Here is a 144,179-nt window from a genome sequence, read left to right on the forward strand (position 1 = left end):
TTTAACAATTCGTTTGTCAGGACAAAGACGTGGAGAAAGTGGAAGAAATGAAGGCCCTGTATAACAAACGATAGCCGTATTAATCAGCAGACTGCCCTCATGTGTTTTCCTTCTAATGAAAAGGATCCTTGTTCTAATTCAGACAGTTTATCTGGAAGACAACTCCTTCCTCTTTCACATGGACTGGGGAAAAATATCATCAACATCAGTGATATGGCCTCATACATGCATTTTACAAATAGCACAAATATTTTACAAGGTTATTTGGAAACAGTGGCAGAAAAGATCTAGTCTAAAAGTATGGAGCAAAGGATTTGTAATGGCTCTGAAGCAATAGCATGTAATTATAAACTACTGTGCAAAGAACATGGATTATTCTTTCAGACCTGGAAAGAGGATGTATTGAGCGTTTGCACTGTTTGGCTCTGTGATGTGAAATGTAAGATTTATAAATTAAAAAAGAAAGAAAGAAAGAAAGAAAGAAAGAAAGAAAGAAAGAAAGAAAGAAAGAAAGAAAGAAAAGGTTTTGGTGGCAAATAGGGGATGATGATTCCATGGGAACAAAAAGGACAAAAAAAAAACCTGTGTGAACTCATATAATTTGCTGGAGAACAAACAGGGCATGCATTCATTGGAGGTTACTAGGAGGAAGTATTCCAGAAAAAAAAGGATGATAATGCATTTTCAAATGGAGCTTAAAATAAAAGAAGGCTGTTGTAAAAACATGACTCCTAAAAATCATTCTCTTGTATGGAATTGTCAATATGATAATGACAAAAATAATAATCACCCCATAAGCACATGAATCCTCAAAAGATTATGTATTAAGCTGGATTTAAGGGCTTTAAGTTTTTCTCCATGCCAAGGCCCAATATAGGCAAAACAGTAGTGTACACTCTCAGACATAAAGGCACCAAACTGTACTTTTCCTTGTTGCTGAGGTAGTACCATCAAGGGTTCATCTTTTGTATCTTTAGTATGTCACTTTTACCTTCAATTTTTAAGATACTTCAATACAGGACTTTGATCAACAAAAAGTCAAGTCAAAGTCCCTTCCATGCCAGGATCTGGTCTTCCCAGGCAGTCTCCTGTCCCAGTCCTAACCAGCTCTTTGAGGCGCATGGGTGTGTCACCAATCTCCATTTCCATAGCCCTCGGCCTCTTGCCTATTGCTGGGTTTCAGTCATGTGACTTTTCTTAGCGGTTTTACTAGAAGTGAAATAGCTGGTGGTCTAAACAGCTGCCATAGTGCAAACAATTAGCGATAACTTATCAGAGTACGCTCGTAATCTAGAAGCCACTGCTGGCTTTAGATGTATTCAGAAGATTGCTATGTGCAATGGAATCAACCCCTACAGTCTGGAGGATTTGTCATACGATCTCGAAAACTACCCTTCAGTCGAGTTCCCCGACATCTCAAACTATCTGGTGTTGCAGACGTCCTTCTACACCGCAAAGCAGATGAAAGCGTGGAAGAGTATGGAGGCTTACAACTTTTTTGTACAACCCCGATTCCAAAAAAGTTGGGACAAAGTATAAACTGGAAATAAAAATGGAATGCAATGATGTGGAAGTTTCAAAATTCCATATTTTATTCAGAATAGAACATAGATGACATGTCAAATGTTTAAACTGAGAAAATGTATCATTTAAAGAGAAAAATTAGGTGATTTTAAATTTCATGACAACAACACATCTCAAAAAAGTTGGGACAAAGCCATGTTTACCACTGTGAGACATCCCCTTTTCTCTTTACAACAGTCTGTAAACGTCTGGGGACTGAGGAGACAAGTTGCTCAAGTTTAGGGATAGGAATGTTAACCCATTCTTGTCTAATGTAGGATTCTAGTTGCTCAACTGTCTTAGGTTTTTTTTGTCGTATCTTCCGTTTTATGATGCACCAAATGTTTTCTATGGGTGAAAGATCTGGACTGCAGGTTGGCCAGTTCAGTACCTGGACCCTTCTTCTATGCAGCCATGATGCTGTAATTGATGCAGTGTGTGGTTTGGCATCGTCATGTTGGAAAATGCAAGGTCTTCCCTGAAAGAGACGTCGTCTGGATGGGAGCACATGTTGCTCTAGAACCTGGATATACCTTTCAGCATTGATGGTGTCTTTCCAGATGTGTAAGCTGCCCATGCCACACGTACTAATGCAACCCCATACCATCAGAAATGCAGGCTTCTGAACTGAGCGCTGATAACAACTTGGGTCATCCTTCTCCTCTTTAGTCCGAATGACACGGCGTCCCTGATTTCCATAAAGAACTTCAAATTTTGATTCGTCTGACCACAGAACAGTTTTCCACTTTGCCACAGTCCATTTTAAATGAACCTTGGCCCAGAGAAGACGTCTGAGCTTCTGGATCATGTTTAGATACAGCTTCTTCTTTGAACTATAGAGTTTTAGCTGGCAACGGCGGATGGCACGGTGAATTGTGTTCACAGATAATGTTCTCTGGAAATATTCCTGAGCCCATTTTGTGATTTCCAATACAGAAGAATCCCTGTATTTGATGCAGTGCCATCTAAGGGCCCGAAGATCACGGGCACCCAGTATGGTTTTCCGGCCTTTACCCTTACGCACAGAGATTCTTCCAGATTCTCTGAATCTTTTGATGATATTATGCACTGTAGATGATGATATGTTCAAACTCTTTGCAGTTTTACACTGTCGAACTCCTTTCTGATATTGCTCCACTATTTGTCGGCGCAGAATTAGGGGGATTGGTGATCCTCTTCCCGTCTTTACTTCTGAGAGCCACTGCCACTCCAAGATGCTCTTTTTATACCCAGTCATGTTAATGACCTATTGCCAATTGACCTAATGAGTTGCAATTTGGTCCTCCAGCTGTTCCTTTTTTGTACCTTTAACTTTCCAGCCTCTTATTGCCCCTGGCCCAACTTTTTTGGGATGTGTTGCTGTCATGAACTTTCAAATGAGCCAATATTTGGCATGAAATTTCAAAATGTCTCACTTTTGACATTTGCTATGTTGTCTATATTCTATTGTGAATACAATATCAGTTTTTGAGATTTGTAAATTATTGCATTTCGTTTTTATTTACAATTTGTACTTTGTCCCAACTTTTTTGGAATCGGGGTTGTATATGGCTGGGTAAAGGTCCTCTGTATCAAGTCTCTGCCGAATGAATCCTGTATTGTTTTTGCCCGTGTAAGTATGTTTTTTAAAAGCTTTTTGTTCGCGTCTTTACAACGAAGCGCTGCAAGTTGAAGTGTAAACAAACAACAGTTGGCTTGATTCTCACTTGTGTTGGCTCTTATCTCTCAGGTAAATCATTCACAAAGATCATCAGAAACCCCTTTAAAGACCTGGATCTTAGTTAAACAAGACGGAGAAGTGATCACAGCGCAATGTAACTGTACGGCTGGGGAAGAATTTTGTTGCGACCTTCATGCATATGGACTTTGTGAGGAGGAAACAAAGAAACAGCTGGGGACTTTAGCACTTCATGACTAAAAAAAGTAACATAAAATAATGACACATAGCAAGAAAAGTACTTGGAAAACACTAAGGACATAGCTGAGAGGGAGATACAAACCTTTCACCAAGTGATGACTGCAAACTCGAGCATGCTTCAACTCGGCTCCCTTTGATTTCAGTGAGAGGTTCAAAAGCCACCTTTCTCGACGTCTTTTTGTGAAATCCTGCATTTGTTCACCATTTTTTATTAGTTTACAGGGAACCCTGAAGAAACTTTTATCAATTTCACAGTTTCATCAATTCGAACAACCTAAAACAGCTCAAGTATAAGGCATTTTTCATGCCAGCAATATACCTTCTCCATATAAACGCTTTGTCAACTGAGCTTTGGTAGACCACCAGCTGAAGTTTTGAATAACTAATGAGGCGGATGTGACGTCACGTGAAACCCAGCAATACAGCTAGGGTTACAGTGGGGGGCTGGTCCTCTGGTAACCATGAGAGATTGACTTCCCTACTCACATCTGTATTGCAGCATTCCTTGCCAGATGGCAGTAGGTACCATTTTTATGATGGTCTTTCGTATGACCTGAGTACGAGTAGAACTCGTGATCTCCCAGTCAAGATCATGCTAACATGCTAACCTTGAGCAACAAAAGTTGTTTTTAAATGTGCTCTAATAAATTTGACTTGACTTGAAAACATATATATAGTGTACCTTTAAAAAAAATGGGACCTTAGAGACCACTGGTGCACCTTTAGGTAATTAGATGCACAATAAAGCTCCAAAACAAGTAATCTTTGTACCAGCAAAAAGGAAAAGTACAGTGTGGTACCTATGTTTCAATGAATAGGTGAACCGATTAGTATGATTTTATTTTTAAAACAGAGCAGGATTGACCTTCTGCATAAGTTTTTTTCTTGTTTTCTATTTTCAAAGTGCCACCATTTTTTCACTGAGAGAAATAAATTAAGATCTTGTGGGATTTGGACAGGCTTTACCCAGATACTCTAATATGTGAGATCATGAATCTAATTATAGATTAACTACAAAAAAAAGTACTTATAATTCTGTACAGTCTTGGAATATCAGAGGGTTCCGTTTAGCATCCAACAGTGTTCTTTGGTGTATCCAGGCCTTAAAGGTTCTATGTAATAAATAAATAAATAAATAATAGTAATTATTAAAAAAAAAAACAATTCTCATAAAAGAGGGTTTCACTTTGAGAAAAGGTTCCGTTCTCTAGAACCCCCTTAGAGCTGGAGTACTCAAACTATTTGTGGGCAGGGACCCATTAAAAATGTCAAATAAATTCCCCTCAGAGCAAATTTATGTCATGACCGTTATGCAAATGTGTACCAAAATTTCTGAACTTTCCAATGACACTACACATTAGGTCCAAGTTTTCTACCTGTTTTTGACTTGTTAGGGTGTAAATTAAACCCGTTTAACTCAAGGGAGCAGCCAAACATTTTAATACCTATAAGCACTGAATAATAAATATAATAACTAATATAATAATAGTATTGATAAAAAGGGTGGCACGGTGGTGTAGTGGTTAGCACTGTTGCCTCACAGCAAGAAGGTTCCAGGTTCGCACCTCATGCCTGATGGGGGCCTTTCTGTGTGAAGTTTGCCTGTTCTCCCCATGTCTTTGTGGGTTTCCTCCGGGTGCTCCGGTTTCCCCCACAGTTCAAAGACATGCAGATTAGGTAAAATACCCAGCCACTGGGGTTATACAAGACAGTGCATACTTAGTGCCAGTCCCAAGCCCAGATAGACTGGGGAGGGTTGCATCAGGAAGGGCATGCGGTGTAAAGCTTATGCCAAATCAAATATGTGAAACAGATCCGCTGTGGCGACCCTGAATGTATGAGAGCAGCCGAAAGAAGAAGAGTAATAGTATAGACAATAATAATAACATAGATAAAAACGGGTTGTGATTTCCTTTGACTATAACTACATTAAATCAGGGATGTCCTGGATATGCTTCACTGATCCTTGACAGTCCCTAGACCTCACTTTGAGAAACATTGCTTTAAATAGTGAAAGAGTTAACAATCTAAATAACCCTTGGGGAACCCTTTCTTGCAATATCTACACGTCTGTGCCACAAAGCTGTAAACTATGAGGTGTCGCACCAAATATCCCAAACCAAAATTTTGAATTACATGAATAAAAAAAAAACAATGCTGATAAAAATTTGCTGAGAAATATTTAGATTAATAATTCTGTGAAAACCCCACTGATGATGCTTCATTGTGGTGTGCTTTCACTTCTCTTGTTTGCACAGATGTTTGTACCTAACCCCCCAGAGATTACAGCTGTACACGTTTCAATTCAATAATATTTAGCAAGGTATTCACAAATCCGCACAATTGGCATCTCTTGTTATGCCAATCATTATGAAAAACGGCACATTTCAAAATGCATATATCATGGGATTAAGTTCATTTATTGTGTTAATAAAGTTTAGGTTGTAATATAGACTTTAAAAGGTCTCCACAAATTAGGTGTAGAATATATTTTGATAACTTAGACAGCCTGGTTGCTTGATTGACTTTTCTCCACCTCAGTGGGGGTAAACACATTTTGTATTAGTAACAGACCAACAGCTGCTTAGTGGGCTTTGTTGATTCAGCTTTAGCAACTGTCAAAACACGAGACATTTCCCCTTCTCAGATGTAAACCGACAATCCAGTAAAAAAAAAATGAAGGAAGTGCAGGATAACCTGATAACCACTTCTCAGATTTTTCTCATGATATTTAATCACAGTGGTTTGTTCCTGCATGTAGAATGACTAATACACATTAGTATGTAGAACTAAAGTCTGTTAAGGATATTCCTGCAATGGACTGGCGTCCCATTCAGGGCGTCCCCACCTTGTGCCCAGCGTTCCCAGGATAGGCTCCGGATCCACCGTGACCTTGACCAAGATAGTATTTAATGATGATGAATTGTGTTTCAGTTTACGACATGTAACTGTAGACATTAGAGCAAAATATCACAATGAAAATTGTTGTTTTAGATTCTTTTGCATAAGCTCACTTTGTAAGGAACACCTTTACAACTGTACATTCATGCAGTTATCCATCCATCCATCCATCCATCTTCTATAGCCGCTTATCCTGTTCTACAGGGTCGTAGGCAAGCTGGAGCCTATCCCAGCTGACTATGGGCGAGAGGCGGGGTACACCCTGGACAAGTCGCCAGGTCATCGCAGTCATGCAGTTATCTAATCAGCCAATCAGTGGCAGCAGAGCAATACAGAAAATCATGAACATACAGGTGAAGAGCTTCAGTTAATGTTCACATCAAAGATCATATATCGGCAAGTTCAGTCTTGAGAGACCATTTGATTTCTGGAGGTTGAGCCACACTTTTTGCTATTACTGTAAAGTCTTATACGAGTACCACATACTCTTCCACATGCAGCACAAGTGTAAGGAGCTGTCGTAGCCTAGTTTGTGGGCTGGTGGGCAGGCTACCGTTGAGTGTGTTGCTTTGACCGCTTTTCTTCTGTTGCCCAGGCCGGGCTTCACTGTTTGCTTCCAGGAGCAAACATCCCTTGCGCACTCTTCCCAGGTGTTCACATCAATGTGCATTTGTTTGAGATCATGTTTGAAGACGTCCTTGTAATACAGGTATGGCCAACCAATCGGTCATTTTCCCTGAGCAAGCTCACTGTACACAAGATCCTTAGGGATCCTACTGTCTGCCATTTGAACCACGTGTCCCATCCAACGCATATGTCTTTGCTTCAAGATGCTAAACATTGATGTGGTGCCTGCATGTTACAAGACTGACTTGTTTGGGATTTTATCCTGCCACCTAATGTTGAGGATTGGGAAAAAAGTGTGATCTCTTTAACTGTGGCATGGATGTTGGTACTAGATGGACTGGTTTGAGTATTTCAGAAACTGCTGATCTCTTGGGAATTTCACATATGACAGTCTCTACACAGAATGGTGCGAAAAACAGAAAACATCCTGTGAGCAGAGGGCCTGCAGGCTGAAACACCTTGTTGATAAGAGAGATCTGATTTGGCTCAAACTGATTTTGAGGCGGCACGGTGGTGTAGTGGTTAGCACTGTCGTCTCATAGTAAGAAGGTTCTGGGTTCAAGCCCAGCGGCTGGCGAGGGCCTTTCTGTGCGGAGTTTGCATGTTCTCCCCGTGCCCGCGTGGGTTTTCTCCGGGTGCTCCGGTTTCCCCCACAGTCCAAAGACATGCAGGCTAGGTTAATTGGTGGCTCTAAATTGACTGTAGGTGTGAATGTGAGTGTGAATGGTTGTTTGTCTCTATGTGTCAGCCCTGTGATGACCTGGCGACTTGTCCAGGGTGTACCCCACCTTTCACCCATAGTCAGCTGGAATAGGCTCCAGCTTGCCTGCGACCCTGTAGAACAGGATAAGCGGCTACAGATAACGGATGGATGGATGATTTGACCTGACAGGAAGTCTATAGTAACTCAAGTAAGCACTCTTTACAAGCGTGTTGAGCAGAAAAGCATCTCAGAATGCACAATACATCAAACCAACCAACCAACACACACACACTACAGGTTAAGTGCCATAAGCAGTATGTTCTAAGTTAAATTAGGAACAATATTGCTTCGTACATTTTGAAATACATTGACTTATAATTCATTTGTCTATCGTGTGGAATAAAGATCTTTAAAAAAACTGTTTTGTTTGATGAAATGCATAAATGTTACAGCTGTCTCTGCACTGACTATAAAACAGGAAAACAAACTTTAAAGATTGATGCATAATAGGCAAAGGAAGGTGCACATTTTCAGCCCGGTTTTGATTCCTCTGCTTTTGCTTTGGATCGGTTCTGACAGGATCACACAAGAACAGATCTGCAGCCTGCGCGTTCCTCCTTTAAATAAGTCCCGCCCCGAAATCAGTCGATCAAATTCTGCATCGCGCTCCTTCGTCTCCGACCAATCACGTTTTTCTGGGGCGGGGTTATCACGGTGGTCCGGGAAAACGTCAACCAATCACAGAGCGAGTTATTTGAACAAAAGGCTGACGAAACGCGTCGTTCGCCTCGTGGGGCGGATGTTATTCATGTTGACTGAGCAGCTGTTTAAGGAGACATAGCGGGGATAAAGACATAACGGTCTGAGTGTCATGAACACACACGTACCGTTATCAGTGGGAACACAGGGTTATAAAAAAGTTTACAATAATTAAAGTAGGTTTGCATGTATATTAGTGACACATTTGTTGGATTAAGATTAAAAAGATTACTTCTGCCTTGGATGCAAAGGTCTAACAAACTTGTTTTTGCTATAAGAATTACTTAAAAGAAGGAGGGCTGGAGCTGAGCTGAGGGCAGGGACAGCACACTAATGCCCCGGACCCTGAGCGCGGTTTGTTGAAATCTGCTAGCGATATTGTTTCTGTTTAAATGCCATTGAATCTGTGTGACAGTTATCAGGTCTGAACATGACCCCCCCACCCCACCGGGCTTTCACCTGACTGCCTTCTGAGTGGAGTAATCATACAAGAGAAATATGACTCTTTAAAGTGAGTCGGCTCATCAATAAGAGTCGAATCTTTCGTCTCCCAAACGGCTTCATGTCATTGATCTGCCGCATGAATGAATACTTTAGTAATGTCTGAAACTAATGATTAACAACATACTATGGGGTGTCGTTATTAAACAAACCTATACAGATTTCGGCCAAATAATTCGGATGTTATTGGTAAGAGTCACTGGATGCATTCGGAAAATATATTAGAGAATAAAAAAAAAAAAACCCACTATTAATTTTTCACTTTTAAACACAAACACTGTCATGCATAAAACAAACAAAACAAGCCTATACAAATATAGGCCAAACAATTCGAATATTATTGGTAAGAGTCAGTGGATACATTCGGAAAATGCATTAGAGAATAATAATAAAAAAAACCCCATTTTTTTCCACTTTTAAACAAATAACACTGTCATGCATAAAACAAACAAATTTAGGCCAAACAATTCGGACGTTATTGGTAAGAGTCACTGGATACATTCGGAAAATGTATTAGAGAATTAAAAAAAAAAACACTTAATTTTTTTCACTTTTAAACACAACACTGTCATGCATAAAACAAACAAACCAAGCAATTCGAATATTAGTATTGGTAAGTCGATACATTCGTAAAATGTATTAGAGAATTAAAAAAAAACCTCATCTCATCTCATTATCTCTAGCTGCTTTATCCTGTTCTACAGGGTCGCAGGCAAGAACTATTACTTTTTTTTTTTTCACTTTTAAACACATAACACTGTCATGCAGAAAACAAACAAACGAATTTAGGCCAAACAATTTGGACGTTATTGGTAAGAGTCACTGGATACATTCGGAAAATGTATTAGAGAATTAAAAAAAAACTATTACATTTTTTTTTTCACTTTTAAACACAACACTGTCATGTATCAAACAAACAACCCTCTATTATGATTCTTCAGGTAAGTGAGTCGGCTCCCAAAGTTCACCTGAAAGAATCAGATCAAAGAATCGACTCAACCGTGACGACACATCCCTGAGTAAAAGGGGATGTTCGGGTTCTCCTTCGGCATTCTGAGCTGTAGCTTTAACCGGTGGGGTCAGATTTGGAACCTCAGAGTCAAATTCGTGTTCTGTTAGACTTGCTGTTGAGAGTTTGGTGCTTTTTCTGTGTTAATAGACCTCTAGCTGAAAGTTATCCATCGGATATCCGAGTCCCAGCCCAGCTCTCCTCTGGAGATTTAGAACATTTGTATTAGTAGTGAGCTCATTTTCGCCAGTATGAGAAGGTCGTGTGCCATTTACGCCATCGGGATTGTGTGTGCTCATCTGCTCATAGTAGGAATCGCCCTGATGGTCGCTCAAGTCTTCCAAACAATGATTCAGGAGAGGATAAAAAAGGTAGAGTGGTTTATTTCTCTCTCTGTGCTGTTCGAGTTGAAGCTAACCGGTAGATTTTGTGCCTTTGTTGTGATTGGCTGATCTGAATGCAGTCAGTCTGGCTGATAACAGCCGGCTGGAGCTCTTCAACAAGCCTAACCTTCAAACATCAACTTAAAAAGTTATAAATATTGACTGACGGTTTATACAAAAGCTTAATTTGGATGTTAAATGTGTGTATGTTTAGTTCCCCTGGCCTTTGGTACCCAGGAGCGCAGCGCACTGCCCTGGGGCGAGTTCCGCTATCACAGCGCCGGCCGGGGCTTTCAGCTCACACCGGCTTCTGGCTGGAGGAAACTCATAGTTTCCCTCAAATTGTCATGTTTGTACATTTTCTCCTCCGTTTTCACACCATATCTTCTCCATGCTGTGAGTGAGTGAGTGATGCTGATCCTGAGGTGTGGAGACGGTGCAGAGGAACACTGCGTTTATTTCTCCTCATCTGTTTTAAATAGGTTTTTTGCACTTGGTGCAGACTTTCTAAAGCTTGAGCAGCTGTTTTGTGTCTTTTCTGAAGAGACCGGAGACGGTAGCTGGCTGTAATGGTTGGGTTGGGTGGGGTGGGGTGGTGGTGCTCACTCAGGGTCTGAGGGTCTTCTGGTATTCACCTTGAGGAACACTTGGAGTTCTGTGACCCCTCACATGTAGGTGCACATTTCTGATCTATATAATTGTGTGTGTGTGTGTGTGTGTGTGTGTGTGTGTGTGTGTGTTTACAGTACTGTGCAAGTCTTGGGCGCGTGCAAAGAAATGCTGTGGAGCAAAGAGGCCTTCAAAAATAATGAAATTAAATGTTTCTCCATTAGAACAATACTATAAAGAGAATTAAACAGTAATAAATCAAGCCACAAAGTCAATATTTGGTATTCTTTAAAAGAAAAATCATAGTCCCAGGTACAACGAGTGCAGTTTTATAAGGAAACGAGCTGTAGGTTTTACTGAGCATCTTACAGAACCTGATACTGTTCTTCTGAACACTGTCACACTTACTACTTTAATTTTGCATTTTTCAGAATCAGGCTCGCGCCCGGAAAGAATGTGGGTCCAGGCTCGCGCCCGGAAAGAATGTGGGTCCAGGCTCGCGCCCGGAAAGAATGTGGGTCCAGGCTCGCGCCCAGAAAGCAGCCTCATTATGTATATTTGTCAGGAAAATTGTCTCTTACGTAACGCGTTGCTTTCTTACTGATCTCCAAACATATATTTTTTCCGTAACGTTTAATTTTGTGCTGGAACACTAACATTTGTAAAGCTAAGATGATCCAATAATGTAGAAGTCATTAAGAAAGCTTGTACTATAACTTGTGCATCTATCTATCTATCTATCTATCTATCTATCTATCTATCTATCTATCTATCTATCTACATGCATGCATACAGCTGTTTAAAAGAAAAAAATGACGAGACTACTTTTATTGGTGACCACCTTTAAAAATGGTGTCTCAATTTTTTCCATAGCTGTATAATGAGCACTAAGGCATCACATAAACCTTAGTCTGTCTAAGTATGATGTAAAACCTGTAATCAAATGTCACTCCGGAGTTGATTATTCAATCCACACCTCTGTGATTGGTGCTGATATACATTATCACAATATTTTTTTTTTTTCCGTGGGTACTGTGTGTATCATCAGTACACCAGCCAACTGCAAACTAACAAGTAACTGATTCATACGTTAACGTTTTCCATTTTCTTCCTCCTCTTATTTTTTGGTTTTGAATATTGTTGGATTTTTGCAGTATCGCCCATCCCTGGTTACAGCATTTTTAATTTTAAACCTGTTTGAGCTGATTCATCTAAGAGAGCTACTAGGCAACTTCAGCCACTTTTCGAGCCCTCGGGACATGCATGTTTCTTCAGCTGGGTGTGGAATTGGCTCAATTGTTTTGTTTGTTTAGAATAGCTTGAAACCATGATGGTGTGTTTTGTGTGTGTGTGTGTGTGTGTGGTTTCCTTTTTTTAATTTTTTTTTTCTTTCTTCTGCTTGTCTTCCCTAAATAGGTAGCATAACACTTTAGACAAGATCTTAACATAGCGTACTGGCTCATTTCCTGTTTACGTTTGTAATATGTTTGCAGATCAACTTTTTTTTTATTACTTTTTGTTCTTCCACCTATAATGAACAGTATAACGTACGCTATTCATATCTAGCCATGCAATTTCCCAAGGATATTAAAACAGTTTTTGAGTGGTTGTTCTTACATGCCATTACAAGTCTTGTTCAAGTCTGTTCAGCGTTCTTGGCTTTTCTGGGTAGAAGTAGGGGAAGGGGTGGTGATAATGGCAACGTGTGTGGGGGGGGGGATAAAGTGATTCATCACTGTAAAACATGAAGGTTTTGAAAACAGTTTTGTTTAATGTTCAGTACGACTCTGAAGGATGTTTAGTGACCTTTATTTTCAAGGCTGATAGCATGGACAGTTGGTTTAGGGGTTATCATAACTACTGAAAAACACCGTTTGTTGGGTTATCTGATTTTTGGTTTGTTCCCCCCCCCCCAGTGATGTATGAAATGCATCTCTTTTTGACAAGGACATCTCGCCTTCCAACACTAGATACATTTTAACATGATCCATTTTCATGAATCGGTATTTAATTAAAAAAAGTAACCACTAAGGTGTGGCGTGACAAATTCTGAGCATCTGACATGTAGTTAAGCGTTTGTTAGATCCCAATCAGCCTCAATAGTGCATTTCTAGGCATGTTGGGACATTTAGCTCAGCATTTCCGTAAACCTGAATCAAAGCAGTTCTGTTGTAAAGAGCTGTGCGGCCCAACTGAACCGTGTCCTGCCATAGATAACAGAACATGTTTAATGGAAACGTTCTCAAGTTCACCGTGCTTTACCCACAGCACAAGGAAAGCAACTAGTAAGTCCTTGTGAAAGGGTTCTTTTTAGTTTTTTAAACAAACAGCGAGACGTATCACGGTATTACTGAGCTGCCCTATTGAACCAACACCTTCAGGAGTTCTCTTCTACTTGATACAGTAATAACGGTCTACAATGATCAGCGGTTTTCTTTTAGGCTTTAAATGCCATTTAAATGATCGTGGACTATTTCTTAAAATTTCCTTTCTACCATTTCATTGGATTTCTAATGCAAAGTGCCTTTTGTGTATTGTAACTAATTTCACATTAACATAATCTAGGTTCGATGACCAATAAAGCTTTTTCTGTGATGTAACTATGACATTTAAAAAAAAAAATCGTAAGCTTTCCTGTTTTGGATTTCAGCTGACAGGACAGACATTTTTCTTTGATCTTAAGACAAAGCCGTCTGCTGACAAGATATTTTCCTGTCTTTTTCCCATATGGCTGATTGCTTTGTCTCAGTCCCTTTGGATTTCGTCATCGCAGCACGTGGAGATCTTTCACGTATCACCCCGAAACCCTACAGATCTAGTGAACTTTAAACAGCATTGTTTGCTTATTAAGGCAGTAGACCACTAACCTGGACTGAACTGTACTGTGTAATTAACCAGCTGCTTTGTTTATCTTTTGGGATGGGTTAAGTCAATATTAGGAAGTAGGATGTGATATGGTTGATGGGTTTTATGTAATGCTTGTGTCACACGTTGGTGTTGCGTGTGTACGGTGTATCCGGATACGTGGCAGTAAGAAAGGAACGTCGCAGCATCGTCAGCTTGCGTAGCTAGGATGCGTAACACGATCTCCTTGTACGCCAGGGTGTGGCGTATTTAGAAGTCAGCACTTAAAAATCCGTAGCACGTATGTCACGTGTACGCCGTTAAAAACGAAAACTACTCAGCGTGAACGTTGCTCGAACACCTATTACGCTGTGCGAGCGCTTTAGTTGACCTGCGACACAACTGTGGCATACAAAGCGTTGCCACTGCGTACTCGGTGTTCTTTTCTTATCCACTGCGTATCAGCTGCCTATGAATGGCGTATTTTTGTTTCTTTGGCGTACATACTACGTACCTGTCGTTGCCGCTGCGTAGGTGTTGCGTTGTCGAAGTATTTGTGGCGTTGCAAGAATACCTGTAACGTCTACACGGCGTTTTTTTGGTACTTGTGGCATTCCGTGACAGGTCACAAGATGTGCACCTATAAGAGGCAAACGTTCTCTGCTTGTTCTCATTCATTCCACATTCATGGACCTGGAAGAACCTGAAGTGCAAGTAGCTGTCGTGGGTTTGGCATGGACTTTACTTGAAGAAGAGGAGACTCGAAGACAAATAGCCAGGCTGAGTCATGCCAGACTTGTTGCCCAGAGACCTGTTGTGAGGAGGAGAAGACAACGACCCTGAAGTAGACCCTTTATAATTATTTTAAAGTTAAGTCTAGGAGTGTGGGACTTGGAGTGAAATTTAATTTTATAATGTCTAGGGATATTGGGACTTAAATTATTTTACATTGTATGTAAAAGATAAAAACAGAAAAGGTTTGTTTGTTTTTTTTTTTTTTTAAAAAAACAAACTATGTACAAACTTGGGCGGCACGGTGGTGTAGTGGTTAGCGCTGTCGCCTCACAGCATGAAGGTCCGGGTTCGAGCCCCGTGGCCGGCAAGGGCCTTTCTGTGTGGAGTTTGCATGTTCTCCCCGTGTCCGTGTGGGTTTCCTCTGGGTGCTCCGGTTTCCCCCACAGTCCAAAGACATGCAGGTTAGGTTAACTGGTGACTCTAAATTGACCGTAGGTGTGAATGTGAGTGTGAATGGTTGTCTGTGTCTATGTGTCAGCCCTGTGATGACCTGGCGACTTGTCCAGGGTGTACCCCGCCTTTCGCCCGTAGTCAGCTGGGATAGGCTCCAGCTTGCCTGCGACCCTGTAGAACAGGATAAAGCGGCTAGAGGTGACGAGATGTACAAACTTTTTTTTTTTTTTGCCATTTTTTTACAATTGTATAAGTTGCATTCCTTTTTTTTTTTTTTTTTTTAATAATATTTATCCCAGCCAGCTAGAAACCGAAAAATTGACAAATGACATACAAAAATATAATATAAGCACCAGGCTTGTGGTACTCGAGTCTGACTCGTGACTTGACTCTGACTTGAGCACTGATGACTCAGACTGTTTCTTGACTGGACATCCTTATACCCAGCCATGCCCTGGGAGTACAGCACAGGATTTGCCTTCAGCCACTCAAACATCTCATCCTACTGGGCTGTGGTTAGGGTGGCATGCTCCTTGGCCTTGTGCTTTTTTTTTTTTTTTTTTCTGGGGACCTTCTGCACTGCTTATTTTTCTGAGTGCTGTCTGAGGATGAGGATGATGATGATTCACTTTCCTGAGCAATACGGAAGGAGCTGGAGCCCTGGCTTCAGTGTCCCCTGTAGACTGGGCTTCTGGCTCAGGCTGTGGCTGGCTCTCTGGAATGTCTTCAGTGTCTGAAGGTGGTTCCGTGGTTGGCTGGGTGGATGCAGCTGATTTGTCTGTCTTCCCTTGCCCTTCTTGGGTCGTGACTTCTTCGCCGACATGATTGCTTTCTTGACTGTGACGAATGACAACGAACGCAGCCTGCGGCCCCCTTTTATACCCACCTATGAATGCCACAGGTACACAGCAGCAACGTCACATACAAGAACGAACGGTTACGCCGTGGCAACACCTCATACGCCTCAGTACACAGACCCTTTGTCTGAAACCACTCCCTACTCAATATATAGTGAACTATATAGCGAGGACGCCATTTTGTAGTGCTGTCCAAACGTATAGTGAGAATTATTACACCCGATATAGCGCACTCCTAGTATCACAAAAAGTAGCGTACAACCGATGGTCACTAACCAAGCAATATATCCCATCATGCATTGTGGTGACACTGAAAGAAATCAAATCAAAAGCTTCAAATTTGATTTTAATAAAAGGCAGCGGCAAAGAAGAAAGTATTCAGCCTTGATTTAAAAGAACTGAAAGATGCAGCAGACACAAAGTGCTTTGTATTGATTAATGTGGGAAATGCGCTCAGTATAATGTGTATTTATTACAAAAATACATGCACGTATTTATTATTTTGAAAACCCACCAGCCGACTGATCTGGCAAGTTTTAATTGTGCGACAGTAATGGCGTAAATACCAGCACGACGGACTAGTGCCCGAAAGCTTCTTTTTCTTTTCCTCTCTCTTTCCCATATTTTACCAATGAGCTCACTATATAGTCCTCTATATAGTAATTCCCTATATAGTGAGTAGGGAGCAGTGAACAAGTGAGCGATTTCAGACACAGGGTGCATAAATTTACATCCCTCGAACCCCATACAAACCCCAGAAACACCACGCGTACGCCATGTACATCACAGGAGTTTAATTTTGGACAAAATGCGCCTCGTTTCTTGGCGTTTGACCCACATGCCAGTTACGTGGCAAGATACAAGACAGTGTGACACAAGCATGAGTTTGAGGTCTTCATTTTGGAAAAAGATGCTTAAAGTTTATCTTCACGTGCTCTTTGAGAGATGTTCAGTCTTAGCAGGATGATTGATTAATTTACATAATGGCGTGATGTTTGTTTTTTCCATCCAGGAAATCACTCTGGCTGAGAACAGTCAAGTACTAGAAGGCTGGATAAACCCTCCACCCCCAGTTTACCTGCAGTATTTCTTCTTCAATGTTACTAACCCCGAAGAGTTTGTGGCTGGCATGGCAAAGCCTCACGTCATACAGATGGGACCTTATACATATAGGTAAGGGCAGCATATGTCAAGCTTGATGTAGTTTGTACGTCAAGCAGGAAGTGCTTGTTTCTCTTTCTGAGAATCAAACAACTTGTTATGCAGTTTTCCCTTTTTCTTTTAAAGCCTAGCACATGGTTCTTATCTGTTTATTTAATGCTACGTCTAATTGGTCATGATACCATGTAAATAGACGGTGGCACAATGAAGCAGCAAGCAGAATCCGGAAATGACTCATGGTGGGGGGAGGAAGTCAAGGGTGGAGGAAAAGAACAGAGAGAAACGCGCGACATGACTTGATGTCGTGGAAACTTGAATGATTAAGAGGCAGCCAAAAAAGTGAATTGGCTCAGTAACAGCAATTAGCCAACAAATCATTCTGTGATTACTTGCAACAGGGTCCAGTTTTCTGTAGGAAGTTTAAACAATTACCCCAATGTGTCTCATCATGCAATCAGGGAGTACAGGCCCCGAGAGAACGTGACGTTCTTGGAAAACGGCACCAAGATCTTTGCCACGAATCCCAAGAGTTTTGTATTTCTTCGGGAAATGTCCGTCGGAGACCCTGAGGTGGACCTCTTGACCACTCCCAACATCCCAGTCATTGTAAGTTTTTGCATTACATGTAATCGCTTAATCGATCACACCTGTGTGTTATTTGGTCTAAACATATGAATACGGCTAACGCAACGACCTGATGATAACTGCGCTGACCAGGAGTTCTCTTGTATCTGCAGGCCGTCATGAACGAAATGCACTCCTACTCTTTTTACATCCGCCCGCTGATCTCTATATGGATGAAATCTCTGGGTGCTGACCTGTTCATGACCCGCACCGTGCACGAGTTTCTGTGGGGTTTCAAGGATCCACTAATGACTAAACTTCACAACTTGAAGCCTGAGGTGGACGAATACTTTGGCCTCATGTACAAGGTGAGAATCTTAAAAGCTAGATATACAGTTCACCCTATTTAATTTAATTTGTCGGTCTTGTGGCTAATTTCTAATCGGGTGTGGATTTAATAGACTGATTCCTGTAATCAGAGATAATGATGGATTTAAAAAGTACAGTTTCTGTGACCTTTTTTTTTCTTTGATATATTACTTAAGCAGAAGCCAAGCATTGATGCTGAATGTGGTTGAAACCATGGTTTCTATGGAATAAAATCAACAGTTTAAAACTGGCGGGTTGCTACATTTAGGTCTCTAGGGTTTTCGGGCTGACGTCTATTAATTTTATTATTATTTTTCCCCTGGATCATTTTTTTTTTTAATTAGAAAAATGGAACCCATGAAGGTGAATTTGTCTTCCACACTGGAGAAAAGAACTACATGGACTATGGCAAGATCGACACCTGGAACGGAATAAGGTACCCGATATTTTTCCATGCCGTTCCCTTTGGCCTAATTGGCTTGTGTGAATGTTTGTTGACCCAGTGAAATAGCCTTGTCTTAACTTCTGCTTGTTGACCTTTTGATGCTTGCATTGTGTATGTGCCAACTAAAAAAAAAAAAAAAAAAAGGTCCTCTGAAAAAAAAAAAAATTATGACCACAATATTCTCAGCCCAGTTATTGGACAATCTTCATACTTAAAATAAAATGCATGGATTCATTCTTATCTCACAGAAACATGACTTGGTGGTCATCGGAGCAGAGTAACATGATTAACGGCACAGACGGCAGCGTGTTCCACACTTTCCTGTCCAGGGATGAGCTGCTCTACATCTTTGCTGCGGATCTCTGCAGGTACGCTACGCGTGCTGACCTCTGCTAAGAACCTTGCTAGTCGGCTACAGCATAAATGCCATGGACGCACTTTAATCCTCAACTCCTCTTCACTAGTTGGGTCCCGTTGACAAAATACCTTCTCAGTTATCAGCAACGTGAACCATTTTGTTCATAATTGAGACACAAACAGCTGGAGGAACGTTAAAAAATGATGGTCGTTTTGTACTTGAAGGCTAATAATACACCTTTGTGTTCAAATGATTGCGTGGCATCTGAGCGTCTTCTATATGGGTCCGTCTCAGAAACTGCTCTCTCATTTGGGACATGGTCAAAAAATAAATTTCCAAATTTTTTTTTTTTTTGCATTTACCGAACACTGTGTTTTCTTTTGTCATGTTTAATAAGAATAAAGATAGCATCTTGCTTTATCTGGCCTCCACTGTGGAACATTTTTATTTTTTTATTAAAATTCAAATGCTTTTGTAAAATTTGATTTACATATAAAATAACTCCATCATGAAGAATTAAAGCCCCTCCTTCACAGATGAGTGAAGATATTGAATAAATTTTCCTCTTTTTGATTGCTTGGGTTAAAAATGCCAAGTTATGATGACTGAATTGATTATTAAATATGAATAATATGATACATTTTGGGTATTTGATATGGTGAAATAGGACACAATGGAAAAATCAAGAACACACCGGAAAGATGAGAATAACGGCGGTGGTAAAAGAACAGCGACTGTACCGGCTGAAGGTTGCGCGGGTCTCTGCTGCGGCGCGCGAGCAACGGGACATCACTACCGCACCGGACGAAGCGCGAGGTGGGGGCGGGGCAAAATGACTGGCCGTAGATTCTATCAAAAGTTCGATCTAAACTGACCATGGTTGCAAAATATTGGCCAAAAATACGCAAACACTACGAAATATGAAAGTAAGATGAAAAAGAAACATTCTATTGCCTTATACTGCAAGACTAAAACAAAATAAAACTGTTGAAACTCACCTTTTCAGTGATAACGCCCGAACAGATCACTCGCGTAACAGAAAGACCGCAAATGGAAGCACGATCAACTTCTAACTGCTGGAGTGGAAAATTCCATTCTACACATGCAAATTGTTAACGTGTGTCCTTCCCCGCACACAAATAACACGCTACGGTAAAAAATAGACCACAACTCATTTTATAGCTCAGAAATTCATACAAGACCAGCTACCATCGTAACATATTCTGTAAGAAACATATTCTATACTTAACTTTTTTTTTAAAAAAGTCCAGACTTTTCAGTGAACTACAACCTTTTTAAGGGAATGCGATGTCAACCATTTATCATGTCCCAGATCAAGCCGCCATTTTTCCACAAATTTGCAGAATTTTTGCCAAATTCTGAAGAGTATTCACATCAAAGATTTAGTTTTATCTGTATTATTTCTTTCATCATTTTTTCAAATTAAAACCAACATCACCATTTAAAACGGTATAGTTTATTGACTGTGAGTATATTTAGTGGGGTTCCCCCACAGTACCCAGTTTCTGAGACGGACCCATATATTATGTTTTCCCGTATGCAGGTCGATTCATCTGGCATATGTGCGGGATACAGTGGTGAAGGGGATTTCAGCGTTCCGTTTCGCTCCTCCCCCTGATGTCCTAGCTGCTCCAAGTGAGAATCCCGCCAACGCTGGCTTCTGCGTGCCTGCTGGAAAATGCCTGGGAAAAGGAGTGCTGAATGTCAGCCCGTGTCGTGAAGGTAAGGACCAAGGGCGCGTCAGGTCACACGTGGTTGAAGTTTGTCCTGTCAGTCACACCATATTATCCTTTGGGTGTATTCACTGACGTTATGAATTTGTATGATTTTAATCTTTAGGAACTGAAATTTTAGATTATTTAAAACAACAACAAAGCAGTAGAGTATCTAATTGGAGCGTTTCAAACAGTACCTGAGAGTGCTTTAGCATACAAACATGCAATTGTGACACATTTGGCCTGGAGGTGACTGATGAGGCCAGTCGGGGCTCAACGTTCCATGTGCCAAGGTTGAGTACCGTGACTATCTTTTTGTTGTATTTCGACCGCTGAGTGAGATCCCTGCCAGCTGCGGTGTGCTGGCCAGGCTGAGGTGAAGCAGGCTATGTTTGGGGCACCTATTCTAGCCCCTTCCTCCATGGAGGTGAGCAGAGTGAATCCTAAACAGGGCTGCTCAGACACCCTTCCAAACTCTGCTGCTGCTTCGTTCCAGCACCGAGCAACCCTAGAGCCCTGGGCTGCCTGTGTGCAGGTTCGTGACTTCAGCTTCCAGTGTTTCCACACCTGCTGCTTCACCACTTGCCCATCGCCACAGGGTTTGAATTTGAAGTCATGATTTGCGTGTGCGTAACTTTGAGTGAGGGAGAGTTGTGTAGCCGTCAGCCTCGCTCTCTCATCCGGACCTAACTGGGTCCAGGGGTAAGACAGAATCAAGATGGCTGGAGCTAGATGGGGATGGCCAACGGTGTTCTATGTGTTGCACTGTGCCCTGATCACGCTCCACAAACGCTTTGCTGGGTCCGCCTTCTTGCCTGTTGAACCACCAGGTGGTGGTCTCTCCTGCACAGTCTGCTGAGTCCAGTCTTTGCTTGTAACCCTGACCAAGGGGTTGCTAGTGCTTGGTTAAGGCACCACCCCAGGCTAGTGGCAGGAAGGAGACGCCTTGCTACTCCATTGCATGGCGGTCAAGGACGGCACATGCCCACTGCCCTAATACAGATTCTACACCATTTTCTGTAACACACTCAACACTATATTCCATACACAGTCTACACTGTATTCCACGGTACAGTCTAAAACGCAGCACTAAATCATTACTTCTGAAGAAATGTATTCGAGTTCAATCCTGAACCACACTGTCCTGTTATTGACTGACTGTGTTAGGCTTGTGCACAGTAATGATTTCCAGAGGCTCTGTGAGCCGCTACAGTAGACACCATGCCTAACCGTTTTTTAAATTAAATTTTTTTTTTTTTTAAAGCGTCCAATGACTTCAGTAATCTTAAATCAATCAATAAATAAAAACGACATGCTCTGTGCAGGGGTGGCACGGTGGTGTAGTGGTTAGCGCTGTCGCCTCACAGCAAGAAGGTCCGGGTTCGAGCCCCATGGCTGGCAATGGCCTTTCTGTGCGGAGTTTGCATGTTCTCCCCGTGTCCGCGTGGGTTTCCTCCGGGTGCTCCGGTTTCCCCCACAGTCCAAAGACATGCAGGTTAGGCTAATTGGTGGCTCTAAATTGACTGTAGGTGTGAATGAGAGTGTGAATGGTTGTCTGTGTCTATGGCTACGTTTACATTAGACCGTATCTGTCTCGTTTTCTTCGCGGATGCACTGTCCGTTTACATTAAACCGCCTGGAAACGCCGGGAAACGGGAATCCGCCAGCGTCCACGTATTCAATCCAGATCGTGTCAGCTCCGGTGCTGTGTAAACATTCAGAATACGCGGATACGCTGTGCTGAGCTCTAGCTGGCGTCTCATTGGACAACGTCACTGTGACATCCACCTTCCTGATTCGCTGGCGTTGGTCATGTGACGCGACTGCTGAAAAACGGCGCGGACTTCCGCCTTGTATCACCTTTCATTAAAGAGTATAAAAGTATGAAAATACTGCAAATACTGATGCAAATACTGCCCATTGTGTAGTTATGATTGTCTTTAGGCTTGCCATCCTTCCACTTGCAAGTGGTAAGTGATATGCACTGGGATCTCACACACACAGCGGCTCAGTCCCGAATCACAGCTTGTTCACTTCACTCGCGTGCTCTGTGAGCTGCGCAAGGCCGGAGTGCGCACCCTCCAGAGGGCACTCGCTGTTCAGGGCGGAGTGATTTGGAGCGCAGGATGCCTGTGGAGCTGAGCGTATCCGTGTATTGGTGTTGCTGTGTGCACGCAAATCGTGTATTGGTGTTGCTGTGTGCACGCTAATCGTTTTAAAAACGTTAATCTGATGATCCGCTGATACGGTCTAATGTAAACATGGGCTAAGTGTCAGCCCTGTGATGACCTGGCGACTTGTCCAGGGTGTACCCCGCCTTTCACCCGTAGTCAGCTGGGATAGGCTCCAGCTTGCCTGCGACCCTGTAGAACAGGATAAAGCGGCTACAGATAATGAGATGAAATGCTCTATGCATAAACACTTTTTTTTTTTTTTTTTTGAGGAAATTAGTGAAGCACAAAAGGCGGACTCCCCCCAAGTCAAAGTCCATGTCAGAAAGGACTCTGGAGTAATCCACAACTGCTTTTTGTTCTCTGGCCAGCATATCAAGTCAAGTTCATCTCTAATCTGTGTCCATCTGTTTGCTCTCTTCTGCACTGTGACCGAAATCAGAGTTCAGCACACAAATGTTTAATAAGTAACTCCAATTCAGGACCAGATACTTTAGGCTCGACTTCTAATAGCAGTTTGATTGGGACACGGGCATGCTGTTTTCTCTTTATTGCTTCCTCAATAAGTGATCGTGCTGATAAGTGTTTTCTGATGGTTAACTCATTTATCATGTGACCGCTGTAATGATGACTCTGGGTTTTTCACACTTTGCTTATCCTGATCAGTTTAACATAATGCGTCATGTGAAACCGTTGTAGGAGAAGTAAAATAATGGATCTGCTTTATTTGCAGAACCTGTGTCACTGTTGGGTTTCAGAAGTTGGGATATATTTAGGCGACGGGCAAAGTCAGACAGAGCAAATAAATTGTTGAACTTTGTTCCTTGCCAGTGGAAGTTTGACAGGTCGTTGTCCTGTTTGTAGCTGATTGCCAGCAGTTTGTGTCCTGGGGAGAGAGTTCGTTTAGTTTCCAGTGTTTGTCGTCCCCCCCCCCCCCCCCACACACACACACACACACACACACACACAGTATAAGATGACGACTAAACATTTTTGGAGGCTGAGTACTTCTGATTTGACTTTCTCTCCTCTTTTTTTTTTTTTTTTTTTTTTAATATAAATAGGAGCACCGATCATTGTTTCATTCCCACATTTCTACCAAGCTGATCCAAAGTATGTTGATGCCATTGATGGGATGAATCCAAACCAGGAAGAACACGAAACATACCTTGACATTAACCCGGTAAGCTGGGTGTGATCCTCATGGTCATGTTGTTGAGAGTAATTAGTTGGATCTATTTGTTCACCATTCAGCTGTTTTAGACCTGCCATGTTTTTGTAACTTGATGTAGCCCATGACCTCTTATGATGAAAAACAGGAATGTTTGTGGTGTACGGGGGACACTGATGAAACTGTTAAGTCAGATTGATTGTTTGTTTGAAGGTCCCCATAAATATGTTTGTCTAAAAGTACTCCAGATATGAGGGTTTTAATGGGATGTTCGGAACCAACCTTTTATTGAACATTTTTACACAATACTGTAACATTTGGTTAAAAAGTATATTACGTTCGTCTTAGCTGGATTTAGACCTTATAAATGGTTCATCATAATTTTGTTACAGACGACTGGGGTCCCTGTCCGTGCCTGTAAGAGAGCCCAGCTCAATATTCTAATGAAGAGGGTACCCGGTTTCCCGTGAGTATCAACTTCCCATTTCACACACTTGTCTATTTCATTCCATTTAGAAACATTAGTGATGTAAAATTTCCCCTTTTTCAGTCAAACACGTCTCCTGAATGAAACCATCTTTCCTATTCTGTATGTCAATGAGGTAGGAGATTTTTTTTTTTTGAGGGTTTTTTTTTTTTTATTTTATTATAAAGTATTTTTTTCCTCCCCCCCCAGGTGCCATATCCATGGCACCATACTGGTTACTTCTTCCAGGTCACAGACTGTTTTCCTTTGTCTAAATATTCAATCCTTGTTTTTTTACAGACGGCAACCATCGATGATGATTCTGCCTCTAAAATGAAAACTCTGCTGCTGATCATAACAATGGTGTCCAACTTCCCCGTCATCATTATGGGTGTGGGCGCCATCTTGCTTATCATCTTCATCTTCTTGTTGTGCAGGAATCGTCAAAGAAGGGTAAGATGCGCCATTTATTTATTTATGAATGAAATCTAAGAGCTTGTTTACAAATTCCAAGAAGAGCTTTGTTCAGAAGTTATGTTCAAGTTATGAAACTGACGACAATATTTCAGGACAAGTACAAGAAACCTTTTTCCTAAATTTGTCAACTTTAAGGGAACACTCAAATCGTTATATTTGGGTGGGGAGCCTCCCCCAGTGGGACCCCGTGGTGAGAGAGACAAACATACGCTAAGGTCTGGGGGGAAAAAAACCAAAACGCGTATGCAGGCACTAGGACCACGCAGAAACATCCCACACTTAAGCTGCGATCTCCTCGTTCGCTCAAAAACGATTCAAACAATAGTTAGCAATGCCAGAAACAGCAAAAGATGGACATGTGACTTTTTTCCCCCCAAAAAAAAGGTGAGTGATGTCTTCACATACTCCTATATTAAGTGAACTAACATTTACGTTACAAATATTCATTGAGCTCATGCTGGAATATGATCCCGCATTGTAAACCTCAAGTTAGCTAGCCATAGAAAATGACCTCCTTTTTACCGGTTATTTCAAACGAGCACAGTCAGTCTACTACTGTACTTCTTCACTCAACACCTACATCAAAGTAGCGATAGGCAGTGGAGAAGTGAGTGAAAACAAATTACAGAAGAAATAAGCTATCCGACTTTCTAATTAGAATGATAAATCAATTTTAATCTCTACAGTATTGCATTCATTCATGAAAATATTTTGATTTGTGCCAGGTGGTAGGCAAGGAGCAGGTACAGCTGCACCAGGTAATAGGCAGGGAACAGGAACAGCATGTAGAAAGTGAAGAGGTGAGCAAATTACAGAAACGAGCAAGAAGGTAAGCGAGGCTGTGGTACAGATGGGTGACAAATGGAAACCAAAATGAAGTGTCTTCGTAGTGAGGCCACCAGGAGTCTCTAGAATATCTTCAGTGCTCTTTACCAAGTCTGTGGAACTGTACTGGAGGGATGAACTTTCCTCCGAGATATTCCCTCATTTATATATAACATTTATTTAATTGAGATCAAGATTTTCTTTTGCAAGAGAGACCTGACTACAGCAGATAGGCCTCCGGTTGGAGTATCAGAAAAAAAACTTGAGCCCTTTTGAGGATTTGTCCCTGTACTTTGTCTCCCACTACCTTTTGAAATCAAAATTCCGCCTGAACAGAACAGCTGTCCTACTGAAACTGCATCCCCTCAGCACAGGACTCGCCACAGTTCTATTGTAAAAAAATTGCTCTAAAATATATGTGAAGACTTGAATATAACTCCTTTAACTGTTTGTTCAGGCCCAAGTGCTTTGTAATAGGAGCCGTGGGGAGGGGTCCTGCAGGTGACCATTCTCATCCAGCGGGCCCCTCAAGTTGGTAAACTTGGGGGAAACACTTAAAATTTTATCGAATAAGTCCCATTTTGCGTGCGAGTTGTTTATTGTGGATAATGTCTCTAAAATGGCATGTAAGACACTTGATATGATTTTAGTTTTTATTCTTTTAGTATTGTCTCTCTACAGTCCTGATGATCTCTCTGGGAAATGTTATAAACACATCTTCATAAAGCAACATTATATAGCAAGGTTTAATGTTAAAATGTGAATTATTAAGTAGCCTTATAATTAACGGGTGTACTTGGGCGAGCCCCACTGTTAATTTACATTCGTGCGTCCATGGGATTAAAAATGTTATGTTCGCATGAGCAACTGCTGGATACCTTTTTTTTATTATTTTTTTTTTTTTATTTTATTCCTATTATAAATCACTAACAAATAACACTGATCAAAATTAGGCTAAAATTAGTGTTTGAGAATAACCATGTTTTGAAATTATGTAGTTTCCCCCCCCCTTCCTCATTGCTAATATTTAGCCTTAGAATTGTCTAAAGTGTTCAGACCCAGCAAAGTGTGTACCTTGAGCAAACACTTGTCTCTTTTAGTTAAATTTTCACACAAATATATATTGAACCAGTTTGTACCATGTTTTGCATCAGTGAGTGTGTGTGAGAGAGAGAGAGAGAGAGAGAGAGAGAGAGACTGGGACCCATGGAGGGCGAGATACAGTAAAGAATAAGAAAGTAATCACCTGCTTGCGTAGTGAATGGTGTAACATGGTGACAAATTATCACATGGGTCAAGTCATTCATGGATGTCTTAAGAAGTTTTAACTGACCACGGTTCACTTGGTTTGGTTTCCAATAGACACTGTTCTGAAGCTCCAGGAAACGTAAACAAAACAAAAAGGCTCTTTCTCTTTTTAGGGAAGTCCCTGTTTCTCATTTAGTCACCATCAAGGTTGTGTGTCGCACTTAATTCTAAGAACTATAAAACCTCTCACTTCTGTAAAACACTCAGCAGGCGTCTGTGTGTTTTAGATGACGCACAAAGCGTTAATTTATGTTCACTTCCTATCCACCTGCATGAAAATGATGCTCGAGTGCATGAGGCTAAGGCTAAGTTCACACTGCAGGCTGAAGTGACTCAAATCCGATCTTTTCGCCCATATGTGACCTGTATCCGATCTTTTATTGACAATATGAACGACACAGATCCGATTTTTTCAAATCCGACCCAGACCGTTTGGATATGTGGTCCTAATTCCGATTCCTATCCGCTCTTTTCATATGCGACTTCAGTCTGAACCGCCAGGTCGCATTCATCCGACTTACACGTCATCAACAAGCCACAAACGTCACTATTCTGCGCTGAAGTAGGCGGCGGGTCTCTCAAAAAAAGTTACAACAACATGGCGCATAATCACGGGCGCAGATAGAGGGTGGGACTTGTCCCACCCAGATTTAAATTCACCTCGTTAGGTCCCCCCCACTTATAGGGAGGAAAAAACGTCTATGCTGTCTTTCTTTGCATAAGGCAAACCTCAAGGAAAAATCAAAAGACTAATTACCATTCGGTTTATTGAGGTGCACAGCAGTGTATACATAGTTGCAACAACTCACATAAAACAAAGACTGATATTCGGTTGGTTGAGCTGCGCAGACTGCACAGGTTGCGAGCTCGAGCTTGGTTGCTATGGTAACCCACAACAAGTTTGACAGGCATATCGGGGTTGGGGTTGGTTTGCTGGCAGCTTTGTCCCCCCCCCAGTTTTTTGTCCCCCCCAGTTCAAAAAACGTATCTGCGCCCCTGCGCATGACATCAATGCGAGGGACGCTTCGGGCTGTGAAGGTTCTGAATCTTCTCAATGGAAGGACGCAGAGGTTAGGGAGCTGATTTCCATTTGGGGGGATACAGCTATTCAAGCTAGATTGGATGGGTCATACCGCAACCGGGCGGTTTTACTTCCGTAAACACTGGCCATGCTCACTGCGTGTGACGTCATCGTATCCTGCAATGCGCATGCGGAACACTTTTAGGTCGCTTTTCGTTCATACTGAGGATCACATACAAGTCGCAGCTGGGATAGGCTCCAGCTTGCCTGCGACCCTGTAGAAGGATAAAGCGGCTAGAGATAATGAGATGAGACGACATACAAGTCGCATATGTTTGTTAATGTGAACGACCTCACAAAAAAATCAGATTTCACAAAAAAATCGGAATTGAGCATTAAGCCTTGCAGTGTGAATGTAGCGTAAGTGTCCGTGCATGTGCTCTTTAACTAATCCGTTTAAATTTAACCCCCATTTATTTTACCGTTACCCATAATGCACTGCACCAGTTCAGAAATAAGTAAACAGGGAAAAAATATTTTTTTTTAAATCAGTATTCTATTTTTAGTATAAAAAAATCAGTATTCTGCAGTAGAGTTGTTAAGGTTTTATGTGCAATTCAAAGTGTGTTTTTGCATAATGCTGCCATGTTTTCATTTTCAGTAACACCCCTTCCCTCTTTGTTTTTTTTGTTCCTGTTCAGAATGAAGTAAAACGTATTGATTTTACCGAAGCTTTTCATTCTTTTGCTGTAAGTCAATATTTTCCCCCTTTTTTTTCCCTTTCATTTGCTCACTGTTTGCCTGTTCATAATTTAACTAATTATAAGAGGTGCTTCTTGCAGTTTAGCTGGTTATAATTTTACTTTTGAGTATTTATTTGTCTTTCAAAAAAAGTTAAGTTACATGCATTAGCTTCTGCAAAATCATTGTTGTGCTTTTTTTTCTCTCTCTCCTCTTGCATGGTTCATTTGTTAGAATGTAGACTACAGTTTTATAGCTCTGTGTTGTATCATTTTATTAAAGTTTTATTAGATATTTCTTGTCGATGAAAAGTTTTGACTAAGTTTAGATGAAGAGTGGAATAAGACTGCTGTAGTAGTTAATAACAGATTCAACATTTCAAGTACCCTAAACTCGATTCCTGTATGTCCTGCTTAGACGGCGAAAGACGATACGGCCTACACCCCGGTCAGCAGCAAATCGGATGAGTCGCCCGAATCCCACAGCAGCCAGCCTCTGAAGAACGGCTCCTACATCGCCATGTCGCCAGTGGAGGCCCAGAAGTGTTGATAAAGATCACTGCGTGGCGTTCCCGCTGTGGGGATCCACTTGTGTGCCTCTCTCTCTTCCTCTCTTTACCTTTTGATTCTTTCTACTGTGCAACGCGTTCAGGCAGGTCAGCTCCCAGAAACACCGCGTTCGAACAAAACATCACTTCTTTCTTCGGGCGTCTTCGTCTTGATGGACCACCTCTCTTCTGCTGACGTTCTTTTTGCTGTTGAAGCATGGCCTTCTCGACCTGCCGTATTTTTTTTTGACATGACAAAAATCGTACTGTTCAAAAACAGCGCTGTTTATCTAGTCACTTCCTCTGGGTCTACCAACACTGACACTACTGTTGACTAGACATAAAGTGAACAAACTGAGAACACCTGCTCGCCTTGTGGGACCGTATGCCCATGTGCATGTTCACCAGTCTATAGTTCCTGTTTTAAACCTGTTTTAACATAAGGCTGTGAACAGAGAGGGTGTTTGTTTTGCGTGAACACATCCAGGCTGCTAGCAGGAGCCATCTTGAACACCAGTGTTTGTTTAGGCATTGGTGAGGATCTTAGAACCTATGATATAAAAAGTTTATTGCCGCACTACCGTATTGAAGTCTGCTCGGACAGATTTCATATAACAAAGCTCGTTATTTGCCATATTTTAACATTTCTTGGAATACAAGGTGACCGTTATTGTTTCTCTTCAAAAAGTGTTTAAAAAGCTAAAAGGTGAAGGGCAGTTGTGTTCGTGTTTGTATCGGGTTTTATATGCAAGTATGTGTGGAAAGGCAGGCATGTTGGTGCTTGCGTAAATGTTAATCTCACTGCTGTGAGCTGATTTATTATTTATTATTATTTTTAAAAAGAGCAATGTGCTCTCTTAATTGTCATACAGTGCCAAGTAATGGTCACTACATTTCAAAGGTTATTTTGGATAAATTTCCTATACGGTGCCATGCAGAATCAGTCATTTCGCTCGCTCACTCCTTCAGCCTCTGCCTGATTCAGAGAGTCTCGTCATCGTGCTGTGAAAATGAGCTTTCGTTCATCTTTTCTGAAAGAAAAGCAAGCTTACAAATCGCACAAGTGAGACTTGAACCTTCTCTTTGCCTTACACGTGTGAGTTTGCTGTGTGAAAGGGCTTCGTAATGTAGTAGCGTGAGACCGCCTTCTATCAAATCCAGTCTCTCGTTTAAACATCTGCAAGTCGTCGATCGAGACTTTGCGCCCTGTTTAAGGCGTCTAATCTCCAACTCGGAGAATGCACAACTAGATCAACCCCCTTTACTCAGCCAGTTGTTTACAGCCTCTTATCTCTAGTGACGCTCTGAGGGCTGACGACGGAAAACTTCAGCAGTCAGGAGGAGTTCTGTACATTGTGTGCACATGATACTTCAGCTCAGTGAGGTTAATTAAGACCCAAGATAGATCTGGCACTTTGAAACACTATGTCCTGTTGATTTTGTTGCTGTTTTTTTTTTCCATGAGCTTTTAAACCCTGAGCAAATGCCATAAAGAGGGGAAGGAAAAGTGCACTTTTTCTTAAAAAAATAAAATCCTGCACATTTTCTGTAATTCAGTAACATGGTCCTCGCTTGTGTTTGAGAGATACTCATATGTCTGTTTTTTTTTTTCTCTCTTCTTCCCCTCCTCCCCTTCTCTATGTACTGATAGACAAGATCAAGTCTTGTTACTTCGAATACCATTTTCTGTTAACAAATGATCAAATGCAACACAGTTATTATAAAAATAATTTCATATGTATTTGTGCAAAGTCTGATCAGTATGGAGCCGTAACATGCCAAATTTAATTTTTTTTTTTTTAATTTATTTATTTTTTTTTTTTTGGACTGCATTTTTCTTTAACAAATTGTGAATCAACCCCTAAGCTCAGATTTGGTATGTTAGTCTCCTTTTTTTTTCTTTTTTTCCCCTGTTTGTTGCCAGCAAGGCTTCTGTTTCATTGTTTTGTGTGAAACTGTTCAGACCTCTTTTTCATATGTTTCTTTTTCTCTTTTAGATTTGAAATTTTGAACTGGAAAAGAATAGCATTATGTATACGGACTGTTAGCACTATAGCTAGCTAGCAAACAAACCGAGGTGTGAGGAAAGTAACTGGAACATTTTAAGTGAACGCTGATGGCCTTCTTGGTATACTTTTGTAGTTAAGAAGTACCCTTTCCAACAAAGGCCTTTATAAAAAGTATAAACTCAGTAAGCTGTGGACGAGTCTGCTGATCCTCAGGACCCCGAAGTGGAACGTTCCACTTGTCCTGACTTGAAATTTTAAGCTCTCCAACCTGAGCCATTTCCACACTCGACTGACTTTTGAGCCCGGACCTTCTCATTGCTTCACTCAGCTGTAAACTCGACCAAAGATAACCTTCTAGATATGTGTCCCCCCCCCACCCTGTTTGTTTGCTTTCACAGATACAGCTGTCGTACCATCAATTTGCTAATTTGCAACACTCGAGAACAAAAGGCAAAAGAAAGTCAGCAAAGTATTATTTCCAGATCGTGCTAAGGGAGAGTACAGCGTTTATAACCGCTCTGACAACACTCAGTATTGTGTATTGACACAGCAATACATTGTGTAAAAAATATTTTTTGTAAAGCTAAAACAGTTTTGTATCCAAACACTGTATCTTTGTTCAGAGATCTGTTCATTAACGGGACTTTTTGTATAGTATTGATTTTTTTTTTTTTTTTCCTTCCTAATCTCGCCCACATTTTTCTTTCTTCCCGCCTGACAGATTTATAACATGGTTCTGAGCGTCGTTCCACAATTGTGATGTTAACAGTGTACGTGTGATGTGTAAGTTCACTGGCAGTGATTGAGAAAGGCTCGTGGTGTCGGGATTTTGAGATTTGATGTCCTCCGGTACCACAAGTTTCTTAAGAAGCCACTGCACTGTTTTTTGTCCCATGTGGAGTGCCATAGGAAGGCTGAGTGTCTGAGTTTGGTTTAAAGCAGCTTGGTTTAAAGCCTTTGTGCCATATCAGGCACTAGAGAATTGAACCTTTTTATTTTAGTCCCTTAGATGAATGATGCCCTCCTTCAGGATGAAACTCGAGTGCCATTACTTCCTTGTTTACTGAGTTTTAGGAATTTTACTAAAACAGTGTAGCAGAATCAGTGTTTTTCGTCACCTGCATTTCAGTTCATCTTCCCCATGTGATGAAGGATGGATGGTTTCGAACATTTCATGATATGTGCTGCTGAAAAAGACAATCCACCCCATATTAGGTGCAAGTTTTCTTTAAAAAAAAAGAGAGAATAATCTGAATTTAATTTTGAAAATTTACACTGCACAAATATTTCTGCAATACCTTTTTTATAAATATTTCTAGTGTTCTTTGCCAAAATAAAGCTGCATTTATTGCAAAAATGACCTGTCTGAGTCTTCTGTTCCTGTTTTTGGAATTGATTTCTATTTTTCAGTGTCGGCATTTAGGGTGTTTTCACACTTGGTCCCTTTCAGCCATCTAACCGAACTCAGATCGATGACTCGGCATTTTTTGCGCATATGAGTGTTCACATATGCGCAAAAAATGCTGAGTCATCGATCTGAGTTCGGTTAGATGGCTGAAAGGGACCAAGTGTGAAAACACCCTTAGTCATTCTCCTTTTGTCATTTAGTCGAGGACCTGGCTTAGACATGTATGCACATAATTTAAGAGAGGATAACTCAACTGTTATAGGCTAATTTGACCTCAAGGAATAACGTGAGATGTGTGCCAAAATTACTATCCGGGGCAAACGGCCTGAAAATTACCAATCCAAGATGGCCGCCGGTATTATTATTATTATTATTGTGTTACTCTTCATGTTCCAATCCTGACCCTGGTTTACGTAACCCATAAACAGTAATGATGTGATGTTAAAAGTTGTATTGTTGGCTGTTAAACATTTAGGCTCTCAAGATATTGCTGCCTACTAAAGTAATGTTTTGTTTTGTATTTTTCACTTTAACTTACTATTATGATCAATGGAATGTTATGATTGAAAATTCAATTTCCTTATATTAATCAAATGCTTGCTTGCTTTCTTTTACTCTCCTAAATTATGTGCATAGGTCTCCCAATTTCATGATTTCATGTTTGAGGTAGGGTTATTCTGTTTTTCCTCATGTCTTCTGTGAAACTGCAATTTCGGCCTTTTTTTAACCTTGCCCTTGACCACAGCTTGTTTCCTTTTCCTTCAATCATGAAAATGATGTCACTAATGGATTCCCCATACACAAAAACCCATAAAATGAGGTATTGTACATACTTCTGTAGTGAGTGGTTCAAAAATTGATATTTTCAATATGGCTACCGGCAGCCATCTTGGACTGGTAATTTTTGGCCTGTTTGCCCCGGATAGTGATTTTGGCACACATCTTAAGTTGTTCCTTGGGTTCAAATTATCCTATAACAGTTGAGTTATCCTCTCCTAAATTATGTGCATACATATCTAACCCAGGTCCAAGACTAATTAGTAATTTTTTAATTTGTGATGAGTGTTAGTGTTAGTTTTGAGGAGGAAGGTTGCAGCTTTAGAGTTTCGCATCCAGACTCTAGAGAGGATTAGTAAGAGTGAGAGCAGTGTAGTTTCTGTAGAGGAAAGGTCTGGATGCCCTAGGTAGAGTTAGTAATCCCCCAACTCTGACGTTAGAGCCCTCACAGCGGGGCGAATAGGTGATGACTCGGTGACATAATCGCAGAGCCAAAGCTACCACTGAGGCTTGTCTATGGGAACACCACTTCTCTCTGCTTCACATGTCTAACAGGTTTGCTCTCCACAGTGAAGCACCCACTGAGAAACCTGAAAGAGTTTTGGTTATAGGAGACTATCTTGGATCACGTCAAATTAGCTAGGCCTTTAGGGGCACTAGCAGCTTTTGTTAGGTGTATACCAGGAGCCAGGGTGCTGGACATGGCAGATAATCTGCTATTATAAAGCAATTTTTCCTCCTTTCTCAGTATAACGTGTAGCATAAAATATAGCATTTACCAAGAATTTGGGAAATTCCTCTGTAATATCTTTTCTCAATTAGGGTAATCACTAAAATTTCATACATGCAGGTCATCCAGGAACTGAGACTTTTGTTAAACAGATTTAAAAATGGATTAAATGTTTCCACACTATTAAGTGTGGATTGTAAATGTGCACAATGAGACACATAAAATGATGTGTATACCTTAAAAAGTTTTTCAGGTTTACATGACGTGATGCCAAAGTGTCTAGTGGGTGGAGCTTAAAGACTTCAACGTTGCACAGTTTCAGCAAGTGAAATAACAATAACAGTGAAAAACTAGTGTAAAAAAAAGATACAGATGCAGTTTGTCCAAAAATATGAAAAATAACTGATGTGACCAAAATAGCCTTTTTAGCTGAAAATCATTGCATTGTTTAAATGTTTGTGTATTATTTATAGTTTCTGTTTTTGTTGGCCAGCATTAAGATATCTTAACACAACAAATCACTAAGTAAATATTTTTTTCTTCAGAAAGTGCACTTCATGAAGAGAAAGATTAAGTATGAGTTAAGCAGTGCTTGTGTGGTCCAGCTTCAGCATCTTCTCATACAAACACAACTAAAAATCTTGTAGCCGGGGTCACATGTTAAGAGACTCTGATGTGTTTGTTAAAAAAGATTCTGGTCAGAGAAGAAAAAGGGTTTTCAAATTGAGGGGGAATGCTTTGAATGTCACACAGAGTACTGTGTATGTGTACCAGTACTGGTCGTGCTTACAGCATTAATTGTGCTTTATGTATTATTTACAGACAAAAGACCGTAAAAGCACTTTTGTGGACAATTTTATTCCATGAATTACCCGCAGGGACAGAACCAATGGGGAGCAGCCATTGCCGGCCGGAAGTGATGTACGTACAGTCATTGATTCCGGGTTATTGGGTGCGAATAAACAAGCAGTGTTCTGTGGGTCGAGATTCGAGGTGAAAGGAGGTGTTAAAGAACAAAATATGGTTAGCGACTTTGATGAAATGGGTGTTAATGTAGTAGGCTAGTAGCCTAGCCTACTACATTAAGCAATACTGGACAATGTGCAATCTCATCTCATCTCATTATCTCTAGCCGCTTTATCCTGTTCTCCAGGGTTGCAGGCAAGCTGGAGCCTATCCCAGCTGACTACGGGCGAAAGGCGGGGTACACCCTGGACAAGTCGCCAGGTCATCACAGGGCTGACACATAGACACAGACAACCATTCACACTCACATTCACACCTACGGTCAATTTAGAGTCACCAGTTAACCTAACCTGCATGTCTTTGGACTGTGGGGGAAACCGGAGCACCCGGAGGAAACCCACGCGGACACGGGGAGAACATGCAAACTCTGCACAGAAAGGCCCTCGCCAACCACGGGGCTCAAACCCGGACCTTCTTGCTGTGAGGCGACAGTGCTAACCACTACACCACTGTGCCACCCCACAATGTGCAGTATAAAGTGCAATATCTCTCCTGCTGGCCCCCCCTTCCCCCCTCCTCTTTTCCCCATATCTTATTCTTTTTATATTTGTATATGTAAAAAATTTAATTTATCTAGAAGTTTTTTCTCTATTTTCTGTTTATCCTGTAATGATGCTGCTGGAATCTTAATTTCCCTGAGGGATCCCTCCCAAAGGGATCAATAAAGATCTAATCTAATCTAATCTAATCTAACCAGAGAGGGAGGAGGCTTGTGAGGACAGTGAGTCGTCACATTCTAGGGATTCAGAGGAAGAAACTGCTGCAAGAGATGTGCATAATGGTAGATCCAAAATGGCTACCACTCCATGGTATCGATGCAGGCAGTGCTCTGACATGGAGTCCTACTGTTGTCAAGCACATGAACTCATTGCAGACCGCTTTGACGTCTGCATTACATCCACCCCAAATCTGCACGAGTATGTCCTTGGAAATGGCCTTCATTGACGGCATGATCTGCAGGTACCTCCAGGGACCAGCACCTGAATGGGAGCTGATGAACAAGCAAGTTCTCAGTCAAGTAACTTCAGAACACGTTGATTAAATATAGACCTAATACTTGTAATAGATCTTTATTTTATGGCACATATCTATTATTTCATGGCATTATGTGCAAGTAGATTTGCAATCGGACAAAACAACGACTGTGCGTCACTATCAGTGCTGGAACAGCCAGTGAAGGAGGCAACATGTCGCTGACCATGCCTGACTAGCGGAGCAGTGACTTAAAACTCGCGTGTACTTGACAAGAGCTTATAATGAATGTTACATGACTTGTTCTTGATTCTAAGATTCCTGTTCTTGGCTGGTAGGAATGGAATCCAATGTGGTCTTCAGCTGTTGCATGCTGAGATGCTTTTCTGTTCACCATGGCTGTAAAGAGTTGCTATGAGTTACTATACAGTTAGGTCCATAAATATTTGGACAGAGACAACATTTTTCTAATTTTGGTTCTGTACATTACCACAATGGATTTTGAACAAAACAATTCAGGTGCAGTTGAAGTTCAGACTTTCAGCTTTAATTCAGTGGGTTGAACAAAATGATTGCATAAAAATGTGAGGAACTAAAGCATTTTTTAAACACAATCCCTTCATTTCAGGGGCTCAAAAGTCTCATCTCATTATCTCTAGCCGCTTTATCCTTCTACAGGGTCGCAGGCAAGCTGGAGCCTATCCCAGCTGACTACGGGCGAAAGGCGGGGTACACCCTGGACAAGTCGCCAGGTCATCACAGGGCTGACACATAGACACAGACAACCATTCACACTCACACCTACAGTCAATTTAGAGTCACCAGTTAACCTAACCTGCATGTCTTTGGACTGTGGGGGAAACCGGAGCACCCGGAGGAAACCCACGCGGACAACATGCAAACTCCGCACAGAAAGACCCTCGCCGGCCCCGGGGCTCGAACCCAGGACCTTCTTGCTGTGAGGCGACAGCGCTAACCACTACACCACCGTGCCGCCGGGGCTCAAAAGTAATTGGACAAATTAAATAATTGTAAATAAAATGTTCATTTCTAATACTTGGTTGAAAACCCTTTGTTGGCAATGACTGCCTGAAGTCTTGAACTCATGGACATCACCAGACACTGTGTTTCCTCCTTTTTAATGCTCTGCCAGGCCTTTACTGCAGCGGTTTTCAATTGCTGTTTGTTTGTGGGCCTTTCTGTCTGAAGTTTAGTCTTTAACAAGTGAAATGCATGCTCAATTGGGTTGAGATCAGGTGACTGACTTGTCCATTCAAGAATATTCCACTTCTTTGCTTTAATAAACTCCTGGGTTGCTTTGGCTTTATGTTTTGGGTCATTGTCCATCTGCATTATGAAATGCCAACCAATCAGTTTGGCTGCATTTGGCTGGATTTGAGCACACAGTATGTCTCTGAATACCCCAGAATTCATCCGGCTGCTTCTGTCCTGTGTCACATTATCAATAAACACTAGTGACCCAGTGCCACTGGCAGCCATCCATGCCCAAGCCATCACACTGCCTCTGCCGTGTTTTACAGATGATGTGGTATGCTTTGGATCATGAGCTGTACCATGCCTTCACCATACTTTTTTCTTTCCATCATTCTGGTAGAGGTTGATCTTGGTTTCATCTGTCCAAAGAATGTTCTTCCAGAACTGTGCTGGCTTTTTTAGATGTTTTTTAGCAAAGTCCAATCTAGCCTTTTTATTCCTGAGGCTTATGAGTGGCTTGCACTGTGCAGTGAACCCTCTGTATTTACTTTCATACAGTCTTCTCTTTATAGTAGATTTGGATATTGATACGCCTACCTCCTGGAGAGTGTTGTTCACTTGGTTGGCTGTTGTGAAGGGGTTTCTCTTCACCATGGAAATTATTCTGCGATCATCCACCACTGTTGTCTTCTGTGGGTGTCCAAGTCTTTTGCATTGATGAGTTCACCAGTTCTTTCTTTCTTTCTTTCTTTCTTTCTTTCTTTCTTTCTCAGGATGTACCAAACTGTAGATTTTGCCACTCCTAATATTGTAACAATTTCTCGGATGGTTTTTTTTCTGTTTTTGCAGCTTAAGGATGGCTTGTTTCACCTGCACGGAGAGTTCCTTTGACTGCATGTTTTCTTCACAGCAAAATCTTCCAAATGCAAGCACCACACCGCAAATCAACTCCAGGCCTTTTATCTGCTTAATTGAAAATGACATAATGAAGGAATTGCCCACACCTGCCCATGAAATAGCCTTTGAGTCAATTGTCCAATTACTTTTGGTCCCTTTAAAAACAGGGTGGCACATGTTAAGGAGCTGAAACTCCTAAACCCTTCATCCAATTTTAATGTGGATACCCTCAAATGAAAGCTGAAAGTCTGGACTTTATGTCCATGTCCATTATATATGGACACGGACATAAACTTGAATATGTTTCAGTAAACAGGTAAAAAAACTAAATTTGTGTCAGTGTCCAAATATATACGGACCTAACTGTATCCTTCCTGGCAGCTCGAACCAATCTGGTCATTTTACTCTGACCCCTCATACCTTTGAAATACTCAAATAAACCAATCCATCTGGCTCAAACCAACACCCATGCCACAGTAAAAGAAAGTCACACTTTGAGATCACAATTTTTCCCATTCTGATGTTTGACGTGAACATTAACTGAAGTGCTTGATTTGTATCTGCATGATTTGATGCACTGTGCTGCTGTCAAGGGATTGAGAAAACTGCAGAAAACACCAGGTGGATGGCTGTTCCTAATAAAGTGGCCAGTGAGTGTATGTGATAGCATGTAACTACTGTCACATAGTGATGAGCAAACCTGTGTAGTGAAATGTTTAAAAAAAATTTCCTTCAACACCGTTCCCTGTAATAGTGAAATGGTATTAAAAGTCTTCAGTTGCAATAAAGATACATTTGGTCTTTATTTTTTTTTGAGCTGTAAATTAAATGATTGTGGTATGAGTGATGAAACACATCAATGCTGGTGTTAATATTGACAAAATTACCTTTTTTAAAATAAAATTAACATTTTGTGTGTTAGGGCGGCATGGTGGTGTAGTGGTTAGCGTTGTCGCCTCACAGCAAGAAGGTCCGGGTTCGAGCCCTGTGGCCAGCGAGGGTCTTTCTGTGCGGAGTTTGCATGTTCTCCCCGTGTCCGCGTGGGTTTCCTCCGGGTGCTCCGGTTTCCCCCACAGTCCAAAGACATGCAGGTTAGGTTAACTGGTGACTCTAAATTGACTGTAAGTGTGAATGTGAGTGTGGCTGGTTGTCTGTGTCTATGTGTCAGCCCTGTGATGACCTGGCGACTTGTCCAGGGTGTACCCCGCCTTTCGCCCGTAGTCAGCTGGGATAGGCTCCAGCTTGCCTGCGACCCTGTAGAACAGGATAAAGCGGCTAGAGATAATGAGATGAGATTTTGTGTGTTAAATATGGCTTTAAAAAGCCATCTAGTCGTTAAAATCATCCTAAGGTTACAAGGCCGATGCTGATGTAGAGTCGACTGTTTGGTACTTCTCTCTGGTCATGAAAAACCAGAGGTGGGTGCCCCACCTACCCCAACCTACACCCTTGAGTGAGAGTCTGTGAATCTGCGATCATTTCCAAATACTGTATGTTTCACACATCCATGCACCCCCTCCCCCTTCATCCCCTTGCCCACTTTTTTTTTATTTAAAAATTTTTTTAAGCATTTTTCCAAAATTATTGGAGCAGGTGGAGTTAGACTTTAAACGAGACCATTTTGCCCATTGGCACATTTAATATGTTGGGAGTTGAATGATGGACTCTGGTGTTTTTTGTATGTGACCTGTTCATCCTTGCAGTTCCTGTTCATTGTTTAAGAACAATGTGAAACGCTGGCAAAAATCATTTTACATTTGTGCAACAATAAATGGTTAAATAGATCTAGTAATTGTTAAACTCTCACTGTACATTTGCACATTGTGTGAAACATGCAGGATGTGTACCTGACTCTGAAAGCTAACGAACAGTACATCAGTTTTTCTATCATTTCTTTTTCAAACATTTTATTGATTTCATCGAATATAAAAGGATCTAAAAAACATGAATATGAAATAGAAACAGAACAAGGCATGACATCCATCCATCCATTATCTGTAGCCGCTTATCCTGTGCAGGGTTGCAGGCAAGCTGGAGCCTATCCCAGCTGACTACGGGCGAGAGGTGGGGTACACCCTGGACAAGTCACCCGATCATCACAGGGCTGACACTGAGACAGCCAACTATTCACACTCACATTCACACCTACAGTCAATTTAGAATCACCAGTTAACCTAACCTGCATGTCTTTGGACTGTGGGAGAAACCGGAGCACCCGGAGGAAACCCACACGGACACGGGGAGAACATGCAAACTCCACACAGAAAGGCCCTCGCCGGCCGCTGGGCTCAAACCCAGAACCTTCTTGCTGTGAGACAACAGTGCTAACCACTACACCACCGTGCCGCCCAAGGCATGACATGATCAAACAAATTAGATTAATTGACAGGACAAAAAAAACTGATCAGCTAGCACCAAGTAACTCCAATGCGACAGAATGAAACGTTAAGCCATTCAGACCCTGCATCTACGGCATTGCAACAGACATTGTGTTTTCTTCTTTTTGTTTAACGTTTTCCTGCACATAGCACCAACTGAGACCTGGTGTTCATCAGAATGGATGTTTAACAGCCAATCAAACAGCAGCTTAGTTCCTCCCACTGCATAAGAAAAAAAAAATCAGCACACTGACATGAGATATGGCAGTACTCCTCCTAAAGAGGTGGAGTCTTCTTATTCTTTCAGCTCCTCCTATTAGAGGTCGCCACAGCAGATCATCCAATTTATGTTCCACATATTTGATTTGGCATAGATTTTACACCAGATGCCCTTCCTGATGCAATCCTCCCCGAATCTATCTAGGCTTGGGACCAGCACTAAGTATGCACTGGCTTGTGCAACCCCAGTGGCTGGGTATTTTATCTAATCTGCATGTCTTTGGACTGTGGGGGAAACCGTAGCACCCGGAGGAAACCCACACAGACATGGGGAGAACACGCAAACTCCACACAGAAAGGCCCTCGCTGGCCGTGAGGTTCGAACCTGGAACCTTCTTGCTATGAGGCAACAGCACTAACCCCTGCACCAAAAGAGGCAAAGTAAGGGCTCATATTAACTTTTTAATCTTATTTATAACAGTTTTTCTCAGGTTATATGTTTGTTACATTAAGCGTTGGACTGGGAAATAAAAAGTTCGCATCTCATCTCATTATCTCTAGCCGCTTTATCCTGTTCTACAGGGTTGCAGGCAAGCTGGAGCCTATCCCAGCTGACTACGGGCGAAAGGCGGGGTACACCCTGGACAAGTTGCCAGGTCATCACAGGGCTGACACATAGACACAGACAACCATTCACACTCACATTCACACCTACGGTCAATTTAGAGTCACCAGTTAACCTAACCTGCATGTCTTTGGACTGTGGAGGAAACCGGAACACCCGGAGGAAACCCACGCGGACAACATGCAAACTCCACACAGAAAGGCCCTCACCGGCCACGGGGCTTGAACCCGGACCTTCTTGCTGTGAGGCGACAGCGCTAACCACTACACCACCGTGCCGCCCGAAATAAAAAGTTGTGTGGCGAATTTTGAAACGAAAAATATGACAACAACCCCGTACTGTTGAACACATCAAGACCTGACTGCAGGAACAATGGGACAAAATAACACGTGAAACACTGCATCATTTGGTGTCTTCGGTCCCTAAACATCTTTTAAGTGTTGTGAGAAGGAATGGCAAGTGGTAAATGCTTTACAGTTCCAACTTCTTTTTTTTTAGAATGTGCTGCAAGAATCAAAATTGAAATGTGTATTTTGGAAAAAAAAATCGTGAGGCAAAACATTGAATAATGTGCTGTTGTATTGTTTTAATGCAATACAGGTCAAAGATTATTTACATATTGTTTTCAGTTTTAATTTCTATTTCAACATACCGTCAACCATACAACTTTTTTTCTGATTTGAGTTTGTACATACTACAGGTACAAATGGTATACCCTTAACGATACTACACCAGTGATAAAGAAAGGTACAATTCAAGATGGTCTACATACTAAAGGATGTAGTTTGGTCTGGAGAAACAGTTTAGAGACTACTATAGGTTTAGATGGCTTCTTACATCAGGATTATTACACTTTCGTCTTCTGTAACCGCTTTATCCTGGTCAAGGTTGCAGAAGAGAGACTCGGCAGGACAATAACCTGAGGATTGAAGCCAGCACCCTGGAGCTGTAAGGTGGTGACACTATCCACTACACCACCCTAGCTGGTATTATTTGTATTTAATTTGCAGATTGTGAGAAGTGGTAGGTTTTCGTGTTTTTCCTGCTTTATGAAAAAGCTGTCTTACAATAATTATCTCTGAACAAGAAAGAGAACAAAATCAAAGTCTTCAATCTTCTTTGTGCCAAACAAACAAACAAACAAACAAACAAACAAACAAACAAACAAACAAACAAACAAACAAGTGTTGTATACAACAGGGGTTTTCAACATTTTCTGCCTTCCAAGTAGTGTTCGGGAATCAGACACAGTCTCAGCGTTTAAGTCTAGGCTGAAAGCATATCTGTTTTGTCAAGCCTTGTGTTAATGGTGTTTATGAGGTAAAGGTGTAGATCTGGAGGGTCCTCAGACAGAGTGTTTTGGTAAACTGGGATGTATGGATGCTGTCAGTCCCCCACTCACTTGCTCACTCGAGTTTGTTGACGGTGTAGTGGCTGCTGCTTTATGTCCCAGGGCTCCCTCATGCCTGTGTTACCTTCTGGCTCTCTCCTTTTAGTTATGCTGTCATAGTTAGTTGCCGGAGTCCCTGCTTGTACTCAGTGCAATATGTATACTGTTCCTACTTATTCAGGTGACATTGGGCATACCTAACAACCTGTGTTTTCTCTCTCTTCTCCCACCCCCCAAATCTGTCCCTCTGAGTTACATGTCGGTCCTGGGATCGAGATGGTGATCTCTTCTGCTCCTCGGACCTGCCTGATCCATCCTGGTGCCCTGTGTCTGGTTGGAGTCTCATCGCATCGCTCCTGTGGAGGACGGCCCCATGTGGACAGTTGGGGGTCGCGCCTGGAGGACGCTCTGGACTCTTGCAGTGGTGCTTTTGTGGCTGGGGACTGCAGTTGACTTGCTGACTTTAGGACTGCAGTTGACTTGCTGACTTTGGGACTATGGTTGTCGTAAACGGTTTTGCGCTTGGGTTTCCGTTGGTGGGGGGTTTATAGCATCAACGAAGCTGACTTTATGTTAGGACTGTTAATGTTATAGTCATGCTGTCTGTTGTTGCCCAGATGGGGATGGGTTCCCTTTTGAGTCTGGTTCCTCTCGAGGTTTCTTCTTCATGTCGTCTGAGGGAGTTTTTCCTTGCCACCGTCGCCACAGGCGTGCTCGTTGGAGATAGATTAGGGATAAAATTAGCTCATATTTTAAGTTGTTCAAATTCTGTAAAGCTGCTTTCCGACAATGTTTACTGTTAAAAGCACTATACAAATAAACTTGACTTGACTTTAAGGCCCACCTATTCATACTTGTAATGAGTCAGGGCCCATTAAAAAAGATCCCCAATTATTTTGGCTCATCTATTCTATTAGAATCTAATAATCTATTGTCAAGTATATTAATGGGATGCAACATCACTCCCTGTTACAGATGGGAGCCCAGGAATTAAATAAATACAATTAAAAACAAACTGTTTTCAGTGATAGGTATTGTATTTAAAACTGTATGGATGTACCAGAAGCCAACATCAAACCATGCATGCAGGGCATTCTCAGTCAAAAGGGGTTAATGATCCAAAAGTGGAGTCTGGTCCATTAACACAAGAATTTACTGCCATGTTTGTGTCCAGCAAACAAGCAAGTTATTAAAACCAAGAAGTACACTCAAAAAAGTGGATATAGAAACCACTCAATGGGATGCCATAGCCACCAAAATGCCTCATTTTCATTGATAACCCATCGCAAAGCATCGCGAGCTGTAGTGTGACCGTAACTTAATGAGGCAGATGTGACATCGGATGCAACTCAGCAATTGTACCCTACTACTAGTAAAAATTAGCTTCAACTTGAAAAAAAGAATTGCAGCCCACTAGAGGGTGCTTCGTGGCCCATTAGTAGTTGAGAAACACTGGTATACAACATAATAATCTTTGTATACAATATAAAAATTTTAATCTAATAATGGATAAAACTAGACAGCTAACTTGAAATAATTACTGAAGGTTGTGGAGCTAACCATATTTTACAACCAAGGCAGTCTCTTTTGTAACTGCTGGAAATTTTGCATGTGCTTGTATCTTCACTGAGTACCAACAGCAAAGTCACCAACTCATGATCGCAACCCTTGAGTGGTTATCCCATAAAAGGTTTTTGCTACATCACACTTACCCTCCACCCCTTCCTGGTCAAACTCTAGTTTGGTACTTGGCCTTCCTACTGATGTTTTGGAATACCAGGACAGTTTCCTTCAAAACTACCAGAGGATGTACAAGTTCAAGCATAAATAACACACTTTTCAAGACCTAGTTTTGTGCGTGCACACACACACACACACACACACACACACACACACACACACACACACACATTTATAAATGATGTAAATAGTTAGAACTTGCTTTAGAAATCTCACAATATCAATTTATAAACCCAGAAATAAATCCATATGCTTGTGCACATGCTTAGCTTTGAAAGCTGTCCTCACTAACACCTCCAAGGTCCAACCCAAAATTGCTTAAATTCCAAGATCCAAGGCCCAATACCCTAAATTCTTAGAGGAATTCAAGAAAAAGGCACTTTCAAACATTCCTGAAGGTCATCATCATCATCATTCATGAGCCACCCATGTCATGCCCAGACACTGAGCAGTCTGACTGTTATTAATGCAAATGTACACAACTGTTACCATCTACTGCGGTTTAAGAAATGTGTCTTTTTCTTCTGTGCTCTGTTTTTCATCCTGAGGTAGGTCCTGTTCCTCTGGTCTGTGTATGTTCTTGTCTACTAGGCGAAAAGATTCCATGAACTCATCAATGTCTATGTAGCCATCTTTGTTTACGTCTATGCTGACCACCAGGTCATTGATGGCTTCATTGGAAATCTCCATTTGCAGATAGGCACTTAGCAGCTTCCATGTCTGACAGAAGTCTTCAAAAGAGATGAGGCCTGGAGAAAAACAACATGAAAAAGCAGATCACTCATGAATGCAAACTACTTGGTTCAGCTCACAAAGAATGATAAGAAGTAGACCATGAGTTTATATAGGAGATAGTGAGTTTGGAATTGGGAGACGAGGATATGTTCTCATACCCGAGTTGTCTGTGTCCACTATTCTGAAAATGGTCTCCAAAGTGGACCGGTGCCTGTAAAGAGTCTCCAGCAGTGTCTGCTCAATGTACTGCATGCACAAGAAGCAGGCTATTTGATGGATAGTAAACACAGCACAAATCCTTTGACATAATGTGTTTATGCATGCAAACGATTCGTTAAATTAAAAGCATTTCTCATTCTTAGACAATCCAGATGTTTTTGGTCTTGCATTGCTGTAAATGCAATTAGAACAACTGGCTATCTTGGTATATTGTTTCATCTTTTTTTTTAACCTAAGATCATTTAAGAGTTGATCTTTTACTTCTTGCAAAAAGGCAGACAGGATTCGAGACACACAATATCCCCTGCTGGCAACTATGCCATAAATCTGGTAAAATGCGACTGAATTGAACGAAATTGGAATATGTGTATTACTGACATATAACAAAGAATCCTGCCAAGTTTCGTGAAATTCCTCCAAAAATTGAGAGAGGAGATGATTTCAGAAGGAAAACACAGTCATGAAATTGTCAAAGTATAATTTTGTTAATCAAGGGCTGTAACTCTGGTAAAATGTGACCAAATTTAACAAAATTGGAGTATGCGTATTACCGACATATACCAAAGAATCCTGCAAAGTTTTGTGAAATTCCTCCAAAAATTGTGAGAGGAGTTGATTTCAGAAGCTTCCCGGGACAGACAGACATCGCCACGACATAATCCCCCTTCGGACCTTTCGGCCAGCAGGGGATAAAAACTGCCAGGCTACTGAACTTCATTGTATGCCAAATTAGAGTGATCATTATATTGACCTTTTCCCAAAAAGACCTACTCCTTTCTAGTTTCAAAATATTTAAAATGAAATACTGATATACAGTGGGGCAAAAAAGTATTTAGTCAGTCACCAATTGTGTAAGTTCTCCCACTTAAAGATGAGAGAGGCCTGTAATTTTCATCATACAGTAGGTATACCTCAACTATGAGAGACAAAATGAGAAAAAAAAATCCAGAAAATCACATTGTCTGATTTTTAAAGAATTTATTTGCAAATTATGGTGGAAAATAAGTATTTGGTCAATAACAAAAAGTTCATCTCAATACTTTGTTATATACCCTTTGTTGGCAATTACAGAGGTCAAACGTTTTCTGTAAGTCTTCACAAGGTTTTCACACACTGTTGCTGGTATTTTGGCCCATTCCTCCATGCAGATCTCCTCTAGAGCAGTGATTCTCAAACTGTGGTACGTGGGCTCCATTCTAGTGGTACGCCAAAGAATCACTTAATTAAATATAAATAAAAAAAAAAATAAAAATAAAACGTGAAATACTATCCATAATATCCGAATGGATGAAAAATATCTTATCAACCGATGACAAGAAAATGAAAGGAGATACAAATTAAGTTAATAATTTTAAAAAGTTTGCAAGTGCTTCTGGGTAGCCATACGTAGCGTACGTACGCATTCCCACCGGTTCCGCTGACAGACGGTTATCTGCCATTGGTAGACTAGGCTGTGATGGGAAAAGGTGGAGGTGGCTTTGCTAATTATGACGAGTACGACAAAATTACTGTCGTGGCTTAAATCCGCGAATGGGAGCGTGGATCAGGAGAGAGGGAGAACTGAAGAGGACGTGTGTGAGCCGAGCGCAGATGCTAACGACAGTGGCAAAACCAGCCCCAGAACTGCTAGCAAACGGCAGAAACCAGTGAGGAGGAAGTATGACGAAAAATACATAAAACTGGGATTCATTTGGAGCGGGACAGAGGAGCTGCCCAGGCCGCAGTGTGTTGTATGCGGGGACGTTCTGTGCAATGAGTCCATGAAACCATCGCATCTCAAACGGCATCTTACAACCAAACACACAGCACTAAAGGACAAACCAATGGATTTTTTTTTTTACGAAAACGTAATGAACTGAAGCAGTCCAAGTCCACCATTCTGTCCTATGGTACACCTGTAGCCAAAGCACAGGAAGCTTCATATCGTGCCAGCCTCCTGATCGCCAGAGCCAGTAAGCTGCACACAATCGAGGAACTGCTGTGTTTGCCATTAGCCAAAGAGATGACACGCATCACGTGTGGAGAGAAAGCTGCCAGAGAGTTAAACTTGGTGCCGCTTTCAAATGACACCGTGTCAAGGAGAATAAATGACATGGCTGACGATGTTAAAAAGACACTGATTGAGCGCATTAAGAACAGTAGATAGTTTACCATACAGCTTGATGAGACTACAGATGTTGCAGATTTGGCCAATTTATTTGATTCATTATTTAAGTACAGTGTTTTATTTTCCTATATTTAAACAGTGTTACTGTTCAAAGTACTGTATGTAATGTTACAGTGGCCAACAATATTAAATATACTTGTTAAATAAAACCTCCACCTTGTTTTTAATGAATACTTAGGTCTACTACACTACTGTATTTTAATGTTGGTCATTATGGTGGTACTTGGAGAGCCAAGTATTTTCTGAGGTGGTACTTGGTGAAAAAAGTTTGAGAACCACTGCTCTAGAGCAGTGATGTTTCGGGGCTGTTGCTGGGCAACACGGACTTTCAACTCCCTCCAAAGATTTTCTATGGGGTTGAGATCTGGAGACTGGCTAGGCCACTCCAGGACCTTGAAATGCTTCTTACGAAGCCACTCCTTCGTTGCCCGGGCAGTGTGTTTGGGATCATTGTCATGCTGAAAGACCCAGCCACGTTTCATCTTCAATGCCCTTGCTGATGGAAGGAGGTTTTCACTCAAAATCTCACGATACATGGCCCCATTCATTCTTTCCTTTACACGGATCAGTCGTCCTGGTTCCTTTGCAGAAAAACAGCCCCAAAGCATGATGTTTCCACCCCCATGCTTCACAGTAGGTATGGTGTTCTTTGGATGCAACTCAGCATTCTTTCTCCTCCAAACACGACAAGTTGAGTTTTTACCAAAAAGTTCTATTTTCGTTTCATCTGACCATATGACATTCTCCCAATTCTCTTCTGGATCATCCAAATGCTCTCTAGCAAACTTCAGACGGGCCTGGACATGTACTGGCTTAAGCAGGGGGACACGCCTGGCACTGCAGGATTTGAATCCCTGGCGGTGTAGTGTGTTACTGATGGTAGCCTTTATTACTTTGGTCCCAGCTCTCTGCAGGTCATTCACTAGGTCCCCCGTGTGGTTCTGGGATTTTTGCTCACCGTTCTTGTGATCATTTTGACCCCACGGGGTGAGATCTTGCGTGGAGCCCCAGATCAAGGGAGATTATCAGTGGTCTTGTATGTCTTCCATTTTCTAATAATTGCTCCCACAGTTGATTTCTTCACACCAAGCTGCTTACCTATTGCAGATTCAGTCTTCCCAGCCTGGTGCAGGTCTACAATTTTGTTTCTGGTGTCCTTTGACAGCTCTTTGGTCTTGGCCATAGTGGAGTTTGGAGTGTGACTGTTTGAGGTTGTGGACAGGTGTCTTTTATACTGATAACAAGTTCAAACAGGTGCCATTAATACAGGTAACGAGTGGAGGACAGAGGAGCCTCTTAAAGAAGAAGTTACAGGTCTGTGAGAGCCAGAAATCTTGCTTGTTTGTAGGTGACCAAATACTTATTTTACCGAGGAATTTACCAATTAATTCATTAAAAATCCTACAATGTGATTTCCTGGATTCTTTCCCCCCATTCTGTCTCTCATAGTTGAGGTGTACCTATGATGAAAATTACAGGCCTCTCTCATCTTTTTAAGTAGGAGAACTTGCACAGTTGGTGGCTGACTAAATACTTTTTTGCCCCACTGTATAAACAGAAATACTAAAATATAATGTGCTTTAAAGTTGGCCGTCTTGTAAATGAGCTTATAAATTAAAGCAGGTCAGAGTAAGAAGGCGACTGCACCGTACCGCGAAAGGTAAATCCAGGACTAGAACTGACATTTTCTGCGTTATCACATCTTTATACTAAGCACTGTTTTACCTCGCAGTTCGGTTCCTTTATAGAGAGGTTATGGAACCAGTTGTGGTAATCCAGCATGTCGTTGGTAGCGTTGGTGAGGAGCTGAGAGCGCAGCATTCTTGAGGGCAATCTCAGGTGCAGCACCTGTTCTACAGCACTGCTCCAGGCATTCAGAGAGATTAGACCTGCGAATGGACCAAGAGGAAAAGCTTTTGCTAGTCTTCTTGTATTTATAATCAGGAGTTTACAATATATAAGTATAATAGGGGAAGCCATGGCCTAATGGTTAGAGAAGCAGCTTTGGGACCAGAAGGTCACCAGTTTGATTCCATGGACTAGCAGGAATGGCTGAAGTGCCCTTGAGCAAGGCACCTAACCCCTAACTGCTACCCAGGCTGCTCTAGGTATGTTGTACGTCGCTCTGGATAAGATAGTCTGCTAAATGCCATCTAATAAATATCATGGATTTGCTAATATAGGCAAAAATAGTATTTCCAGATGAGGACCTGTTTGTAGCAGGTATATTTTATTCAACAAGGGCAGGAGAGTTAAAAAAAAAACCACCCTGGACAGAGAGTACAAAGGTTGTTCCTTATATAAACATCAGAGGACCACAAATCTAACTATTTTACTATTTAATCTTAGGAGCATGTAAATATACAAGAAACCAATTCAGGATAACCTGCTTTGGTCCTCAATGACAGACTGTAGATGCAAATACCACATTTAGAATAAATTCCAGATCTTTAATAAACTCTTTTATGCATGAACTAAATATTCCATGACATACAGCTGACATATATATAAGTCACAAAGGAACCCATTATTTTACTCAACATGGGAGATGCTGTGTCCATCACTACAGAGCACAAATCAGTGAACAATTTTTTTTTTTCAGTCAAATAGCTGTGAAGAATTATTCATCAGAGTTTTAAAGGAAAAGTCCACCCGAAACAACCTGCCTATTAATCTTTACAATTAACATGTGATCTCCAGAGCGGCATCGTAAAATTTATTACGTAATGAAACTCGAAGTTGACTTTTCTAGTTTAGACATGTTGGTCAATTTTCACTTTGGCTATCAGTTTCCTAGATTACCCACAATGCCCTTTGACTGCCTGCTGATCATGATGCCAGTCACATTTAGCCCTCACTTCATCTCCAAGATGAAAAGAGACGAACGCAGCAGATCTTTAGTCTACTATTCTGTCCAGCTGTCTCACCTGCTCATGTGTACACTCTGCACAAACAGACCAGGTTCCAAAGCCTCAACTTTCATGCTAATACTGACATCATTGTGCTTGTTATCTTGCATATTTTGCTAACTAGCTGAGCCAAGTCTCTGGCGTAACTCAGTGCAACTATGTTGTATACAGTGGTGCTTGAAAGTTTGTGAACCCTTTAGAATTTTCTATATTTCTGCATAAATATGACCTCAAACATCATCAGATTTTCACACAAGTCCTAAAAGTAGATAAAGAGAACCCAGTTAAAGAAATGAGACAAAAATATTATACTTGGTCATTTATTTATTCAGGAAAATGATCCAATATTACATACTGTAATACCATTCAAAATTGAAACATGGCTGGATCAAGCAAAGAGTGCTACCACCCTTATTGAAGCAGCTCCCCCAAATTTTAATTTCATGAGTGCTACCCGACATGGGAAAGGTGGAGGGATCGCAAATATATTCAAAGCCTCTTTTCAATGTAAATGGTCCTCACTTGGTGATTTTACATCCTTTGAACACTTATGTGCACTTGTTACATGCTCTCCTAAAATATTGTTATTAACTATTTACAGGCCTCCGAGACATTCAGCCAAAGTTTTTCTGGAAGAGTTTGGTGAACTGTTGTCAGTCATTTGCTTAGAGTTTGGCTGTCTTATTATATCTGGGGATTTTTAACTTGCATGTAGATAATTCTGAAAACACTTATGCCAGAGAACTACTTGCACTTATTGACAACTTCAACCTAGTACAACATGTACAGGGGCCGACCCACTCTTGTGGTCATACCCTTGGCCTCGTTATCGCAAAGGGCCTTACTGTTTCTACTACTGTTGTTGACCTGGCCTTATCTGATCATTTCTGTGTTTTCTCTGATGTTTCTATGTCCCCTCACATTCAGAACAGCTCAACGACTATGGGTAGGAAAGTCATAAACGACAACACGTGTTCTCTTTGAGCAAGCTCTCTCACGGATCTCAACTAAAATGTCAGACTCTGTAGACGACTTACTGGAAATTTTTAATTTAAATATGACCCAAATTATGGATGATATTGCTCCATTCAAAATCAAAAGAGTCAATGACAAGCAGAAAGCACCATGGAAGCAATACCCAGCTGTTAAATTGCTAAAGAGAGAATGTAGGAAGACTGAAAGAAAATGGCGCAAATCTAAACTTCACATCCATTATCAAATCCATAAAGAGATGCTTTGTAAATATAATTATGAAATTGGTAAAGCAAGACAGTCTTTCTTCTCCAACATCATCAACAGGAATATGAACAATGCCCGTGTGCTATTTTCAACAGTAGAGAAGCTAACTAATCCCCCACCACAATTAGCACCTGAACTTCTCTCAGTTAATAAATGCAATGAGTTTGCATCCTACTTCAAAGGTAAAATTGATAAAATAGGGCAGAATATTGCTCATAATATATCTCAGTTGCAAATAACTGAAAGGCTGCAAATCACCAGTGACACAGACAGACAATTTCAACACAATGTCAGAATTTTGTTTGATTGATTACGAAAAAACTGTACAAAATCTCAGTTCCTCAACATCTGAATTGGATGTTCTGCCCACCAACTTTAATTCTGTTCTTCACCTCATAATTACAGATGTGCTTCAGATCATAAATACATCCCTAGAGACTGGCATTTTTCCTGTGTCCCTGAAAAAAGCTGTTGTAAAGCCCCTACTTAAAAAGAATAATCTGGATGCTTCAGTATTGAACAACTACAGGCCAATATCAAATCTAACATTCATCGGGAAAATCCTTGAAAAAATTGTCTTCAATCAATTAACTGCCTTCTTGATATCAAAGAGCTGTTTTGATAACTTTCAGTCAGGATTTCGTGCCAATCACAGCACTGAAACAGCGCTGATTAAAGTTATAAATGACATACGTCTTAATACTGATGCAGGCAAAACATCGGTCCTGGTGTTACTGGACCTCAGTGCAGCTTTTGATACTGTTGATCACAACATACTGCTATATTGACTTGAACACTGGGTTGGGTTGACTGGTAAAGTTATCAATTGGTTAAAATCATACTTAGAAGCTTCTTTGTTACCATGGGAAATTGTACCTCAACATCAATGTCCTTGACCTGTGGTGTCCCCCAGGGGTCGATCCTTGGACCATTACTATTCAACCTTTATATGCTCCCACTTGGACAAATTATCAAGAACAACTCAATTTTGTATCACTGCTATGCAGATGACACCCAAATTTATTTTGCTCTATCACCTAATGATTATGCCCCCCTTGAATGTCTCTACCAGTGTATCGACCAATCAACAACTGGATGTCACAAAATTTTCTTCAGCTGAACACAGATAAAACAGAAGTAATTCTATTTGGGAAAAAAGACGAAAGACTCAGGATTACCACTATTCTTGACACAAAGGGGATTAAAACAAAAGATATGGTTAAAAATCTTGGTGTTTTCACTGACAGCGAGCTAAACTTTTTGACAGTCACATGAAAGCAATCACTAAATCGGCATTTTATCACCTAAAAAACATTTCCAAACTAAGAGGACTTATGTCAAAAAATGATCTGGAAAAACTTATACATGCCTTCATCTCTAGTAGGGTTGACTACTGCAATGGCCTTTTCACAGGCCTGCCAAAAAAGACCATCAAACGACTTCAGGTGATTCAAAATGCAGCAGCGAGGGTTCTCACACGAACAAAAAGAACAGAGCACATTACTCCAATTCTAAGGTCCCTTCACTGGCTTCCAGTAAGCTACAGAATTGACTTTAAAGCATTGTTGCCGGTGTACAAATCTCTAAATGGTACAGGGCCCAATTACCTCTCTGATATGTTGCAGCGGCCTAACCCAATCAGATCTACCAGATCGCAGCAGCAAAATTTACTGGTAAAACCAGTTGTTAAAACAAAGTGTGGTGAAGCAGCTTTTAGCTACTATGCAGTACAGTGATGGAACCAACTCCCAGAGGACATTAAAAATGTTCCTGCTGTTGGCAGCTTCAAATCTAGATTAAAGACCAAGCTGTTCTCAGATGCTTTCTGCTAACTGATAAATATCATCTTTACATGTTTTAAACTTTACTTAACTTTTATTCTATTTTATTCTGCTGTTTTTTACTGAACTTTTACTTCATTTTATTATTTTATTTCTACTATTGTTTAATTCTTATATTATTTTTATTTTTCTCTCTTCTTCCCCCTTTATTTTATGTAATTTTATTTTCTATTGTTTACTGTTTTGCCTTTACCTCTGTAAAGCACAAATCTGCCACTGTGTATGAAATGCGCTATATAAATAAACTTGCCTTGCCTTACTGTATCTGTGAGTGGCAAAAGTATGTGAATCTCTAGGATTAACAGTTAATTTGAAGGTGAAATTAAAGTCAGATGTTTTCAATCAATGGGATGACAATCAGGTGTGAGTGGGTACCCTGTTTTATTTAAAGAACAGGGATCTATCAAAGTCTGATCTTCACAACACATGTTTGTGGAAGTGTATCATGGCACGAACAAAGGAGATTTCTGAGGAGCTCAGAAAAAGCGTTGCTGATGCTCATCAGGCTGGAAAAGGTTACAAAACCATCTCTAAAGAGTTTGGACTCCACCAATCCACAGTCAGACAGATTGTGTACAAATGGAAGAAATTCAAGATCATTGTTACCCTCCTCAGGAGTGGTCGACCAACAAAGATAACTCCAAGAGCAAGGCGTGCAATAGTCAGCAAGGTCACAAAGGACCCCAGGGTAACTTCTAAGCAACTGAAGGCCTCTCTCAGATTGGCTAATGTTAATGTTCATGAGTCCACCATCAGGAGAACACTGAACAACAATGGTGTACATGGCAGGGTTGCAAGGAGAAAGCCACTGCTCTCCAAAAAGAACATTGTTGCTCGTCTGCAGTTTGTTAAAGATCACGTGGACAAGCCAGAAGGCTATTGGAAAAATGTTTTGTGGACAGATGAGACCAAAATAGAGCTTTTTGGTTTAAATGAGAAGCGTTATGTTTGGAGAGAGGAAAAAACACTGCATTCCAGCATAAGAACCTTATCCCATCTGTGAAACATGGTTTAGTCCTGAACCATCATGTATATCATGATGGTTAGTATCATGGTTTGGGCCTGTTTTGCTGCATCTGGGCCAGGACAGCTTACCATCATTGATGGAACAATGAATTCTGAATTATACCAGCAAATTCTAAAGGAAAATGTCAGGACATCTGTCCATGAACTGAATCTCAAGAGAAGGTGGGTCATGCAGCAAGACAACGACCCTAAGCACACAAGTCGTTCTACCAAAGAATGGTTAAAGAAGAATAAAGTTAATGTTTTGGAATGGCCAAGTCAAAGTCCTGACCTTAATCCAGTCGAAATGTTGTGGAAGGACCTGAAGCGAGCAGTTCATGCGAGGAAACCCACCATCATCCCAGAGTTGAAGCTGTTCTGTACGGAGGAATGGGCTAAAATTCCTCCAAGCCGGTGTGCAGGACTGATCAACAGTTACCGGAAACATTTAGTTGCAGTTACTGCTGCACAAGGGGGTCACACCAGATACTGAAAGCAAAGGTTCACATACTTTTGCCACTCACAGATATGTAATATTGGATCATTTTCCTCAATAAATAAATGACCAAGTACAATATTTTTGTCTCATTTCTTTAACTGGGTTCTCTTTATCTACTTTTTGGACTTGTGTGAAAATCTGATGATGTTTTAGGTCATATTTATGCAGAAATATAGAAAATTCTAAAGGGTTCACAAAATTTCAAGCACCACTGTACATAAAGTTAAAAGATAGAGAGGGTGCACTTGTGCATTTGTCCATTATACACTTTATAATGTATTTCAATGTAATGTATTTCAGGGTGGACTTTTCCTGCTCACCATACTTAAGCGACTGCACAAGACCTAAATCCAATCTTGTACAAAACTACGGATAAAATGCATCATGCACTTTGATTCTGTGGTTTGTAAGAAGTACTGCACCTGTGTTCTCCTTATCATATTCCTGAAAGGTACTGATGAGCTCTGACTTGTGTGCAAACAGTTGCTCTCTCAGAACTTTAAGAGCAGAGTGCTCTGTTCCTCTGATACTGAACAGAAAAGAAATAGGACAGAATACTGACATGGTGCCAAAGAAGCAAGATGGCCTTCCCTCCAAAACTCATTCCCCACTGCAATGAGTAAAGTATCCACTAATGAGCACTTTAAAAGACGCAACCCATTTTACATCTCTACATGTAAACCTTTTGCATTTTTACAGAACATTGCACAACTTTAAGGGAAAATCCACCGAGAGAGCAGACATGGTGAAGTGCAACGATATTTGAGTTATTTCTGTAAAATGCAATTTCAGTTACATTTATTCCATGCTTATGAGAATTTAATTTTGTATGAGTTTAACTTTTTTGGTCACTTACTTTTCTCCTCTCTACATATATGCAGTAAATTAGAGAGAATTCTTAAATACAAACTCTGAAAACAGTGATTTAACAAATCCGACTAAAATAAAAATGCATAAATCTGTGTTGTACTGATGTGTTATATTGGTGTAAACGAACATGAAAAATCAGTTATTTACCTTTGTCCAAAGCTCATTTCCCGAGTCTTACTGTTGGTCTGGTACTGGATAAAGTAAGGTACTAGATCTGGACCTAACCTGACCAGAGCTCCCCTGTTACTGCCCACTTCATAGTAGTTAGATGCTGAAAAAATTGTGAGGACCTGCAGAGACAAATATGACAACTATCATCCTTTACAATAGCAAAATGTAACCTATATGTCAAATCAACCAGCTGATATTAAGAATATTCAATTAAATTCAACTGTATCTGTATCACACTTTAACAATATACGTTGTCATAAAGCTGCTTTACAGAAACCTGGATGTAGATTTAGATCCCTAATCAGCAAGCCAATGGTGACAGGGGCAAGGAAAAACTCCCTGAAACAGCATGAGGATGAAACCTTGAGAGGAACTAGATTTTAAATGGAACCTATCCTCATCCAGGTAACACCAGTGTGATGATAGATCATTCTTTCACAACTGTACGCTATAAAATCAAACAGTAGGCTACTACATGTGTTCTGAATTTGCGGATTTCATCTCAAACCTGGTTGTTTCCTTCGACAAAGCCTGAGTTGTTGGAAGCTTTAATATTCACTTTGATAATTCAGAAGACCATCTGAAAACAGCATTCGTGTCCATTCTAGATTCAATAGGGGTTAATTCGTATCTCATAGGACCTACTCATAATGGTGGTCACACTCTTGATCTAATTCGTATTAAATATAGAAAATATAGTCACACTTCTACAGTCTGAAGCTACCTCAGATCATTATCTCACCTCATTCAAAATATGTTTGAGCAATAATGTATGCACCTTGCCATGCTACTGTATCAAACGTACATTCTCGTCAACTACTGCTCAAAGTTTTATCAATAATCTCCCAGAGTTATCAAGTTTGACCAGGCAACTGAATGCTTACAGTCAAATGTTCTGCTGTACTTTAGATAATGTCGCTCCACTTAAAAGAAAAATAATTAGAGAGAAAAAACTAGCACCCTGGTAAAACGATGACACATGCACCTTAAAACAGACCACTCAAAAATCAGAACCTAAATGGCATCAAACAAAATTGGCAGTATTCCAAATTAGCTTGGAAGGAGAGCCTCCTGAAGTACAGAAAAGCTCTTAGTGCTGCTAGATCAGTGCATCTCTCCACCCTAATAGAGGATAACAAAAATAATCCTAGATTCTTATTTAATACTATAGCAAAATTAACTGGGAATAAGACCACCACAGAAATACATACACCTGCAATATGCAGTAGCGACGACTTCATGAACTTTTTCAGTGGCAACATTGAAAATATCAGACAAAAAATTCAAACTACTCATTTAAGGCCAGACAATTTAAATAACCTTTAAGATAACAACATAACTGTCAGATCAGCAATGAGAATTTTTTACTCCCCTTAGAGAAACTGAACAAACTTCACTAATTTCCATATCAGAATATTCAACTTGTGTACTAGATCCCTTACCTACATGACTCTTCAAACAGATAATACCAGAAGCAATCGAACCTCTTCTAAAAATAATCAATTCTTCTCCTAGCACTGGCTATGTACCTAAATCCTTTAAACTAAAAGTTATCATACCCCTGATTAAAAAACCTGACCATGACTCCTGGCAGCTGTCCAGTTATAGGCCAATATCAAACCTCCCCTTTATCTCCAAGATCCTAGAAAAAGCTGTAGCACAGCAGTTATGCTCATATCTGCATAAGAATAACATCCATGAAATGCATCAATCAGGATTTACACCTCATCCTAGCACAGGACAGCACTGGATAAAGTAGTAAATGACTTACTACTGGCCTCTGATCAGGGCTGCATCTCCTTGCTTGTATCGCTAGACCTTAGTCTTTGATACCATTGATTATTCCATTCTTCTTGATTGACTAGAAAATATTGTAGGAGTTAAGGGAAAGGCCCTCTCCTGGCTCAGGTCTTATTTAACTGATTGCTATCAGTTTACTGATGTAAATGGTGACTTTTCTATGCATACTACAGTAAAGTTTAGTATTCCACAAGGTTCTGGCTCTCCCTTTTAGTTATGTTGTCATAGTTAGCCTTGCTGGAGTCCCTGCTTACACTCAGCACACAATATATACTACTCAGTGATAGTCAATATGGATTTAGAGCAAACAGATCAACAGAGATGGCACTAATGGAATCAATTGAAGAAATCAGTAACTCCATAGATGATAAAAAATATGTTGCTGGGATATTTATTGATCTTCAAAAAGCTTTTGATACTATTAATCATGATAATTAATAAGATGGAACAAAATGGGATAAGGGGAGTTGTATTAAATTGGATAAGAAGTTATTTGAGCAACAGGACACAATTTGTGAAGTTGGGTGACACTCAACTCGTTTGAATATTGATTGTGGTGTCCCCCAGGGGTCAGTATTGGGTCCTAAACTGTTCATTTTTTATATAAATGATACGTGCAATGTATCAAAGATATTTAAGATGGTATTATTTGCAGATGACACATATATGTTTTGTTCTGGAACAAATTTACATGAGTTAGAAAACATAATCTCTTCAGAATTGTGCAGGTTAAAAAGTTGGTTTGATCGAAATAAACTATCATTAAATCTGTCTAAAACAAAAATCATGTTATTTAATAATTATAAAATAAATAAGGCAATAAATGTACAGGGAGATTGTGTTGATATTGAAAGAGTTTCTAATAATAAATTTCTTGGGGTAATAATAGATGATAGAATTACTTGGAAATCACAAATAAAATACATATTAATTAAACTATCAAGAAGCATATCTGTGTTGAGTATAGCTAAGCACGTCCTGTACTATAATTTACTCCACATTCTTTACTGTTCCCTGCTTTTACTGTACTTAAATTACTGCTTAGTGGTGTGGGGGAATACGTAGAAATGTTCACTTCATGCAATAACTATACTTCAAAAAAGAGCTATAAGAATAATTCATAGTGCTGGTTACCGAGATCATACTAATTCACTATTCTTAAATTCAAAATGTTTAAAATTCAGGGATATTATAGAATATAAAACTGCCTTAATAATGTACAAAGTAAGGAATTATAAAGTACCAAGGAATATTCAAACAATGTTCTCAAATAGAGAGGGGGGCTATAATTTTAGGGGGAAATTGAAATTTAAAATTCGCAGTGCTGGGACAATGTTAAAAATGTTCAGTATTTCTATTTGTGGAGTAAAGCTATGGAACAGTTTGAATGTGGAGCTCATGAAATGTACAACTATAAACCAGTTCAAAAAAAAGGAACAGATCTTTATGAGGTATAGGGAGGAGGAATTACAATAATATTCTATTGATAATACAAGTGTATATATGTGGGTATGGGTACGTACGGATATATATATTATAGAAAATGCATGTATGTGTATATATTAGTGTTGTGACGTTCGCGAACGACCCGATTCTTTTGAACGGCTCCTCGGCATGAACGATGAGAACCGAGTCTTGAGCTGGGGGAGCCATTCTTTCTGTCGTTCTTTTTCTGTACTGTGTTTCAGATGAAAAAGCTCCTCCTTTACTCCTCCTCCCTTCACTGAGTTAGGGAAAGGTTACGGTGAGGGCACAGTGGTGCCTATTTGTCTGATATGCAAATGTAGCTATCAGACAAATAGGCACCAATGTGACATCGGGGAGCGGGAGGGAGGTGACCGTCAGAGCGCAGCCCGTTGTGGTCATGCTGCTTGCACGTGCGCTCTCCAGAAAGAAAAAAAACCCTGCGTGGCTGTTTCAGAGGAGTTAATTGGAGAATTGGAGGGTTGGGGAGTTGGGGGAGGGATGGCACCAGTTGTGCACGCTGTCTTCACGTGTGCCCCAAAAAAAAAAAGTTCAAATTGTTTTGTATATAGTTTATAATGTTGTGTGATCTCAACTCATCTCATCATCTCTAGCCGCTTTATCCTTCTACAGGGTCGCAGGCAAGCTGGAGCCTATCCCAGCTGACTACGGGCGAAAGGCGGGGTACACCCTGGACAAGTTGCCAGGTCATCACAGGGCTGACACATAGACACAGACAACCATTCACACTCACATTCACACCTACGGTCAATTTAGAGTCACCAGTTAACCTAACCTGCATGTCTTTGGACTGTGGGGGAAACCGGAGCACCCGGAGGAAACCCACGCGGAGAACATGCAAACTCCGCACAGAAAGGCCCTCGCCGGCCCCGGGGCTCGAACCCAAGACCTTCTTGCTGTGAGGCGACAGCGCTAACCACTACACCACCGTGCCGCCCGTTGTTGTGTGATATTAATGATAATATTGTGGGAAAACTACTTTGCACGGACGTTCATTTAATTTATTCTATCGTCATTTTGTTTGTTCTATTTTTGTGTATTTTATGTATTTATCTGTTTGTCTAGTTGTATCTATTTTTCTAATAATAATATATTTTTTGCATTAATAGTTTGTTTTTTCCTATTAAAATAATCTTGTGTTCTTGTTATAACTTTATCTATTTATCTGACTGTTTAGTTGTATCTATTTTTGTTACAATTTCAATATTTTTAATATAGAAAGTTTGTTTTTTTCTATTAAAATGTTCTTGTGTGATAACTAGTTCTTGTATTATATTTATTGTAGTTGTATCTATTTTGTATCTCAGACTTAAATATTTTTGTAAAACAAGTGTTTTTCTATAAAATATTCTTGCGTTCTTGATAACTATGTTCTTGAGTGGGTTCTTTTACAGAAAAGCCGTTCTGCATGGACATTCATTGAAGCGCTCATTGTTTTTTAATGGTTATTTATGAGCGTTTAGGGGTTACAATAATGTAAGTCTAGGTTGCTTTATATAAAAGGTATGTCCAGAAATATTGATGTCACTGTCTAAGCAGAGGGATCTGTCTTCTTTAGACGCTGTCTTCTTAAAACTGAATAAATATTTAAAAAGAGCCAAATGAGCCAGTCTTTTGAACGGCTCTTTTCAAAGAACGGATCACAAAGATGCGGATCCCATCAAAGAGCCATAAATCCCATCTCTAGTATATATATGCATATGCATAATTGTATATAATATATATGCATAATATGCATAATTATGGGTGTCTGTGTACATATGGATATGTGTATAGTTATAGGTATGTGTCTATGTATGTACTGTATGTACGCATTGTATGTGTGTATATATGCATAACATAAGTATCTGTATATATGATTTGATTTGGTCGATATTATACCATGTTGGTATGTCTTGGTATGTTAGTATGTTTTCTTTTTTGTTGTTGCTTTTGTTTTCTTTTGTATATATAGTTTATTATGGCGGAAAGTGACGTTTGATTAGTGGTGGTATAGCGGGTTAGGGTTTGATAAGTTATTTACTTCTTCCTAATCCTTTCTGAACATTATTATGTTACTGCCTTGCGGCTATGCTATTCTGTTTGTTTATGACGATGTTTTGATTATTGCATTTTTTATTTTTTTGTTTTGTTTTTTTATATCTTCTTTACTGTTCAGAATAAAGCAATCAAATCAATATATACAGTACTGTTCTTAACCATTTGGTAACACTGGGCATACCTAACAACCTGTGTTCTCTCTCTCTCTCTCGAGTTACACATCAATCCTGAGATTCCAGTGATACTAGCTTCTCCTGCTCCTGCCTGATCCATCCTGATGCCCTACTTCTGGCTGGAGTCTCATCATATTGCTCCTGTGATGGATGGCCCCATATGGACAGTCTAAAAGATACACTTTGAAGATGGCTCTGGACACATATGCCGCTTTTCCATTACAAACGCGGCTGAGCCGTGCCGTGCTGAGTCGAGCTGAGTCGGGCTGAGCGGGGCTATTGAAGTTGCATTTCGACTACAACCGCGCTGAACCGTGCTGGCTGGAAGTGGGTGGACACATTGGGTGGAGTTAGCGAAAGTGGGTGGAGGTCACGTGATGTCGTTAAGCAGCGCAAACAGTGACATCAGTGACAGTGGCGGAACAAGTCAGAGCCGGGCCGGGGGCGGGGCAAATGACCGGGCCCTTTATTAAAGCTTATCATAACATCATTTTAGGTTACAAAATGTCCGCAACTGCGGTGTTTACCAATTTCAACACTACCAGGTGCAACTATGTTATTTAGTAGTACATCAAGTCCTTCAAACGAACATGTAACTCAGAAACAAAAAACATTAGGATACTGTACATGGCTCATAATAAAACATCAATAGCCTATACTGCGCACATTATTTGAAGGGCATACGAATGAGCGCTCAGAGGTTGCAACGGTGACAGGAAGAGTCAGAAATAAAAGGAGGGCGGTGCAAACCTCACTGAATGCACTGTGTTTACCAATTTCAACACTACGGGGTGCAACTATGTTATTTTGTACATTAAGTCCTTCAAACGAACATGTAACTCAAACAAAAAAACATTCGGCGACATACTGTACATGGCTCATAATAAAACATCAATAGCCTACTGCGCGCATTATTTGAAGGGCATACGACGAGCCTTGCGCTCCGCGAACTCGTCCACGATGCTCTGTCACTGATTCAGTGATCTTTTCAGCGGTAGTCTCACGACCCGGATAGTAAACAATAAACATGGAGGACATGGAGTCGTTAGTGTTGCTGGTCTTGGTGCTGTGGCTTGCTGTCACCGACAACGCCAACAGATACTGGCAAGAGCGTATAGATGAGGCGAGGCGCATAAGGCTTCAGAAATTCTCGTAATTCATAATTATTCTTCTTCCGGGTTTGCGGTGTTTACAGATCCCAGCGTGCTCGCGGGGCGTGTGTGGGCATGTGAGGACACTCCTCCTCACCAATCAGTGCACAGGGGAGTGTCTGCTCACGCCCCCAGCCTCACTCGGCACGGTTTGGCTCGCTTCAGCCCCACTCCAAAACGGTGCGAGTTTTAGGGGCTAAGCAGGGCTGAAGCGAGCTGAGTCGTGCTGGTTTTTGGTAGTCGAAACGCGAGCCGTGTCGGGCTGAAGTGAGCTGAAGCGAGCTGAAGTGAGCTGAAAAAGGGTAGTGGAAAAGGGCCATTACAGTTTTGCTACGATGGTTCAGGACTACAATTGACATGATAACTTTAGGACTGCGGTTGTCATGAACGGTTTTGCACTCAAGTTTCCATCAATGTACAGTTGATAACTTCAACAAAATAGACTTCATGCTAAAACTATAAGGAATTTCCTGGTTACACAGTTGTACATTGTGACTATCTAGGACACAGTTACAGAAGCAAGTTATTTATAATCATGCTATCTTTTATCACTCAAATGGGGATGGGTGTCCTTTTGAGTCTGGTTCCTCTCAAGGTTTCTTCCTCATGTCATCTGAGGGAGTTTTTTTCTTGCCACTGTCACCTCAGCCTTGCTCATTAGGGATAAATAAATTTATTAGGAATAAAATTACCTCATAAGTCTATTTTTCTCTAAAGCTGCTTTGCGATAATGTCTGTTATTAAAAGAGCTATACAAATAAACTGATTTGACTTGAAAGGATGTTCAGTATGTGCATCATAGTCTTTATAATTACAGCAGCAGTTGTTAGGTACAAGGCTACAGTTTAAGATTATCCAGTGAAGCAAGAGTGAGACTTGTCTATAAACTGTTTCTGGAACTGCACATCTTTTGGGGTTTCCATGTGGGACCAGAGCATTCTTTATATACCAGAACATAATTTACTAATAAATCACATGCATATCAGTAAATAAAACATTGTGAAATTAAAAAAAAAAAAACACTCTGGAAGGATCCTTTCCCTTCCCCTGCATAGGGCCAATTCTTCTTCTTCTCTAGATTGGCCATAGATATCAACAGTTTTTCCGGTGACTTTAAAGGGTTCCTTATGGCACCTAAAAATAAATTATAAATGACTGAACCTAGACTTCAGGATCAGTCCACAACAGCATTAGGCCTTGGCATCTTTCCATCTGTTCAATAAATTGACTACTTTGGATAAACTTCCACATAATTCAATATTTAAAACTGTTCCTTTGTTTACCTTTGTCAAAACAAATAACAGAGTAGCCTAAGTTATCATTAATGCATTTATGCTTTCAAGCATCTGCGATCTCACCTTGCGGTTGTGGCAGAACTCATATCCATCTTGCTTGCATTCGTGGGAGCGGATAATGAGCTGCAGGTTGTGTTTGTTTAAAAAGTTCTCAGTCACATTGGGGCCCCAGTAACAGCCTCCACCACGAACATTATTCGGGACACAGCCGTCTTCAGTCATGGGGTCACTCCACAGCAAGTCCAGGATCTGCACAACATACGCAACATACGGTAAATGCAAAAACAAAAGTACTTCTCTTTTACCATAATAAGGAGACTAAGCTTGCTAAGTTTTCCATTGCCCAGGTGGTGTTTATTAATAGAGAAAAATAAAGGGCCAAATTTAGAAGCAAAATAGAAGCAAAATTGTGTAACACTATTTTAGGCTCTGAAAAGTTTTCAGTGATGCCAACAAACTGGTAAAGGCCTGGTAAGTTCTAAACCAACAAAAAACATGTTTACAAGCCTGTCCATTACAAGTATCAAATGCTGCACTCCAAACCTACATTAACAAAACAAGTATATACACAATGCAAACACATATTCTACACTCTGACAATTCTAGAAACCAGGACTGAAATATACCATGCTTATTTAAAAACAGAACATATCCAACATTTTAAATAGAAAAGTTATACTGAAAAGTGTATCGTAAATGGGAAGAACAAAGGAAGTGGTTTCTTATGGAGATTCTTAACAAAATCTTGATTCAAAAACTTAGGAACGTGACGCAAGCCATTTGATGAACCTGTGAAATTTGATGAACATTTGATAAACCCTGACTTAGTTGTGTTGTGAAGTAATCTACCATACACTATATAGCCAAAAGTAAAGTGGACACTTGACCCTCACACCCACATGTGGTTCTTCTCCAAACTGTTGCTACAAAGTTGGAAAAACATAATTGTCTAGATTGTCTTTGTATGTATGGAAAAAAGTTATCTTCCTCTCTTACTGTTTAGTCTTCCCCCCACCTTCCTCATGTAATGCAACCTCGGGATTGTGAAAGGCGCTATAGAAATTTAACTGTCAGTATTAGTATTGAGAACGACAACGCAGAACAAACTACAAACATGGCCGCCCAAGACTACAATGCCCATGAGCCACAGCGGTGTATTGAACACAACTGAAGTTCATCATCAATCAGCACTACGCTACTTAAACCCCTCTCACACAAATACTCACTGGGGGGGGGGGGGGGGGTGAATGGTCAGGAGTTGCTTGTGGGAAGGGACAGAGTAGGAAGTGTGGGATAGATGAATCTGAGTGCGGGTTTGGTGAGGATGGGGGTCCCAAGCGTAAAAAAATCAAAGGGGATTAATAACAGTATTAATGAGAATATAGATACATCGGTGAGGAAGGAATCGTATAAGGTATTTATTACGTTGGTTAAAGACGGTGATTCGTTTATGGGTTGGAGTCCTATCCAGTTGACGAGGAAGGTGTATGAGGAGTTAGGAGAAGTTGTGCGTGCCATTAAAACAAGGAGTGGGTCACTTCTGGTAGAATGTATGGATGAGGCACAATTAATGAGAACAGTAAAGATGACTAAATTTGCTGAGCAGAATGTAAAGTGTGTGGTAGGCCGGGATAAAAAACTGATTAGGGGAGTAATAACTGGGATCCCTGTTGAGGATTCAATGGAAGACCTAATGGGTAGTATTAGAAAGGTCAAAGTAAAAGAGGCTAAGCGCCTAAAAATGAAAAGGGATGGGGTGTTGAGCGACAGTCTGTCAGTTTTGCTTACGTTTGATGAAATCATGCTTCCCCAAAAAGTGTTTATAGGGTTTATGAGTTTTGATGTAAGGGCGTATATCCCTCCTCCATTGAGATGTTTCAAGTGCCAAAGGTATGGGCATATAGCAGCAGTATGTAAAGGGAAATTAAAATGCAGTAAGTGCGGAGGAGAACATAATTATGGTGAATGTGCGGAAGGGTCAATTCAAAAATGTTGCAGTTGTGGTGGTAATCACAGTGCAGCGTATGGAAGCTGTGAGGTGTATAAACGAATGAGAGAAGTTCAGAGAATTAAAGTTGAGCAAGGAAAGTCTTATGCCGAGGCAGTTAAGCAAGTTCCTAAACCAGTTAATGTGGCAAAGAATGATAATGGCAGATCGAAAGGAGAGTGCACGACATGCAGAAAGATTCAAGAAGATTCACTGATTGTTAAGAAACGGGACTTTGTGTTTTTTATGGCCGATGTCATTAATAAAGCGGCTCAAACAAGTAGCAGAACAGACAGGATTAAAATCATAGTTGTCTGCCAGGAAGCTTTTGAACGTGCAAGGGCTGGAATGGACAAGTGTTGTGGATGCTCTTAATGAACAAGATGCTACTGTTGAGGAGTCCTCTCTTTATCAATCATGTTCAGGACCTTTAGTATCGTATTAATGGTGTTGCATATCCTTCAATGGAATGCAAGTTTGATTTCCAATGGCCAGGAATTTAAGAAGTACATTGAGAATCTTGATGTAATGCCTGATATTATTTGCATTCAGGAATCCTGGCTGATACCTAGGCTGGACTTTGTTATTAAAGGGTTTATTTCAGTGAGAAGGGACAGGGACTCTGGTATGGGTGGAGGTGTTGTTACCTTCATTCAGAGGGGGGTACAGTTTAGGGAGGTAAGGAAATAGAGATGACATGGAATATATTATTGTTGAAGTTTGGTGTGATGTTGGTAGAGTTTTAATTGTTAACTTTTATAATCCTTGTAGGCAGTTGGAAATGAGATCACTTGAAGAAATTTTTAAGGATATGTCTAGGAAAATAATTTGGTGTGGTGACTTTAATGCACATAGCACTTTATGGGGGGATAGGGATGATGGTAATGTCTTGGAGGAGTTCATGGGTGAAGAAGGATTAGTTTGTATAAATGATGGGTCTGCCACTAGGATAGACATTTCCAGAGGGACAGAATCAGCAATAGATTTGACCATAGTTTCCAGGGATATGGCTGATAAGTATGGGTGGGAGGTGCTTGATAGTAATACAATTGGGAGTGATCACTTCCCTATTAGGGTTCAGGTGGGGGTGGAGGTGCTAAAAGATGGGGTGACTAGAGGGGACAGATGGATACTAGAAAAAGCTAATTGGGAGACGTATACAGAGTTGAGTGATGAGTGGCTATCATTGGTGGATGATGATGTGGGTGTGGAAGAGATGTGTAAGGGAATTAGTGCAAGTATAGTGGCTGCGGCAGGGGAGGCTATCCCAAAGACAGAAGCCAGGCCTTTGAGCAGGATTGTACCTTGGTGGTCAAAAGAATGTCAAGATGCAGTGAAGAATAGGAACAGGTTATTCAGGATATTAAAGAAATCTCATAACTTTCAGTCTTTGAGTATAAGAGAGCGCAGGCTCTAGTGAAGAGGGCTGTGAAGAAGGCAAAAAAGGAGTATTGGAGGAGGTTTTGTGACTCCTTGGGGCGTACTACCCCCATAGAGTGAGTGTGGGGTACGATTAAGAAAATGAATGGCATTAACAGAAGTTATGACTACCCCTTGATTATTGATGGAGAGAATGTTGCAGCTACTAGCAAAGATAAGGCAGAGGTTATAGCTAAAACATTAGCTAGAGTGCATAGCTCTGATAACCTAAGTCTGGAGGAAAGGAAGGGAAGAAACAATCTTAAAATACACTGAGAATGTGAGTGTTGGTCAGGAAGAAAGTGGTTTGAGTGCCCTGTTTACAAGATTAGAGTTAAACAATGTCCTGAGGAAAATAAGGAAGTCTGCTCCAGGGAAGGACTCTATCTGTTATGAAATGTTGAGTAGGCTCAGTGATGGGGGAAAAGACAAGCTATTGCTGCTATTCAATAAAATATGGGTAGAGGGGGTGATTCCTAGGGAACGGAAAGAGTCTTTGATTGTACCAATCAGGAAACCTGGTAAAGATCCTCATAACCCAAGTAGTTACCGGCCAATAGCTTTGACTTCCCAGGTGGGAAAAACCATGGAAAAGATGGTAAATGATAGGCTGACCTACTGGCTAGAGACTAAGGGACTTCTCCAAAGCTACCAGAGTGGCTTTAGGAGAGGTAGAGGTACCATGGATCCAGTAGTGTGTCTAGAAGACTTCATAAGGACAGCCCAAGTAAATAATCAGTAGTAGCAATATTTTTTGATATTGAAAAGGCTTATGACATGCTTTGGACAAAAAGTTTGTTAATCAAGCTGCAGCAATTAGGGGTTGGGGGTGCTCCAGTGGGTGGAGGCTTTCCTGACTGACAGATGGCTAAGGGTTAAGATAAATGGGGACGTAAGCTCCAGCTATGTAACAGAAAATGGCACTCCTCAGGGAAGTATTGTTAGTCCATTACTGTTTAATATAATGATAGATCAAATATTTAAGAATGTACAGGAGCCTGATGGTGTAGCCTTGTTTGCTGATGATGGAGCCATGTGGAAGAAGGGGAGGAATTTGGGTTTCATTATAAATAAAATGCAGTGTGCAGTTAATGAAGTTCAGCAATGGGCGGTTCAGTGGGGATTTAGGATCTCAGTGGAGAAAACAAAAGTTATGATTTCCTCTAGGGGAAAAATTAGTCCTGAGCTTAAAATTTACCTGGCAGGCAGAGAGCTGGAAAGAGTCGGGTTTTTTAAGTACTTGGGGGTATGGTTTGACAGGAAGTTGACGTGGGCGTTCCACATCCAGAAAATGGTGGATAGGTGTACAAAAATTCTAAATGTAATGAGGTGCCTGTGTGGGGTTGAATGGGGTGCATCCGGTGCAGCACTGAGATCAATCTATACTGGCCTCATGAGGTCAGTATTAGACTATGGGTGTATAGCCTATGAGTCGGCTTCCAAGTCCTTGTTGCACAAACTAGATGTGATACACAACCAAGCTTTGAGAATCTGCTGCGGAGCAGTTAAAACATCACCAGTGGCAGCCATTCAAATTGAGGTTGGGGAAATGTCCTTATATTTAAGAAGACAGCAGCTTGCCCTGGTGTACTGGGCTAACCTCAGGGGTCACAATGATGGCCACATTACTCAGCCAGTCCTGAGATATTGCCAAGAGCGACTGTATGAGGGAGGGAAAAGCTTTGGGTGGACAGTCAGGGATTGGGCTATGAATATGGGATGAAGTGGCTTTAATATCTGCCCTACAGTATCATATTCTACAGTTCCCCCTTGGACCTTTGAGGAAGCTAAAGTAGACCTGGGGCTGCTTGAAGAAAGGCAGGAGTGTGAGGTGGACAAGTGGAGAGTTGATGGGTACAGTCATGAACATTACAGCAAGAGTATGTTCATATATACAGATGCCTCAAAGGGTCCTGATAAAAGGGTGGGAGTGGTGTATGTGGTACCCGAGCTGGGGTTGGCCATTAAAAAGAGAATAACTGATGACCTGGCTATGTATACAGCAGAGCTGGTAGCCATGTGGTTTGGCCTGCTCTGGATAGAGGGTAATGGGGATAGGCATAGCATCTGACTCTAGCTCTGCTCTTGTGAGTATTCAGAACTCACATTCCACATCCAGGAACGACATTCTTCTTGACATTTTACAGTTTACAAGTGTGTTAATGAAGGCAGGTTTTAAACTTTCCTTTTTATGGGTTCCAGCTCATGTAGGGGTGGAGGGGAACGAGTTGGCTGACAAATATGCCAAAAGAGCGGCAAGTAGGGACAATATAGATACTAATATACAGTATAGTAAGGCTGAAGTCAAAAGCATCATTAAGGCCAGAGTACATGGGAGATGGCAGCACCTTTGGGAGAATGGGTCTTCTGGGAGGCATCTTTTTAACATTCAGCCTGAAATGCATAGAGCTATTGGTTCACTTAATGCAAGACAGGAGGAAGTGGTATTGGCCAGGCTGAGAATTGGGCACTCCCATCTTAATAGTACTCCCTTTATTATGAGTAGGCATGCTGATGGTAACTGCGAGTATTGTGCATCACAAAGCCCAGAGACTGTAGAGCATGTTCTTATTCACTGTCAAAAATACTGTCAAGAGAGACAGAATTTTATTGCTCAAGTCGAGGCCAATAATACACCCTTTAATGTCAGAAATATCTTACAAAGAAGTAACGGGAAAATTTTATCTTATTTGTTTACTTTTTTGAAAAACACAGGATTATTAAAACGTATTTAATTTCTAGATAAGAAGCAACTCCTGTTCCACACTCTAGTCCAGCGGTGGCGGTAATACACCGAAACAGTTGTCAACCGCCATATAAATCAGAAGGAGAGAGAGAGACTCACTGTGGAGTATTGTTCTGTGTTCTTCAGTGCATACTAAGCCTTAGCTTCCTGACTACCTACTGTTATTCTGATTCTCGCAATTTTTCCTTGTTTGTTCTTCCTGCCTTGTCTACGTTGTCCAGTTCACCTATTGACCGACCCTTGCCTGTCCTCGACCACAATTTGGCTTTGTTACTGTTTGTTCTCCACTCTCCTTTGCGATTACATCTGTAAGTACCTGCACCCTGACATGAGATGATGATGATGATGATTATTATTATTATGAATACCATTAAGTGAAACTAAGAGGTCTAAACATGTTCTAGCATGACTGTCACTGTGTACAAAGTGAGGTCCATGAAAACACAATTTGCCATGGCTAATGTGAAAGAACTCAAGTAGCCAGAAGAACTCAAGTGCCCAGAGCCTGAACTGAACACCACTTGGATGAACTGGAATGTCCCCATAACCACAGCTAAGAGCTTGGGGAAATGCTTTCCTAGAAGTGTAGAGGCTGTTAAAGAAGCAAAGGGGAAATAACTCCTATTAATGACCATGGTTTGGGAATGGGATTTTCAGTGGTCAGGTGTCCATATACTTCTTTTTTTAAGGAAAAAAGTAGTAATCCACCTCTTTCCACTCATTGTTGATGTCTGGGGTGGTGTTGGATTCTGTGGATGTTTCAGACGACATGGACATGTCAAAGTGTCTATCTGACATGCTGCTGCCAGGCTGGGCTAAGCTGGTCTGCTTATGTTGAAGCTTGAGCTCTTCCTCCATGGTCCGTGCCACTGTAGCTGAGAAATCCTGCAAAGAACGGCACTGGAAAGTGTCCCGGGGAAACAAGGGCCTGAAATAGGTGAGCGAAGCCCGCCTTCTGCTCAAAATACTGTGCTTAGGGTTCATCGATTCATCTTCCGTCTCTGAGTCCAATGAAGACCGGGGAGACACGCTGCTCTTTAACTTCGGAGGCCTCAGAGCAGATATGTACTGCAGAGGAAAAAAAAAAACAGAAAAGCAACCAGATAATTAACTAAATAACATTTTATAAACATACAAGAATGCTCAATATAATTACCAGATTTGGTATTGTTCTATCCATTGCACATATGATCCTAAGTAAATACATAATATATGAATAAATCATGCATGAAAACTCACATGTAGAAAAAAAAGTGAAAATATAGGAATATTGTGGAATAACAACTTGTGAAAAATTCATGTTGGAAAAATTGTGTGAAAATAAACGAATGATTTGTAAAACATCATATGTGAATATAAAACAGCTATGTGGAAGGAAAATCACATGGAAACAATCGTGTGGAAATAAATGACTCATGCAAAACTCACTTGTGGAAAAATGAAATTGTGTATAAATCAATTGTGTGGAAAAAAAACAACCACATGGAAATAATGAATCGTGTTTAAAAAAATCATATGCAAACAATCACAGGAAAAAAATTTGTGAATGAATTATTGGTAAAACATTGTGAAAATTAATAAAAAAAACACAAATATAAGGCCAAAATGAAAATGTGAAGCATAATATGTGAAGTGTCTAAAACACATATTTTCACACTGTTACTGTATTCACATAAGGGTCTTCATAGGGTAACATGAGGGTATGTAAAGGTCTTCATAGGTGTAAGGGACATTATTGCACATGGGTTATTTAATTAACAACATTAACCCAATGACTTATTTCAGTTTACAGTGATTGTCTGTCTTTTATAGGTGTTAGTCTGCCTCAAGTACTGAGGTGCTGATCTGTTTGTGCTTAGTGTTTCTTGAACTCACTCTGTGTCTGTCCAGTCGGGCCACCAGTGCCAGGTCCGTGCTGTCTGAGATCCCTCCATGGACGATCAGCACCTTCTGATCGATCACTGTTACCAGGGGCAACCAGCTGAATATTTTCTGCAGCAGTTTTAGAATTCGTTTACCGTGCATCTGGTACACATGAAAAATAGTCCTCATAACCAGATTACAGGCAAAACAATGACGGGATAAAATATTGTATGTTTTATGACCATTTCTCCTGAGGGTAATCTCAGGACCAGTGACAATGCCAAACAAGGTACAAACTGTACAGTGGAAAACATTTATTTGCAAATAATTGTGTGATTTAATGATGCTTTAGAAATCATGTTTGTTTTTTTATGTATAAAATGATTTTTATTGTTTAGATGAGTAATTGACCTTCTTTGAAGCTCTGATCCACTCTTAGGAAATCTTCCCTTAATCACCTGTCATATCAGTAAGAAGGCAAGCCTTCTCTTTATCTTGATGTTAACAATAATAAAGCTTGTTTTTTTATGATTAAGGACCATAAAGTAAAAATGTAATCAAGTAATGTAAACTAATAAAAATCACTAGTGCACACACACACAGAGTGTGAGTGAGTTAATGCTGACACCTTTCTGTTTTAGTCAGCATTAACTTTTTCAGCAGTTTGTGATACAGTAGCTCTTCTGTGGGATTGGACCATATGGGCTAGCCTTCATGCTCCATGTGGATCAATAAGCCTTTGACACCCATGACCCTGTCACTGGTTCACTGGTTGTTCTTCCTTGGACCACTTGTGGTAGGTACTAACCACTGCATACCGGGAACACCCCAGAAGATGCGCCATTTTGGAGATGCTCAGACCCAGTCATCTGGCCATCACAATTTGGCCCTTGTCAAAGTCATTCTGATCCTTACACTTGCCCATTTTTCCTGCTTCCAACACATCAACTTCAAGAACAACTGACTGTTGTCTTGCTTCCTAATATATCCCACCCCTTGACAGGTGCCACTGTAATGAGATAATCAATGTTATTCACTTCACCTTTCAGTGGTTTTAATGTTATGGCTGATGGATGTATGAAGGAGGGAGGAAGGAAAGGCAAAAAGAAAGACTGCCAGTCATTGGAATGCTCTGATTTTAAAGTATTTTAAAGCATTTAGTTAATTTTTCTTCTCATTTTGGATGGTCTCCACCAATCTATACAACATATCTGGACACATTCGTATTCAAAGCTTACAAGCAAAATAGGGAGTAAACACTATTCTCAATTTCATGACTGTAGAAAATAAATATCCTGTTTTGCTGACTGCTCTTATACAGAGAGTTGCTGGCAGCTTATTTGAGCTTTTTTGTTGATGAAGCGCATTGGGATCTCCTTCAAGGTGCTAACACAGCAAGGTTAACAATCTACCATGCGAATTCCATTATATAAATGTTAGAAATTTAATTTGGAAAGACTTACCTTGTATTTGCCTAACACTTCCTTGGTGAACCCATACCTTATTTAAAAAAAAAAAGATATTCAGAATGCTGCACAGAACATTCTGAATAGAACAGAAAGGAATAAGATATTTTACACATTACTGGCCATTACTGTGAATAATATACCTCAGGTTTATTATGTGATCCTCGTGATTTCCTCGATTAAGATGAACCACTCCAGGATAGACCAACAAGAAGGTAAATAAAATAAGTAGAATTTCAATTGAATCCTTGCCTCGATCCACAAAGTCACCATTGAAAACATAAGGCTTCTCCAGTGATGGCATCCCATTCTACAGATCAAGAAACAATACATAATGTTACAAATTCTGTTTTTGTAATTAAATACATGAGACAGACAGGCATGCCCTATTAAAATATGCATGATTTAAACAATGTATTATAAAATAATTATCCCTTTCCAGCACAGTTAGAGAAGTACACTGAAAAAAAGTTTGATTAAACTAAAAGAAAAGTATTCATTTATCACAGCTATCTTTTTTTTTTCTCAAAAAAAAAGTTACATTTCAAAAATAGTTCAGAAATAGCATGTTGGGTTTTATGTTTATATAGTTTCTGCATCATTCTTCATCATGATGAAATAAGCAATAATAAGTGTTCTGGTAAAACTAAATCAAGCGAACGTAAAACACTTAATTTCTCGTCTAAAGGTTTTCTCCTAGGACACTATACTTACTTTGTAAAATATTAGCAGTAAGTCCTCTAATTGTCCATGCAAATCCCCTAAGTAAAATACATTGTTGAAAAGATTTAGGATCGTGAGAAAACCAAAACTATTTACAACATGATATTGATTTTTTTTTTAAAGGACAAAGGTGCAGGTTTCTCACCACATATTGTGATTTCTTTGCTATGGCAGGTAGAGATTCGGTTGATATTTGGCAGAACTTTGAGCATCTTCCACGTTTCAAGAAGAAGTTGGAGAACATAACGAGAGTGGAGCTGCTACTTTGCAAAAACAAATATATTTTATACCTTAAATTTAACTCTGTATAGTCTATAGTACATAATGAAAGGTGAATGAAAAGTTTCACATCCAGTATTGGCATGTGCTTTACCTACTTGTTTGTTTCTAAAAGCCTCGACGAGATCAGCAGCTTGATTTGCATCTAGTGGGAAGGTTAGCCTCGGGCCTGAATAGATTTCTGGAACGTTGATATTGGTGTAACTGAAGTATCTCTCCCACTCTGCATCATGACATATTTCATTTTCTCTGAAGATGTGAGAAATCAACTTTCCTACATCATGGAACCCATAAGGCAAAGAGTGGCCATTAAAATTTAATAGAAGATATGTACAATATATAACATTCAGAAAGCTGAATGCAATCCATTGATCTAATATAACTTTTGACATTATTAAAATATTAACACTTTTTGGTAATTTATATAGGATTACACATGGCCATATGTGTAGGAGTAAGTATCATTTATGTGATAATAAAGGAACAGACTATAGTTTTTCCATCCATCCATCCATTATCTGTAGCCACTTATCCTGTCCCACAAGGTCGCAGGCAAGCTGGAGCCTATCCCAGCTGACTATGGGCGAAAGGCGGGGTACACCCTGGACAAGTCGCCAGATCATCACAGGGCTGACACATAGACACAGACAACCATTCACACTCACACCTACGGTCAATTTAGAGTCACCAGTTAACCTAACCTGCATGTCTTTGGACTGTGGGGGAAACCGGAGCACCCGGAGGAAACCCATGCGGACACGGGAGAACATGCAAACTCCACACAGAAAGGCCCTTGCCGGCCACTGGGCTCGAACCCGGACCTTCTTGCTGTGAGGCGACAGCACTAACCACTACACCACCCCACTATATTTCTTATATCAATTATTTACTGCTAAGGGTATGCTGAATTTTGTACTCAACTATAAAATCATTGAAAAGCGCATTCATTTGGAACGTTAACAGCTTTAGTTCTTTGAAGGGGCACTATTTATAACTTTTATTTAAGAGAGTAACCTTCTGCTGTAGAACATTTCAGGGTTCTCTCAGAGGGACAAACCAAAGCTGCTAGGATGAAACTTTCCTTCTTATATATATATATATATATATATATATATATATATATATATATATATATATAAAACATACAGTGGGGCAAAAAAGTATTTAGTCAGTCACCAATTGGTTAAGTTCTCCCACTTAAAAAGATGAGAGAGGCCTGTAATTTTCATCATAGGTACACTTCAACTATGAGAGACAGAATGAGAAAAAAAAATCCAGAAAATCACATTGTCTGATTTTTAAAGAATTTATTTGCAAATTATGGTGGAAAATAAGTATTTGGTCAATAACAAAAGTTCATCTCAATACTTTGTTATATACCCTTTGTTGGCAATGGCAGAGGTCAAATGTTTTCTGTAAGTCTTCACAAGGTTTTCACACACTGTTGCTGGTATTTTGGCCCATTCCTCCATGCAGATCTCCTCTAGAGCAGTGATGTTTTGGGGCTGTCACTGGGCAACACGGACTTTCAACTCCCTCCAAAGATTTTCTATGGGGTTGAGATCTGGAGACTGGCTAGGCCACTCCAGGACCTTGAAATGCTTCTTACGAAGCCACTCCTTCGTTGCCCGGGCGGTGTGTTTGGGATCATTGTCATGCTGAAAGACCCAGCCACGTTTCATCTTCAATGCCCTTGCTGATGGAAGGAGGTTTTCACTCAAAATCTCACGATACATGGCCCCATTCATTCTTTCCTTTACACGGATCAGTCGTCCTGGTCCCCTTTGCAGAAAAACAGCCCCAAAGCATGATGTTTCCACCCCCATGCTTCACAGTAGGTATGATGTTCTTTGGATGCAACTCAGCATTCTTTCTCCTCCAAACACGACAAGTTGAGTTTTTACCAAAAAGTTATATTTTGGTTTCATCTGACCATATGACATTCTCCCAATCCTCTTCTGGATCATCCAAATGCTCTCTAGCAAACTTCAGATGCGCCTGGACATGTACTGGCTTAAGCAGGGGGACACGTCTGGCACTGCAGGATTTGAGTCCCTGGTGGCGTAGTGTGTTACTGATGGTAGCCTTTGTTACTTTGGTCCCAGCTCTCTGCAGGTCATTCACTAGGTCCCCCCGAGTGGTTCTGGGATTTTTGCTCACTGTTCTTGTGATCATTTTGACCCCATGGGGTGAGATCTTGCGTGGAGCCCCAGATCGAGGGAGATTATCAGTGGTCTTGTATGTCTTCCATTTTCTAATAATTGCTCCCACAGTTGATTTCTTCACACCAAGCTGCTTACCTATTGCAGATTCAGTCTTCCCAGCCTGGTGCAGGTCTACAGTTTTGTTTCTGGTGTCCTTTGACATCTCTTTGGTCTTGGCCATAGTGGAGTTTGGAGTGTGACTGTTTGAGGTTGTGGACAGGTGTCTTTTATACTGATAACGAGTTCAAACAGGTGCCATTAATACAGGTAACGAATGGAGGACAGAGGACCTCTTAAAAGAAGTTGTTACAGGTCTGTGAGAGCCAGAAATCTTGCTTGTTTGTAGGTGACCAAATACTTATTTTACCGAGGAATTTACCAATTAATTCATTAAAAATCCTAAAATGTGATTTCCTGGATTCTTTCCCCCCATTCTGTCTCTCATAGTTGAAGTGTACCTATGATGAAAATTACAGGCCTCTCTCATCTTTTTAAGTGGGAGAACTTGCACAATTGGTGGCTGACTAAATACTTTTTTGCCCCACTGTATAAGATAAATGCATAATCATACACACACATGTTCATTCTTCCTTAGTAATCCTGGATCTGGAGCCTATTTTGGGAACATTGGGCTTGAGGCAGGAATACATGTTGCATGAACACACACACACATTCACACACACACATTCACACACTTATTCAAACGTGGGGGCGGCACGGTGGTGTAGTGGTTAGCGCTGTCGCCTCACAGCAAGAAGGTTCGGGTTCGAGCCCCGTGGCCGGCGAGGGCCTTTCTGTGTGGAGTTTGCATGTTCTTCCCATGTCCGCGTGGGTTTCCTCCGGGTGCTCCGGTTTCCCCCACAGTCCAAAGACATGCAGGTTAGGTTAACTGGTGACTCTAAATTGACCGTAGGTGTGAATGTGAGTGTGAATGGTTGTCTGTGTCTATGTGTCAGCCCTGTGATGACCTGGCGACTTGTCCAGGGTGTACCCCGCCTTTCACCCGTAGTCAGCTGGGATAGGCTCCAGCTTACCTGCGACCCTGTAGAACAGGATAAAGTGGCTAGAGATGATGAGATGAGATTCAAACATGGGGCAGTTTAGCATAGCCAGTCCAACTACATGCATGTTTTTGGGAGATTGGAAGAAACCAGAGGAAACCCACATGAACACAAGGGGGACTTGCACAGAAAGACAGTATGCTAAGCACAGGATCAAACTGAGGACCTTGGAGAAATTAAATGGCAATGCTACCCACTATGCCCACACACACCATAGAATTGACCTTACGTTCATTGCTAGAGGGCGTGAAGTTATCCATGAGGTAACCAAGAAAATTATACAGCTATGTAAAGAAGAAAAAAAAGGACTAAACATTACAACCCATTTTATAAGCTTAAACTTAGTGCACGATATTAATATTATATTCATTAATTATGATATTAATTACCCAATGAACAAACAGACTGGCCTGATGCATCCTTTCTAATACGTGTGTGTTAGTGTTTACTTTGATTTGGTCCAGCTGCCCAGCGTATTCTATGGACTGGAAGATGTTCCAAGTGTATCTCCGCCTCATCTCCATGCGGCTCACGTACTGACGGTACCAGCGCTGGATCAGAACTGCAGCTCTTATTGCTTCACAGTCATGGAACAGAAAAGATTCAGCAAATGTTTTGAACTATGTACATGCTGCACTACAGCACATCTGGAACTTGTAATTCATTATGACATTCACATAAAAAGCTAATTAAAAAGCTAATACTTTTAGATTTGGCCTCCAGTGTTGACTGTGTTAAGGCCATAACTATCAGAGACATTGTCGGAGCATATCCCTTTGGCTATTTATGAACAACTCAATACATTCCATGGAGGATGCTCAGAAACCGTGATGCTGTAACTCATGGGTTTAGTGGAACTGTGACCCTGCAACCATGTCGTCCCAGGATGTAATCTCTGGTGTAAGCTAATTTCACCTCAAGGAACCTGGTGGGGGTTTTTTTCAAGTGTGGCTAAACTACAACCCTACACCCTGTAAGCTGACTCAGACAGGTTTAGTCAACACTCCAATAGGTCATGTCTCTTTTCTGAAATATTATTAAATGAGCAAGAGAGCATGACTCAAGGTGAGAGATTTGTACGTCATACTGTTACACTTTAGATTATAAACAGAAAATATTAAGGAAATAAAGGGGTATTACTACAAAAAGAAACATTGGATACTTACTTATGGCTGCTACATGTGTGAGCATGATAATGTAGAAAAATAATCAAGGTATACCATTAGTTGAGACACATATAAACTACTAAAAAGCCAATTAGTTCACTATTAAACTGTGCATGTACCTTTAAAAAAACAATCATACCATGATATTTTAATTTAATTTAACATTAGCAACAAATAATCTGTTCTAATATATTTGGAATATGTATTATATATACACCAATCAGCCATAACATTAAAACCACTGACAGGTAAAGTGAATAACACTATCTCATCTCATTACAATGGTACCTGTCAAGGGGTGGGATATATTAGACAGCAAAAGAACAGTCAGTTCTTGAAGTTGATGTGATGGAAGAAGGAAAAATAGCCTCAATGAGGCTGTAGCTCATACCGGCCACTGTTGTTGTGTGTGAGTTTGAAATCCGATCAATCCTGTGGGAGGAGTAGTGAAGTTGCATATAACCCCTGTGTAGCTGCATCCATGGTAGGTGGCACCACCTGGTGAACAACTCTTGTTGGAATATGTCTTTAGAGTCTTCTGGGCGAGTTTCAGTGAAAACATTCGAGCAGTTTATGAACAGTAGTGTTTGGTGTGATGAGTCACACAAAATTTTCAAACACCCATAAAATGTTAAATATGACAGGTGGCACCACCATCTCAACAACCTTTATACATACCAACCTGGAGAACATTCCACACGAGTTTGATCAAAATCTGATCACTCCTGTAGGAGGAGAAGCAATTTTTGTAAATTGTGGACAGATGATGACGGACTGACGAAGCATGATCTAAAAATGGGCAAGCGTAAAGATCTGAACAACTCTGACAAGGGACATTGTGATGGCGAGATGATTGGGTCTGAGCATCTCCAAAATGGCACATCTTGTGGGGTGTCCCCAGTATGCAGTGGTTAGTACCTACCAAAAGTGGAGCTACTGTAGCACAAACTGCTGAAAAAGTTAACGCTGGCTCAAACAGAAAGGTGTCACCATGAACTTTTTCAGCAGTTTGTGCGACAGTGGCTCTTCTGTGGGATTGGACCATATGGGCTAGCCTTTGTGTCCCATGCGAATCAATGCGCCTTTGACATCCATGATCTTGTCATCGTTTCACCAGTTGTCCTTCTTTAGACCACTTTTGGTAGGTATTAACCATTGCATACCAGAAACACCCCACAAGATGTTTCATTTTGGAGATCTTCAGACCCAGTCATCTAGCCATTGCAATTTGGTTCTAGTCAGAGTTGCTCAGATCCTTACGCCTGCCCATTTTTCCTGCTTCCAACACATCAACTTCGAGAATTGACTATTCTCTTGCTGCTTAATATATCCCACCTCTTGACAGGTGCCACTGTAATGAGATAATAAATGTAATTCACTTTACCTGTCAGTGTATTTAATTTTATGGCTGATCGGAATATAAGGACCAGATGTGCTATCCGATATCCTAATAGAGATGACATTACGGTACATCTATGGCAAGAAAAACAATGGAAGCAAATCTGTTGTCATGTGAAATAATCAATTGTTATACGATGCATAAACCTACAAATATACTCATGTGTAGAAATAGAAAATGCCTGTCGAGTCTCCTATCTTTCCTCAGTTTTACAAACAGGCACTGAGATTACCTTTGTTATGTGTTTTATGGAATTCACTTCCTTTTGTGACCCCACAGCCCATGATTCCTCCGAAGGAGGAGAAGTTAGTGTCTGCTTAAAAAATAATAATAGGTAAAATATGTGAAAATAAACAGAGATCAGACATTGAATGCTTGTTTTAAAGGCTATACGAGTTCACAGTGGAGTAAAACACCATGCTGTAGGTTGCACTGGACAGATCCAGGTGACAGATTAAACTCAGTTTGTACTCTAACCAGCTTGATTGTTCTTAATCCTGCTTACAGCATCATACAGTACTCAACACACCAACACTGAAAAAAATCTTAAATACAGAGAACCTTCACTTGTCACCACTCTCAAGAGAATCAGCTGAAAAACTTAGTGTTTTGGTGTAGCAGTGTAACACAGGTTATATTTTGTTACATCATGTTATAAATATAAATCAGAACACAAACCACAATGTTTGAGGATTTCATATAGTTTGAAATGAGAAGGTTGAGTAACAAATATTATACAACGACCTTCCCAAAGGCCAGATGTTGTTTAAAGGTACATTAAATAGTACATGATTGAGAATAATTTTACACTTATTTTCAAATCTACAATCCCAGTTTCAAAAAAGTTGGGACACTGTGTAAACTGTAAATAAAAACAGAATGTGATAATTTGCAAATAGTTCAAAGACAACATATCAAATTTTGAAACTGAGAAATATTGAAAAATATATGCTCATTTTGAATTTGATGTCAGCAACACATTTCAAAAAAAGTTGGGACAGGGGCATGTTTACCACTGTGTTGCATCACCTCTACTTTTAACAACAGTCTGTAAATGTTTGGGAACTGAGGAGACCAATTGCTGTAGTTTTGAAAGAGAAATGTTGTCCCATTCGTGCCTGATATACAATTTCAGTTGCTCAACAGTTCGGGGTCTCCTTTGTCGTACTTTGCGCTTCATAATGCGCCAAATGTTTTAAATGGGAGACAGGTCTGGACTGCAGGCAGGCCAGTTTAGCACCCAGACTCTTTTACTACAGAGCCATGCAGTTTTAATATGTGCAGAAAGCGGTTCCGCATTGTCTTGCTGAAAGAAGGAAGGCCTTCCTTGAAAAAGATTTTGTCTGGATGGCAGCATATTGCTCTGAAACATGTATGTATCATTCAGCAGTAATGATGCCTTCCCAGATGCACAAGCTACCCATGTCATGTGCACTAATGCACCCTCATACCATCACAGATGCTGGCTTTTGAACTGTGCACTGATAACAAGCCGGATGGTCCCTCTCCTCTTTAGCCTGGAGGAAGTGGTGTCTATGATTTCTAAAAATAATTTCTAATTTTGGGGCGGCACGGTGGTGTAGTGGTTAGCGCTGTCGCCTCACAGCAAGAAGGTCTGCGTTTGAGCCCCGTGGCCGGCGAGGGCCTTTCTGTGTGGAGTTTGCATGTTCTCCCCGTGTCTGCGTGGGTTTCCTCCGGGTGCTCAGGTTTCCCCCACAGTCCAAAGGCATGCAGGTTAGGTTAACTGGTGACTCTAAATTGACCGTAGGTGTGAATGTGAGTGTGAATGGTTGTCTGTGTCTATGTATCAGCCCTGTGATGACCTGGCAACTTGTCCAGGGTGTACCCCACCTTCGCCCGTAGTCAGCTGGGATAGGCTCCATCTTGCCTGCGACCCTGTAGAACAGGATAAAGCGGCTAGAGATAATGAGATGAGAATTTCTAATTTTGATCCCTCAGACCTCGGGACAATTTTCCACTTTGCCTCAGTCCATCGTAAAAGAGCTCGGGCCCAGAGAAGGTGGCAGGGTTTCTGGATATTGTTTATATCTGGTTTTAACTTGCATTTGTGGATGCAGTAATGAACTGTTTTCACAGATGATGGTTTTCTGAAGTGTTCCTGAGCCCATACAGTGATTTCCACTACAGACACGTGTCTGCTTTAAATGGAGTGTCGCCTGAGGGCCTGAAGATCACAGGCATCCAATATTAGTTTTCAGCCTTCTCTCTTGCATACAGAGATTTCTCCAGATTCTCTGAATCTTTTAATGATCTTATATACCATAGATTATGTGATCCCCAAATTCTTTGTAATTTTGCATGGAGGAACGTTATTCTTAAATTGTTGCACTGTTTGCCCATGCAGTCTTTCACAGAGCGGTGAACCCCTCCCCGTCTTTACTTCTGAGAGACTCTGCCTCTCTGGGATGCTCTTTTTATACCCAATCAGTCATGACCTGTTGCCAATTCACCAAATTAGTTTCTTTTAGCATTACACAAATTTTTCAGTCTTTTGTTGCCCCGTCCCAACTTTTCTGAAACGTGTTGCTGACATCAAATTCGAAATGAGCATATATTTTTCCAGAAAACAATAAATTCTCTCAGTTTCAACATTTGATATGTTGTCTTTGTACTATTTTCAATGAAGTATAGGGTTTCTATGACTTGCAAATCTTCACATACTGTTTTTATGTTTTACACAATGGTCCCAACTTTTTTGAAACTGGGGTTGTAATATAATAAGCTGCTGAGGTTTAACTTCAACTCCTTTTACAAATAAACACAAAGACTACCTAAGACTAACCCAAGTATATGTATTGTAGCTGTAGAGAAGAGGTTTCCAGTTTCGCCTGCTGTCCTGTAAGCTAGCATGGTTTTACTGGACACAATAATTGTGATGAAATGTGACTTTCAATAAAGTTGAGTCATCTCTACCACCTCATATTACAGCTACAAGCTACAGATAATAAAGCAAAAGCAAATATAAAACAAGGTAAATGTTGCGATAAGTCAAATAGGTAAAATCAGAAATTATGTTATTCAAATATGCAGGAATTATGTATGTTTCTTTTGTTCTGTATATATTTGTGTCACTCATGTTTCTCAACAGTACAAAGGTTCCTTTTGAAATTAACAAGAGTTAGTGTTTTCTATTAAATAATCTAAAGCATCCATTAGAATAGCTCACCTGGTGGTTGTGTTTTCTCAAGAACCCCCCCCAAAAGGTTTTATGATTACTTGCTAAACATGCCATGCAAAGCAGTGGTTGTGGCTGTGTTTTCCAGTGGATTCTTCAGGTGGATCATGCAAAGTAAACAACACAAATTAAGCCGAGGCATGTTTACATGATGGTCGGTTGTCTCTGACAATCCCCATTCCATCCATCGGTGACCCATGATCCTATGAAGATCTTTTTCAAGCAAAACCTACTACTATACTACTGTGGCTTCTGCTTCTTTCACAACTAGAGCAGACTGCTGAAAAGCAAGCCCCAAGAGGATTAGGTTAATAGCTTGATGAGACTACACTGAGCTTTATATACAAAATGGCATTCTGTTAAAGGGCAGTCTTTGGCACTACTACACATTTATGATACTATCAGAATGGTCAACTAGCAGGTGAACAGAATGGCGTATTGTGAATGTTTTCTGCTGCAAGGCAAATACCCCTCTGTTGAACGAATCTTAAACTTTTGCTTTTTTCCCCCCGATTCATGAACACCAAGTTTTGATTCATCATGGGGATTTTAGTATTTAGAAAAGCAATCACAGCACAATTTATGGGTTGTTGAGGGTAACTACTAAACATCGAGCACTGTTTCTCAAAGTGTGGTCCGTGAGCGACCCCTGGTGGTCTGCGAATTGATGTCATAAAATATCATGTTTTATCAGTGTTTCTCAAATCGCCTATGCGACTCCAAAAGCAAAGTTCTGAGTAGCACAGATGAGTTGTTTTCTATATTAAATAAAGTCCTATGTAAATTCAAATAGTATCCTATTATTTGAATTTGCCAGACATTAAGCAAGCCAACAGTTTTGCGACACTGACGAAAGCTACGTCAGTTTAGCTTACACTTTTATATGAACCAGACGCGCAGCTTGTGAACAGGCAAGGCAGGCAACTGCTTGGGGCCCCCTGGTGAGAGTCAGGGCCCGAGGGCTTATTTATTTTGGGTTTTTTTAATTGTTTTTTACCATTGTATTTTCACATTTGGAATTTTAAAAACTTTGGTTTCATACATTTTTCGTTGGTGTCAGATTATTTATAACATATTGGTGATGAACACTGGTCAGAAGGGCCCCCTGGAAATTTTTGCTTGGGGCCACAACAGACTCTAGAATTGCCTCTGATATCAGCGTCACCTCTGAACGTGGAGGGAATGTGGGATGCGGAGAAACTAAAAGTAATCAAATTAGACTTAGCATCAAACTGTCAAAAAGATAACAGTTCAGTGGCTGAAGACTGGGTCAGTCAAAAGAAAAGCACAAGAAACGTCCAACGGGAGCAAGTGCAAAGAAATGATTCTTTCTTTGAGAAAACAAAAGCAGCACAACCGGCTCACCGTGGCCCCCAGTGTGAGATTAAAACTGTCCAGTTTGGAGTCAGACATTGCTTCACTGATGTATCAGAATAAGCAGCACCATTCTTCCCGTTAAAGGGCGGCATGATGGCGTAGTGGTTAGCACTGTTGCCTCAAAGCAAGAAGGTTCTGGGTTCGAGCCCAGTGGCCGACAGGGGCCTTTCTGTGCGGAGTTTGCATGTTCTCCCCGTGTCTGTTTGGGTTTTCTCCGGTTTCCCCCACAGTCCAAAGACATGCAGGTTAGGTTAATTGGTGGCTCTAAATTGACCGTAGGTGTGAATGTGAGTATGAATGGTTGTTTGTCTCTATGTGTCAGCCCTGTGACGATCTGGTGACTTGTCCAGGGTGTACCCCGCCTCTCACCCATAGTTAGCTGGGATAGGTTTCAGCTTGCCCATGACCCTGCACAGGATAAGCGGCTATAATGGATGGATGGATTCTTCCCATTAAGAGAAGGACAACAATGAGTGAATTGACTATACTATTTGTAAAACTGTCATTTCATTAGTACATAATTTGTAATATACTGTTGAAGCAGGCTTATTGTTTTTTGTTCCAGATTTTTAGGGGGTTAGGTGGTCCGCGAATTTTTTTTTTTTTAGCGAATAAAGCTGGTCCTTGGTCTGATAGAGAGTTTGAGAAACACTGACATAGAGCAATTTATAAGTCAATTCAATAAAGCTATATGAAAGATCAATTTAAGTGCAAGGCATAAATCATAGTACATAAAATATATACATAATTTCAGTAGTTTCTTTCTCAACAAGACAGAAAAAACAGCATTGGGTCTGTTGAGATTTTCTAATTTTTATGATAGATAGATCTTTATTGTCCCTCAAGGGAAATTTGTCTTCACCAACTGTCAGACTTGGAACAGCTACAACATATAAGTACAATAAAGACATAACCAACATTAAACAGGTATAAAATGTGTACACACAGACAGAAGACATTCAGACAAAAACAAGCGACAGGCATCAAGACATTGAACAGATATCAAATCAAATATCAAATCAGATCTGCTCACTTAGACAAGAAACCATTCAGACAGTAGGCCTACAACATATCTGCATCAGACAGTCCGTCACTATTTACCCAGTCCAGGAAAGTCCGTACGGGATTACTGGGGGAGGCAGTTCAATGCATAGATGGCAGACAGTACAAAACTCTTACTAAAATGTGCCCGTCTCCATCTTAAAGTCCTATACCTGCGGCCAGATGGGAGCAGTGTGAAAAGAGGGTAAAGAGGGCGATTGTGGTCTTCAATTATTGACACTGCGAGGCGTGTGACAGCTTTGAGGTTGAGCTCAGCAAGGTTGCGTGTGGGATGGTGAATGATTTTGGATGCTGTGTGAGATTTTTGTCAGTTTGTTTCTGTTGGAGGTGGAGAGCATATTATAGAAGCAGGGTGAACAGTACAGTAGAATAGGCTGAATGATGCTGGAGTACAGAAGGGACAGAAGATGAGGGGCGACAGAGAGAGCACTGAGCTTGCGGATGACAGAGCCTTTGTTGAGACCTCTTGTGGATGTTAGTGATGTGTTGATCAAATGTCAGCTTATTGTCTATGGTGAGTCCCAGGTACTTGAAATGGCTGACCTGTTCAACCTTCTGATTATGGATGAGAGTGGATGGCAGAACAGTGGTGTCTGAATTATGAAATACCATTTCCTTTGTTTTTGCCACATTGAGTTCCAGAAAGTTATCTGTGCACCACTGGTAAAAAGGGAGATGGATGATTGGTAGGCCGTGATGGAGTCATTGTCGCTCAGCAAACCTAGGATGGCAGTGTCGTCGGAATATTTAAAATATGTGGTGACAGGTGAGGGGCTGATGCAGTCGTTGGTGTAGAGGAAAGGGCTAAGAACGCAGCCTTGCGGAGCTCCCGTGTTAGTGATAATGGTGGATGATGTCACTGTGCCTATCCTGACAGCCTGTGGTCTGTTGGTGAGGAAGTTGTGAATCCAGCGGATGAGGGGTGGTGGAATGTTGAGGTGGCAGAGTTTCTTGATCATCTGGTGGCGCTGAATGGTGTTAAAGGCTGAACTAAAGTCTACAAAGAGGATGGCTGCGAAGTTGCCCGGTGATTCCAGGTGTTGCAGGAGGGGGTGGAGAAGGCATGCAACAGCATCCTCCGTCCCCCTGCTGGCCCTGTAGGCAAACTGGTATGGGTCCAGCAGGGGGCGGACAATTGGCAGTATGGTGTGGAGGATGAGCTTTTCCAGGCATTTCATGATGATGGAGGTGAGTGCAACCGGCCGGTAGTGGTTGGGTTCACAGGGGCGTGTGTTCTTAGGTACAGGGATGATAGCTGAGGTTTTCCAGATGGTGGGTATGGTTGTTGACCTATACGAGTCCCAGAAGATGGCATGGGGGGGGGGGGGGGGGGGCAGTTCTGTAGCACAGAGCTTCAGCACCCTGGCTGAGATGTTATCTGGCCCAGGTGCCTTTCCAATCTTGCATCTGCTCAGCTGCCACTGTACGTCCTCTATTGTGAATGGGGGGTGACTGGGTGTGTCCGAGGGTAGGGCGTCAAAAAGCTCCTCACATGTGGCTGAGTGGTCTTGTGTGTCGAACCATACATAGAGTTCAAGGTGGCAGCAAAGTTGGTGGGATCTATAATGGTGGAGTGAGACTGACTAGCTGATTGTCCTGTGAGCATTTTTAATTTATGGAAGGCTTGTTTGGTATTCATGGTGCTGAATTCCTGTTCTAGTTTGTCTTTGTATTCATGCTTGGCTTTAATGATGTCTATTTTTATTTGTCTATTTAGTGAGTTGACAGTAGCCCAGTCTTTACGTTGAAAAGCCTTGTGTTTCTCTCTCAAACCGTTTTTAATGTGATGGGTGATCCAGGGTTTGGAGTTGGGAAAACGTCTGACGGTTTTTGTCAGAATGTTGCATGAGAGACAGAAGTTGATGTAGTCCGTGAGCACTGTCGCCCTGCGTTCAGGGTTATGGTGGTGGTTCTCAATGAATGCAAGACAGGAACACACCCTGGTGAGGATACCAGTCGCCATCACACATTAATTTAACACTCATTCATACCTAGGAACAATTTAGATTAGTCAATTCACCTCCATGTTTTTGCACGGTGGGAGGAAACTAGAGAACCCAGAGGAAACTCATGTAGACACGGTGAAAACATGTAAAACTCCAGTGTCATGTCTGTGTTTCTCTCAGATTTCAGTCCCAAATTATTTGTAATGTTAGACTTTTTCCATTGTTTTTCCACGAGTATGTTATGCTGTCTGCAGAATAAACACATCAGAGCTTTTACACCCATCCATCCATTATCTGTAGCCGCTTATCCTGTTCTACAGGGTCGCAGGCAAGCTGGAGCCTATCCCAGCTGACTATGGGCGAGAGGCAGGGTACACCCTGGACAAGTCACTCGCAGGGCTGACACACAAAGACAACCATTCACACTCACGGTCAAATTAGAGCCACCAATTAACCTAACCTGCATGTCTTTGGACTGTGGGGGAAACCGGAGCACCCGGAGGAAACCCACGCAGGCACGGGGAGAACATGCAAACTCCACACAGAAAGGCCCTTGCCAGCCACTAGGCTTGAACCCAGAACCTTCTTGCTGTGAGGCGACAGTGCTAACCACTACACCACCGTGCTGCCCCAGCTTTTACACCCATTTGTGGAAAAAACTGACAATAATTGTATCAAAATACATCACTGGTGAATCCTGCATGTGTATAGATTAAATTAAATATTTATCATTAGAACTCTCTGGGACATGTTCATTCATTCTCCACTTTTTCTGTTAGGAGCCACAGTAGAAGCAGGCTGAGAAGGTCAGCCCAGACTTCCCTATACCTGGTACCAAATTCCAGTTCCTCCTAGGGATCCCCATATGTTCCAAGGATAGAACCTCTCCAGCAGGTCCTGGGTCCAGTGGGATGTACAGTACCAGTCAAAAGTTTGGACACTCCATCTCATTCATGGGTTTTTTTGTATTTAGCCCATTTTCTACACTGTAGAACAATACTGAAGACATTAGAACTATGAACCAACATCTGGAACATTTATGGAATTATGTGGCTTAAAAAAAGGGTTTAAAAAAAAAGGAGTCTCATATTTTAGATTCTTCAAAGTAGCCAGTGTTTACCTTGTCACTTTACACACACTATTGGCATTATCTTAACCAGCTTCATGAGGTAGTCACCTGGAATGCTTTTCAATTAACAGCTGTGCCTCGTCAAAAGTTAATTAGTGCAATTTCTTGCCTTCTTAATGCATTTGAGATCAAACAGTAAATAATAAAAATACAGTAAATAGCCCTATTCCACAACTGTAGTAATCCATAGTATGTCAAGAACCACTCAACCAAGCAGACAAACGACAGCCATCATTACTTTAAGACATGAAATGACTTAATAAAAATAAAGAAAACCCATTGAATTAGAAGGTGTGTCCAAACTGTCCCTGATAATGGGATCTGACCAAAAGGCATCCTTCCTTGTAAGCTGCCTGAACCACCTTAACGGATTCCTCTCATCCAGTCTCTCCCAAATTGGAGAGCTTCTCACCACATCACAAGCTCATTGTTTCACTCACTATCCACAGCTCATGACCATTGTAAATAAAATTGTATGCCTTTATGTTAATGTATTTCAGCATTAGAGTAGATGGGAAAGGGTTTATATACACAAGGCAAAAGTAAATTGGTAAATTTATTAATCTTGTTGGTTGAGTGCACAAGTTAACATCATTACACACATGCAGACTCCAAATTTAAGACATATCTAAAAGGTAAGCCCATGTGATGAACATTATGTTACCGCAATTTAACATGTACAAGTATATAAAAATTTACAATCATAAACAATTATAAAATCTATTATTGCAGAGAGGTCAGTGACCCGTTACCACAGAATTAAATATACAGTAAAAATTTGTATTAAAATTGTCTCATTTGAAATATCATGTGAGATGCAATGTTGTATGTGATTTTGAAACTACTGTAAGTTTGGTGAAGGTTTTAGTTTCTACCGTCGACCTTTGTCAAAAAGGACTCTCCACATGTCTGTGAACAGAGAGAAAATTGGGGCAAAATGATGAATAAACATTTACCCTAGTTTTGATTTGGCAATGTCATTAAAAATAGCTAATGCAACCATGAAAACAGTCATAAGACCGTTTGGAGAAATGGTGGTGACTTTCAGTTTATTTATATATTTTTATATCAACATAATCAAATGATCACTGACTCATGGGGGGGGGGGGGGGGGGGGGGGAGTCTTGCTGTTTTGACATTTGAGACACGGGAGTACCCACTGCTACTGCATAGCAAATATACTGCAAATTCACAAACTAACAAGATTTTCATTCCACTTTTATGGAAAACAAACTAGAAGGGCATAATGTCATGATAATTTGTAAGAAGAAACAAGCCAAAGGTCAAAAAACAAGCCAAGCCAATATGCACTATGTTAATTATTAACTACATGGAGTATGTATGGTGCACTGCTGTGTGTTTATACCTCTCTAACCACGGTTCTGTACACCTCTGGGGCAGCTGCACTCATCACAGTCGTGTAGACCGTTATCCTGATCACCAGGTGAACAGTGAAATTAGAGAACAGTGATTTATTACAGGTTTTTTTTTTGTGAAATACAAGGACTAAGCACAATTGGAAAGCATTCATGTACAGTACTGTGCAAGAAAGTCTTAGGAACATATAAAGAAATGCTGTAGACCAAAAATGGCTTTAAAAAAAAATGTTTCAACATTAAAAAAACCCCCCAAAAACCCCACAACTATAAAAACAGCAGTAAGCCATAACAAACAGTCAATATTTGGTGTGAGATGACCTTTTTCTTAAAAAAAATTTTTTATATATATATATATATATATATATATATATATATATATATATATATATATAAAATTCAGGTCTCAGGTACAACTAGTCCAGTTTTATAAGGAACTGAGCTGTAGGTTTTACTGAGCAGCTTACAGAAGCAGCTACAGTTTTTCTGGACACTGTCACACTTTACTTCTTAAATTTTGCACCAAAACCCAGTAGCCTTCATTATGTTTTCTTTTTTAACCCTTTGATGCAAAACATATGCACACCCCTTCTAATGCACAACATGGGTCAAAAGTGACCCGCATTCATTTTCCAGGTTATTTCATGCTGACTGAGTTTTTCTTTGCTCTTTTGAAATCAATTTATTTTATGATGGAATATTCCAAGTATTCTTTAAATATCTTGTTTTTAATTACCACAAATCATTAATTTAATTTCTTTCCTACTTTATGAACAAAAACACATATTACTACACATGGGTCATCCAAGTGTGATTTAAAATTAAATGTCTTAATACTATAATAATAATTTGTTTCAAGTAATTACTTTAGCAGTGAATGGGGCCAGTTATTTATTTATTAACTATGTAGTTAGCTAAGCCAACTACAATAAAATTAGCTAACTAAAGTAGAATGTCAACAGCTAGATAGCTAATAGTAATTACTTGTAACTTTCTGACAAGTAATCTACTCACGCTCAAGGTAACCTAAACATAATCCATTTTTTTCTAAGGTAATGTTAGAACAATTGAAAAACATTACTTACATGTATTAGATGGGCAAAAGGGCGCTGTGCTGAGCTGTGAAATGTCTGACACAAGCACAATTCACAGTTCCCACCAAACGCTGGAGTAAATGCATGCGGGTCGTTTCTGACCCATGTGTGTAAACTTGATGTAGAATTACAAAAGCTGTGCTTGTTCATAACTTAAGAAAGGAAAAATAAAAATGATGATTTGTGCTAAACAAAAACAAGATATTTACTGCATATTTGGAAAAGTAAATGACAAAATGAATTTCAAAAGTATATCATAGAAACACTCAGCCATACATGAAATAACCTGGAAAATGAATGCAGGGCGTTTTTGACCCATGTTGTGCATTAGAAGGGGAGTGATACAAAAAGGGTTTTTATTCAAAAAGTAAGAAAGGAAAAAATAAAATAAGGATGTATGATGATCAAAAACAAGTTAATTGAGGAATACCTTGAATACTGAATGATGGAATTAATTTATTGCAAAGATATTTATTTTTTTTATTTTTTATTTAACCCTTGTTTAACCAGGAAAGGTCCCATTGAGCCACAATGGCTCTTCTGCCAGGGAGACCTGGCCAAGAATAGCAGGCAGATATTAATACAAAGACAAGGACAAAAACAAGACACTAAATAAAACTAAAAAAAAAAAACCAGAAATTTAAAAAAAAAAAAAAAAAAAAAAAAAAAAAAACACATGGGACGTACACCAAATACACAACTGACAATGCAGCCAGGAATAATTAAAAACAAAAGACAAGAGAAAACAAGACGCACATAGAAGGTAAAACAAAAACTGAACAGCAATAAAATGATAAGTGAAAACATGGGCACCCTATTTAAAAGCAATGGCAGTTCTCTATAAAAGTTGATTGTAAAAGATTTTTAAAAACACTGACAGAGGGAAGTGTCTCTAGGTGAAGTGTACTCTGTAGTTCATTCCACATATATGGTGCATAGTATGAAAATGATGTCTTGCCAAGTTCAGTTCTTATTGAGGGTACAGTCAATAGTAACTTATTTGTTGACCTTGTACTGTATACACTTGTGTGAAAAGAAAGCAGAGTCGAAATGTATTGAGGTAAGTTACCCAGTAGCGCTTTTAAAATAAAAATAAGAAAGTGAAATTTCCTTCTAAGAGAAAGAGAAGACCATTGTACCATTTCATGCAACAAGCAACGATGAACTCTATTTCCAGTCCCTGTGATAAAACGCAAGGCAGAATTATATACAACATCCAGGTTTTTTTAGCAGTACTAGTGAGGAATGCATATAAATGATATCACCATAATCTAACACGGATAAGAAAGTACTCTCTACCAACCTTTTTCTTGCTTTGTAAGGAAAACACTTTCTTTGTCTAAAATAAAATCCTAATTTAGGCCTGAGTTTCTTTAAGAGGCTTTCAATATGTGTACTAAAAGACAATTTATCATCTAGCCATATTCCTAAGTATTTATAGGAAGAGACTTTTTCTAACTGCATTCCATTTGTGGTAATAATAGAGCTATTACAGGGTGTGTGAGCGCGTGTGAAAACCATGAATTTAGTTTAGCATTTAGAACCAACCTAAGTCCCACAAGAGAATTTTGTATCTGGTTAAAAGCAGACTGTAAGTAGTTCACAGCTTCCTGTACTGATGATGCGGAAGTGTACACTACTGTGTCATCTGCATAGAGATGTACCTTTGTGGGACTTAGACCCCTACCCAGGTTATTTATATATATATATATAGAAAACAAAATGGACCCCAGAATTGATCCTTGAGGCACACCCATTTTTAGCTCTAGAGAGGATGAGGTGCAGTTATCAATGATCACACGCTGCGTTCTACCACTCAGACAGTTAGAGAACCAGTTAATAACAGAGGGGCTGAAACCTATATCTTTTAATCTTTGTAAAAGAAGGTCATGACAAACAGTGTCAAATGCCTTAGACAAATCAATGAATAGAGCAGCACATGATTTTTTGTTGTCTAAAGCAGTAATGATATCATTCATCACTGATGCTACTGCGGTTATAGTACTGTGCCCTTGCCTAAAACCAGACTGCATGGGGCTTAAAACGCTATGTTTAGTTAGGTATTTTTTTTTATTTGTTCATTTATAAGTGACTCAAATAACTTAGCCATGACAGATAGTCTGGATATGGGACGGTAATTGTCTAAATTAGTAGGCTCACCACCCTTTAATAGTGGGAGGACAAGAGCAGATTTCCAAGACTTTGGAATAGAGCCACTGCTCAAACTGAGATTTAAAATAGCAGCAATAGGATCAGCTATCAATCTTGCCGCCAGTTTGAGAAAGTAGGGCTCAATCTGATCAGAACCAGCGGATTTTTTGCAATTTAAATGTATAAGTGCTTTTTCTACCTCACAAGCAGATATGTAAGTAAAGTTAAAAACATCCAAAGAACTAGAAGACTCTAAGGATTCACTATCCACCCTGGGGGGTGGGAGGATCGCCTGTGTAACAATTCCTGCATTTATAAAATGTTTATTAAAAACCTCTACTAAATTTTCTTTACCCCTCACTTCTCCTAGTTCTGTTATAACAGCTTCAGGTGTGGCGGGGGGTGGGATATCCCCTGATGTAGATTTGACTAGTTTCCAGAACGTTTTGGGATCATTTAGGTTTTCTTGTATTAAGTTTAAGTAGTGCTCACTTTTTGTATTTTTTATTAATCTAGTACATCTATTTCATATAGCCCTGTAAGTTAACCAGTGCTTCTCATCATTAAACCTTTTGGCTTTAGCCCATGCCTCGTTTCTTTCTCTAATGGCTACTGCAAGAGCGTCGTTGAACCAGGGGTTATCCCTACCCTTCACTCTATGTCTGCGAAGAGGTGCATATTTATTAATTATAGATAGAAATGTGCTTTTAAAATAATCCCATGCCAATTCAACATCATCCATGCAGCATACTCTATTTAAGTCACTTTGGTAGATGTCATGCAAAAAAGCCTGCTCATCAAAACGTTTATAATTTCTTTTAAAAATAAATCGCGGTTTCACTTTAATTGCTTTACAGTTTCTTACACAGACGACGGCACAGTGATCACTGATGTCATTGGAGAAAACGCCCACAGCAGGGTACTTATATGGGGCATTTGTAAGAATAACGTCTATTAGTGTAGATTTGTCCATTTTTTTCAGATTGAGGCGTGTTGGTGATTGAACCAGTTGTGTTAGATGCAACGCGTCGCACAAGTCCCTTAATGTAGAGGTAGATAACCAGTCCCAATTTAAGTCTCCTAAAACAACATACTCGTTCTGAAGTTTCCGTAGAAAATCTGTCAGTAGAGTGGTCGCCTCAGCCACAGCCGAAGGTGGGCGGTAACAGCCGACCACTGTCAGATGTGCGTTGTTGGAGAGGTTTACTTTGATGGCACACAGCTCAAAACATTTAGGTTTAGTCATTGTTTCAAGACAACAACAGTCCAAAGATGCTTTGGCATAAATAGCAACTCCTCCCCCTTTATGCATTCGGTCTGACCTAAAGAGATTATATCCATCGATATGGAGCATATTGTTTGAAATTGACGGTTTAAGCCAAGTCTCAGAGATAACCATAATGTCACTTTCTGTCAACTTCGCCCACAGGCGAATTTCATCAATTTTATTTACCAGACTACGAGCGTTTACGTGAAAAAAAAACGCAAGCCACTGCTGGTTTTTAGTTCGTGAGGGTTCATGAGTTCAATTCGCTCTGGTCCCGGATTGGGGTGAATGTTACCTGAGAGAAATAGGAAAATACTATAGAAGATATAATAGATATAGAAGATAAAAACCTCAGCCGGGTCACTTTTGACCCATGTTTTGCATCAAAGGGTTAAATCTGAAAAATGCTCTCTTATGTAATGTGCTGCTCAGATGCAAACATTTTTTTCCCTGTAACATTTCATTTTGTGCTGGAAAATGAACATTTGTACTCTAAAATGTTTTTGGACTGACTCGATAATGTAGAAGTCATAAAATAGAAATCTGTAACCAAGTTTATATGAAAAAAAAAAAGGGTGCCCAAGACTTGCACAGTACTGTATATCTAAATATATACATGTTTAGCAAAAAAAAAAAAAAAAGATTACCTGAATAGATCAAATACAAAAATCCCTTCAAGTGTATTGAAATAAGATCAACTACTAGACAGATGTGATGATTTAGCACAATACTCAAAAGATTTGAACAATAAGTTCAAAGTAAGTTTGAATGGAGAATATGAAGTAGGGCAAAGATCTGTCCGAGTGGTTAAGCCTGACAGGGCCTAGTCATGTTCAGTTCCTTATTACTGCAGTTAGTTGTTAATACCACATGCCTTCAAAAAGGGATATGAGGTAAATCTGCTCAACTTTAATAGGGGAAGTAAAATTACAAACAGAAAAGAAGAAACCTTTGTCACATGCACACTTCAAGCACAGTGAGATTCATCCTCTGCATTTAACCCAGCTGAAGCAGTGAACACACGCGCACACACCCAGAGCAGTGGGCAGCCACACTACAGTGCCCAGGGAGCAGTCAGGGGTTAGGTGCCTTGCTCAAGGGCACTTCAGCCCAAGGCTGCCCCACGTTAACCTAACTGCATGTCTTTGGACTGTGGGGGAAACCGGATCACCCAGAGGAAACCCATGCAGACACAGGGAGAACATGCAAACTCCACACAGAAAGGCCCGTCGGCCACTGGGCTCGAACTCAGAACCTTCTTGCTGTGAGGCGACAGTGCTAACCACTACGCTGCCCAAATACAACCCCTTGCTCTGGCCCAACAGTAAAAGGCTGTGTGAGCAACAATCTGACACTGAATTAAAGATCCACAAATACAATCATATATAACACTGTTCTCACCCGTTGCACACCGGGACCACTGATAAAACCTGAAAGAAAAGACCAAAACTGCAATTAAAAGGCTGATGACACGAACATGACTCTATGCAATTTCTTAAATAAACTATACAACATGGCAAACATGTTAGGTTTCTGTTATAATTACGTGAAAAGAAGCTGTTGTTACGCAAATATCCAACTTTTAATTGCACAGCGCAAGAAAACTGGGTCTGTGGCTCGCGGCCATGTTGTGACGTCAGCGGGAGAACACGCTGCGGTTCACTGGCTGTTCTACTCAGACATCCTATGGTTCTACTCAATGGAAATGGCGCATGAAAACGCCGGTGAACTCTCTAGTGCTAGCTCTTCCTCTTCTGGGAGTCTAGAATTGTGTTGATCTCTTCCAAATAGAATCTATGATAGTCTACCCTCTTTACCCTTTGCCTCTCGTTGCTAGGCGGCAGTTACATGAAAGCCGCAAGCTTTCACAAGCAAATACATGACTGATATCACGCTGACTTTATGATTACATTTATGATTATCATGTAGAATCTATAGCTCTACGTACCTTTATCTTATGTCGTTTCACAACACATGTTCTGACAGGAGGACTGTCTTTGGATCCGGCATAGCTACTAGTAGACCCCCTCTGGAATACTGGCAGTGTTGCCAGATTGGGATTCTTCCCTCCCAGTTGAGCGGTTTCAAGTGCATTTTGGTGGGTTTTGAACATATTTTGGGCTGGAAAACGTCAGCAGTATCTGTTGCCAGATACTGCTGACGTTTTCCAGCCCAAAATATGTTCAAAACCCACCAAAATGCACTTGAAACCACTCAACTGGGCGGGAAAAATCCCAATCTGGCAACACTGTGTAGGCACTGCTGATGGTAGTAATACACGTTTGTGATGAACTGAACACCCAAGAGATTCTTTTAAGCTGGGAAGGGTGTCAAAACAATCCAAATCGAAGTGTTCAGAGCACAGGACGGATGTTGATGAGGGCTCCCACTTGTCACGAGTGCACCTGACTTGCTTCACCCACTTCGCATGCAGCTCGGGATCTCTGGGAAACTTGAATAAACTTACCCCATTCCTTGTAGGTTTTGGAGCAAAAGCCGGCAACACAACGCGAAGGCATAATAACTTATATATATATATATATATATATATATATATATATATATATATATATATATATATATATATATATATAAAATAAAAATACTAATAATGACAAACTGAACACCTGTCGCATCAACAACAAACTGGTAAGTTAGGAGGAAGGTTCTTTCACTGACGTCATATAGCTCCTCCTCCTCTTTCATCTCCTGGGTGCTGCAGCCCCGTCAAATTTGTCCAAATAGCCGTGTTTATCATCATAACTTGTAAAATAGGCGCCTTCGTGAATTAATATATGGATCATCGGGAATTACTTTTTATGTTATAAAACATCGCCAAAGATGTCAAAAATGTGTCATCAGCACTTTAAGTCACATATAGCAAGTTATAGCATGCTACAAAACACATATGCTATAAAATACCCAACATCTAGGAGAGTTAAATAAGTGCTTTACATTTAGATTAAAGCATGTAATGTAACAGAGACATGTTTGTTATTCCAAAGCAGTTGTTAATGTATACAGGATTATATGAATTGCATCTATCCAGCCATCTATTATCCATAACCGTTTATCCTGTGCAGGGTCGCAGGCAAGCTGGAGCCTATCCCAGCTGACTATGGTTGAGAGGCAAGGTACACCCTGGACAAGTTACCAGATCATCACAGGGCTGACACATAGCCAAACAACCATTCACACTCACATTCACACCTACGGTCAATTGCTGGGTTTCAGTCACGTGACTTTTCTTAGCGGTTTTACCGGAATTGAAATAGCTGGTGGTCTAAACAGCTGCCATAGTGCAAACAACTAGCAATAACTTTAGAGTATGCTCGTAATCTAGAAGCCACTGCTGGCTTTAGATATATTCAGAAGATTGCTATGTGCAATGGAATCGACCCCTACAGTCTGGGGAAAAAAGGATGTCATACAATCTGGAAAACTACCCTTCAGTCGAGTTCCCAGACATCTCGAACCATCTGGTGTTGCACACGTCCTTCTACACCGCAAAACAGATGAAAGCGTGGAATAGTATGGAGGCTTACAACTTTTTTGTATGTGGCTGGGTAAAGGTCCTCAGTATCAAGTCACTGCCCAATGAATCCTGTATTGTTTTTGCCCGTGTAAGTATGTTTTTTTTAAAAAGCTTTTTGTTTGCGTCTTTACAACGAAGCACTGCAAGTTGAAGTGTAAACAAACAGTTGGCTTGATTCTCACTTGTGTTGGCTCTTATCTCTCAGGTAAATCATTCACAAAGATCATCAGAAACCCCTTTAAAGGCCTGGATCTTAGTTAAACAAGACGGAGAAGTGATCACAGCGCATTGTAACTGTACGGCTGGGGAAGAATTTTGTTGTGACCTTCATGCATATGGACTTTGTGAGGAGGAAACATAGAAACAGCTGGGGACTTTAGCGCTTCGTGACTAAAAAAAAGTACCGTAAAATAACGACACATAGCAAGAAAAGTACTAGGAAAACACTAAGGCCATAGCTGAGAGGGATATACAAACCTTTCACCAAGTGATCACTGCAAACTCGAGCATGCTTTGACTCGGCTCCCTTCAATTTCAGTGAGAGGTTCAAAAGCCACCTTTCTTGACATTTTTTTGTGAAATCCTGTGTTCGTTCACCCTTTTTTATTAGTTCACAGGGAACCCTGAAGAAACTTATCAGTTTCATGGTTTGATCGATTCAAACAACCTAAAACAATACAAGTGTAAGGTATTTTTCATGCGAGCAATGCACCTTCTTCATACAAATGTTTTGTCAACTGAGCTTTGGTAGACCACCAGCTAAAGTTTTGAATAACTAATGAGGCGGATGTGACGTCAAGTGAAACCCAGCAATTTAGAGCCACCAATTAGCCTAACCTGCATGTCTTTGGACTGTGGGGGGAAACCGGAGCACCTGGATGAAACCCATGCAGACACAGGGAGAACATGCAAACTCCACACAGAAAGGCCCCTGTTGGCCGCTGGGCTCAAACCCAGAACCTTCTTGCTGTGAGGCGACAGTGCTAATCACTACACCACCGTGCCACCCATTGTATAAATTGCAATGAATCAAAATTTACAGAAAAAAACAAACAAACAGGAGTGAAGTTGGATGTGAGAGACGGTGGTGGTGTTATTTATATTGAATGGGACTAATATACAACTGTATTACTGACAATCGATAATGAAATAGATTTAGCTGTTTACCTGATAAAGAGAATGTAAGTTGATGTTATTTTGACCTGTAGCGTTCAATGCTTTTTTAGCCACTTCTCTAAACCAGAAAAGAAAGCATAAGCAGATACACTAGGATAATAGAAGAGAATATTATTGAAATAATTTATAATAAAACAAGTGAAACACACACCTTCTAGTGTCTTGTTTGGGTGGGGGCAGCCAGTGATCGTAGTTTGTCTCAACCCTGTACCAGCTACAAAAATTAATTCAAATATAAAATGAAATAGTTCTGTTGAGTCCTAACTTATATTGATGACAAAAAGTTACAGTAAAGTAAAAAAATTGTACCATTTTCATGGGTTCTGATCTGATCAACTAATGCTGCCCTGTGTTTATCCCAGGACTCTTATTCAGTATGTTGATACTGAACATCCTTTCAACAGACTTTACTTACTATTATTTGACTTTAATTTTGAATGCCTCCCCATCTTTACTTCTGAGAGACTCAGCCTCTCTGGGATGCTCTTTTTGTATCCAATCTTTTTGTTACTGACTAATTTTGCCAATTAGCCTAATTATTATTATTTATTTTTAGCATTACACAACTTTTCCAGTTTTTTGTTGCCCCTGTCCCAACTTTTTGAAACATGAGCATATATTAAAAAAAAAATAAATAAATAATAATAATTCTCAGTTTCAACATTTGATATGTTGCCATTATATATATATATATATATATATATATATATATATATATATATATATATATTCAGTAAGATATAGGGTTTCCATGATTTGCAAATTATCACATCTCAACTCATTATCTCTAGCCGCTTTATCCTGTTCTACAGGGTCGCAGGCAAGCTGGAGCCTATCCCAGCTGACTACGGGCAAAAGGCGGGGTACACCCTGGACAAGTCGCCAGGTCATCACAGGGCTGACACAGACAACCATTCACACTCACATTCACACCTACGGTCAATTTAGAGTCACCAGTTAACCTAACCTGCATGTCTTTGGACTGTGGGGGAAACCGGAGCACCCGGAGGAAACCCACGCGGACACGGGGAGAACATGCAAACTCCGCACAGAAAGGCCCTCGCCAGCCACGGGGCTCGAACCCGGACCTTCTTGCTGTGAGGCGACAGCGCTAACCACTACACCACCGTGCCGCCCCAAATTATCACATTCGTTTTTTAATTATGTTTTACACAGCATCCCAACTTTTTTGGAATTGGGGTTGTATCTCTACAACTATGTAGAGATACAACCCCAATTCTGTATGTAGAGATACAACCCCAATTCTCTACAACTATGTAGACATACAACCCCAATTCCAAAAAAAGTTGGGATGCTGTGTAAAACGTAATTAAAAACAGAATGTGATAATTTGCAAATCATGGAAACCCTATGTTTTATTCGTATTATATTTAACCCTATATTTAAGCTTAAGGCAAGGTGTAAAAAGAATAAATGAAGATCAGTTGATTCTTACTTTCCATAGAGCGTATCCAATGGCCAAAGGTCTGCAGGGCCATTCCTGTCTCTGGTGATGACCACACCCTCTCCTGGATAAACACCACCCACAATGTAATACACATCACTGATGATGGGTATTTTAGACAACTGTATGACTGCATTCAGGAAGTCTGAGGCCTCCTCAAGAGTCTGGAAAACACACACACACACACACATGACCACAAATGAATCCAAGTATCTATGAGAAGTAGGAAAATCAGTTCAATTTAATTTTGTGTAAAATAGTCATTGGATGTGCAAGTTTAAAACTAATCTGATTAGCTTTAAAGTAGCTGTGCTATTAGGTTTTACCTCTCTCACTAGCCAGCTAACAGGAGAATTCTTTAACAGGACAGCTGAAATGATATTGTCCCACCAGTGGCCCTTATCTGTGAAGAGAATATCCATTGGTAATTTGAATGGATGTAAAATTGCTGCAGGTGAAAAGACTTCAGGAAGTGGACTAACTAACTTCGCTCATTCCCAGTCACAGTGAACTTGTTTTTACTTTGCCCAGTCCATAACCCGACATAACCAGCAAAAGATGTGCCCCTATAGGCCACCTAGAACAGATACAGCAATACAATTAGTGTTCAGTTACAGCTAATTTTTCTCTCTTTTATAAGAATTCATTTCACATCATGGCACTGTGATCTGATTTAGTCACTTTGATAACTGCATTTAAACATGCAAAACACATTGAAGGAAGATGCCTTTCAAGACAAATAATGTATTTTTAATACAAAAACAGGAAGGCTGTAAAAAGTCATGTTACGTCTCCATTTTTGATGAATAGAACATCAATCGTAAGATTCTTGAGCACTTCATGGGGGTAGTCCAAGTTTCGACCGTGATAGATTTTTCCTTTGGTGTCTTGAGCCACAATACTCGTGCAGAACCTATAAGAGATGGACAAAAACATGAGAATCAGTAGTATGTGCTTGAAAGACAAACCATATATTGTAAACTGGCCTCTGCTGGTATACTATGCCCAAAAAAAACCCAACCTGAAATATGATAGCAACTGTCAAATAATCCACTGTCCAATGCTAGCAAAATGATTCATTCATTCCCATAGTTTGGGTCGATGTGAATTTCTTACAATCCAACTTTTTTTTTTTTAAGTGGTTAATGAAGATGAATTAAACATAATAATTCACTTCAAATCCAATGAAAGGTCTATAACTCCAGGTCCACCATCATAGAGGTGGGGATTCAGGCAATTCATCGACTTGTGAAATAGGTCTACTGATCAAAATATTCATTTTCAGTAACTGCTATATACTGGCTGCAGTGGATTTGGAGCCTATCCTGGGAAGCATGTGCATGAAATATCTTTGTTAAAAACATAGGCACTGTAGTATTATATACTGCCATTCTGATTACTCATACATACCTAATAAATTATATCTAGCCCACATTCATGTAAACCTTCAGTGTTGCACTGAAGGCTCATTTGAGTCCTATGACTTTAGAGCAAATGAAGTCGATACAGTAATGTGACCAATAATTTTGCACCCACCACAAACAGTAAAACTGATATTCTGCAAATGCATCCCTGACCTATTCATAATTTAACGTTGCCATCTCATGTATAAATACTTAGACACACCATTGTTATGCTATAAACAAACTGCATGAGCAACAGATTTACATACGCAGAAACTTCATAGGCAAAGTTGAGCAAGATGATGTCGGAGATGTCACTGCCATATAAAGCTGCCAAGCCTCTGATCTCAGTAGCGTAGGGCTGAGGGATAAACTGCTCCAGAGCTCTCACCACAGGTTTGATAGCCTGGTGAACCCATGCCGGAACCGTAGAACTAAAAAAGTTCAGCAAAAGATAAGGCAAAACGGTTGTTCATTTAAGGTGAGACACTACAGGTATGAGAAAACAGGTCATTTCAACAAATTTTTCTCTGAAGAGTGTGTCTTCACAATGAAATAAATATTTTAATTCTATCATCCTCCTCCTCAAAAGATTAGATTTAAAAAAAAAAAAAAAAAAAAAAAAATGCACATTTACACATTTAATTAGATGAAGCCTTTTTTTTGGCGGCACGGTGGTGTAGTGGTTAGCGCTGTCGCCTCACAGCAAGAAGGTCCGGGTTTGAGCCCTGTGGCCGACGAGGATTTTTTTGCTCCTCCTACTCAAGCGAGTAGGACACTTCTTTGCTTTGCTCCTGCTTGATCTTTATTTTACTTTACTTTCTCATCTAATTTCCACTATTTTTTCATTTTATTTTTCATCTTTATAAGATAAGTTAGCTTTTAAAACAAAATGCCAGGGGGCAAAAAATCCAGGAGATCCTGCAGAAAATGCACAGAACTAGAACAGAGGATTTCTATCCTGGAATCAAAGATTGATGCTCTGACAAAGACGGACGAATTAAGAGCGATATCTCAGGAAAGGAGTACAGAAACAGTGGCTGAGAATGCAGAGAATGCACCCCGACGGCATTGCAGATCGAGTGGATGAATTCATCGATCTAACAGGGCAAAATGTGAGTACAGAAAACTGGCACATGATGGGTGGCAGACCCAAAAATAAAAACAGAAGAGTAATTACCTCAACACCAGCTCGTTCTGATACTATGCATGACAGCCATGCTATTAGAAATAGAGCTAGGTCTACAAATTACAATAGGATTTACAATCCTATGGAAAATCCACAGCCCATAAGGCTTCAGAACAAATTTGAATGCCTCAGGGATGTGGAAGCGGAATTTTCAGGCGGACAAACACATCGTAAAAAGAGATCGCACCAAAACCGAAGAGCTGTGGGAGGAGGCAAAAAGCAGCTCATAACACCACCTGATCCCACAACCCTTGTTCTTGGTGATTCCACTGTAAGACATTTAAAAGGACATGGGATGATTATTTGCTGCCTTCCAAATGCATCCATCTCTCACACCAAAGACAGCATTTTGAAGCTCATGTCCGAGCATAAAACTATCAAACGTATTGTTGTGCATGTGGGAGCAAATGATGTTTTCAGAGAACAGCTGTTTGTCCAAGATGATTTCAGAAAACTTTTTTTCTGATCTCTATAAGACTGGAATACAATTTTTTATCAGTGGCCCACTCCCTGCAAGGGGAAGCTTTGCATTTACTCAACTCTTCAGTCTTGACACCTGGCTTGGAAAAACTTGTTTTTCATCTGGTATGAACTTCATAGACAATTTTAACCTTTTCTGGAATTGCAGAGAATTCTTCAAGCCAAATAGCACTGAACTCAGCTGGATTGGGACCAAAGTCTTAGCAGATCATTATAGACTTGCAATTTTCTCTCAGCCAACATTGAGGAAAACAGTTGATAAGATGTCGCAGACTGACCTAGTTACCTCTGCAAAGCCAAAACAATCATCTATGCAAGTCTTCACCAAGGACACACAGCCATCTGGGGCAGACTGCCAAGAACCATCTGGGGCAGACTACCAAGGACATCAACAATCACACGGAGAATGTGAGCATGCGATTTTATCATGCGATTCCATCCAGATTGAGGACCTGACTAGAGATAATCATGTCAAGGCTGCATCATCCACATCTCGACCCCATGCAAGTATCACAGAGACTATCAGGGAGACAGTCACCACAGAGACAGTCATGGAGACACTTACAAAGACCTCACCAAAGTCTCGCTCTTCTGATTTTATTGTACCATCTCCGTCTCCCCCTTGCATGGATTTCCCTAATAGTATGCAGAGACTGCTGCCAATGGCTACACTCTTTTTCCAGCCCAAATCTGTCACGACAAGCAGTGTACCCAGTTCATCAAAAATTAACCAACAGACTGAACTGTGTTTGCCCAGGACTTTCAGCTGGCTACCAATCTTTTTCACCATCTAAAAAGATACATGACATCTCCAATTCTTTCACCGTCAAACCAAATGGAACATGGGTCAATGACGGATAAGGATTTTCAACTTGCAAATTTTAAAATATAAAAAATATTAATTTCTATTGAGAATGTTCAAATATTTACAATGTCAGGTATCCATAAATCTATTTTTTAGTGTTTATGTACATGAATTGGCTACAACCTTAAAAAATGTCATGTGGTGCGACCGAGAATAACCTCAAAATTGTTTTATTTTCCAAAACATGGTTTGGATATTAATCTAAGTTCTGAGTAGTATGATGTGTATAGAAACAACCCATTGACATTTATTTTGACTTTTAATGCATACTGTTATTTTCTTTTGATGTCCAATATGGCAGTCACCTGCTTGCGTCTAATTAAAACAAGACTTTTCCTTATAAAATGTACAAAATGAAGAAAAAAAAAAAATACCTGAAGAGCAACATCCACCCAAGTAAACTTTGTCAGTTATTAAAATTCCAGCCATAGAAGTGAAATGCCATATTCTTATTTTGAGAAAATTACTGCTATTTTTGGTCGTGCCATATGATGCATGGTCGCACCAAATGACAGGAAATCCTCATATTGGCAAAACAAATAGCAATAAATTAGTAACAGATAAAGTTCAGGCAACATGTATGATTAAATCAAATTTTATCGTCTTTTAACACTCAGTGAAAATGAAAATTTAATCTTTTTTTCCATTTCATGTCTACTTCTTTTCACAACATTGTCATTTCAGTTTTCACTTTTTCTCATTCACAACAGTGCACAACAAGTCTACAACATGTGCAAAGTTTTTGTCTCCATTAGTTGATGTCACCCGCTCCCATTGTTCCCAGGATGTAGTCTCACAGTTGTCTGTCTCCGGGAAGACGATTTCATCAAAGCAGCATTCGGGACACACACGATCCATACATGCTTTGTTTTTGGGGTCACACACAATCATTCCCACTAACTCCGAGACACTGGTTGTCTTCAGCAGCCCTGTCTTTGCTAGTTTGTTCGCCAACAGTCGGCTGTTCTCATGTTCTGAACATGCACATGTATCTCGGTCCCGTAACTTTGGCTCTGTAATGTAAAAGGGCCTGTGTCGGGTAAACTGTCTGTAAGACATGGACAGGTGCTGTTCTACCTCTGTTTGATACTGTGTGTGGAGCTCTTTGAGAGGCTTTGTCAGGACTCTTCTTTGTACTCTTTGTTTATTTTTCGTGATTGTGTCTTTTTTTCCCCAGGTAGAAGGCAACTGTTTTCATCTCTCAGCAAAAACTGTATAACAGCTTGCTTTCTCTCAACTGACAGTCTCTTCTGACCCTTTTGTTTGACCTTTCCACTTCTCACTTTCCTTTGCATTTCCATCATTCTCATCTCACGCTTTCTACTTTCATTTTTCATTTTTTGCATTTCCATCAGCGTTTTCCTGAGATGCAAGACTTGCTTTTTAAGCATTATCTTCTCCCGCTGCAATTTTTTGCAAAATTTCTGGCCTGACTTATCCCTTCTCTCATCTCTCACTGGTGTGGACAACACTGGTGGACTAAAATCGTCATTCAATATTGGGTCCACTAGATTCACATTTCCAGATGGGTCGGGAGCTACAGCTACATTAAGGAGAGCTGGTGGAATGCTCTCCATAGATGGCGGGGTGAGGTCTAATACTGCTGGGTCAGAGTTGACCTGCTCCCTATGGCAGGCAGTCTTTATTTTGCTGGACAGTGGCATCTGATTGAAAAAAAAAAAACATTAAAATATTATATATATATATATATATATATATATATATATATATATATATATATATATATTAAAAAAATAGGAAATATATGTTATCGCAGTGACAAGATCTCACTTACTTATGTTTTTTCTAATTATACTATGAAATATGAATTATAACTTGTTGTTCCTGGAATACACAAGAAATACTCAAAAATGGGAAAAACACATTTTACAATCAATCAATCCTTTGTTTGTATTAATCATGAAAATAACTTTTGAAGCACAATAAATGTAACTCTTCAATGTATAAAAGTAATTAAAAGTATCCTGCAATGGTCGCACCACATGATATTGGTCGCACCAAATGATGTTTTCTAGATTCAGTGAAAATTTACAGACATAGCATTAGCCACTGTAACGAAACTAGCTGGTTTCTGACAGAAGGTCACCTTGAACTATATTATCAAAATATACATTTGTAAATAAAACTTTATTATAGTTTTCTTTTTGGGGTCATACCGCATGACATCCAAATATGGCAACAGCATCACAGCACTTAAAATCATTACTTTTAGAAATGTATGAAAGAGGGATGGGCAATTCCATGTAAATGTCAACCTCACCATGCAAAAATAAAGCAACAGGTAATACATCAAAACCACTCCCAGAGATATCACCTAGGCCTGTATTTTACAGATGTGAATAAGTTGAACCAATTTGTAACCAACCTAATATGTCACTGTCAGTCTTTCTTTCTTATAATGTAAAACCCAAGCTAAAATCAACTTTGATCATGTACAATTCTATATTATTGCCACAAGCCACAGAAATGTATGCTAAAATCCACAAAACAGCAAAACAATAGCCATCCTAAATATTATTTAAGAACTTTGATAGTTTTAGCTGATATTTAGAGAGTTTTTCAAAGGGTTATGGTGGTTAAATTGCTGATTTTCTAAACATATGCCATGTCTATTTCAGACGCGTCACATCCATAACGGAATTTCGTCACATCCATAACGCTGACTTTTCCTTCCGAAACTCTGCATGAAATACAAAATATTTTAAACAAAGATTTTTTTAATATTCACCTTGGACCCCTCTATCAAATGGATATCTCCATTTCAACATTAGGTTTACGATTTCACAGAGTTTGATAAAAATGTACAGTCACCCAAGAAAAGTGATACTTTTTCTGTCACATCCATAACGCATCTTTTATTGGCATTTTCTGGCATGCCCTAGATGTACTATGGGAATTGTTCTTGTTCTATCACTTCTCCAGTATGGTACAGCCTTAAAATATGCAACACCTGTTTAAATACTGGGAGACAATAAAACATGCACTGAGTCATTTGTTGCCATTTTGAGTTCAAGTGTCACGTCCATAACGCTGGAATTGCTCGGTTACAGACCTGCCTGTTGATTCCATGTGTCCTTTGCCTATTGATGAATGATGCAACTTCATGTCTTTCACTTGGATTTAAAATAAAAAAGTCCCAAAATGGTCATTTCTTGATGGTCGCACCACATGATATTTGGAAAAATAGACAGGCTCGGACATTTGTTTGTATATTATGGGGGAAATATATATTCAAGAAAGCTGAAATTTCATGTGGGACTACAAAACACTTCAGAAAATATGCCAAAAAAGAAAGACAATAAATTTGATTAGATTTAGAGTAATTTTTAAAAAGTTTAAAAATCAGCAGTTAAGGTCAGACGGTCGCACCACATGACTTTTTAACACTGAGGACAAAAAATTGCATGCTAACTAATTATTTCTGAAAAAAAGATTTAGTTCCATGGAGGTGACATGTACTACATATATGTGGTAAATTATTATGAAATTTAAACACTTTTTAACTGAAGAAATTGCAGTTGGACTGAAAATATAGGCGTCATGTCATTGACCCACATACAGAAAGTCTTGTATGATGTGCTGTGGGTCCCTGCATTGGGTGTAGTTTTGAAAACAAGCTGGGACCCAGTATGCCTATGTCATTCTCTATTCCTGTGTTGATAAGAAATAGAAAACATAGAGCATATTTAACCCAGGGGGTAAACCAGTCTAGTCTCCTTCCTGTTTCAAAACAATATCAGAATGCCCAAGCGGATATTACTTCTAGACTTTCTGTAAAGCTAGCTCTTCTGAACGTTAGATCACTTTCAAACAAGTCATTTTTAATGATCTTATCTGCAAACACAATCTTGATTTTTTGCTTCTAACTGAAACTTGGCTGGATCAAGCAAATAGTGCTACCACCCTTATTGAAGCAGCTCCCCCAAATTTTAATTTTATTAATGTTACCCGACAGGGGAAAGGTGGAGGGATCGCAAATATATTCAAAGCCTCTTTTCAATGTAAACAATCCTCACTTGGTGATTTTACATCCTTTGAACACTTATGTGCACTTGTTACATGCTCTCCTAACATATTGTTATTAACTATTTGCAGGCTTCCGAGACATTCAGCCAAAGTTTTTCTGGAAGAGTTTGGTGAACTGTTGTCAGTCATTTGCTTAGAGTTTGACTGTCTTATTATATCTGGGGATTTTAACTTGCATGTAGATAATTCTGAAAACACTTATACCAGAGAACTACTTGCACTTATTGACAACTTCAACCTAGTACAACATGTACAGGGGCTGACCCACTCTCGTGGTCATACTCTTGACCTCGTCATCACAAAGGGTCTTACTGTTTCTACTACGGCTGTTGACCTGGCCTTATCTGATCATTTTTGTGTTTTCTCTGATGTTTCTATGTCCCCTCACATTCAGAACAGCTCAACGACTATGGGTAGGAAAGTTATAAACGACAACACGTGTTCTCTTTGAGCAAGCTCTCTCTCGGATCTCAACCAAAATGTCAGACTCTGTAGATGACTTACTGGAAATTTTTAATTTAAATAATGACCCAAATTATGGATGATATTGCTCCATTCAAAATCAAAAAAGTCAATGACAAAGAGAGAATGTAGAAAGACTGAAAGAAAATGGCGCAAATCTAAACTTCACATCCATTATCAAATCCATAAAGAGATGCTTTGTAAATATAATTATGAAATTCGTAAAGCAAGACAGTCTTTCTTCTCCAACATCATAAACAGGAATATGAACAATGCCCATGTGCTATTTTCAACAGTAGAGAAGCTAACTAATCCCCCACCACAATTGGCACCTGAACTTCTCTCAGTTAATAAATGCAATGAGTTTGCATCCTACTTCAAAGGTAAAATTGATAAAATACGGCAGAATATTGCTCATAATATATCTCAGTTGCAAATAATTGAAAAACTGCAATCACCAGTGACACAAACAGATAACTTCAACACAATGTCAGAATTTTGTTTGATTATGAGACTCTTGAGAAAAAAAAAAAAAAAAAAAAAACTGTACAAAATCTCAGTTCCTCAACATCTGAATTGGACATTCTGCCCACCAACTTTAAGTCTGTTCTTCATCTTATAATTACAGATGTGCTTCAAATCATAAATACATCCCTAGAGACTGGCATTGTTCCCATGTCCCTGAAAAAAGCCGTTGTAAAGCCGCTACTTAAAAAGAATAATCTGGATGCTTCAGTATTAAACAACTACAGGCCAATATCAAATCTACCATTCATCGGGAAAATCCTTGAAATTGTCTTCAATCAATTAACTGCCTTCTTGAGGTCAAACAGCTGTTTTGATAACTTTCAGTCAGGATTTTGTGCCAATCATAGCACTGAAACAGCGCTGATTAAAGTTATAAATGACATACGTCTTAATACTGATGCAGGCAAAACATCGGTCCTGGTGTTACTGGACCTCAGTGCAGCTTTTGATACTGTTGATCACAACATACTGCTATATCAACTTGAACACTGGGTTGGGTTGACTGGTAAAGTTATCAATTGGTTAAAATCATACTTAAAAGATAGAAGCTTCTTTGTTACCATGGGAAATTGTACAACATCAATGTCCTTGACCTGTGGTGTCCCCCAGGGGTCGATTCTTGGACCATTACTATTCAACCTTTATATGCTCCCACTTGGACAAATTATCAAGAACAACTCAATTTTGTATCACTGCTATGCAGATGACACCCAAATTTATTTTGCTTTATCATCTAATGATTATGCCCCCCCTTGAATGTCTCTACCAGTGTATCGACCAAATCAACAACTGGATGCCACAAAATTTTCTTCAGCTGAACACAGATAAAACAGAAGTAATTCTATTTGGGAAAAAAGATGAAAGACTCAGGATTACCGCTATTCTTGACACAAAGGGGATTAAAACAAAAGATATGGTTAAAAACCTTGGTGTTTTCATTGACAGCGAGCTAAACTTTGACAGTCACATGAAAGCAATCACTAAATCGGCATTTTATCACCTAAAAAACAATTCCAAACTAAGAGGACTTGTGTCAAAAAATGATCTGGAAAAACTTATACATGCCTTCATCTCTAGTAGGGTTGACTACTGCAATGGCCTTTTCACAGGCCTGCCAAAAAAGACCGTCAAACGACTTCAGGTGATTCAAAATGCAGCAGCTAGGGTTCTCACACGAACAAAAAGAACAGAGCACATTACTCCAATTTTAAGGTCCCTTCACTGGCTTCCAGTAAGCTACAGAACTGACTTTAAAGCATTGCTGCTGGTGTACAAATCTTTAAATGGTACAGGGCCCAATTACCTCTCTGATATGTTGCAGCGGCCTAACCCAATCAGATCTACCAGATCGCAGCAGAAAAATTTACTGTTAAAACAAAGTGTGGTGAAGCAGCTTTTAGCTACTATGCAGCACAGCTATGGAACCAACTGCCAGAGGACATTAAAAATGCTCCTGCTGTTGGCAGCTTCAAATCTAGACTAAAGACCAAGCTGTTTTTGTCTTTAATCAGTGCTGTTTCAGTGCTGTGATTGGCATGAAATCCTAACTGAAAGTTATCAAAACAGCTGTTGGATATCAAGAAAGCAGTTAATTGATCGAAGACAATTTTTTCAAGGATTTTCCCGATGAATGTTAGATTTGATATTGGCCTGTAGTTATTCAATACTGAAGCATCCAGATTATTCTTTTTAAGTAGGGGCTTTTTTGTAAAATCACCAAGTGAGGACTGTTTACACTGAAAAGAGGCTTTGAATATATTTGCGATCCGTCCACCTTTCCCATGTTGGGTAGCACTCATGAAATTAAAATTTGGGGGAGCTGCTTCAATAAAGGTAGTAGCACTCTTTGCTTGATCCAGCCATGTTTCAGTTAGAAGCAAAAAAATCAAGATTGTGTTTGCAAATAAGATTAATTAAAAATGACTTGTTTGAAAGTGATCTAACGTTCAGAAGAGCTAGCTTTACAGAAAGTCTAGAAGTAATATCCGCTTGGGCATTCTGATATTGTTTTGAAACAGGAAGGAGACTAGACTGGTTTACCCCCTGGGTTAAATATGCTCTATGTTTTCTATTTCTTATCAACACAGGAATAGAGAATGGCATAGGCATAGAAGCAGCTTTGGAACCAAAAGGTGACTGGTTTGATTCCCTGGACCAACATGAATGGCTGAAGTGCCCTTGAGAAAGGCGTCTATTACCCCCAATTGGTCCTCAGGCTGCTCTGGGTATGTTGTATGTCGCTCTGGATAAGAGCAGCTGCTAAATAAATTCCTGTAATGTAAATGTTCCAGTACAAAAAGTACTATCAAGAATATTAGCTGGCAAAAAGTGATGTTTATTGTTTTAAAATATTATCCTATTCACCTGTAGTGTCCAGAGAGCTTGCTCTTTCTACCAGCTCTAAATGAGATTTAAAAAAAAATCTGCCTTTATACACCTCTGTCTATGAAAAACAGAGCAAAAACAAATCTAGATGCATACTACAGAATAGTACAATGATCATAACATGTTAATGTGACTATTATTATTAGAGGTTTTGAGGGGCTTTTAGTGTCTTATAAAGCAAAAAGTTTTGCAAAAGTTAAAAACTAAAGCCAGACTGGTTACAGATGAAGAGCTCAAAGGTTTAAAACATGACCAACAAGCGATTCACTCACTCGATCACCTGAGCTGCTGCTTTCTGTAAGAAATCTCTACTGAAGAACTTTTTAAGCGGCAACCATCTGATCTCTGGAGCCTGATCCAGACTGATGTTCACCACCGGAGGGGAAAAGTTCGCACCGCACACTGTCAGCGTGAACAACAGCCACAAAACCCCTGACTGCATGATCCAAAGCCCAAACCTTCTCTTGTCTTCACGCCGTGGTTTCCAGCGGTTTAAGTGCCAGTGAGTACAAACCGCTAGTTGTGTTTATGTTGACAAAACTTCCGGGTCCACTCTAATATGACAGAGAGAAGGCGTGTCTTTGAAAGCGTGGGCGTGTCTTTGAGACGCGCTGAGTGGGAGGGCCATACACAAGACTATTATTAGGTTTCAGTCACGTGACTTTTCTTAGCTCTTTCACTTCCGGTAAAACTGCTGGTGTTCAAGCAAACCAAAATGGCTGCCGTAGTGCAAAAAACTAGAGATAATTTATCAGAGTATGCTTGTAATTTAGAAGCCACTTCTTGCTTTAGCTACATTCAGAAGATTGCTATAATCAGAATGTGAATTTGGGCGTGTTTTTATTCCATATTTGGTCATCTTCAAGTAGGAAAGAAAGAAAGAAAGCACAACTTTATTCATCACACACTTGTGAAATTCCTCTCTGCAATTAACCCATCTGAAGCAGTGAACACACACACATACCCAGAGCAGTGGGCAGCCATGCTAACAGCACACGGGGAGCAGTTGGAAGTTAGGTGCCTCGCTCAAGGGCACCTCAACCCAAGGCCATCCCATATTAACCTAACCTAAGAAATGTATAACTTGTATATTCAGATGCACATATACAGTACCAGTCAAAAATTTGAACACACCTTCTAATTCTTTTTTTGGGGGGTGGCACAGTGGTGTGGTGGTTAGCACTGTTACCTCACAGCAAGAAGGTTCTGGGTTCAAACCCAGTGGCCAGTGAGGGCCTTTCTGTGCAGAGTTTGCATGTTCTCTCCGTGTCTGCATGGGTTTCCTCCGGGTGATCCGGTTTCCCCCACAGTCCAAAGACATGCAGTTAGGTTAACGTGGGGCGACCTTGGGCTGAAGCGCCCTTGAGCAAGGTACCAAACCCCTGACTGCTCCCTGGACGCTCTAGTGTGGCTGCCCACTGCTCTGGGTGTGTGTTCACTGCTTCAGATGGGTTAAATACAGAGGATGAATTTCACTGTGCTTGAAGTGTGCATGTGACAAATAAAGGTTTCTTCTTTTTCTTTATTTTTTATTAAATAAAAGACACTTCATGTCTTAAAAAGTAATGACAGATGTCTTTTCTTTTTACTCAGTTGATCGTTTCTTTACATAGATAGATGGGTAGCTTGGCGGACGAAGTGAGGCAAGAGTCACCATGGAACATGATGCTTGCAGATGATATTGTGATATGTAGTGAAAGTAGAAAGGAGGTTGAGTTGGGTTTGGAGAGATGGAGGTATGCATTGGAATGAAGAGGAATGAAGGTGAGCAGGAGCAAAACAGAATGCATGTGCATCAATGAGAATGGGGATGAGAGTGTAGTGAAGATGCAAGGAGTAGACATACAGAAAGTTGGTGAATTCAAGTACCTGGGGTCAACTGTGCAGGAAAATGGGGGCTGCGATAATGAGGTGAGAAAGACAGCGCAGGCAGGGTGGAGCAGTTGGAGAAGGATTTCGGGAGTCATTTGTGATAGGAAAGTCCCAGCAAAAGTGAAAGGTAAGATGTATAAGACAGTAGCGAGACCAGCTGTGATGTATGGATTGGAGACAGTACCCTTAACGAAGAGACAGGAGGCAAAGTTGGAGGTGACGGAGTTGAGAATGTTAAAGTTTGCGATGAGAGTGACAAGGTTGGACAGTATAAGGAATGAGCACATCAGAGGGACAGCACATGTGGAGAGCTTGGGAATTAAGCTAAGAGAGATGAGACTGAGATGCAGAGCATGTTGGAAGGAGAATGTTGAGGATGGAGCTGCCAGGCACACGAAAACGAGGAAGGCCAAAGAGGAGATACATGGATGTGGTAAGAGAGGACATGAAAGTGGCAGGTGTGGTAGAGAAGGATGCAGAAGACAGGGAGCAATGGAGACGAAAGATCCGCTGTGGTGACCCCTAATCGGGAGCAGCTAAAAGAAGAAGAAGATCAGTTCTTTACATAATATAGATTACTACAGTTGTGGAATAGGGCTATTTATTGTATTTTTATTATTTATTATTTGATCTCAATCACATTAAGAAGGTAAGAAATTGCTCTAATTAACTTTTGACGAAGCACAGCTGTTAAAGTGGAACTGAAGTCATTTTTAAACTTGCTTTATTTCTTAATTAACGTGTTATTCAATTACATTTTCAGTTTTATTAACATTATATCGTGACTTGTATTGGCATATTATATTAGACTTATCAGCCTTTTCGGTTTTTAGCCATGTTGAAGTTCATATGGTCCACGACAGGTGTCGCTTATCCGCACGATCTTCACGAGACTTGTGCGAGACTTCAAACGTGAAGTGTCAGCACCGCCATTTTGAAAACTGTTTACACAGCGGCCAGATCACCACATCATTCCAATTTGAGATTTGCCAGCTTCATCAGTGATGGAGATTATTCCATATGACTTCAAACCAACGTGGAGTAGAGAAGAGTTGGAAAGATGACAGGATAAGGACTATTCCATTGCGCTGGCATTTATGTCATTACTGTCGCGCAATTAAAACGTGCCAGATCAGGCAGTTGGTGGGTTTTCAAAATAATAAATACATATTATACTGAGCGCATTTCCCACATAATCCTCACTAAGGTTTCAGACAGCACTATAAAATGGCGTCCCCACTATATAGTGCCCTATATAGTGAGTAGGGAGCGATTTCGGACACGGAAAACTTCCGGCCTGATTACGTCAGCATTCGAAGGAGGGTGCGCACATCTTTTGACAATGTTGGCAGATGTTGGTCACTTTGATTTCCGCTGGATGTTTTACTTCCGTCCTATGAAGTCTCGCACAGGTCTCAGCGAATCTCGTTTATGCCCATTGCTTTGACATATGGACTGATATATTACAGAGCATACAACCCCGATTCCAAAAAAGTTGGGACAAAGAACAAATTGTAAATAAAAATGGAATGCAATGATGTGGAAGTTTCAAAATTCCATATTTTATTCAGAATAGAACATAGATGACATATCAAATGTTTAAACTGAGAAAATGTATCATTTAAAGAGAAATATTTGGTGATTTTAAATTTCATGACAACAACACATCTCAAAAAAGTTGGGACAAGGCCATGTTTACCACTGTGAGACATCCCCTTTTCTCTTTACAACAGTCTGTAAACGTCTGGGGACTGAGGAGACAAGTTGCTCAAGTTTAGGGATAGGAATGTTAACCCATTCTTGTCTAATGTAGGATTCTAGTTGCTCAACTGTCTTAAGTCTTTTTTGTCGTATCTTCCGTTTTATGATGCACCAAATGTTTTCTATGGGTGAAAGATCTGGACTGCAGGCTGGCCAGTTCAGTACCCGGACCCTTCTTCTATGCAGCCATGATGCTGTAATTGATGCAGTATGTGGTTTGGCATTGTCATGTTGGAAAATGCAAGGTCTTCCCTGAAAGAGACATCGTCTGGATGGGAGCATATGTTGCTCTAGAACCTGGATATACCTTTCAGCATTGATGGTGCCTTTCCAGATGTGCAAGCTGCCCATGCCACATGCACTAATGCAACCCCATACCATCAGAGATGCAGGCTTCTGAACTGAGCGCTGATAACAACTTGGGTCGTTCTTGTCCTCTTTAGTCCGAATGACACAGCGTCCCTGATTTCCATAAAGAACTTCAAATTTTGATTCGTCTGACCACAGAACAGTTTTCCACTTTGCCACAGTCCATTTTAAATGAGCCTTGGTCCAGAGAAGACGTCTGCGCTTCTGGATCATGTTTAGATATGGCGGCTTCTTTGAACTATAGAGTTTTAGCTGGCAACGGTGGATGGCACGGTGAATTGTGTTCACAGATAATGTTCTCTGGAAATATTCCTGAGCCCATTTTGTGATTTCCAATACAGAAGCATGCCTGTATGTGATGCAGTGCCGTCTAAGGGCCCGAAGATCACGGGCACCCATTATGGTTTTCTGGCCTTGACCCTTATGCACAGAGATTCTTCCAGATTCTCTGAAACTTTTGATGATATTATGCACTGTAGATGATGATATGTTCAAACTCTTTGCAATTTTACACTGTTGAACTCCTTTCTGATATTGCTCCACTATTTGTCGGCGCAGAATTAGGGGGATTGGTAGCCTGGGCCCGCCCATCCTAAGTGTGACGCAACATGAGGGCCTGTTGCGAGCTTAGTCTGGCCAGGCAAGCTATCTACAGCTCTTCCAAGCTCCCGAAAAATTGGGAGCCAATCAACTTTGAGCATCTCCAACGGCCCTGGGTAGAGGCGTGTTCAAGGCAGTGACGTAGTAGAACTGTGACCGGAAGCCATAGATTGTTAACAGAATCTATGCCGGAAGCGCTTCATTCACTAGAAACATTACGAACATGGAGCAAGTTCTCATTGAAAACGGAGCAAAGAGCAGCCCTGGAGGTATTTATTGAAAGGAAGGACGTTTTCGCCTTGCTCCCGACCAGCTTCGGTAAGAGTTTAATCTACCAGTTAGCCCCGTCGCATCACATACGTCAGAGGAAAGCCAATCAACTTTGAGCCAATTGGTTTAAGTTTTGTCACAGCCTTTTCTGGCTTCGACCAGTAGCAAACTGAGGCATTTCAGGGAGGCGGGTCAACCACGCACTTTAGGAAACGGTTTAATATCTTTGCCAGACCAAATGCTCGAAGAGCTTTGAAGTCGCGTTAGCCAGACTAGGGGATTGGTGATCCTCTTCCCATCTTTACTTCTGAGAGCCGCTGCCACTCCAAGATGCTCTTTTTATACACAGTCATGTTAATGACCTAATTGCCAATTGACCTAATGAGCTGCAATTTGGTCCTCCAGCTGTTCCTTTTTTGTACCTTTAACTTTTCCAGCCTCTTATTGCCCCTGTCCCAACTTTTTTGAGATGTGTTGCTGTCATGAAATTTCAAATGAGCCAATATTTGGCATGAAATTTCAAAATGTCTCACTTTCGACATTTGATATGTTGTCTATGTTCTATTGTGAATACAATATCAGTTTTTGAGATTTGTAAATGATTGCATTCCGTTTTTATTTACAATTTGTACTTTGTCCCAACTTTTTTGGAATCGGGGTTGTATTTCAAACACTCATAACTTGCTATAGCAGTGGCAAAATAGCTGTCAGAAATGCATTCCTACATTTTATAAAATGAGAAATAGAATTTTGATAATAAAAAATTTGCCTTCAGTTCCCCTTTAATTGAAATGCATTCCAGGTGACTACCTCATGAAGCTGGTTCAGATAATGCCAATAGTACGTAAAGCGTCATCAAGGTGGCCAATTTAAAGAATCTAAAATATGAAACATTGTTTTTTTACACTTTTCTTTTCTTATTTCATAGTTTTGATGTCTTCAGAATTGTTCTACAATGTAGAAAAATAGTCAAAATAGAGAAGAAAAAAAACTATGAATGAGTACCATAGGTGTGTCCAAACTTTTGACTGGTACTGTATTTTCATTCATTCATTATCTGTACCACTTATCCATTGTGGTTTGTGGGTAAGCTGGAGCCAATCCCAGCTGATATTGGTCAAGAGGGTACACTCTATACAGTTGACCTACCTATTGCAGGACTAACACAGAGAGACAGACAGCCATACACACTCACATTTACACCTATGGGCAATTTAGAGTAGCCAGCTGACCTGGTCTACATGTTTTTAGATTGTGGGACAAAAGTAGAGCACCTGGAAGAAACTAACACAGGCATGAGGAGAACATGCAAACTCCAAACAGAGTTGACTGGCAAGCTCTAACCTGGAACCTGCTTGCTCTGAGGTGACAGTGTTAATCAATGCAGCACCATGCCATCCTGTGTATTTTCAGTCATGTTGCATTTTCACTGGTAAAAAGCTAGCCAGTCACCTAACATGAGTTATCCTGACAGGATTTCTGATGAGATGTCTTGGGTCATATTCATAGATATTCATTCATTCATTCTGCACCTGTCCTGGAAACACTGAGTGCTAGGCAAGAATACACCCTGAATGAGAAGCCATCAATCACAGGACACCATACACACACATGCACACACACACATGCACACACACACACACTTTCACACACTCATTCACACCAAGGGGCTAGTTATCATATAGTCCACAGCATAGAATTCAATCGTAAAGCCCAACATAATCAGAAATGATTATTCTATTTACAGATAAAACATGCCCTACACAGACAAAACCTTCTCAGCTGTAAGATGACATCATTGGACTACTAAAGACAATGAACAATGTGAAAAGAGTGCCATGGCTTGTTTACTCTATTTCTGTAGAGAGTGACAGATGGCACTATAATCAAACAGGCTAAAACTGATCCTCATTTCTCCTGAGGCTGATTTATGATTTTGTTTAGGTGGTCTGTTATCAAAATTATTGTATTTATTATCTACTTTTATAGTTATCAGTTTAAAGGGCCACTTGATCTCATTAACTCAAGTAAACAGGTTTATAACTTGAAAGTAGTGATATCTAATTTACATTACATTACATTATAGGCACCTAGCAGATGCTGTTATGCAGAGTGATGTACAACATACCCAGAGCAGCCTGGGGAGCAGTTGGAGGTGAGGTGCCTTGCTCAAGACCACTTCAGCCACTCCTGCTGGTTGTGTGAATCAAACTGGTGACCTTTTAGTCCCAAAGCTGCTTCCCTAACCATTAGGTTATTGCTTCCTCTAATTTAATATGGTTCGTGGCTGTACAAGGTTGTGGTGGATATAAAAAGTCCATTTTTATGGTGGACATAAAAATGTAGCTGCAGAATGTTGTGGTCGTGATGCTGGTTAAATGTGCCTTCAATTCTGAATTAATCGCCAACAGTGTCGCCAGTAAACACCTCCACACCATCACACCTCCTCCTCCTCCATGGTTCATGGCGGGAACCACATATGCAGATTCCATCCATGTCCTTTTTCTGAGTTTCACAAAGACACAGCAGTTGGAACCAAGAATCTCAAATTTGGACTTGTCAGATTCGTGTACAGAGTTCCACAGGTCTCATGTCCATTCCTTGTGTTTCTTGGCCCAAGCACTTTTCTTCTTCTTGTCCCTCAGGGGTGGTTTCTTTGCAGTAATTCCACCACAAAGACCTATACTATGTGTCTGCTCTTTGAACTCTGTGAAGTCTTCACGTAGGCTCTAATCTGAGGTAATGCTAACTGGTGATTTCTGAGACTGGTGACTCGAATGAACCGATCCTCTTGGTCTTCCTTTCTTGGGACATTCCTCGTGAGAGCCAGTCTCATCAGAGCATTTGATAGTTTTTGCAACTGCACTTGATCCATTCAAAGTTCTTGCAATTTTCTGGACTGACCAGCCTTCATGTCTTAAAGTAATGATGGATGTCATTTCTCTTTAATTGGTTGAGCGATATTTAGAAATAATAAAGGCATAAGGCCTCTTTGAAGAATTAAATATTAATAAATTGGATTTTACAGATGTTGTAAACAACGCATCCCGATTTCATCCCAAATTATTTCTGATGCACATTTAAAAAAAAAAAATCAGGATGATTGCAAAGAAGGTTCTGGGTTTGAGCCCAGCAGCCGGTGAGGGCTTTCCTGTGTGGAGTTTGCATGTTCTCCCCGTGTCCGTGTGGGTTTCCTCCAGGTGCTCTGGTTTCCCCCACAGTCTAAAGACATGCAGGTTAGGTTAACTGGTGACTCTAAATTGACCGTAGGTGTGAATGTGAGTGTGAATGGTTGTCTGTGTCTATGTGTCAGCCCTGTGATGACCTGGCGACTTGTCCAGGGTGTACCCCACCTTTCGCCCGTAGTCAGCTGGGATAGGCTCCAGCTTGCCTGCGACCCTGTAGAACAGGATAAAGCAGCTAGAGATAATGAGATGAGATTTTCCAGAGCATCAAGATAAAGAGGAAAGTACTGATGCAGAACTTGTGGAATTCATGAAAGCATTTGAATCTGATCACACAGACACATCAGGTAAAGTCTAAAGTACTAATATACCTGAATATACAAAATGTTGTAAGAAGATAATTATATATAAGCTGTTTCATATCAGATTACTATAGTTAAACAGTTGTCAGTGATTTTATATAATTTTTTATACATAATTTTGATCACACTAATATATACACATGCATACATATACATAAATCAATAATAATAATAATAATAATAATAATATGTATATTTATACTGTTTGATTTTAAAAGCATGCATAGCTACGTGGATTTTGGTAAGTATGACATATTGGGGTTTGGTTTATTAATTAACATTTATCTATGTATTAGCTGTATTTTTTTCTTTTGGTTGTGTGGATTAGTTGTGTAGTTGCTTTATATCTAAAAATACATCTTTTTGCTTTTTTAATATCCTCTCTATTTCTGATTTTTTTTCTAGATTGGAAGGAAACTTATCTATGTAGAGTTAGGTCCATATATATTTGGACACTGACACAAATTTAGTTTTTTTACCTGTTTACTGAAACATATTCAAGTTGTAGTTATATAATGGACATGGACATAAAGTCCAGACTTTCAGCTTTCATTTGAGGGTATCCACATTAAAATTGGATGAAGGGTTTAGGAGTTTCAGCTCCTTAACATGTGCCACCCTGTTTTTAAAGGGACCAAAAGTAATTGGACAATTGACTCAAAGGCTATTTCATGGGCAGGTGTGGGCAATTCCTTCGTTATGTCATTCTCAATTAAGCAGATAAAAGGCCTGGAGTTGATTTGCGGTGTGGTGCTTGCATTTGGAAGATTTTGCTGTGAAGAAAGCATGCGGTCAAAGGAGCTCTCCATGCAGGTGAAACAAGCCATCCTTAAGCTGCGAAAACAGAAAAAAACCCAGCTGAGAAATTGCTACAATATTAGGAGTGGCAAAATCTACAGTGGGCGGCACGGTGGTGTAGTGGTTAGCGCTGTCACCTCACAGCAAGAAGGTCCGGGTTCGAGCCCCGTGGCCGGCGAGGGCCATTCTGTGTGGAGTTTGCATGTTCTCCCCGTGTCCACGTGGGTTTCCTTCGGTGCTCCGGTTTCCCCCACAGTCCAAAGACATGCAGGTTAGGTTAACTGGTGACTCTAAATTGACCGTAGGTGTGAATGTGAGTGTGAATGGTTGTCTGTGTCTATGTGTCGGCCCTGTGATGACCTGGCGACTTGTCCAGGGTGTACCCCACCTTTCACCCGTAGTCAGCTGGGATAGGCTCCAGCTTGCCTGCGACCCTGTAGAACAGGATAAGCGGCTAGAGATAATGAGATGAGAAAATCTACAGTTTGGTACATCCCGAGAAAGAAAGAAAGCACTGGTGAACTCATCAATGCAAAAAGACCTGGACACTCATAGAAGACAACAGTGGTGGATGATCGCAGAATAATTTCCATGGTGAAGAGAAACCCCTTCACAACAGCCAACCAAGTGAACAACACTCTCCAGGAGGTAGGCGTATCAATATCCAAATCTACCATAAAGAGAAGACTGCATGAAAGTAAATACAGAGGGTTCACTGCACAGTGCACGCCACTCATAAGCCTCAAGAATAAAAAGGCTAGATTGGACTTTGCTAAAAAAACATCTAAAAAGCCAGCACAGTTCTGGAAGAACATTCTTTGGACAGATGAAACCAAGCTCAACCTCTACCAGAATGATGGAAAGAAACAAGTATGGCGAAGGCGTGGTACAGCTCATGATCCAAAGCATACCACATCATCTGTAAAACACGGCAGAGGCAGCGTGATGGCTTGGGCATGCATGGCTGCCAGTGGCACTAGGTCACTAGTGTTTACTGATGATGTGACACAGGACAGAAGCAGCCGGATGAATTCTGAGGTATTCAGAGACATACTGTGTGCTCAAATCCAGCCAAACTGATTGGTCGGCATTTCATAATACAGATGGGCAATGACCCAAAACATAAAGCCAAAGCAACCCAGGAGTTTATTAAAGCAAAGTGGAATATTCTTGAATGGCCAAGTCAGTCACCTGATCTCAACCCAATTGAGCATGCATTTCACTTGTTAAAGGCTAAACTTCAGACAGAAAGGCCCACAAACAAACAGCAACTGAAAACCGCTGCAGTAAAGGCCTGGCAGAGCATTAAAAAGGAGGAAACACAGCGTCTGGTGATGTCCATGAGTTCAAGACTTCAGGCAGTCATTGCCAACAAAGGGTTTTCAACCAAGTATTAGAAATGAACATATTTAATTTGCCCAATTACTTTTGAGCCCCTGAAATGAAAGGATTGTGTTTTAAAAAATGCTAAACCTCACATTTTTATGCAATCATTTTGTTCAACCCACTGAATTAAAGCTGAAAGTCTGAACTTCAACTGCATCTGAATTGTTTTGTTCACAATTCATTGTGGTAATGTACAGAACCAAATTTAGAAAAATGTTGCCTCTGTCCAAATATTTATGGACCTAACTGTAGATGCTTACATGTTTTATGATCAGTTAACTTGAATCAATGTAATCTTAATGAAAGTATTTATGACATACATCATATAACCGTCAGTTTTGTAAATTATAATGGTGATTTTTTTTTAAATTACATATTTTAATAAACATTTTTTGGATCACTGAAAACTTTTACATATCCCTTTTCCATTTTCAAAACAATAATAATTTCTTTTAGTGTGTGTTGCTGATGATGGATCAACCTCCAAGGCCATCTCTACTGCATCAGAACCCCACAAAGAGAAACCGGCGAATGTGACCAGAGAATCCAGTGATGCAGACAAGTCAACCCAGGTTGCCGAAGGTATGATAGTTACGTAAAAATTAGTTTTAAATCTACAAGTTTTAACCCATCTGTATATCTATATGTAACAATGTCACATGTTGGAAGATGACCTAATACTTGAGACCTGATAATCAGTTTACTTATCAACAATCATTTGCTATATGCATGCCTTATCATATATGTGCTAGAATTGTTGTTGTTTGTTACTAGTGAGAGAAAATTTGTGAATTTCAGCTAGTTTCTAACACACGATGTTCAAGGAAAAATTGTGTAAACCATCTTTTTATGTTTTTTTTTCTCGTATATTTTCACAGTAGTCCTTCCTGATGGCTGGAAGCAGTCGTTGCCGGCAGCTGACCATCAGTGGATTGCTAAGGCTCTCTTCAGGCTGCCCAAGAAGAAGAAAGCAGAGCTTGCCTGGGAGCGTGTGGACAGACTCTGGTGGTATCCTCCACAACCATCGCTCATACCCAGTCAGTTGCCTCGTCCTGATCGCTATTTTAGCTGGCGTCTCCTCTTGTGGATGCCCAGGAAACTTTGCCAGGTTCGTCTTGCGTGTCCGAACTCCAGCTGTAACAACCATCAACTTACATCTGCTGGCATCTACCCGAGAGTGCGCCAGGTCCTTGATCTCGATGGGTACTACAACCTCACTGCTGAGAACCTGGAATGCAGCAAGTGCAAGAAGTTGTTGATCAGCTGGAGTGGTGCCATCGTCCGACAGCTTGACATGGGTCACCGACTGCCGTTTCCTGTCCTGCTGACCAACCGCTATGCATGTGACATTTGGGTGGCCAGACTCTTACGTCAACGTGGTCTTGGCAACAGCACCTCCTAGCTGCATCGGAAGCTGGTCGAGTAACATGGTGAGACGTATGGACAGAAGATTATTCACTACCTCACCGACCGCCAGATTTTTACTCATGCCAACACGAGGAATCTTCTGACCCAGCGTGATGTCCATGAACCACCACAGATGGCATCTATCCCTGGTTACAAGTGGCTGCAGAGTCTCTACTGCAATGATGTGATCATGCGTCTGGACGAGGTGAAGGCCGCCATCACATCCGTGTTCGGGAGTGTCCTAAAGATGGACTCTAGGAAGAGGGTAAATTTAAAAGCTTAAATGTGATTTTTTTTTTTTTTAAACAGGATTGAAAAATGATGCACAGTGTGAAATAAATATCAGTGTGTTATGAAATATTAATTCTATTTCATATCAACATTATTGGATGCTAAATATTTTTGTTATTCACATGAAACTTCATTTCATTTGTTACATTGTTCATTACATTGCTGATAAACTCTAAAAGATAGTTATTTGTGTATATATTTCAGGTCGTCAAGAAGCTAGCAGGGCACAGTGCAGGAACTGCTTCATGGGCCATGAACGTGGGTAACGAGTACGGGCAGGTGCTGATGAGCACGCTCACCGCCAGTGAAGGCTGCGGTCTGGGTCCTATGATCTCAGGCATCAACCGAAGGTACCGTGAAGCCGGGGTCAAGCCTCCACAGCTGCTGTACGTGGACCGAGACTGCTGCGGGAATAACTCGTCACTACGGGAGATGTTCACCGACTGGCCAGATCTCAAGATCAGACTGGACATTTGGCATTTCATGAAGCGGTTTTCCAGCGGGTGTATGACAGACTCCCACCAACTGTATGGCGTCTTCATGCGTCGTCTGTCCGCTTGCATCTTTGAGTGGAGCGACGAAGATGTGTCGTCTTAAAGACGCCAAACGTGCTGAGCTACACCGTCCAAGCGATTCAGCCGTCTACACCCATATCACGAAGAATGAGCTGGCCCTCCGCTGCAGACGTAAGACCAGAGGTGTCGAGGAGACCACTACCCTCATACAGTAGCTGCTGAACACTCTGAGCGGCGAGCAAGGCTGCGACACTCTGGGCGTGCCCCTCCTGGACAGTGAGAGAATATGGGACATCTGGGAGTCTCTGAAGAGACATATTGCCTGCATCCAGGACCCAGACAACTTCTTGCTCTACACAGAGACGGGCCAGACGAAGAAGGGAGGTGTCTTGCTGCCGGTCTTCAGGTGTGCCAGAGGATCCACTTCTCTGGAATCATTCCACTTGCATCTCAACCAGTTTATCCCAGGTATATATTTTTTTTCAAACAAGCAAATGCTTCATCTGAAATTATAGCCAAATTGATGAACAAGTTTCTTTTTATGAAGTGTTGGATTATATATATATATATATATATATATATATATATATATATATATATATATATATATATATTACACACACAGTGGTGCTTGAAAGTTTGTGAACCCTTTAGAATTTTCTATATTTCTGCACAAATATGATCTAAAACATCATCAGATTTTCACACAAGTCCTAAAAGTAGATAAAGAGAACCCAGTTAAACAAATGAGACAAAACTATTATACTTGCTCATTTATTTATTGAGGAAAATGATCCAATATTACATATCTGTGAGTGGCAAAAGTATGTGAACCTCTAGGATTAGCAGTTAATTTGAAGGTGAAATTAGAGTCAGGTGTTTTCAATCAATGGGATGACAATCAGGTGTGAGTGGGCACCCTGTTTTATTTAAAGAACAGGGATCTATCAAAGTCTGATCTTCACAACACATGTTTGTGGAAGTGTATCATGGCACAAACAAAGGAGATTTCTGAGGACCTCAGAAAAAGCGTTGTTGATGCTCATCAGGCTGGAAAAGGTTACAAAACCATCTCTAAAGAGTTTGGACTCCACCAATCCACAGTCAGACAGATTGTGTACAAATGGAGGAAATTCAAGACCATTGTTACCCTCCCCAGGAATGGTCAACCAACAAAGGTCACTCCAAGAGCAAGGCATGTAATAGTCGGCGAGGTCACAAAGGACCGCAGGGTAACTTCTAAGCAACTAAAGGCCTCTCTCACATTGGCTAATGTTAATGTTCATGAGTCCACCATCAGGAGAACACTGAACAACAATGGCGTGCATAGCAGGGTTGCAAGGAGAAAGCCACTGCTCTCCATAAAGAACATTGCTGCTCATCTGCAGTTTGCTAAAGATCACGTGGACAAGCCAGAAGGCTATTGGAAAAATGTTTTGTGGATGTATGAGACCAAAATAGAACTTTTTGGTTTAAATGAGAAGCATTATGTTTGGAAAAAGGAAAACACTGCATTCCAGCATTAGAACCTTATCCCATCTGTGAAACATGGTGGTGGTAGTATCATGGTTTGGGCCTGTTTTGCTGCATCTGGGCCAGGATGGCTTGCCATCACTGATGGAACAATGAATTCTGAATTATACCAGTGAATTCTAAAGGAAAATGTCAGGACATCTGTCCATGAACTAAATCTCAAGAGAAGGTGGGTCATGCAGCAAGACAACGGCCCTAAGCACACAAGTCGTTCTACCAAAGAATGGTTAAAGAAGAATAAAGTTAATGTTTTGGAATGGCCAAGTCAAAGTCCTGACCTTAATCCAATGGAAATGTTGTGGAAGGACCTGAAGCGAGCAGTTCATGTGAGGAAACCCACCAACATCCCAGAGTTGAAGCTGTTCTGTACGGAGGAATGGGCTAAAATTCCTCCAAGCCGGTGTGCAGGACTGATCAACAGTTACCGCAAACGTTTAGTTGCAGTTATTACTGCACAAGGGGGTCACACCAGATACTGAAACAAAGGTTCACATACTTTTGCCACTCACAGATATGTAATATTGGATCATTTTCCTCAATAAATAAATGACCAAGTATAATATTTTTGTCTCATTTGTTTAACTGGGTTCTCTTTATCTACTTTTAGGATTTGTGTGAAAATCTGATGATGTTTTAGGTCATATTTATGCAGAAATATAGAAAATTCTAAAGGGTTCACAAACTTTCAAGCACCACTGTGTGTGTGTGTGTATATATATATATATATATATATATATATATAACTTTTTCACATTTTTCCACCTTACAACCACGAACTTAAAAGTTTTTTTTTTATTGAGATTTTATGTGATAGACCAACACAGAGTAGCACATAATTGTGAAGTGAAACAAAAATGATAAATGGTCTTCAAAATTTTAAACAAATAAAAATCTGAAAAATGTGGTGTGCATTAGTATTCAGCCCCCCTGCGTCAATACTTTGTAGAGCCACCTTTTGCTGCAATTACAGCTGCAAGTCTTTTGTGGTATGTCTCTACCAGCTTTGCACATCTAGACCCTGAAATTTTTGCCCATTCTTCTTTGCAAAATAGCTCAAGCTCAGCCAGATTGGATGGAGAGCGTCTGTGAACAGCAATTTTCAAGTCTTGCCACAGATGCTCAATGGGATTTAGGTCTGGACTTTGACTGGGCTATTCTAACACGTGAATATTATTTGATCTAAACCATTCCATTGTAGCTCTGGCTGTATGTTTAGGGTCATTGTCTTGCTGGAAGGTGAATCTCCTTCCCAGTCTCAAGTCTTTTGCAGCCACCAACAGGTTTTCTTCCAGGATTGCCCTGTATTTAGCTCCATCCATCTTCCCATCAACTCTGACCAGCTTCCCTGTCCCTGCTGAAGAAAAGCATCCCCATAGCATGATGCTGCCACCACCATGTTTCACAGTGGAGATGGTGTGTGCAGGGTGATGAGCAGTGTTAGTTTTCCGCCACACATAGCGCTTTGCATTTAGGCCAAAAAGTTCAACTTTGCTCTCATCTGACCAAAGCACCTTCTTCCACATGTTTGCTGTGTCCCCAACATGGCTTCTGGCAAACTGCAAACGGGACTTCTTATGCCTGTCTTTCAACAATGGCTTTCTTCTTGCCACTCTTCCAAAAAGGCCAGATTTGTGGAGTGTACGACTTGTAGTTGTCCTGTGCACAGATTCTCCCACCTGAGCTGTGGATTTCTGCAGCTCCTCCAGAGTGATCATGGGCCTCTTGGCTGCTTCTCTGACCAGTGCTCTCCTTGCTCGCTCTGTCAGTTTAGGTGGACGGCCATGTCTTGGTAGGTTTGCAGTTGTGCCATACTTTTTCCATTTTTGAATGATGGATTGAACAGTGCTTCTTGAGATGTTCAGAGCTTGGGGTATTTTTTTATAACCTAACCCTGCTTTAAACTTCTCCAGAACTTTATCCCTGACCTGTCTGGTGAGTTCTTTGGTCTTCATGATGCTGTTTGTTCTTCAGTGTTCTCTAACAAACCACTGAGGCCTTCACAGAACAAATGTATTTGTGCTGAGAATAAATTACACACAGTAGGACTCTATTAACTAATTAGATGACTTCTGAAGGCAATTGATTGCACTGGATTGTATTTAGATGCATCAGAGTACAGGGGGCTGAATACTAATGCACACCACATTTTTTTCAGATTTTTATTTGTTTAAAATTTTGAAGACCATTTATCATTTTCGTTTCACTTCACAATTATGTGCTACTCTGTGTTGGTCTATCACATAAAATCTCAATAAAAAAACTTAAGTTCGTGGTTATAAGGTGGAAAAATGTGAAAAAGTTCAAGGGGTATGAATACCTTTTCAAGGCACTGTATGTATTTTCCAGGTACCAGTGCAAGTGGTATGCATTTTCAGGCATACCTTCTGGAAGGTCTTAAGTGCTGGAATGAAGATGGGGTGATGCTGCTGTCCGTGCAGATTGTTCCTCAAGTCCCACCATCCCGCAATCTTACTGTACAGTGGACTTTTAAAGCATGCCACTAACAAGCTGAGCTGTGCTGAACTGGGAAGAGCAGTCCATCCGTCATACCGAGAGCCACACAAATATACAGGTAATGCTTCCTAACACCCACATCCATCCATCCATCCATCCATCCATCCATCCATCCATCTATCTGTGTGTTTGAGTGAGTGTACATATCATGATTTATCATTATTAGTTATAGATAAGAAAGGATGTTGTTTCATATTATTTTCATTGAATGTATTTTTTTGTTTATACAGGTGAACTTATAGGTGTTGAGTACCTGTATAGCCAGACTGGGGAGGTGCTGCAGGACTTCACTTTAGATCCTGACAGTGAAGAATCTGCCCACCTGGATGCCTGCCGAGAGGAAGAGGACAATGAAGGCTATGAGGAGAGCAGCCCAGAGGAGGACCCTACCCTGTCCTCAATCCTTGTGGTGCCACGAGCACATGCTAGTCTCCATCTAAAGGTGCCGGTTGACAATCCCTCTGATGAGTGTAAGAAAGATTTTAATTAGTATACACCTAATCAGCCACAAGATTTTCTGTTTTTAATATGTCAGTATTTTGGATATTTTCCTTGCCATGTGTGAAAAGATAGATTATACTGACCAGCAGAATGTAATTTCATATGTCATAGTGAATGTTAATGAAGATTTTTATTTCCATTTTCATGTGTATTATTGTAATTTAATTTGTTATTGTTATTAACATCATCATGATTTGTAATATTGTTATTAATTCTACTATTATTACTTTCAGTTTTGGAATATATGAGACAGTCGAAGGTCAAGCGCCAGCTTTTTCAAGGTGACAGTTCAGCAAGTGTGGGAGCACCTCCACCGCTTTTGCCATCAAAGACGAGTGTGGCACCGCCTGACGGTCTGGCGTCACAATCTGCTGGCAGTCCAGTATCTTCCCCATCAGAAGCTGAGGTAATTTATGTGTCACAAATCTTTTGTGTGTGGAACATACATACCGACACTTGAAGAAATAAATATTTTGACGTTGTGCCATGGGCGGCACGGTGGTGTAGTGGTTAGCGCTGGTTGAACATTACTTTTTAAAATGATTTTCTGAAGCAATATTTTCTTATGTTAAATCTTATAATTCACAGCACACATAACTGATGGTGGAATTTTACACTAACATTTCAGTAATATGGTTACATTTGTAATTATGCATATACTTAGTATTTTGCCATTCTTTCCCTTTCAACGCAGATGTTTCTTGGGGCAGAATGCTGGACCAGCACAGTGGCCTGACTGCAATAGGTATGTCGAGTGTCTCATCTCAAAGCTGTGCGAGGACTGCCCATCGTCTGTGCGCAAGAACGGGGCCACCATTCAGCGCTGAACTCTCATCAGCCGTGCCTACAGAAATATCAGGCAGAAAGTCCTCAACAATGCCAGGGTTATGCAGGGCACCACCATACAGCTGGTTGAAATAAACCGCACCACCCTCACCCAATAGTAAATATTTAGAATTATCACTCCTTAAACAAACACGCTCTTGAGCACATCTATTTCAATTCTTTACAATTACATAGCTTTAGTTGCTGATAAAGCACTCTCACTGATCAAAATGATCTGCATGTTGCTTATTGTTTATATAATCGATTTCAGGCACAACAAAAAGGCTAAGAGGCAAGAGAAACAGATCCTGGAGCAAGGCATCACACTGGCGCCGCCTGCACCCTGCACGTCTTTTCCTCTCCCTCCTCCTGTGCAGAAACTGACCGCCATGCTTGTCCCTCCACAGCAGCGTCTATTCGTGTTCTCCCTTCCAATCAACACTAGTGGCCAAGCCAGCCTCCTGTCACCCTTCTTCTCCTGTCTGGAGAACTTGCACAGCCTTCGCCCATCAGCCCTCGGTCGACTAAGTGGTACCAGGAGAAGAAACACGCGAGAGAAGAAGCAGGCCACGTCTGTAAGAAATACATCAGATTCTGATGATCAGAACCAATGAGATGTCGTCGTGCCGGCAGTGTGGCAAAGAAAGAACAAGGGAGACGAACAAGGGAGACGCACAAGCAGTACTACGGAAATTGGTTTTGCTAGGAAACATCCAACGTTTTGTATGAAGAATGACGAAATCAATTTGCTGATAAGAAATATGGAAAGAAGAAATGAGCATTGTAGCTCATTCCAGGAGGAAGTGGCAAAAAACATTTAAAAACAATAACAAAAAAAAACATTAGAATCATGAAAAACAAACAAAAAAAAACATAATGTGGCCTAATTTTATCAAAATGTGAGATCTTTTACTTTTTGTTAAGTTAGAAGGTCCCAAGCACGCAAAAGCAGAGGGGAATGTTACAGTGTAATTAGAATTAAACAGCTAAGAGTCTCGTCTCGTCTTCATCCGCTTATCCGGGGCCAGGTCACAGAGGCAAGAGTCTCAGCATGGAAGCCCAAACTTCCCTTTCCCCAGACACCTCAGCCAGCTCCTCGGGAAGAACACAGAGGTGTTCCCAGGCCAGCCGAGAGACATAGTCCCTCCAGCGTGTCCTGGATCTTCCCCGGGGCCTCCTCCTGGGGGGACATGCCTGGAACACCTCCCCAGAGAGGCGTCCAGGAGGCATCCAAAAGAAACAGCTAAGAGTATTTTTGAAAATGAAACCACATTGCAAAGTTCCTTACTAAGGAGATAGAAGACCATCATGAAACAATTGATTTCCACTTTATCTAGGTTGATAATATCAAAATTGTATCTCAATATGTTCCTAATAAAGTACTTTCTCTGTTTAGACTATATACATGTTCACCGATTTATGAATACATACTTCTCACACACACACACATATATATATATATATATATATATATATATATATATATATATATATATATATATATAAAAACCCGATTCCAAAAAAGCTGGGACAAAGTACAAATTATAAATAAAATATATAAACCCGATTCCAAAAAAGTTGTGACAAAGTACAAATTGTAAATAAAAACGGAATGCAATCATTTACAAATCTCAAAAACTGATATTGTATTCACAATAGAACATAGACAACATATCAAATGTCGAAAGTGAGACATTTTGAAATTTCATGCCAAATATTGGCTCATTTGAAATTTCATCACAGCAATACATCTCAAAAAAGTTGGGACAGGGCAATAAGAGGCTGGAAAAGTTAAAGGTACAAAAAAGGAACAGCTGGAGGACCAAATTGCAGCTCATTAGGTCAATTGACAATAGGTCATTAACATAACTGGGTATAAAAAGAGCATCTTGGAGTGGCAGCGGCTCTCAGAAGTAAAGATGGGAAGAGGATCACCAATCCCCCTAATTCTGCGCCGACAAATAGTGGAGCAATATCAGAAAGGAGTTCGACAGTGTAAAATTGCAAAGAGTTTGAACATATCATCATCTACAGTGCATAATATCATCAAAAGATTCAGAGAATCTGGAAGAATCTCTGTGCGTAAGGGTCAAGGCCAGAAAACCATACTGGGTTAGTCTGGCTAACGCGACTTCAAAGCTCTGCGAGCATTTGGTCTGGCAAAGATATTAAGCCCAACCGTTTCCCAAAGTGCGTGGTTGACCCACCTCCCTGAAATGCCTCAGTTTGCTACTGGTCGAAGCCAGAAAAGGCTGTGACGAAACTTAAACCAATCACATCACTCTTTCCTCTGACGTATGTGACGTGACGGGGCTAACTGGTAGATTAAACTCTTACCGAAGCCGGTCAGGAGCAAGGTGAAAACGTCCTTCCTTTCAATAAATACCTCCAGGGCTGCTCTTTGCTCCGTTTTCAATGAGAACCTGCTCCATGTTCGTAATGTTTCTAGTGAATGAAGCGCTTCCGGCATAGATTCTGTAAACAATCTATGGCTTCCGGTCGCAGTTCTACTACGTCACTGCCTTGAACACGCCTCTACCCAGGGCCGTTGGAGATGCTCAAAGTTGATTGGCTCCCGATTTTTCGGGAGCTTGGAAGAGCTGTAGATAGCTTGCCTGGCCAGACTAAGCTCACAACAGGCCCTCGTGTTGCGTCACTCTTAGGATGGGCGGGCCCAGGCTAATACTGGGTGCCCGTGATCTTCGGGCCCTTAGACGGCACTGCATCACATACAGGCATGCTTCTGTATGGAAATCACAAAATGGGCTCACGAATATTTCCAGAGAACATCATCTGTGAACACAATTCACTGTGCCGTCCGCCATTGCCAGCTAAAACTCTATAGTTCAAAGAAGAAGCTGTATCTAAACATAATCCAGAAGCACAGACGTCTTCTCTGGGCCAAGGCTCATTTAAAATGGACTGTGGCAAAGTGGAAAACTGTTCTGTAGTCAGACGAATCAAAATTTGAAGTTCTTTATGGAAAGTTGTTATCAGCACTCAGTTCAGAAGCCTGCATCTCTGATGGTATGGGGTTGCATTAGTGCATGTGGCATGGGAAGACACCATCAATGCTGAAAGGTATATCCAGGTTCTAGAGCAACATATGCTCCCATCCAGACAACGTCTCTTTCAGGGAAGACCTTGCATTTTCCAACATGACAATGCCAAACCACATACTGCATCAATTACAGCATCATGGCTGCGTAGAAGAAGGGTCCGGGTACTGAACTGGCCAGCCTGCAGTCCAGATCTTTCACCCATAGAAAACATTTGGCGCATCATAAAACGGAAGATACGACAAAAAAAAGACCTAAGACAGTTGAGCAACTAGAATCCTACATTAGACAAGAATGGGTTAACATTCCCATCCCTAAACTTGAGCAACTTGTCTCCTCAGTCCCCAGACGTTTACAGACTGTTGTAAAGAGAAAAGGGGATGTCTCACAGTGGGAAACATGGCCTTGTCCCAACTTTTTTGTGATGTGTTGTCATGAAATTTAAAATCACCTAATTTTTCTCTTTAAATGATACATTTTCTCAGTTTAAACATTTGATATGTCATCTATGTTCTATTCTGAATAAAATATGGAATTTTGAAACTTCCACATCATTGCATTCCGTTTTTATTTACAATTTGTACTTTGTCCCAACTTTTTTGAATCGGAGTTGTATATATAGTGTGTGTCTAAGTATGAATACACACACTCACTCACACACATATATACATATATGTTATTTACCAGCTGGGAGGTCCGTATCGTGAAATACCGTGACCGAGGTCTTGAAAGTACTGAGCCCCTCTGGGCCGAGGTCAGTATTCAAGGCCGAGGTCACGGTATTTCACCATACGGACCGACCTTAAGCTGGTAAATAATATATTTAAATTTTTCTTTACCAAATTCTAACAGAAAACGAGAGCGCCCGAAAGGGAAAACCAAGGCGAGCCGCCATTTTGAATCCTCATTCACAGCTATAATGCAAATTGCTTCCTCCTCGATATACAAGTGCACTTCCATGGCAGGAAAACAACTACATTTTGCCTCCTATGTAGTTCCCTATTTATACAAATAGGAGTCATTCAGGATTCAGCCATGTTTTTGCTCGGTGTTAGCAAATTACAGGTTTTTAGTTTTCTCCTGAAATGTTTTCTATTTCTTCTTCCTCAGGGTAGTAAAACTCGCTTTCGCTGTGAACAGTCGTTATCGCTATCCATGCTGTAAAATTAATGCTATTCTCCTGAGAAATGCTGGCAAAAATGTAAGATTTTTGATAATCTTATAAATAAATCTTATAAAAAAAAAGATAAACGTTGACAAAAAAATGCTACTATGTTTGTTGTTGTGAACGAGCGAGTCGCCAGAGAGCCATAACCAGGGTCCGTATCGTAGGATACGGAGCCGCTCGCCAGCCAATCAGAGTGCAGGATTTGATGGAAACCAGACCGCGAAAAAAAACAATTATTTACCAGCTTAAGGTCGGTTCGTATGGTGAAATAGCATGAGCTCAGCCCAGAGGGCCTCGGTCAGTACTTTCAAGACCTCGGTCACGGTATTTCACGATACGGCCCTCCCAGCTGGTAAATAACACACACACACACATCACGCATGAATCCCTCGCACGTGTGCGATCACGAGCACAAATGACTGATGACATCACCACAAAGAGAACCAATCAGAACACCAGCAGCTGCTCAACCGTCCATACTCCCAGCATGCACCTCTGTAGGCTGAGAAAAAGTGTAGAATTTTGAAGTGTTTACTGGTTAATTTGGGGGATTGTTATATCTGTAAAGTCCATAAAGTGTGTGTGTGTATGTGGATTCAGATCAGTTCTGTGACTCTCCTGAACGAATTTGGGGGTTTTCGCACTCACCCTAGACAGGAAACGTTGTAATCAAGTGGGGTCTTTATAGTGGCTGTTCAACTAGTGTATTTGTGCTTGCTACGGCAGCACATATACAAAAATTGGATCGATACAGAGAAGATTAGCATGGCCCCTGGCGCAAGGATGACACGCATAATCGTGAAGCGTTTCAATTTTTTTTTCTATTTTCCAGCGGAGCACCATACCTAAGAAAAAATGGTAAACCCATCGAATCGATTTTTTGTGGTTTGTCCGTGTACGTGTACCACCAGTCATACACACCGCCTAGTGGTCAGTGTTAGTAATTACCAGTCATACACACCGCCTAGTGGTCAGTGTTAGTAATTACGTCATACACACCGCCTAGTGGTCAGTGTTAGTAATTACGTCATACACACCGCCTAGTGGTCAGTGTTAGTAATTACCAGTCATACACACCGCCTAGTGATCAGTTAGTAATTACCAGTCATACACACCGCCTAGTGGCCAGTGTTAGTAATTACCAGTCATACACACCGCCTAGTGGCCAGTGTTAGTAATTACCAGTCATACACACCGCCTAGTGGTCAGTGTTAGTAATTACCAGTCATACACACCGCCTAGTGATCAGTTAGTAATTACCAGTCATACACACCGCCTAGTGGCCAGTGTTAGTAATTATCAGTCATACACACCGCCTAGTGGCCAGTGTTAGTAATTACCAGTCATACACACCGCCTAGTGGTCAGTGTTAGTAATTACCAGTCATACACACCGCCTAGGCACGGTGGTGTAGTGGTTAGCGCTGTCGCCTCACAGCAAGAAGGTCCTGGGTTCGAGCCCCGGGGCCGGCGAGGGCCTTTCTGTGTGGAGTTTGCATGTTCTCCCCGTGTCCGCGTGGGTTTCCTCCGGGTGCTCCGGTTTCCCCCACAGTCCAAAGACATGCAGGTTAGGTTAACTGGTGACTCTAAATTGACCGTAGGTGTGAATGTGAGTGTGAATGGTTGTCTGTGTCTATGTGTCAGCCCTGTGATGACCTGGCGACTTGTCCAGGGTGTACCCCGCCTTTCGCCCGTAGTCAGCTGGGATAGGCTCCAGCTTGCCTGCGACCCTGTAGAAGGATAAAGCGGCTAGAGATAATGAGATGAGATGAGATGAGACACACCGCCTAGTGGCCAGTGTTAGTAATTACCAGTCATACACACCGCCTAGTGGTCAGTGTTAGTAATTACCAGTCATACACACCGCCTAGTGGCCAGTGTTAGTAATTACCAGTCATACACACCGCCTAGTGGTCAGTGTTAGTAATTACCAGTCATACACACCGCCTAGTGGCCAGTGTTAGTAATTACCAGTCATACACACCGCCTAGTGGTCAGTGTTAGTAATTACCAGTCATACACACCGCCTAGTGGCCAGTGTTAGTAATTACCAGTCATACACACCGCCTAGTGGCCAGTGTTAGTAATTACCAGTCATACACACCGCCTAGTGGCCAGTGTTAGTAATTACGTCATACACGCCGCCTAGTGGCTAGTGTTAGTAATTACAGTCATACACACCACCTAGTAGCCAGTGCCAGCCAGTAAAGAAATAAAACAAAAGAGGCTGGCTATGATATAAGAAAATTCTACAACCCAGAAACAGATGGGAGCTCCGCTTTTAGGTAGTGCCTAAATCTATATATTAATCTTAACCAGAGCCGGTCTCTGGAGTGCCTAAAATAATTATTGACATCTGCTTAAAGACAAAAAAAGACCAACTCTTGTTTTATTTTTTTGCAAATATCCACAACTTTCCCAAACTCTGACCTTTCCCATGATTCATTGCTGCGTCATAGCAGAAGCCGGGCTCTTTCTTCCCCTCCACTTCCTGTGTCCCAAATCGCTCACTCGTTCACTGCTCCCTACTCACTATATAGGGAATTACTATATAGAGGACAATATAGTGAGCTCATTGGTAAAATGAAAAAATGCTTTTGGGCGCTAGTCCGTCACGCTGGTATTTACATCATTACTGTCGCACAATTAAAACGTGCCAGATCAGTCGGCTGGTGGGTTTTCGAAATAATAAATACATGCATTTATTTTTTTCGCGGTCCGGTTTCCATCAAATCGTGCGCTCTGATTGGCTCGCGAGCAGTCCGGAATCCTACGATCCGGACCCCGGTTACAGACCTTTGGCGAGTCGCTCGTTCACAACAACAACAAACATAGTAGCAATTTTTTGTCAACATTTTTGTCACCTAGATCAGGGAAGTGATCTAGATCAAGTTTTCTTTTCAGAAAATTCCGAGCTGACGTAACTTGTCAAACAGGTTTCTGGCGAGCTTGCAGCAGGTTTGTTCTAAATATGGTTTCCCTTTCAGGCGCTCTCATTTTCTGATAGAATTTGGTAAAGAAAAAAATATATTATTTATCAGCTTAAGGTCGGTCCATATCACGAAATACCGACCTCGGCCTTGGCCTCGGTCAGTATTTTCAAGGCCGAGGTCACAGTATTTCACGATACAGACCTCCCAGCTGGTAAATAATATATATGTATTTTTGTGATAAATACACATTATACTGAGCGTATTTTCCACATTAATCAATACAAAGTACCTGCATCTTTCAGTTCTTTTAAATCAAGGCTGAATACTTTCTTCTTTGCCGCTGCCTTTTCATCTCATCTCATTATCTCTAGCCGCTTTATCCTGTTCTACAGGGTCGCAGGCAAGCTGGAGCCTATCCCAGCTGACTATGGGCGAAAGGCGGGGTACACCCTGGACAAGTTGCCAGGTCATCACAGGGCTGACACATAGACACAGACAACCATTCACACCTACGGTCAATTTAGAGTCACCAGTTAACCTAACCTGCATGTCTTTGGACTGTGGGGGAAACCGGAGCACCCAGAGGAAACCCACGCGGACACGGGGAGAACATGCAAACTCCGCACAGAAAGGCCCTCGTCGGCCACGGGACTCAAACCCGGACCTTCTTGCTGTGAGGCGACAGCGCTAACCACTACACCACCATACCGCCGCCACTGCCTTTTATTAAAGCAAATTTGAGACTTTTAATTTGATTTCTTTCAGTGCAACCACAATGCATGATGGGATATATTGCTTTGGTTAGTGACCATCAGTTGTACACTACTTTTCGTGATGCATTGTGGGATACTTTGAGTGCACGATATAGGGTGTAAATAATCCTCACTACTATATAGTGGGCAGCACTACAAAATGGTGTGCCCACTATATAGTGCCCTATATAGTGAGTAGGGAGCGATTTCAGACACAGGGCGTTTTTTCATTTTACCAATGAGCTCACTATATAGTCCTCTATATAGTAATTCCCTACATAGGGAGTAGGGAGTAGTGAATGAGTGAGCAATTTTGGACACAGGGCAAAATGGTTACACGGGTCCGACGTGCTCTGTGGATAATACGATCAAAGTGCTCCATCCGTCTACCCTCATGGAATAGATAGATGACATGAAGTTGTGGCCGGATGTCAGCTATATTGACCTTGTCTATTATTTTATTCTTAGCGAGGGCGTTGATGGCGAGGAGCTAAGCAACTACAAAAGCACAGAGGCATACAATTATCTACACAGTAATAAAATTGGCAAAATTATGTGTAAAAGAGAAGGTGAGTTTGTTTGCTTAAAGGCTGAGGTTGAGCATAGCCAGAGCAACAAAAGAGAAATCCTGCAGTCATGCAGCAGCTACCATCTGGAAGGTTGGCTATGTCAGAGTAGAGTGACTGTATTATTGTATTGGTTTACTAATAATGTAGTGTTTATATATTGTAAGTCACTTTGGACAAATGCGTCTGCCAAATACCATATAGGCTCAATATGTACTGTATACGTGTACCGTAGGCTCAAGAAGCATAGGTTAACTGTTTTACTGCAGATGTAAATGCTGTTAAACATTGGAAACAAAAAACATACCATACTTAAATAATTCCTTGTCTATGTATTTGTCCAAGCTTCTTCAACTTTTTGACTACCCTAATCAGTCCAGATACTGGGTGGTATTTGTAAGTTATTTGTTTACACTAGTACTTCAGCACTGGTTGCTCTTGCTTACTGAGGCTACATGCACTTAGTCGCTTTGAATAAAAATGTCAACTAAATGATGAATGTTTGAATAATGTACAATATCTAAACAACAGTTACATAGAATTAATGTTGTTGATTCAGGTCCAAAATGAAGTGGTTAGTGGAAAGACAGGAATCGCATGTTACAGATGAGCAGTGTATGGTGCTGGACAACACGTCTTGTGAGTCCATTTTTTGTGCTCAAAACAGATTCCATTCATAAAATTGTTACGCTTTCGCGAGTTGTTTGTGCACCCGACGACGGCTCACACTGAACCAGAAAAAGCCAAAATTTAAAAAGATGTTATCCTCTGATGAAAACATAGTTGTTGCAGCTAGTGCCGCTTGGCTATGTTCAGCTCCCTCAGCCATAACTGCTTGGATAAACTGGAAATCAAAGACCAGCATCCGGGAAAAGTGGGTGTCATGGCGACCCCCATTGTCGCTAGCAGGAAAGCCATGGATAGTATAGCTTGTAACAGTCAGGGATGAGAATGAAAAATATTAAAAAAGTCTGAAAAAAGCCGGGGGTTTGGGGGCCGCAGGCACTCAGTGGGGCCCAAGGGCAGAGCCCCGGTGGGGGCCCAGGGGGCGGGAGCTAATGATTTTTGGCTATTTTTTTTTTTTACCCCAAAACCATTAATTTTATCAGCAAAAAGTTGCAATTTATTTGGAAATAAATTCCCCTTCTTGGTGGACTACCAGGTGAAAATGATTAATATGGTACAAGAGGCTTGTTTTTAATCAATTCACATTTGATGATTTCAAAAAAATCAATGCACCTTTTAATATAAACGAGCTCTACAGTATTATATTTCTGCATTTTTGCTATTCATGTCTTTGAATACTCTAATCCTTTAAAATGAAGTGCAAACCAGAAAAAAGTTCTATCCTATAATTCTCTTAAGCTTTCTTCTGATGTTATCATGGTAGCAGGCGGTCCTGCATATTAAGCAGGCAACATTCAACATCACTTATCACTTCCCTTTCAACTGTTGTGTGTACTAACTAGGTTTTATCTGGACAGGATGTTGTGTAATGTAATACATATACCATATGGTCAATCTGAAGATCGAAATGGTGATTTTGAATTAAAGAACAGGCATGTACAATTGGCATTACATATTGGAAATTTTTTTTAAATCAAAAACTATAAGTTCATCTCGGCCTAAAAAATTTGGGCAGACGCTCCCGCGTGGCACATGCCAGCAATTCCCCCCGTCCCCCTATGAAATGAGCAATAAGTAAGAGAGTTATACATGGTATCATACCTAAAATTTTATCAGAAATATAGATATGATACTATGATTCTCCCCAACATGCTACATTAGATAGGCTAACCCCATAGACATATAAACATAGACGCCGCATTGAGCTGGTGGCCCCGTTGCTGGGATACGTCAGAGTGTCCGCCATATTTGATGTGGCAAATCTTCCCCGTAAACCAATGCAAGTAAATGGACTGAACTTCATAAAGCCCCTTTCTACAATAATATTTAACTCGATGCCTTTTATTCACCTATTAAGACACACACGTATATATTTGGGAAACAAACAGGCATCAAAACAACACATATAACTTTTAATGTGATGGTTATAAATAGTGTGCGAAATACCCTGTACACTGCAAACTAGCGACAGATACGCGATAGATAGCTCAGGTAAGCTAATCAGTCAGCATACCGCAGCAAGCTACCAAAACCTGAGGCCACAATAACCAACCTACAAGACTGAATATGATAAATGATGGAAATAGTGGAAAAACTGGAAATAGTGAATGAAAATAAAAATTTACTGTTTTATTTATTGAGTCACCACACAGACCTACTCTCATTGAATAAAGTGAGCTGAATGACCGCCAAACTGAGTTCGGCCAGGCTCTAACGTCATACCAAAACAAAATACATCACTGATTCCTTCACATTCAGAAAGGTTAAAAACATTCATCCTACGTTCAAAAACGTTCATCATAGTGTGGCACTGTATTCTCTAATTCTCACTGCTTATAACTATACACCTACCCGGTGGAGATGAGCTGGGAAACTGAAGACTGAAGGAACAGCTCCCTCTCTGATCCTGACTGTCTGACCTGTTCTGTCAAAATCCTTCATATTAGCCACAAAGTCAGAAAAATCTGTTCGTAAAATTACGTTATAATGACCAAATACAATGAAAAGTATTTTTCCAGTCTCACCTGTGAAAGGTAATCCCATGTGATCTCGTTTGGACGGTAAACCTGTTGGTACAGTTAAACGCAGCACATGAATGAGGCATCTTTATTCTCGGCTACTGTCTAGACGCTATACCAGAGACGGTTGAAGAATCTCCACTTTGCCACATCCAATATGGCAGCGAGGATGACGTATGATTCTACGCAGAATGCGGCATCTATGTTTATATGTCTATGGGCTAACCCCATTTTTAAAAGATACACACATATATGACATGTATTTTATATATATATATATATATATATATATATATATATATATACACACACACACACACACCATGGCATTGATTCGTGCGATATACATTATAAATATAATGAATCATTGAACAGGCAAAATAATTTTTGACCTACCTTTGTGTTTTTTGGTGTATATGTGAAGTTTGATAGTCCTTGACCCTCTACTAGCGTAGTTTATCATGTCAGAACACAATGAGCAAAGTACTTTTCCTGGGACGTCTATTTTCCGTATGTGATCAACGATGTCTGCAGCACCAGGTAGTCTGAGATGTCAGGGAACTCAACAGATGGATAATTTTCCAGCTCATAATGAATGAATGAATAATTTTATTTAAAGACAATAAGTGGATCAGCAGAGCTTGTGGGGTCGTGCATGTACAGATACAAATAATTACAAATACAAAAATAAAACTAAAAATAAACACAGTCTTAACCTTAAAATCTGTTGATTATCTGTTAATTATCTTTGCATTAAGTTAAATAATAGTATGTATAACTATTGTCTTTGTATTTAGTTACTGCTACAATAGGATCAAAAATTATTCTACTAATGCCAAATTTAGCGAGTAAATTTTTCTTTCAGAGAAAAATCCTTCTCTGTTAGCGTGTAAGGATCTAATCCCATTGAGTGGTTTCTACATCCACTTCTTTTGAGTGTACTTCTTGATTTTAATAAGTTGCTTGGTTGCTGTACACAAACATGGCAATAAGTTCTTGTGTTAATGGACCAAACTCCATTTTTGGATCATTAACCCCTTTTGACTGAGAACGCCCTGCATGCATGGTTTTATGTTGGCTTCTGGCACATCCATACAGTTTTAAATGCAATACCTACAATTAAAAACATCCATCCATTATTGTTTTAATTATAGGGAAGGTGACTGTGCCCATAAAACGCTCGCGTTTTGCTCATGTATGTCATGATGACCGCATTTTGATGACGCAGGAAGCGTCATCCCTGTTGACTGCCACTAGATGGCAGCAGCGAACAAGGAGAAATTTACTGGTTTGAAAAAATGTGATTAAATTAAGATAAAATGAACGTTCTTAGATTTAATTGTATGTAATTAAATATATCACATATGGAGTGTTAATGTGACAAAATACAAAGAAACTGCACACAATTACCCCCATAACCACAAATACCCCTTCAGCTAGTTCACAAACACATCTCCAGAATTAATTGAATAGTTTGGTAAATAGTAAAGGTTAAAATATTATTTTTGGTAAAACTCTCATTTTAGGCGGCACGGTGGTGTAGTGGTTAGCGCTGTCGCCTCACAGCAAGAAGGTCCTGGGTTCGAGCCCCGTGGCTGGCGAGGGCCTTTCTGTGCGGAGTTTGCATGTTCTCCCCGTGTCTGCGTGGGTTTCCTCCGGGTGCTCCAGTTTCCCCCACAGTCCAAAGACATGCAGGTTAGGTTAACTGGTGACTCTAAATTGACCGTAGGTGTGAATGTGAGTGTGAATGATTGTCTGTGTCCATGTGTCAGCCCTGTGATGACCTGGCGACTTGTCCAGGGTGTACCCCGCCTTTCGCCCATAGTCAGCTGGGATAGGCTCCAGCTTGCCTGCGACCCTGTAGAAGGATAAAGCGGCTAGAGATAATATGATGAGATGAGAAAACTCTCACTTTATTTGAAACAAAAAACCTAAGCTTGCATGTCAGAGAGATTGCTGTAAAAGTAATGTCCATCAGATTGCTTTCTGATGGAGTTAAACGGAGCTTGGTCCAGAAGCCGAATTATGGCACTTGAGAAGGGGCCATATATGCCAAGCTCACTAAAAACAACAGAAACTCAACTGAAATTATTTTGTTGCAGTTTTCTTTTAGTTGTAGTTGTTGTGAAATCAATTAATAAATGTTATATCTTCTAAGCCCTGTCTTTTAACTGACCAAACAGTTGTTGCAACATCTGTAAAGATGAAAACTGCA

General features: G+C 40.5%; 3 protein-coding genes, 1 long non-coding RNA gene and 1 other non-coding gene across 6 annotated transcripts; 3 read left to right on the top strand and 2 right to left on the bottom strand.

Annotated features, from left to right (window-relative positions):
* The first annotated feature begins 10,016 nt into the window (after nt 1-10,016).
* scarb2a (scavenger receptor class B, member 2a) lies at nt 10,017-32,591 on the top strand. Of its 2 annotated transcripts, none has more exons than XM_060907027.1 (13): nt 10,017-10,352; nt 16,875-17,035; nt 17,482-17,629; nt 17,761-17,955; nt 18,301-18,392; nt 18,650-18,769; nt 20,324-20,502; nt 23,731-23,849; nt 24,230-24,303; nt 24,388-24,439; nt 24,604-24,756; nt 28,636-28,683; nt 29,093-32,591. In XM_060907027.1, the coding sequence occupies exons 1-13, from the start codon at nt 10,233-10,235 to the stop codon at nt 29,222-29,224; spliced, it is 1,593 nt and encodes a 530-aa protein (XP_060763010.1). In that variant the 5' UTR covers nt 10,017-10,232; the 3' UTR covers nt 29,225-32,591. The 2 variants fall into 2 exon arrangements, with proteins under 2 accessions (XP_060763010.1, XP_060763011.1); XM_060907028.1 differs by lacking the exon at nt 10,017-10,352 and adding an exon at nt 14,495-14,661.
* Nucleotides 32,592-45,004: 12,413 nt separating this feature from the next.
* Nucleotides 45,005-80,804, bottom strand: ppef2a (protein phosphatase with EF-hand domain 2a). Its single transcript, XM_060907129.1, is given in 17 exon segments — nt 45,005-45,357; nt 45,502-45,589; nt 49,455-49,618; nt 55,645-55,751; nt 56,240-56,382; nt 64,271-64,456; nt 71,068-71,427; nt 72,235-72,384; nt 73,686-73,722; nt 73,832-73,998; nt 74,403-74,449; nt 74,557-74,674; nt 74,789-74,964; nt 78,185-78,239; nt 78,405-78,532; nt 79,122-79,130; nt 80,738-80,804. Coding segments are annotated over 17 exon segments (2,259 nt in total). The 3' UTR covers nt 45,005-45,100.
* Nucleotides 80,805-89,773: 8,969 nt separating this feature from the next.
* Nucleotides 89,774-113,225, bottom strand: LOC132872286 (N-acylethanolamine-hydrolyzing acid amidase-like). Its single transcript, XM_060907030.1, has 11 exons — nt 112,926-113,225; nt 102,967-103,131; nt 102,084-102,207; nt 101,781-101,871; nt 101,621-101,697; nt 101,286-101,458; nt 99,981-100,043; nt 99,821-99,887; nt 96,520-96,548; nt 90,597-90,663; nt 89,774-90,139 (listed from the first exon to the last, which is right to left on the bottom strand). Exons 1-11 carry the CDS (start codon nt 113,093-113,095, stop codon nt 90,095-90,097), a joined length of 1,071 nt encoding a protein of 356 aa, XP_060763013.1. The 5' UTR covers nt 113,096-113,225; the 3' UTR covers nt 89,774-90,094.
* Nucleotides 113,226-130,350: 17,125 nt separating this feature from the next.
* On the top strand, nt 130,351-131,340 carry LOC132872099 (uncharacterized). Its single transcript, XR_009651383.1, has 3 exons — nt 130,351-130,423; nt 130,712-130,960; nt 131,114-131,340. It is a non-coding gene; the product is annotated as an uncharacterized LOC132872099 (long non-coding RNA).
* A 4,439-nt stretch (nt 131,341-135,779) lies between these two features.
* Nucleotides 135,780-135,887, top strand: LOC132872958 (U6 spliceosomal RNA). Its single transcript, XR_009651511.1, has one exon. It is a non-coding gene; the product is annotated as a U6 spliceosomal RNA (small nuclear RNA).
* Nucleotides 135,888-144,179: the final 8,292 nt, after the last annotated feature.

Source organism: Neoarius graeffei, chromosome 24 (assembly GCF_027579695.1).
Source record: "Neoarius graeffei isolate fNeoGra1 chromosome 24, fNeoGra1.pri, whole genome shotgun sequence".
In the NCBI taxonomy this organism is placed as follows: domain Eukaryota; kingdom Metazoa; phylum Chordata; class Actinopteri; order Siluriformes; family Ariidae; genus Neoarius; species Neoarius graeffei.

Bases quoted from the DNA above. Each gene is read 5' to 3' on its own strand.
- LOC132872286 (XM_060907030.1), bottom strand. From the start codon at position 113,095: ATGCAGTCAGGGGTTTTGTGGCTGTTGTTCACGCTGACAGTGTGCGGT. The intron at 102,208-102,966 runs GTATGTAAATCT...CATCTCTTATAG, and splicing joins TTTGCCTATGAAGTTTCTGC to GTTCTGCACGAGTATTGTGG. The intron at 99,888-99,980 runs GTGTGTGTTTCA...TTTCTGGTTTAG, and splicing joins CCCAAACAAGACACTAGAAG to AGAAGTGGCTAAAAAAGCAT.
- scarb2a (XM_060907027.1), top strand. From the start codon at position 10,233: ATGAGAAGGTCGTGTGCCATTTACGCCATCGGGATTGTGTGTGCTCAT. The intron at 23,850-24,229 runs GTAAGCTGGGTG...ATTTTGTTACAG, and splicing joins CATACCTTGACATTAACCCG to ACGACTGGGGTCCCTGTCCG. The intron at 24,304-24,387 runs GTGAGTATCAAC...CCCCTTTTTCAG, and splicing joins AAGAGGGTACCCGGTTTCCC to TCAAACACGTCTCCTGAATG.